At 37.1% G+C, this 125,519-nt stretch overlaps 1 protein-coding gene and 1 long non-coding RNA gene across 4 annotated transcripts; one reads left to right on the forward strand and one right to left on the reverse strand.

Moving 5' to 3' along the window:
- Positions 1–1,183: 1,183 nt before the first annotated feature.
- Positions 1,184–42,301, reverse strand: LOC138835839 (uncharacterized). 2 transcript variants are annotated; one of them, XR_011374753.1, is made up of 5 exons: positions 42,239–42,301; positions 22,880–23,101; positions 15,523–15,693; positions 5,038–5,171; positions 1,184–2,201 (listed from the first exon to the last, which is right to left on the reverse strand). It is a non-coding gene; the product is annotated as an uncharacterized lncRNA (long non-coding RNA). The 2 variants fall into 2 exon arrangements; XR_011374779.1 differs by lacking the exon at positions 22,880–23,101.
- A 13,649-nt stretch (positions 42,302–55,950) lies between these two features.
- Positions 55,951–114,290, forward strand: Slc38a11 (solute carrier family 38 member 11). 2 transcript variants are annotated; one of them, XM_070034369.1, is made up of 12 exons: positions 55,951–56,061; positions 56,564–56,678; positions 58,310–58,384; positions 65,440–65,574; positions 66,933–66,998; positions 68,008–68,114; positions 70,274–70,353; positions 85,552–85,622; positions 86,516–86,677; positions 90,067–90,179; positions 93,065–93,196; positions 114,221–114,290. In XM_070034369.1, the coding sequence occupies exons 1-12, from the start codon at positions 56,023–56,025 to the stop codon at positions 114,272–114,274; spliced, it is 1,149 nt and encodes a 382-aa protein (XP_069890470.1). In that variant the 5' UTR covers positions 55,951–56,022; the 3' UTR covers positions 114,275–114,290. The 2 variants fall into 2 exon arrangements, with proteins under 2 accessions (XP_069890470.1, XP_069890387.1); XM_070034286.1 differs by lacking the exon at positions 114,221–114,290 and adding an exon at positions 102,559–103,095.
- Positions 114,291–125,519: the final 11,229 nt, after the last annotated feature.

Genomic DNA, 125,519 nt, shown 5'->3' on the forward strand with positions numbered 1-125,519 from the left:
TCCTCAGATCTCAGCCTCCTGAGTAGCTAGGATTACAGGCGTGAGCCACCAGCGCCCAGCTTATGATTGAGTTTTAACTACTTCCCTGTACCTCACTCAGAAAATTCAGTCATTTCTAAATCATTTATTCATGTTGTATATCAACACTGGAGATAGCTTAAACACTACAATTTGTATTGATGATATCTTCTGCATTTCTGATGCATTGACATCTTGGGGCCTTGCTGGCAGGGAAAGAGACTATGGGTATAGTGAACAACTTGTTAGGCTCACACCTTTTTTGTGCTAAGAATTCATAATCCATCCTCCTATCTGCTTTATTCTCTTCTTCCTCTTAGGCTACAATCCCTTTGCCCTGATCATCCCAAGTCCAGACCACTAGCAACTAAACATAGCCTCTATGCTTCCAAACCCACTGGATGCAGATAAATCCACTGATCCCAAATCAGCTTACCCTGCCCCTGTCCTTTCCTGTAGAAACTACAAGGAAGACCCTTGCTGCCCTTGTCTCCTCCCTTTTACTGTCTCCTCTCTGACCCTGGCTTCTATTTTTCCCCATGGTCCTGCTGGCCCTGTTCACTCCTTATGGGAAGCTGTGAGCAATAAATTGCTTCTGAATGGCCATTGACTCTTCTTTTGTCTTCATCATACTAGAGTAGTAACAAAAATCTACATCTGAAAAAAAAAAGACCAAAAAAAAAGCACCTAAACTTTCTTTAGAACTATTTTCTAGTTGTTAGGAAGCACATCATATATAATCATCAAAGATTTTTAATGGGTCAAGCATTACTAAGTCAGATCTTTGGGGTTTCTCTTGTGGTCTACAGAAAGTGGGTCATGGTGTGAGGAGACAGGAGGCATCTTTCTGGCCTTGTAGGTATAGACGGGACCTCGGGTGACTGGGACTCCTGTGATGGCAAGCTGGTTCTCAATGTCCTCTTGAAATTCTCATTGTTCTGAGTAAATACTATTCTTCCTTGAATAGACGAAAATGCGATTTGAAACTAGTATTTTTTAAGAAGATAGAGGGGTTGGGAAGGTAGCTCAGTGATAGAGTGCTTGCCTCGCATGCATGAGGTCCTGAGTTTGATTCCTCAGCACCACATCAGCAGAAAAGGCTGGAAGTGGCACTGTGGCTCAAGTGGTAGAGCACTCACCTTGAGCTGAAGAGCTGAGGGACAGCACCCAGAGTTCAAGCCCCACAATCGACAAAAAAAAAAAAGAGGATAGAGATGTTTATTAAAGAGAAATTTGGCAAAGAGAGCACATGGTATAAATGTGCCACCGGAAGACAGCAATTAGCATATTACCATCTTCAGCCATCTTCATTGTTATACAGCGTGGCCTTGGGTTACATAGTGAGGATTGAATGGCTTTGTGATTGGTGGGTCTCTTTTCTGTTTCCTATAAGTTTGTGATGTCAGTGATTTACTGTCCTGTCTTTATTTCTTTCTTACTTCCTCATTGATTGATAGCCTCCTACTCTTGTTTTGTTGTCAGGCAAATTTTATCAATTTATCTTACCATCTGCAAGCTATATAGGCTTGTTTCCTACAAACTTGTGTCAGACCCCCATCCCGCCACACACACACACACACACACACACACACACACACACACACACACACACAGATGCTGAAGGGGTAATCCTAACTGCGATGAGGGGGAAAGGTTGACAACTAGTTTCGCTACTTCCTGTTGACTGAAGGCAATTTTTACAGTGTTTAAGGTTATCAAATGCAGGTGATCCCAGACAGGGTATAAAATGCAAATAATACTAGAGGATCCAGTGTATTTTCTATTTTCATTTTACATACTGATGCACAATGATGCTTCCTTATCAACATGAATGCTCAAGCAGACTTTTCTGATTAACGTTTCAGCTTAAAAATTCTCAAGTCTCCTTTTCATATACAAGATAAATCAAGACCACTGATGAAAGCCCAATGGGCCCTTTACAATCCTGCTTCTGTTTATCTTTGGGAGTCCCAGCATCTGTCTTTTAGCTGACCCACATTGAACCTCTCACAATCCAGAACCATGCCACATTCTTGTGCTGTTGCCTAGGTGAACCCCTGGGCTGGAGAGTCCTGTTATTATTCAAGATTCGGTACAGGTCATCATAGCTGCACACACGCTCTTGTCAAACCTTCCCTTTGTTCCACTTCACACACTCCCTCTCAGTTCTCATCTGCATCTTCCTGAGAAAGATATAAAGAAAAAGAAAAAAAGATATAAGGCAGATTATTAAAAGAAAAAAGTAAATAAAGAACTAAACAAGGAAGAAAAATTTATGCTAAGTAATGCTGGAAACCCTTTCAAACTCAATAAACTCACTCATGAATTTAAAAGTTTGAAGACTTCTAATCAGATGTATTGATGTTGCATGAGTCATATGTCAGACATATGTCAAACATAAATTTGAAAACAAAATTCAAAAATATTTGTGATGAACACAAGATTTTATTATTTTTTTATTATAATATGATAATAATCAGGAGGAAACTTTAAACACCTTAGTGAAATAACTCTAAAATCCTTTATAAATCCCATTCTTCCAGAACTTACAAAAGAAGATAGATATAAAGGAGTTGTATTAATCTAGTCACTAGCTCCCAAAAGTCTATCACAAAAAGAAAAATGTGAAGCTACAATTTGGCTCATTAATTGATTAAATATTAAAGAGTTTAAAATTCATATAAAAAATCTGGAGGCTGAGGGCCATTGGGTCATGCTTGTAATCCTAGCTATTCAGGAGGCTGAGATCTGAGGATTGAGGTTCAAAGCCACTCAGTGCAGGAAAGTTCATGAGACTTATCTCTAATTAACCATCCAAAACAGAAGTGAAGCTGTGACTCAAGCCATAGAGCTCAAGCCATAAAGCTCTAGTCTTGAGCAGAAATATTCAGGAACAGCAACCTCCAGGTCCTGAGTTCAACCTCAGAACTAGCACACACACACACACACACACACACACACACACACACACACACACACACACACACACACACACACACACACACACACACAAAATTCTGAGGATGTTTTTCAGCTCTAAAAATAGATAATTATTCTATATTGATTTTTTTGGTAATTTTGATTCTTACAAATCATGTATAGGTTTTTTTCAGACCCATATAAGTAGTAGGACTTCTCTTCATTTTTGTGTTATTTTTTAAACTACATTCTTTATATCTTGGCCCTTCAAAATTGACAACACATTATATTTCTTATTATGTAATCTGCACTAAAAGCAATAGGCTAGAGACTGGCTAGAAGCTGTAAGACCTAAGCAATTTTTCAAATGGAAATTAATTCAGCAATCTAGGGAAATACTATCACAAACAAGGCCCTGCTGAATCTCATTAAATCAATTTGGAAAGGCATATGGGTGGAAAGGTAAAAATAAATCAACAAAATTAGAAAGGAGCTATATTGCTTTGCAGGAGGGGGAGAGGGAGAGAGAGAGACAGGGAGGAAAAGAGGGAGAGAGAGAGAAGGAGAGGAGGAGAGAGAGGACTTCTAGTATCTGGTTGCTAAGTGACAGGATTTTAAGTAGAAATCAAGGATGTAGGATAAGGCAGTTTTGAGGACTAGAGCTAAATGCTGTTTGCATTTGGTCCAATTTATACAAACTGCACTTCCCTCAGCAAGACCTCACTCTTTCTTTGATGAGGGAGATGAGCTTTTACTGAGGCGCCATTGCCTGGCAACAAGATGCTAAGCAGAGCTGAGCTGGTCCTCTCTAGAAAGAGCTCTCTCTCCCCACCCTGCTGCAGGCTGCTGTGACCTCCAGCACAGAGGATACCCTTGAGAGAATCACCTTGATATCCTGAAAGCGACTGGTGAACAGTTTTGCTGAGATCACGCTCAAGGCTAAGCTACCTTGGTTTTTTTTGTTTGTTTTTGTTTTTTAGCAGGGTTCGCCCTCTGTGCTCAGCATCACATAAAACATTTTCACAAAAACACATCATCCCTTTCTTCTAAGCTCCTGGCTCTCATCAGTGTTGAGTCATATAGCTAACCCTGACTATTTACAGACAGGCAGTCTGTCTGGTCTTCCCTGATCAACATTGTAATGGCCTCAAATGTGAAATCCTTACCCCACCCTAAAATAGGCAGAGTGACAAAAAGCCCTTCCAGAGTTTGAAAAAGCTGTGTTCCTCACCCCCCACCCCCCATCCATAGGTCTCCTAGAAGCCTACAGGGTAGTATGGCGTTAGAGCAGCCTCCTAGCGGTGGCTCCTCAACCCCGAGACCAGAGGAGTTCTCAGATGGTCCTCAGGCAAAAGGATGAGAGAGGCTACAAAGTTAGCTGGGAAGGGGGTTGGGAAAAATACATTCTGGGAAAGAGAACAAAGGCATTCTTAAGAGATAGGAAGACTGCAGCCTGGAGAATACCTGACCCTCTATCCCTGCAGTTCATGAGTAATAATTTTTTTCTCAATATGCAAATTAACTCAATTCTCAAATGCAATGTAAAAACCTTCTATAATTTCCTGTTGTTATTCAAATTTCATTTAATAAAAAATACTCCTTATATATCAGAACAATTCATCAGTGCTTAGACTACGCCCCAGAACAATTATGTGTTAAGGCTCTAGGAGAACACCATAGAGCAATTTCTACACAAACATTTGTCAAATTGTGACTGCTCAAGAAAAATTAGGAAATGTATTCTGAGCAAACCAGATACAAACCCTGCCGTCTTGAATTCACTTGTACTTACCCATTCTTAACGCAGATCTGATTTTTTTCTTTTAAAGCAGAAGAATAGAGAAATCAATTGACTACGATTGTTTAAAGAGATAAAAACATGTGATTCAATTGTTGAAGGCTGTTTCTGAAAACACTACGCCCAAAATTAGAGCTTCAGGCTTTTCTGATTTGTGGTGAACGGCCTTCTACTCTACTTGTCTGCTGCCCCCTTGTGACCTAACAGAAGATAGCACCACAGAAAATCCCGTGTTTCCAAACAAGCCTGCAAGGTCCTGGAGTAGGAGGAAAATGGAGGGATAGCATAAGAAGCACACAAACCTTTCCACAGACGCCGGGAATCTGGAATTACTGTGATTCAATTGCTGTGTAGATGGGCTTCTATTCAGTAATATTTTCAGGACTTGTTTCAAAGACAGGAAAGGTCTTTCCAGTATCAGAAAAGAGCTCAAAATCTATATTTAGAAAAAGGAAGAAAAAGGAAGCAAGATTTAATTGGCTAATTAGAGCTCCAACTTGTACAATTACAGAATAATTGCTTGTCCAAGAACTGAACCTTAGTATGTGTGTGTGTGTGTGTGTGTGTGCATGTGTGTGCACACACATGTTTCCACCTTAAGAAATATTAGACCATTCTTTGGTAATGGAATGATATATCTCAGGGAATTCATCTAACTTTCCCAGTTTACTGGAACTAACTATATCTATTTCCTTAAAAATTAAGTGGTTTTTGCTATGTTGTAGTACATAAAAATTTCAGTTTTGAGCTAGCTTTTCTAGAGTGCCAGTCCTTTCAGTTCTGTTTTTATTCTGTGCCTTAGAGATCATAAATCACCGCATAGCTCATCACCACCCTCTGCAAATGATTAGCCAATGGATCCCTGGGTTCTGTTGGAGATTAGACATTCATCTTTGAGTGACTCATCACAATGTCAAAATAAAATATTATTCCCCCCTGTCTCCAAATGTACTTCCTTTCTAATGATTCTAGATTTTTTTTGATAATGGGTAGTCTCATTATTTTTCCATTCAGAACAACCAAGTTATTTTAAATCTCCTTTCTCCTGACCTCTATATTTATGTTCCAACTACTAATTTGGGGAAGGGCAGGCTTACAAAATGTTGCAAGTGATGCCATATAAAGACTTACAGATGATCAGATGGCTGGACAGTCAGGTAAATAGAGAGGAAAATGTATATATCAGAGCCAGAATTATTGGACTCAATAAAGGATAAGGGGAGTGGTAAATGTGGTGTAGCAGTGAAGTGGAATCTAATTCAGGGCTGGAGAACAAAATGTGTAGGCTTCCAAGATGAAGTGAGTTCAAAAGCGAAATCTCTAAGGTAAGAAACTGGCTGTTAGGTGTAAGGGGGGGAAAACGCTTTCAGCTCAGGGGCAGCCTAGTGGAAAAGAGCTATTAATTCTCGTAAACCTGCAATATGGATGGGCAAGACAAGGACAAGGCCATGAACAAGGCCACGACAAGGCCAGCATGGAATGATCTTAAGCTCCCCACCCCCACACTCACATTTGTATACCTATAGCTTGTTCTCACTCATTTTTATGTATATCTGAATGTTTTATCCCCAGTTCACAAGGCCCTACTATACAATTACAATTCATACCAATAGCTGGTTCCCGTACGTATTGAGAGATTGAAAATAAGTCATACAACCCATGTGATCAGAGATTTTATGTTAACAGAAAAGAAGGCCATGGAAGGCTTTTACCTAGGGAGTTGACACATCCTGATAGGAGTTTACAAAATATGGTTTAAACAAAAACAAAAACAAAACAACTCTTTTTAAAGTATAGTAAATGTGGTCCCAAGTGTTTCAGTCTCTGTTCTGTGCTTTGTTAGTATGAGGTGAATGTCGATCAATGTGCACAGACAGAAGGCTGTGCAGGATGGAGCCTAGAAGAACTGCTCGAATTTCTCTGGTCCTGGATCTTGGTCTCTCCACCCAGCTTGTCTGGCACCTCCTAGTGGCAACTGTTACTAGCAGTTGATGTGGGAAAGGGTGATTCTGAGTGTTGTGGCTGTGATTTCTGAAGTTCAGTAGCAATATCGGGGGATTGTTTTGCTGATACTGTTAGATTGGAGTGCAGTGGGGTGGGGGATCCTACTCATAAAGGATTCCTGAAATCTCCATTGTGGACCTTGAATTCCCATCATTGATCCCTACAGCAAACATTAAAAATGTTAGCTTGCCCTTATTTAAGGGTGGAACAGGATAAATAATAGCAGCCAATCACAAAGCACAATATGTTGAAGTTCTCTAAATTATTGGTGGTTCTTAAGGTAACACTTCTGCTGTCATGTGGGAAATGGATTGAAGGTGAAGGTGACTGTTTAGCTAATTGATCAGTAAGAAGCAATTACAACCACACAAATGAGAGGTTAGAGTTCAAACTCTACCATTTGAGCCACATTTGTCAGTCCTTTGACTTTAGTTATTTTTTCAGATGAGATCTCCCACTTTTGCCAAAGTTAGCCTCCAATTGTTCTCCTATCTCTGTCTCCCAGACATTGGGATTGTAGGTGTGAACTATGCACCAGCTTGTTTTCTGATGTAAGGGCCTACTAACTTTTGTCCTTCGCTGGCTAGTACTGAGATCATCCCATCTCTGCCACCACACCCAAGTGAGATAAGTTTCTCAGACTAGAGTTTTTAAAAATAAACAGAAAAGGGCATGAAATGTTGCTGTTAGGGTTTTTATCCTTTTGTCTTATTGGTTATTTTGTATTTGAGAGAGTAAGGAGGGCTCAGAAATGGTGGAAGAAGGGTGAACAAATACAACAGTGGTGCTTACTAGACACTATATGGAACATGAACTATACATCTTGTGTGTGGGGACAGGAGGGGAAAACTGGGAGACAGCGTGAGGGAAGGGAAAACAAAAGGCAAAAAGAATTTTACTCATTACCTGATTCGTCTAACTGAAACCCTCTGCGTATCAACTCTACAAGAACAAGAAAGAAAGAAAGAAAGAAAGAAAGAAAGAAAGAAAGAAAGAAAGAAAGAAAGAAAGAAAGAAAGAAAGAAAGAAAGAAAGAAAGAAAGAAAAGAAAGAAAGGGAGAGAGAGAAAGAAAGAAAGGGAGAGAGAGAGAAAGAGAGAGAAAGAAAGAGAGAGAAAGAAAGGAAGAAAGGAAGGAAGAAAGAAGAAAAGGAAGAAAGAGAAAGGAAGAAAGAAAGAGAAAGAAAAATAAATAAGAAAGAGAAATGAAGGTTGAAAGAAAGAAGAAAGAAATTAAGAAAAACACGAGCAAGGTTTAGTGCATTTTTGTTGTAAAGATGCTGTACAGAGGGGTTACAATGTACAATGAGTACATTTCTTATTGAGCATTGTTATCCCTCCCTTGTTGTTTTCTCCCTATCCCTTCCCTCCCCCGTCTCCCTCACTCCCCCCCCCAAAGTTGTAAAGTTCATTTCTAATACACTGTCTTGTGGGTATCATTGTTGCAATGGGTCATCCTGTGCTTGTTGCAGCATTTTATTCCCCATCCCCTCTCTCTCCAAATTAGACAAAGTATTTACAAGATGTAGGGTACCCAAATCAAGTACAGTGACAACAGGGGATATACCATAGGGGAAAGAACATACAAAGGGAACAAAAAAATCACGTAGTACATTAAAAACAACAACAACAAAGAAGGACCTCTTGTGTTCATATCTTGAGGTTCATTTCATTTAGCACCATCTTATATGGTCATATGTACATAGCTCTTGAGCTTTTCAGCTCATCTGATAAAATTATCCTAGACATACTAATTATTACAAATGAAGGAAACCATGGGACCTATATTTCTTCGGGTCTGGCTTACTGCATTTAATAGGATTTTTTCCAAGTCTTTCCATTTCCTAACAAATAGAGTGGTATCATTTTTTTTCTGATGGAAGCATAGAATTCATATATAGATATACAGATACATAGATATGAAATGTGATATATAACACATTTTCATGATCCATTCATCCACTTAGGGGCATCTGGGTTGGTTCCATATCTTAGCTATGGTGAATAATGCTGCAATAAACATAGTTGTGCTGGTAGCTTTAGTATGGTCTTGTTTGTGAACATTTGGGTAAATGTCCAGAAGTGGGATTGCTGGGTCATAGGGGAGCTCTATGTGAAGTCTTTTGAGGAACCTCCATACTGCTTTCCAGAGTGATTGAACAAGTTTACACTCCCACCAACAGTGCAGTAGAGTTCCCTTTTGGCCACATCCCCTCCAGCATCTGTAAGAAGTAAAATAAGCTTCATTCATTGATGGACTGGGTGTTGAAAGTAAAGCAGAAAAAAGACCAAAAAAAAGTGCTCTAATCTTTAACAGGAAAAAATGGCCAGATGGTGACTTGGTTTGCAGGAAAGAACATGAGTTTAGTTTTAAATGTTTACCTTTGAAATCCTATGAGATGCTGAAGTGAACTTGTAGTTTAAATGAGTATACATATCCAGAGCTCAAGTTTAAATGGCTAGTAAGAAGGTGATTGCTTGGAGAAAAAGAAGAGATTTTATAAAAGGCAAGACTGAGAATCAAGAATGAGGACAACTTGGCATTTGGAAGCCAGCACAAATGTTTCAGGGCAGCTGTTTGAAGCTCAGGCAGGCAGGAGTGTCATCTGCTTTACTGGTCTGGAGATGGGTGGTAACTTCATTAAGAAGAGGAAGTGCGCAGAGGAAATGACAGTGAAAACAGAACAGGATAATTTGCTGATTTATTTAAAAATCAGAAAATGCCTAAGGTTCAATTTTATAGCATTGAAGGGATACAAAAGAAAGTCTGGACCATTCTTTCTAAAAATTGAGCAGCAAAGAAAAAAGGAGGCTATGCTTTAGCCCAGAGAAACTTCGCTTTGAAGATGGAAGGGGTTTGAGAACATTGAATGAAGGGCTCCGCAGTGAGAGAGGAGGGGCTGTAGAGGATGGAGGAAAGACACCGAAGCTGTCGCTCTTGAGACACTGAGAGATGGTGACATAGAGAGGAAGGAGAGTTGCTCTGCTGTTGGAGAGAGGAGGGATGCAGGTGGGAAGAGCCTCAGATTGGTGGTCCAGAACATTCCTTTTTCATTGCCTTCATCACTGTGTGTACCTTCCATCCTGGTAGCCCTAAATATTTTGGATTCAAAGTATTTTGTTTATCTCCATTCTGCATCTAGACTCTCTCCTTACTTTACTATATACAGCACAACTTAGCATGTACGATGTCTTCAAGGGGTATCTCAAAAGGCTGAACATGGTGGAGTTTGTGTATAACCCAACTTCTCAAGAAGCTGGAACAGGAAGGTCATGTATTTGAGGCTAACTTGGGAAGGAGAGGGTGCTAAATTAGTCACACCCAATCTCAAAAAAAAGAGAGCTAAAGGAGTGGCTCAGAGGTAGAAGAGTTACTTTGATCTCCAATAACACACAATGAGACAGAGACAGAGAGAGTTGGAAAGGAAGAGAAGGAGTGAAGGAGAGCAATGGCATGAGTGAACTACACGAAAATAATAATTTCTGTTTAAATAACTTCCCTGACTACAAAGAATGATACCAAAGAAGAGATATGCAGGTAAGAAGAATTAGACACAAGCAAAAATGGAGGGCTGAGCCTTAGTACAGTTGCATGTTTACTACAAACTCTTTGCCCTTTCTTCCTTTTGCATCCTGATTCTGTGAGCTGTTGCCATTTGTGACACATCATCCATCCATCCATTATCCAAATCCAGCACATCCCTTCTTTCTTCAGGGAAGAATGACTGCACAAAGGAAGTATTTTACAGGTATGTGGCTCTTTTTATCATGTACTTACCTAGACTAGAATGAAGTTTCTATAAGCTTGGCCAAAAATCTTTCCTTGGGTTTCTATGGGCTGTTACCTAAGAGAAACTGGAAGAGTACTCTTCGTAGTACACATAGACTCAAACAAGAATTGTGTAACATTTTGTAGTAGACATGGATAAAAGAGAATAGGAAACCAAAGAAGAGGTCTTCAAGAAGTCAGCTTGAAGCAGCATTGAGTCAGAGGAGACAGAGTTCCTCAGGGATGTCTAACGCACATTTCTTAATAGAGGTATGCTCACAACAACATTACCAAAGGTTAGAAGAAGTTGGATCAAGCCCTACTTTAATTGTTTTGCTTTAGGCAGGCCATCCATGGTCCCTGGGTTCCCATTTGGTGCAAGAAAGGGGGAGGAGGGAAGAATCTAAGTAATTCCCCTTTTTCTTCTATTTATAAAAGTTATCCCCATTTTTAAAAGTGACTTTGGGTGAATGAACATTTTATTTAATAGAAATGTCTGCCAGGAGATTATAAGCTCAGAATTCATATTTCCTCATAGAAGGAAAATATAAATGCTAGATGATGCCCTGAGCCCCATCTCCTTATTGGGTAAATCCCTCGCCTCCTTTACAACCATGGGAGAAAGTGGTAAAACTGGGATTCTCCTTCACTGATTGCTAAGATGAGTGATAGTTATTACATGGATGGACCATTATTACCTAAAAAAAATCTGCTTTTAGATGAGTCCAAACAAAAATTAAACCATCCCACCCAATAATAGTAATAACAACATCTGCATCATTATATACTAAATAGTGACTCGAATAATTATAAAGTTGGTTCACTGTACAGCTTATAACCATTTAGATCGGTTATTATTATAATAAATGTATTGAGAAGCAAAGCATATGTCAATGAGATGAAATAGTAAGATTTAGCTTATTAATTGAGTAAATGAATGAACTATCAAAGAAGTAAAAATGAACAAAATAAATGTTACTAATAAATAAATATTTAAGCAAAGTCCAAGAGTTTCTGTGATTAGAAACAACCTTGGGTCAAGGTAGCAATGTCCCAGGGGAGATTAGTGACTGTCCTTGTTCTCTTCAGTGCTTTGAGTTTGGTAGGAGCATTATTACCACTAGCCATCACTTAGCTAAGTTCTACACTGTCAAACATTCCTCATTACACTGTTAGTGTTCACAAAGTAGAACGTATTTTGTCTCTGGGATCACTGACTATCCTCAATGTTTGCTACAAGTATAGTTAGCATCAACATGCATTTAGAGGAAGGGAGGAAGCAAGGCAGATAGGAAGGAAGGAAGGAAGGAAGGAAGGAAGGAAGGAAGGAAGGAAGGAAGGAAAGAAGGGAGGGAGGGAGGGAGGGAGGGAGGGAGAGAGGGAGGGAGGGAAGAAGGAATCAGAGAGGAGAATGGGAGCCAAAGAGGTTTAAAGGTAGGAAAGAATGAAGGGGGAAATCAGCTTTGTAAATAATTCTTATTCTGTGTTTTAAAAAGTAGAAATTAGTTTATTAATAGCAAAACTGAAGTGACTTTTTTTCTTTCAATCCTTCTTGGTTGCTTTCACTACATGAATTTTATCTCCTAAATCTTCCCTTTTCCCAATGTCACTATCTTTCTTTATTCCTCTCAGTAGCATTTTCTATTAAGTCTTTCTTGTTTTGTTGGAAGTTAGTATTCTCTGAGGACCAATAAAGCATATATCAGGATCTCTAGTAGCTGTAAACTCCTCTAGCAGTATCAGAACTATTAGTGTGCATTTCCTACCAGCAAGCCCGAAAAAGCTTGAATTCCAAGGTTTGTGAAGAAAACATTTGTGATTTGTACTGTTTCCATGAGCTGCACCACTGCAGCTCACAATCACCTATGTCTTGAAGGTAATGGAGAATATCAGCCCTTGAGTCAGAGTACCTGGCCTTCAACACTTTCACAGTCATTTGCTGGGACACTATCACCTTACTTCAGTCTCCAAGCTACATAATAGTATTGCTGTGACAGTTAAAACAGATAGGATACTGTGAAAATACTAGCTAGTAAACACTCAATAACTGTATTAACTATTAACATGGTGTGTATTCAGTATTTGTTAAACAAGTGGTAAATGAATTAAGTAAATGTAAGATGAAGTCTTCTGTGTTGTGATATATGAAGTGAACTAGAAAAACAAAAACAAAACAAAAACCAATATTAGAAATGTCAGCTCATGTGTCAGCATGGTGACAAATGCCAGTAATTGCAGCTACCCCAGAGGTAAAGACAGGATTGAGAGCCGGAAGCCAGCCCAGCCAAATTAGTGAGACCCTATCTCAGAAACAAAATACACACAAAAGGGTCAAGAGATGCAGCTCAATCCTCAAAGCAAAACAAACAAACAAAACCAGGATAGGCAAATAGGCTCTAGAATTAAATGGCTAAGGATGGAATCAATCCCTTACTACTTATGAGATACTTTAATTTTGCTATCTCTGAGGTTTCTTACCTGTCTAACTCAGAGAACAGAGCCAGGACTTAGTAAATAATCAGTATTGTGCTAAAAAAGTTTTTTTTTTTTACAGTTTTCATCTGACAGGCTATCAGACATTGACAAATTTTAGGAAGTTAGTCTGAATGATTATAAGAAGCAATAAACTTTTTTGTAAGAGCTTCTCCCTACACTACAGATATTTAGGAAAAAAAATATTTTAAAGCAAGAAATGTTCCAAAGAGGTAAATATAACTTCAAAACTCCTTTTATGTGTTTGTTCAAAGTAATCCTCAAAGCAGCTGTTATTAAAATTTTCTACTTTCTGTCATCCAACAGTGTTATATCATAATCATTAATAATTAATCATAGGTCTCTGATTCACTCTTGTACACTCTAAAAATAGGACACCATGAATAGGCTTACAGCCTTGGCAACAGAATATTGAATATTCCTTCAGCCTAATCCAGGTACCTATTCACATTTTGAAAACAGATCTGACTCAAGATTGCTAAATTGGAAGGCATTTAATGCCAAAGTCAGACATGTATCCCCAATTTGCAGTTATTCAAACTGATCTCCCTAAAATCCCTGACATTTCCTCTTTTACCCTAGTCACAGACAGCAAAGGAGCATACACAATCATCTCAACACCCCAGCGATAAATAACTTCAAGTACAAAGTCTAACCAAGAGCACCAACCGGACTGGCTACCTGTTAGGAGTTTTTGTTATCTACTATGTGATGGATATTTGAACACATTCTGCTGAGTGAGAAGGTAGTGTTAATATTGGCAGCGTTTACTTGTAACATAATGTACTCAATAAACAGTAGAAGATACGGATGTGTATGCTTTATAAATGTGAGTTCAATTAATCTTCATAACAAACCTAGTGATGAGCTGAGGTAAAGGTTATATTTGGATGTAAGAGTTACATTCCTAATCAGTAGAGGAGGCAGGAGTCAAAGGCTGGCAGTCTCCCACATTCTAGTCTAATCCCTAGACAACTCATCCAACCAGTCACCACAGACCAGATTAATCTGTTTATAGCTATTGGCTTAAGAATGAGACAAACCTGAACATGGGCAAATGTAGTAATGGGGTATTTGGTATATATATATATATATATATATATATATATATATATATATATATATATACATACATACATACATATATACCAAATACCAATATATGTATATATACATATATACATATATACCAAATATATATATTACATACACATATATATGTATATGTATACATACATACACATACGTACACATATATATGTCTCTTAACTTGTATTCACTATACTCAGTTAACCAAGCAATTTTTCTATGAATGGAGTTCACTAATTTTAAATGTTAATAGAGATAGCAGACAGATAAATGTATATATATATATATATATATATATATATATATATATCACAGTTTAATACAAAATAACAGGAGCAACAATTGAAGGTCCTCAAGACTTGAGAGTCTTGTCCTCAATATTTTGAAATGAATATTCTTGGATTTAGCTAAGAGGAAAAAGGAACATTTCCTCTGAACCACTCTTTCTTTCTCTCTTCCTTTCTTAGCCAAACAGATGAGGGATAGATATGTATATTCATAGATGATAGACAGATAGGTAATCTTCACTTCCACCTTCCAATCAAACTTTTCCTTTCTTTTTCTCTCTTCCTAACTGAACTTTAATCCTGAACAAAAAATGTCTCTCTAAATACTTGATGTGCCCTCTGTGATAGTTGTGAATCACTTTGGCCACCTAATTTAAGCAGAAATTAGTTATAATAAGCCAATTTAAGAATTGTTCCTTAATCCATTTGCAATATTTGCCTAATAATGGCTTTTGTTGGCCATCACAGGCACGAAACATGTTCATCATCACAGAAACTTCTGTTCTGGGGGAAAATGGCTGCCGTTGTAAGACCTGTTTCATACTGACTCATCTTTGCTGAGTTCCACTGTTTTTGTGTCATCAGAGAGCTATGCAATTATGTTTAAGAAAACCATCTACTATAAACATAAAAATAATTTGGCAATGTTTACTTTATCAGTCAGTTCCTTCAGTCTGCCAACTTTCCTTGATCAAAATCATTGGCGGGATTCTGTGTTTTTTTCCAAGTGTATTTCTTTTTCTTACTTGATATATTTCCAGTATCTATAAGTATAGCTTAATATATGCGATTTTTTCAAAGAAAGCATAATTATAAAATGCACCCTTGTTCAGCTTAACACGTCATCTCATTTAATTCATCTTTGCCTTAAAAAAATAGATCTAGGCTTGCTTCATTTTACCTCTCGGAATTATATCTAAATCAGAACTGTTCCTCTATTTGATTTCCATAATATATTATCACTAGTAGGACAGAAAGCCACTGAATCAGCTTCTAAAAAATATAGACAAGGAAACTAAAATTCTTTTTAGTCTAAATATTGGAACACTAGGACTGGTTTAGGTATTGTGTTAATCTAGGATAGTTCCTTGATAGTATCTACCAACGCATTTATCTATTAGATGTTTAGGTATGCTCTGTTACTCACCTAATGCTGGGCAAAGTGTGTCTTCGATGTTCAACTCCTGAAGCAACAGTCATATCTGTCATTCTCTGAGTTTCCATGCAGTGATGTTGTCTGCCTAACATTTATTCCCTGGAAACTATACAAAGCCCAAAGGAGAGCACACAGGACTATCCATAACTCATGAATAATTGCCTGAGAATAACAAAAACAGAAATATGAAAAACACTTCCATTTGAAAACTGAAAGTAGAAATGTTATATGATATGATAGCAATCCTATTGCCTCTTTGTTTTGTCGGTCATGGGGCTTGAACTCTGGGTTTGGGCAGTGTCCCTCAGCTCTTCAGCTCAAGGCTAGTGCTCTACCACTTGAACCACAGCGCCACTTCCAGTTTTTTCTGCTTATGTGGTGCTGAAGAATCAAACCCAGGGCATCATGCACTGAGCCACCTCCCAAGCCTATACTCTTACATTTTACAAGGAAAATTAGGATTATGTTGAAAAGAGATTTCTGCACTCTTATTTTTTAATTTTTTATGTTTTTATTGTAAAAATACTGAACAGAGGGGTTACAGTTACATGAGCAAGGTAATGAGTACATTTCCTATCAAGCATTGTTGCCTCCTCCTTTGTTTTTCCCCTACCATCCCTTCCCTCCCACCTCCACAACTACCCCTCCCCCCCAAAGTTATAAAGTTCATTTTCAACATACTGTCTTGTGCATCTCATTGTTATAATGGTTTAACCTGTACCCCTATTTAAGCATTTTGTTTTTTCCCTTCCCCTCCCTGAATTAGAGAAGTATAAATACAAGATACAGAGTCCTGACATCAAATACAGTGAAAACAGGGATTATACCATAGGGAAGGAACATACAAAGAGAGAAAAAAAGTATATGGTACATTATAAATATGTTAGAAACAATAGCAAGAATTTGTGTCCATATCTTGGGGTTCATTTCACTTAACATCATCTTATATGGTCATATGTACATAGCTTTTGACCTTTTCTGCTTGTCCTACACATGTATTAGTTATTACAAATATGGGAAACCATGGGACCTATGTTTCTTTGGGCCTGGCTTACTTCACTTAATATAATTTTTTCCAAGTCTTTCCATTTCCTAACAAATGTGGCAATGCCATTCTTTCTGATGGAGGCATAGAATTCCATTATATACCACTGAGGGGCATCTGGCTTGGTTCCATACCTTAACTATGGTAAATAATGCTGCAATAAACATAGTTGTGCTGGTAGCCTTATTATGGCCTTGTTTGTGATCATTTGGTAAATGTCCAAAAGTGGGATTGCTGGGTCATAGGGGAGCTCTATGTGGAGTCTTTTGAGGAACCTCCATACTGCTTTCCTAAGTGGCTGAACAAGTTTACACTCCCACCAGCAAAGCAGTAAGGTTCCCTTCTGTCCACATCCCCTCTAGCATCTGTTGTTTATTAGAGTTCTTGATTATAGCCATTCTAACTGGGGTGAGGTGGAATCTCAATGTTGTTTTGAATTGCATTTCTTTTATGACTAATGAGGTTGAGCATTTCTTCATATGTCTATTGGCCATCCTTCTTTCCTCTTCAGAGAAGTTTCTCTTTAAGTCTTTAGCCCACTTATTTATCAGACTGTTGTTTCTTTGAGAGTTGTTGTTGGAGGATTTAATTTTTTGAGTTCCAGGTATATTTTAAATATGAGACCCTTGTCTGTTGTATGGCTAGTGAAGATCTTCTCCCAATCTGTGGACTTTCTATTAATCTTGCTAGCTATGTCCTTTGCCATGCAGAAGCTCTGCAGCTTCATGCAATCCCAGTTGTCCAACCTTTCTTTGATTTGTTGTGTTTCTGGGTCTATATTAAGAAAATTTCGGCCTGTGCCATGGAGACCTAAGGTTTCTCCTATTCCATCCTACAATGTTTTCAGGATGTCTGCTTTGACTCTGAGGTCTTTGATCTATTTGGATTTTATTCTGGTGCAGGGTGATAGATAAGGATTTCTTTATTTTTAATATATATTTTTATTGTAAAGATACAGTTACATGAGCAAGGTAATGAGTCCAGTTCCTATTGAGCATTATTACACCATCCTTTATTTTTCCCCTACCATCCCTTTCTCCCCACCTCCCTAACTCTTCCCTCCCTGCCCCCCATCTCCCACAAACTTGTAATGTTCATTTTCAACATCTTATTGTTACAATGGGTCAACCTGTATCCTTATTTCAGCATTTTGTTATTTCCCTTCCCCTCCACAATTTAGAAAAATATATATAGAAGATTTGTTATTTATTTTAACACTATTCACAGGGGCCAAGTTAGTAAAGTATTTTTAATATTAATAATAATAAAGAAAATTAGTAAAATATATCTCTGGGGGCTTCTGTAAGGAGGTTTCCAATAAAATTCTCTAAGAACAGTATTCTATCCTAGACCCCACCCCCATTCCATGTGGTCTAGATCATTTAATAATCTAGGAACCTGAATAGAATTAGAGCTCCCCTATGACCCAGTAATTCCACTTTGGGGCATTTACCCAAATGATCACAAACAAGACCACACTAAAGCTACCAGCATAACTATGTTTATTGCAGCATTATTTACCACAGCTAAGATATGGAACCAACCCTGATGCCCCTCAGTAGATTAATGGATCAAGAAAATGTGGTATATATGCACAATGGAATTCTATGTCTCTATCAGAAAGAATGACATTGGCCCATTTGTTAGGAAATGGAAAGACTTGGAAAAAATTATATTAAGTGAAGTAAGCCAGGCCCAAAGAAACATAGGTCCCATGGTTTCCCTTATTTGCAATAACTAGTATATGTCTGAGACAAGCAGAAAAGGTCAGATAAGATGATGTTAAGTGAAATGAACACCAAGATAAGGACACAGGTGTTTTTTTTTTCTTGCTTGCTATTGTTTCTAACATATTTATAAGGTACCACCTGATTTTTTTTGTTGCTTTGTATGTCCCTCCCCCACAGTATAACCCCTGTTTTCACTGTATTTGATGTTGGTATATATAATTTGGGGAGTGGAAGGGAAAAAACAAATTGTTTAAATAGGGATACAGTTGGACCCATTGCAACAATGAGATGTACAAGACTCTATGTCAAAAAATGAACCTTACAATTTAGGTTGGGGGGGGTGTAGTTGTGGAGATGGGAGGGAAGGGATGGTAAGAGAAAAACAAAGGAGGAGACAAAACCAAGCTACTACAAGTCTCAAAAGACTGAGGGATAATTTGCTCTGCCATAGCAGTTTTTGTGTTTCTGTTTCCTGAATAAGGAAATATGGCAAAACACCTCTGGGGTCCCAAAATACCAAGGACCTGACACCCTTAATCACTTGCGGTATTTCAAGGCAAAGTTCAATTCTCCTCATCTTTCCCACCTGTGAATATTTTAGTACAAATTGGGAAAAACAGATCTCTTTGTTTTTTGGGGTTTTTTTGTCGGTCGTGGGGCTTGAACTCTGGGCCTGGGCGCTGTCCTTGAGCTATCGCTTGAGCCACAGCACCACTTCCCTCTTTGGGATTATTATCCTCAATGAAAACAGGGAGAAGCCACCTCTGTTTTGATGCCTCCTTTGACTCCCTCAATGCCCGTGTATCTACCCTTCTTTAAATGGATGCCTTCATCTCTTGGTGGGGCCCTACCAAGCTCAACATTGAATTGAGCTCTTACCAATGATATAGGTCTGTACCTTCTCTCCACTAGGTTTGTAGCAAACATCTGGTAATTTGTAAGTATTTATAATTTGATAAATTATAAATTTAATAATTTGTATGCAAAAAAAAAGACTTAGAATAGAACCAATAATCCAGTCAGTTGCAGGCATTCTCTCTATGGGAAGAAGCTCCACTGTTCCCATTAGATGTACCAAAACCTCTGTTGTGTTAGATATCCTGTCAAAGTCTAACACAGCAGTTCTGTGAAAATAATATAGACATACCATAGTATCTTCCTAGTAAATTTAACTGACCAAGTTTTATGCTATTAACCATTGTCCACAGGCAAAAATTAGAAAAATAATTTTAAAACTACTTTATTACAAAGGCAATGAATGGGCCTAGAAAACTTTACATGGGAATTCTTCCAAGTTCTCAAACACTGACTAGTTCTAATTGTTCCAGAACATAGAAAATTAATGAACACTTGGAAATTTCTTACAAACAAGTATAACATTGCCAAGTAAATTTAATGAAGATGATAGCAGAGAGTCATAGCTATCATATTGCAAACGTGAGATTGTACAACCCCAGTCCTGGGTATGGAAGGACCTAACTACATAGCATCCTACAAGCCCTGGATTTCTATTTTGATGTCATTTCTCTCCTGAGGTCTCTTAATTCCACAGGCTTAGCATGGCATTATACCCTGAGAATGGAGGGAAAAATATTCTCTTTCTTTCCTCAAAGAAGACTTAGGGGCTTTGTGCCCTCTCCATTTTATAAGTTCAAAATAGCTGGTCTTGCTTCCATTCTTCAAGTTAGAGGATTCTCAGTTCCCTGCATCAACCCTTCCTTTCTCCTGGTGTAGATTTGAGAGGTGCTGGGGAAGCTGTTATAGAGACTGCTTAGCCTATCCCTAGGGAAAGGGGAAAATTCTTATAGAGAAAGGAAATATGACTGGTTTTACTAAAATACAACATTTTAGAAGGTGATGGTGTAAAGGTTGGAAAGTTATTTCATATTGATAAAGGGAAGCAAATGACTTAACTTGGAGCTTTAAACTAGTTGTTAGATTGCTGAGCATTTTCTAGCAATGGAAATTACTTATTCCCATAATGGTACAGAAAGACAAATCTAGTGATAAATAATCACCTAGGAGGCTGCTGCAGTATCTACGGATCCTGCCACCCACAGAACCACGGCAGTGTCATCAAGCGTGACTTTGTCGGGATACAGGCTCAGCTCCCATCCCATACCTATGAAATTGCAATCCCCATTATAACATTACAATGCAATCTTCAGGGCATTAAAGCAAGAGAAGCATTGCTCTCCACATAAAATATAGCATCTGAAAAAGAAAAAAAGAAAGAAGAGAACAGTAATGGTGAATCTAAGAGAAATTGTGCTTAAAAAAGTTGTAAAGATAAAAGGGACAATAGATTTTTAAGATGGGCTTAAGGTGGGACGTGAAAACTAGTCAAAAAGGCATTTTATAATGACTTTGACTGTATCTAAATGGCTTACAGCTGCATGGCTGCTTATTTTCAGAATAATTTAAATTGGTAAATCATAGTAATATTTCAATTTGGAAAACCATCAATAGAAATCTGCTATTATTCCCTGGGCTATCCAAGATTCCTCATAGCTTATGCTTTTAATGAAGACATCCTTCAGATTTTCCCTTTTCTCTCTTCCAGTGTGGTAGATTTAGAGTTTTCTCCCCAAGTTCCCTTTGCTACTAACCTGGGCATTTCTCCAAGCCCAAAGATAGTAGGGAAAATTATAGTATTATAAATTAAGTATGTAGGCTCTTCCTACATAATTTTCTTTTTTAAGCAACCAGATCTGGCTTTCATATTACCAAGTCTCAACCTTTCTCTGTGTGTGTGTGTGCGTGTATAAGTGTGTGTGCATATGTGTGTGTTAATCTGTGAACCACCATGCCTCATCAAAACATCAAGTCTTCAGAAAAACCTAAGCTCATTAGTGTGTAATTAAGAGTGTTGATTTATATAGTTTATGTAATTCCTTTCCAAATATAACTGGAATTTATAAATGTTGTGATGGAATCATAGAAATATGAAAATGCTCTAAATATTTAAGTCCTGAAAAAGCACTGGTACAATAGGGTGTTGTCTTTGGTTAATAATGTAGACATATTAATGTAAATAATGTATAAATAAGATTGATATACAAGCCATATCCATTATGAAATATGAGTCTTTTAAGTATACCATCATAATTGTCAGTCAAGAAAACTGAGTTGAAGAGGCTGTCTTTCTTCCATCCTAGTTTTTTGGCTCACTTACTGAAGATTAGGTGTCCAGAGGTCTATGGATTCACTTATGGGTCGAGAGTTCTATTCCAAAAGTCCTCAGACCTGTTCTTGTGTCAGTACCCAGCTGCTTCTATTATTATAGCTTTGAAATAGAGTTTGAAGTCTAGTATTGATATTCCTCCAGTACTATTCTTTCTGCTAAGGATTGTTTTTGTTATTCGGGGTCTTTTATTGTTCCATATGAATTTTTGAAATGCTTCCTCTATTTCATTAAAGAATTATCTTGGGATATTGGTGGGTACTGCAATGAGTGTGTAGGTAGCCTTTGGCAGTATTGCCATTTTCAGGATGTCAGTCCTCCCATTCCAGGAGCATGGGAGGCTATTATACTTCCTGAGTTCTGCTTCTATTTCCTTTTTCAGGTTTTTAAAGTTTTCATCATAGAGGTCTTTCATTTCTTTGGGTAAGTTAAGTCCTAGGTATTTTGGGGGGAGGAGGGGCTATTACAAAAGGAGCTGCTTTCCTGGTTTTGCCCCATTCTTATGGAAATGGAAAGCGTTGGAAAAATTCATATTAAGTGAAGTAAGCCAGACTCAAAGAAACATAGATCTCATGGTTTCCTATGAGATCTATGTATATGTCTAGGATAGCCCTAGCAGATGAGCAGAATAGCTCAATAGCTGTCTACATTTGACCATATAAGATGATGCTAAGCAAAATGAACTCCAAGTTATAGAAACAAAAGGTTTTTCTTTGTTGTTGTTGTTGTTTTTAATGTGCTATGTGATTTCTTTTTTTCTTTTGTGTTTTTTCCCCCTATGGTTTATCGCCTGTTGTTACTGTATTTGATTTTGGTACCCTGCGTAGAAAGAGAGAGAGAGAGAGAGAGACAGAGAGAGAGAGAGAGAGAGAGAGAGAGAGAGAGAGAGAGAGAGAGAGAGAGAGAGAGAGAGAGAGAGAGAGAGAGAGAGAGAGAGAGAGAGAGAATATATGTTTATCTGAATTAGGGAAGGGAAATAGAACAACAAATGGTGAGACAAAGGACAAAGGGCAAACCAATGCAACAGTGATACTCACCATACAATATGTTGGAAATGAACTGTACAACTTGGGGGAGGGAGATTGGAGGGAGGAAAAGTAGGAGAAAATGAGAGAGGAGTAACAAGTTCAACAAGAAATGTATTCACTACCTCACTTATGTAACTGTAATCACTCTGTCCATCACCTTGACAATTAAATTTTTTTAAAAAGAAAACTGAGTTGATTTCTGTAACATCCTTCTTCACTATCAACAAATAACCATTGGTCTTCAAATACATTAAACATTTCTCTAATTGTAAGGTAAATAGTAAAAGAAAAAAATCAGCCTTTAGAAGTATAAAGATTTTTTAAGTCATCCAAAGACAGGAAAAACGCAATCTAAATATACCTTTTCTTTTTCTTTTTCTTTTCTTTTTTGTCAGTAATGTAGCTTGAACTCTGGGCCAGGGCATTGTCCCTGAGCTTTTCAGCTCAAAGTCAGCATTCTTCCACTTGAGCCACAGCACCACTTCCAGTTTTCTGGTGATTAAGTGGAGATAAGACTCTCATGGACTTTCCTTGCCTGGGCTGGCTTTGAACTATGATCCTCGGATCTCAGCCTTCTGAGGACCTAGGATTACAGGCATGAGTCACTGGCGCCCAGCTTCTAATCATACTTTTCTAATCATACTTGTTCGACTGGATTCTTTTTTTTTTTATTGTTTTTAAACAGTTGTACACAGGAGTTACCATTCAACCAAGCAGTTTATGAATTTGAAAATTAACCTCTTACTATTTCCATATTCTCATAATGTGGATCTTACAGTTAAACTTTTTTATTTTTTCTTCAAAGCTTCAGAGCTTCCCAGGCATCTTGTTTTTAACTCTATGTTCATATTCTATAAAAACATACTTTCACATACCTCTTTAATGAAAAAATTAACATTCAATGTTTCAAGTTTTTTTTAACTTGAGTGAAAATAGCTACATAATGAATGCACAAACTTCCTTTCGTCTTTATAATTCTTGTACTGGCAAGTGTGCAGAGAAGTAAGCACTCTCCTACATCAAGTGATGCTAAGTCAATTGATTGAAATCTAAGTTACACTGAAATTGCAGAATTAAATCAGTAATTTTATTAAAATTACAACTGTAAAAGTTTTGACCCAGAAATTCTATTTTCAAATATATTTGACTAAAAGAAAATATTTGTAGGTCATGATATTTCTACAATGATGTTGACAACTATCTATATTGATAATTAAGGAAACATAATCTAAATTTTGTGTCCCTTGTTTCGGGTAAAGATAATTACATTTATTGGTAACTGTTTATATGAAGGACATACAGCTCACATTAAACTGATTTCTCTGGGAATAAGACTGGAGATACTGCCATAGATAATATTATTAGTTATTCCTGCATTTATCCTGACAATGTTTCTCATGTTAACAGCAACACATCGCACGTAGTCATGATCACTTATGACTAGCAAATAATTTATAGAGATCTTGTCTATTCACTCCATTTTACAGATAAACAAACTAAGCCCAAATTTGAGGTGCCAAACCAATCCTTCAATGGCTGGAAATATAAGCTTTAAGTCTTAGGTCAGCCTTCTTCCAACTAAAATTATAAAATCAAAGTGTGAAACTAAGCTGCAGCTAAATCTCAAGTAAACTTCATCACGATCTCAATATTGTATATACATTTACACTGCTATACTGTTTGCTTGTCTTTTAATCTCCATGGTATTCTCTCTCTCTCTCTCTCTCTCTCTCTCTCTCTCTCTCTCTCTCTCTCTCTCTCTCTCTCTCTCTCTCTCTCTCTCTCTCTCTCTCTCTCTCTCTGTCGTGAGGCTTGAACTCTGGGCTTGGGTGCTGTCCCTCAGCTCTTCAGCTAAGGCAAGCGCTCTACCGCTTGAGCCACAGCACCACTTCCGGTTTTCTAGTGCTTTATTGGAGATAAGAATCTCACGGACTTTCCTGCCCGGGCTGGCTTGGAACAGTGATCCTCAGATCTCAGCTTCCTGAGTAGCTAGGATTACAGGCATGAGCCACCCGCGCCCAGCTTAGTCTCTCTTTCTCATACTTTGGGTATAAGTTTTTGCTAGCCTACCCTGAGTTAAAAGTCAAATATATATCCTTTTAGATAAATGGAGCTGTTTCCATTATTCAGAGGCAAATACACATTTGTATATTGTATATTCAAATAAAAAACTTAACAATTGGAGTGACACAGGCACTGAATAATAGGCCCTGGAGTATCAGCAAAGTCAAAGCAGACGTCAATCATCCAGCTGCAGACATCAACCATCCAGCTGTACACATCTTCTGGAATGGAGAAAATAACAGCTTCCTTGAAGCTTAACTATGCTGGCCAGCTATACCTTGATAAGGGTTATAACATTCTGATTGAGTTTAAGGAAGTGAAGCATAACTCCTTACTATGTTTGTTTGGCAGATATCTTTGGTTTGTTAGTAGGAGCCTAGCTGCTAATGAATCAAATATTATAATAATTACTTGATAGTACTACCATCAGAGTTTAACTCATTTGTATAACAAGTTGTTTTTACATTTACTGCACAATTATTTACTAAATGTGTTCTATTACACACATACCCTCCTCAATGCCAAGTATGCTAAAAACAGATTTGATTCTGGCCTTGAAGTAAATGATCCATGAGTGTGAAATAGATTAATAAAGTAAACAGGTGAATATAAAATTATAGTAGTGAACCAGGTACCGTGAAATAGACTAATGAGGTAAGAGGTGTCCACTCATAGGTCAGGTGATAAGAAATTACCTCTCTGGAGGAAATGACATTTCATCTGGTTATTTCAGCTGATTGAAAAACTAGACCAGTGAAAACAGAGAATTCTTCAGTGAGAGCAAGTTGTTTGTGTTCACTTACAGGACTGGAAAATACATCACAATGCCTAGTTGCTACTTTACTGGTATTGATAAATATTTATATACTGAATCTAAACATTGGGTTCTATATCTTTTTCCATCTCACTTAACACAAGACTTTGTGTTGAACCATGGTAAAAAATTGAGCACATTAAGAAACAACAAAATAAAAAAGACATGGTTATGTACATCTGTAATCTTAGCTACTCAGAAGGTGAAAGTAGAGGGATTATAGTCAGACTGGCAAAGGTACATGAAACCCCATCTAAAAATAATAATAATAATAACCTAAAACAAATATCTGACATGTACACACCTCACATGCAGTATGCTTAAGTAGGAGGTTGTATAAGTGTGGAACTACAGACCAGGAATAAAGTTCACTAAAAGGTGCTTTAAAAGTATATCTGCACTAGTGATCTTTTAAATTTAAGAATAATAGCTTTCAATGTTGTAATAACTTCTTAGATACAAAAATTAATTTTCTCTCTTCTCCCAAACTAATTAGATAGTCCAAAGAATAAATTATTCTCCTCTTTGAAGATCAGGGAATGGTAAACTTTATTGCAGATTTTCCACACCATAAAACCTTGTGGGATTAGCTAAGCATTTTGTTGCCCTTCATTGTATCTCAAAAGAAGTTCAAGCCTGCCATCCAGTGGCCAATGTTTAAAACTGATAGAAACGTTGCATTGTCTTAGCCTGTTATACAAAAGCTTTCAGGACCAAGAGAGAGAGTAGTGTTTAGTAATCAGCATTTAGGTCTGCAAATAAAAAGATTAGAGAATCTTGATACTATAAGACAACTAAACCGTTCAAGAGATGAAATTCAGAGCCGGGCACCTGTGACTCACTCCTGTAATCCTAACTACTCAGGAGGCTGAGATCTGAGGATCATGGTTCAAAGCCTGCCCGGGCAAGAAAGTCCTTGAGACTCTTATCTTCAATAAACCACCAGAAAACCAGAAATGGAACTGTGGCTTAAGTGGTAGAGTGCTGGCCTTCAGCTGAAGATCTGAGGGACAGTGCCCAGACCCAAGAGTTCAAACCCCACAATCAACAACAACAACAAAAAAGATGAAATTCAGAATTAGGCTGGATTCAAGTGTTTCAAAATAATCCCAATGCTCTATTATCACCAGGACATTGCAGGTACAGATTTTTTTATCCTCCAAGAAATTGAAAACTGGTCTTATATTCAAGTTATGGCCAGGCATTGGTGACTTGCACCAGGAATGCTGGGAACTCAGGAGACCTATGGTTCATGGTTCAAAACCAATCCAGGTAGGAAAGTCTGTGAGACTCTATCTGCCTTCGTCCATATGTTCTTCTGCACCCCCCACCCATCTCAGTAACACATCATTTTTTCTGTTGTAAAATGATTCGTTTAAGCTTTCTGGAGGGTGGGCTTGGCACATGAGACACACAATAGATATTAAAACTAATGAACAAATGTATGGGAAATAAGTAATGAATGATGAATATGCATATCAATAATGGTGAATATACAATAGATATCCCAATCTCCCCAGTTTAGGCAAGAGAAGGAACACTATTACTTGTGCAAGCACAAGTGACTCTGAGGCTCATTATGCTACACCCAAGGCTATGGATTATAGCTGGAAATCAGAAAATCAAGACTGGCTCCAAATCAAGCCTGGTGCAACCTGTCTCCTCCTCTGTCGGTTCTACAAGAAGCATACACATTTTATATACAAAGACAGTGGAGAAGAAACAGTGAGAATGTGGAGGCCTGTCCCACAGGACCTGCAGCAAGACTCTGGAGCTGGCCAGGAAGCTCCATTGATGAGACAAATGCTTCCTGCAATGTTGGTACAAACGCAGAAACCAACAGCCTTAGAAGACCAAGAACCTTATCATCCCTGAGTTTCTGATTCTGGTTCAGGCCCTGTTTCTGGGTCAGAGATGATCAGAAGATTGGTGGTTGAGATGGAATAACATCTCAACAGGCTATATACCTAGTTGGTGTTGACTCTTGTTTGCCTGTTGAAGAACAAGCTGGAGATGTGTACTTGAACAAGAAACATTCATTCATTCACACACATCCAAACTTCAAGCTCCCATTTGTTTCCCTCTACTGATAGCCCCTTTCACCCTATTACTGTAAGCTCTCCCTTTTTCTAAAGGGCTGTGTATAGATTACTTGATTCTATCAAAATATGACAGAACAAGTATTTTCTTTTAATTTATCTCTCACTCTCAACACCAGTGTAAGTAAAAAGAGACTGTCTGCAACTCTTTGCTTGGGGATCCGGGGCACTGGCCTGCCTTCTAGCTAGGATTGCATTTCCTTAGAAAGTACAAGGTATTGAAGAAGGAGGACACAGAGGGAATAAGGTGTCATGGCCTGAACATGTATGTGCACATGTAATCACCAACACACACACACACACACACACACACACACACACACACACACCACTACCAAACTTCTCTAAATGACAGACTCTAGTTTCATTTTTTCATCAGGTAATTCATTCATTTCCCAGAATGATCACACCTATCACTTACAGAGCATGACTGGTCCTCCCCACTCCCTATATTTTAATCTCTTCAGCCTCTTTGAACATCTGACATTTCTGACACCCTCAATTACCCATTTCTAGAACAGTGTCTTTTGGGTTTCTTTCTCTAATTAATCTTTGACTAGTAAGATTCCCAGCAACTTCTGTTTTGAGTCTAAATATTTCAGTGTGTCTTCAATGTTATTGAATTTAAAAGTTAAGACACCTTCACAAAAAGCCAAGATTGGAAGCCATGTGTGGGAGAAGCATTGTGACTGGCTCCCTTCATCACTAGTTGGCCTCAACACCTCTTCTCTTACTTTTCCACACCTCTTCTGAGCACAGTTCTTCTTGCTGAGAGATTCAATCCACAGACCCAGTAACCCTCAACCAACTTTTCATTGGCTTATTATCATTTCATACTAGTGACTACTCAATTACTCACCCAAATTTTATTTATATTTCTCCCTAGTCTGGATTCCAATACCTTTAATTGTCTAGGGAATATCTAAATCTTACTTTTTGCAAACTGAGCGAAACTACTTTTACCTAGATAGCTCTCCTGTCTCTTCTGTCTCAAATCTCATTTTGGCAACATTGAGGTTTGAACTCAGGTCTTATATTCTTGATTGGATTTTTTCAATCATAGCTGATGTTCTACCACTTGAGCATCCATTTTCTGCTTTTTGCTTATTATTTGGAGTAAGAGTCTCTCAAATTTGTCTTCCCCAGCTGGGTCTAAGCCTCAATGCTCAGAGCTCTGCCTTCTGGCTAGCTAGGTTTATAGATATGAGGTACAGGCACCCAGCTTCAATGATTACAGATTAGATCTCACCACAGAAGAGAAGAAAGTTGTGTTTCTGTGAGGCAGAGGTTGAAGTGTTATGGTCACAGCCAAAAAAAAAAATCATAGCTACCAAGAAACAAAGAATAGATTTTCCCCTGTGGTGTCTAGAGAGAAAACAGCCCTGCTGACACCTTGACTTCAGTCTAATGATACTGATTTCAGAGACTGGATTCAGACGTGGGGATAAATAAATCTGTGTTGTTTTGAACTACCTGGGTGTTAAACCTTGTTTGACAGGAGATTGATATACTGACATACTTAGTGACAGCCACAAATTTCCTCTGAGACTGTCATTTATCCATTACAATACCATGGTTTTCCTTGTCACCCAATCACTGGATTATTTTCTATTTTATATCTATATCCAAAGCAAAGAGAGGCTATATAATGGATAAGGACCAAACTATTTCATTTAATAAACTAAATAAAACAATATCTCCACAAGAGATTCAGAGTTATTTTTTAGTCTTTTTTTCTTTTCTTCTTGTTGGCATTTTGACACAGGGGGGTCTCTCTCTGAGTCCTAGGTTGGCCTCAGACTCGCCATAGTCCCACGTCAGCCTCACCAACTATATGTCACTTTAAAAGTCAAATCATGGGACTGGGAAGGTGGCTCAGTGCTAGATCGCTTGCCTTGCATGCATGAGGCCCTGGGTTCGATTCCTCAGGACCACATAAACAGAAAAAGCTGGAAGTGATGCTATGGCTCAAGTGGTAGAGCACTAGCCTTGAGATGAAGAGCTGAGGGACAGCACTCAGCCCCAGAGTTCAGGCCCCACAACGGACAAAAAAAAAAGTCATATCACTTCAGTTTAGATTGTTGACACCTCAAAAAAAATGCTCAAAATGAAAAGGTTTCTTAGTAACTTAGAAGTAATAGAGATAAAAGAGAGGAAAAGCACAACACCTAAACAAGGTTGATAAAAGAGTTCTCATTCACTTATCAAAGCTTAAGATTACTAATACATTTACCATAATTTTATTTTTCATTAATGCTCTTGGTGGGAAGTGTAGTAGATGTAGTCTTATCTCAGGAACCAAGAAATATATTGATCAATTTCATTCATAAAAAAATGTTTGCTACCTTGATTCCCATGGGCCTCGCCTTCAGAAGATTTAACTAGGCCTCTACAATAAAAATACATAAAAATAGAAATTAAGGATCCTGTATCTTCCTTCAATATATGCCTGGAAGGAAGAGACATAAAAGAAGCATTTCTTTTGACACCTACATCCACTGAAAGAGCTAGTTTAGGTGTCTATGCTATTTTTAATTCAATCATTTAAATGACTTTCTCATCCTATAGTAAATAAAAAGTAAACACTATGGATTAGCCATAATTCAGCCAGCAAAACAGAACTATCTCAAAGATTCATTGCTGAAGGAATGGAAAATAAGTGTAGGTCTTTAGAAAATGAAAGGCTAACTGTTAAACAAATGCCTGTAAATTAACTTTGGAAAGTGACAATGGCAGGATTCCTCTATAACTCAGAGGCTGAAGGAAAACAATTAATAACTGGCACTGGAGGCCACTTTATAGAAATTGGCAGTGTAGTTAGCCTGAATGAGCTGGAGATGGAATCATAGAGGAGATAAAAATCACTGCAGATGCCGCCACTTAATGAAAGGAGGTATCTTGACTTGTCATTCTCCCAGCCACTGTCTTCCTTGGCTTTGTGATCTTCCACCATGGCTAGAACCTGCCTTCATTTGATTTATCAGGCCATGGGTCTCTAGTCCTGGGACAATCAGCCTGCAGTAATCAACTACTCCCTGTAGAGGAGTTTAGGGCAGGAAACAAACAGGATGTGAGGAAAAACAGGTCAAGACCAGACTTTTCTATGCTAACATGATTACATAGTTAGATCATGAACTGTATCATTTAATTCCATTCTTTAATTTTCCAAAGGGCAAGTAGGCTGCAAAGTGAGTGAACAAACCTGTATGCTCACACACAGCAAGGTTTTAGGTCTCAGCATACAACATGCTTTTATGAGGATCTGCTGTTGGTTATTAAACAATTTTTTATCAACAAGCTCTCTGGTGGAAGGTTTGGAAAGTAGATCACCTCTAGTACCTGATATAGCTTTTAGTATATAGGAAACAATAAAGTATTATTGACGTGATATCATTTGTAAGAGATAACATAGCCTGTAACCTTTTCTGAAGTAGTTAAATAATTTCCAGTGAGATATGAGTTAGGGAGGAAGTTAAATAAAGGAGATTAAAACACCTCTCCCTCTTAAATGTTTTAAAAGGCATGCATTTTTGAGATGGCTTCAGTTCTATACCCTTAAGAGCACGGACAAAGCTGTGTCCTTTTCTGACTACTGAACTTTCATTTGAAATAATGAAGATATCAGCAATGAGAACTGCACAGGTTGTACAGAACAAACTGATACAGATAAACGACAACTAATTATGATTGATTTGCTTGTCTGTGGGTGGCATTGCCTGGAGTGGTTCCTCCACAGACATGACTATGAGGTGAAAAAGGAAGCAGGAAAAATATAACCCAGTGAGGGATTTTTAAATAGCATGGTGGGCAGCTGAGGGAGTGATGACTCATGCTGTTGTGAGTAGTGGTTTAGAAACAAAAGAGAGAAGTCGGCTGGAAAGGGTACTGATTTGGGCTGCTAAGGCTCTTCTTTAAAGTTCCTGCTGGAAAAAGGAAGGAAGGAATGGAGGAAATGGGGACAAGAGGGAAGGAGAGAAGTGGGTTGATTGGGAAGGAAGGAGACATGGAAGTTAGAACCTGGAAGGACAGGCACTGTACAAGAATGTAAACCACGATATATATATATATATATATAATATATATATATATATATTATATATATATATATATATACACACACACATATATATGTAAACCACTATGTGTGTGTATATATATAGTCATATATATATATATGTATAAATTTATTTGGTTGGAATTCAACCAAAGTAGAATTAGTGAAACACCACTTCATATTTTAGTATTAAACTTCTTTCATTCACACACACAAAAAAACCTTCATATGTATCAGATTAATGTAGTAACATACCTGATGGGAAAATTTTTCTTAAAAGCTCCTGGTTAAATTTTAGGAGAAAAAGAATATCATTTACTTTGGAGTAATCAAAAAGATAGAGAATGGCTACATCGAGTTTCCCTGAAACCTACAATTATTTGGTCATGTTTCTCAGGAAGATTCCCAGGGAATAGGAGAGAAGCTATGACCCTTATATTATCATGAGTCACCCACCTCTGTGTGCTAATTTAGGGGTGAGTGGAAAGAGATCAAAGGCAGAGAATGAAAAAGGAGTAAGAAAGTGAGAGGGAGAAACAGGAAAGGAAAAGAATGAAGGATGAAGGAAAGAAAGGAAGAACAGCTCTTGTCCCATTTCCACAAGACTGTGTATTGGAAAGTCCTGCTAAAGGTTGAGAGAGTCCAGGAGGGATGCATTGGTACGCTAGAAACTTCTAAAAGAATCTGAGAAAAGAACCAAACATTATTAAAATTTAGAAATATTTTTCTAGGGAGTTGAAACAAGATGAAATTTTAAGTCACTGAAGTGATAACACAGATTTCAACAATTTGTTACTGGATTTATTTCAGAAATATGTGTGTGTACATACTAAGAATATAATATATACAGTATTATCAAATATAAAATTGTCTACCAGTATATATGTATTTATATCAGCATTAGGAAGAAAAATACTAATATTAAGAAATAATATTAGCCGGGCGCTGGTGGCTCACGCCTGTAATCCTAGCTACTCAGGATGCTAAGATCTGAGCATCTCTGTTCAAAGCCAGCCCGGGCAGGACAGACCATGAGACTCTTATCTCCAATAAACCACCAGAAAACCGGAAGTGGCGCTGTGGCTCAAGTGGTAGAGTGCTTGCGTTGAGCTGAAGAGCTGAGGGACAGCGCCCAGGCCCAGAGCCAGAGTTCAAGCCCCATGGCCGACCAAAAAAAAAAAGAGATAAATAATATTAATGTAGTATAGAAGAAGCATAACTCAGGACAATTTCAGCCTCATCAAACTTTCCCTTTTTTATTTTATTCATAGGAATATAATTTTATTACCTTGTAGATAGATAAGGACCAAAAAGAGCCTATGAAGGAAAATTAAAAACTTGCAATACAGTGGAATAATTTCAACCTTATGTATTCTTTTATGCATGTCTTTATTTATTGGCAATATAAAGGTTTGAGCTGAGTGATTTTGTTTATTTTTTTGTGATACTGAGTTTTGAGCACTCTGTCACTTGAGTCATACTCCTAGCCCTTCAATTTTTAAAGCATGTTTGTATTTCATTTGTATACAGGCCAATAGATGATGGCATTTTTTAAAATAATGGAAACATCAGAATCTGAATTTTCAAAAGCATGTATTAACAATAGGGGTAGTGGCAAATGGCTTTAACTCCAGTACTTATCAAGTTAAATTCGGAAAATTATAAACAAACAAATAAGTAAAAAGACATGGCACCTATGGGTACATAATATACCTATGTAGTCTTCTTCCCTAAATCTAATCCTAAAGAAATAATTTGAAAAATCCTTACTGAGAACAATCTGAAGAAAGAAAGAAAGAAGGAAAGAATCAACCTTTTAACTTTTATACACAAATAAAAATATGTTCAGAGCAAATGAGTTCCTGAATGACATCATTCTCAGAGGCCTCCCTGATAACTCAGACTCCCCTTTTGGGTATGTAAATGAGTCTGAGTTGTAATGTTAGCAAGAAATAAATTAATGTATATGTACTGAGATTGAGAGATTGATTGTCTGCATAAAATTTAATAGTTTATCCAGACTGATACTCAAAATTTTACAATATATTTATTAAAGTGTGTGCAATATTTGCCTCTTTTCTAATCAGGGAATAGCTGCTGACTAGTACTTACATTTTTAAATATATAGCACAAAAACTCTTAGCTTAGATGAACTCAAGAGTTTATTGTTTATTTAAATAATACAACATAAGAGACATAATATTTGTATATATACAAATATTCTCATCATTCTTTTCTTTTGTTAATGCCAATTCTGGGGCTTAAACTCAGTGCCTGGAGTCAATCCCTTAGTTTTTCACTCAAGGATGGTGCTCTACTATTTGTGCCACAGCTCTACTTCTGACTTTGTGTTGATTATTTGGAAGTAAGTGTCAAACTTTTTTGTTTTTTGTTTGTTTGTTTGATTGGCAGGGCTGGCTGCAAACCATAATCTTTAGATCTTAGCCTCATGAGTAGCTAGAATTACAGGTGTAGGCCACTGGCCATTGGCTGTTCCTGTCATTCTTAATAGAGTTATGTTTTTGGCAGATTATTCTTTTTTGACGTTATAGTTCTAGACAATTAAAAGAGGTAAACCATATTACAAGAGCTCATTAATCCACTATCATGAAAGGTAAAGGATAATTCAGTTCTTTGGAAAGCATTAGCCTTCTTTGCCAATAAATTATTTAAACTGTTCATTAGCATTTGGTCTTAAGGAATCCAGGAGCACAAAGCTAATGGATAACATGTGACTAAAGAGCAAATTGCCTGACTTGATTCTAACAGTTGCCACCATGAACTGCTTAATTATAGCCAGACCTTTTACATTCTTTGAATGTTTTTCATGTGTGGATAAGATTACTGGAGGCTCACCAGGCCTAAAAAAGGATCAAACCCCTGTTATTTCTTTTTCCTAAAATTTGAACTATATTGTTACTTGGATTTTTATTTATATCCCCATACACCTTACTTCAAAAGGACTTAAAGTAGATTCCATATTATTATTTTATTAACACATAAAGAACCTCGAATAAACCTCTAAGAGGATTAAAGCATTTTCGCTATCCTACTTCTCCAAGTTTTTTAGCCATATTGTAAAATTTATTCACTCATGAATTTCATATGAGCTAAAGGGAAAAATCTCTTTTCTAGAACTTCATAATACTTAGAAAGCTTAGCAATACTTTCAAAGAAAGAGGAAGGTCATGTTTATTGGAAGTTCCAGTTTGAGTCTCTATCACTGTAAGTTTTCTGAGGTTGGGGTACTGAAGTTATTGCATGTACCAAAAATTAAAATGTTCAAATCTCTGTAAAACTTATGATTTAATATACATGTTAAGTTTATAGTATATGTATAAACATTAATGGCACCTTTTCCCACAACTTATGGAAAAATTGAATGTAAAAGGTGATTGACCTGAATCAAATACATTCGAACAGTCTAAAAAATTTTAGACTAATTTTAGACAGTCTACTCAAAATTTGGACAACTATTTAATGAGTGTTAATTTTCAAATCACAGAGATAACTACAAATTGGTACTTAAGGATTTTCAGAAGTTTTCATAAATATCAGATCACAAATTCCCATGGATTTCCCACGAATTTTATGGGCATTGTAACATATTAGTGCATCATTATTAACAAAGCATGAACTTCAGAATTGTCCAGACATTAGCAATGCACCACCTTAGCTGAATATACACAATCTTCAAGAACTTGTTTACAACTGAAGGCCTTAAACTTGAGCATTAAAAAGGTGGAGATAGTACTAACCCTAGTAGGGATGTGGTGAATAATAGAGCCATTCACCAGGCGCCAGTGGCTCATGCGTGTAATCTTAGCTACTTAGGAGGCTGAGATCTGAGGATCACCGGTCAAAGCCAGCCTTGACAGGAAAGTCCATGAGACTTATCTCCAATAAACCACCAGAAAAAGTGGTGCTGTAAAAGTGTGCAGCAGAAGTGGCATTGTAGCTCAATTGGTAGTGCACTAGACTAGAGCTGAAAAGCTGAGGGACAGCGCCCCAGCCCAGAGTTTAAGCCCCACGACCACCACCACCACTACCACCACCACCACCACCAACAACAACAACAACAACAAATAATGATAATAATAATAATAATAAAGCTATTCAACTACATTCTGTAGGTAACAGAACACAGTGAAAAAGGTGACAGTCATGCAATAATACAGCCATAATATACTGGTGAGGTGACTTCTAGAAATCAAATTGCCTATTCAATTCATCCTTACTTCCATTCTCCCTCAACTAAGTCTCTAACAAGCATAAGAAGAAACAGTAATGTATTAAGAAATGTCTTTAACTCATATAAAATAAAGCATCTGGGGACTCCCATCCATCATCAGCATTTACCATTCATTTCATTCCTTTATTTCTAAATTTCAGGACAGTTGTTATTAAACTGTTGAAACAAAGGATCTCAAAGGAATAATGCATGTTGACTATACACTAATCTGATTATCACCTCCCCTAGCTAGTGATTCAAGAGGCCACTTTTCACTGTGTACTGTAATTCAATCAAAAGCAACAGTATATATGAAACAAACACCTGGCTTAAAAATAATTTCTAACATGTTAGAAATTAATAATTAAGATATGTCTTAAATGCTACATCAAGATTTTTCTTCATTTTTCTCTCTTTTAAAAAATATTATAAGGAGCTAAGTGGCATTGGCTCATGCTTGTAATCCTAACTACTCAGGAGGCTGAGAGAAGCCAGCATGGGTGGTAAAGTCTGTGAGACTTCAATTAACCACCAAAAGGCTAGATGTGGAACTATGGCCCAAGTGGTAGAGTGCTATCCCTGGGCAGAAAAGCTTAGTGATGGCTCCCAGGCCCTGAGTTCAAGCTCCAGCACACACACACACACACACACACACATATGTATGTATGTGTATGTAGACATGTGTGTGTATATATATATATATACATATGTGTGTGTATATATATATATCATAGTAAGAGGAAAGTTCTCATTTAAAAAAATCAATGTAAATGGTCAGATCAATGATGCTTGAAGGATTTTCTTGTTTCTGACATCTGAGCCATAGTGTTATGCTCCATTTCTTCTATTTCTCTGGATACACAGAATTTTGCTGCAGGCAAGTTTTTACTGAACTTACCTGTGTAAAAACCAGGGGCTTTTATTGAATTATTTCTCACTAGTTATTTGATCTTAACAAAGCATTTTAATGGTACCAGTGCTCTAATCTGAGCAATAGAGTGTCCCTGCTATCAATTAGTTGTACACAGCAGACACACAGCTCATCTGAGTCACAGTGAAATGCAATTATAGGGCACAGGAGTAATGCACAAAACACTTCTTATTTGAGGTAATATGCCTCTGGAATGGTTACCCCTTAATTGCTTATAAAATAATAACATTAGAATCAAAGATGCTGCTTGATGCACAGGTCTCCTAAAATAAACAAAGAAGATTCATTTGTTAATGAGGCTTCTGAAGCATTTTCATGAAGAAAAATAAATTTTAGAAGATGGTATGGTTTTTCACACAGACCTGAAGTTTGTGGCAAAACTAATAAACAAAACGTAGATTCAATAAAATAACATAGTCTAATCCATGTTTTCAGTTTATCTTGAATTAAATATATAGAAAATTAAATTGAAAATGACAACATGTGGTTTCTAATCTTTGTCCTATTGTCTACTTATATGACCTTGAGCAAATTTCCTGGAGCCATATTTGACAGGTGGATAAAAATATACCTATTCTAGATATTACAAATAAGGGAAACCATGGGACCTATGTTTCTTTGGGCCTGGCTTACTTCACTTAATATAAATTTTTCCAAGTTTTTCCATTTCCTAACAAATGGGTCAATGTCATTCTTTCTGATGGAGGCATAGAATTCCATTGTGTATATATACCACATTTTCTTGATCCATTCATCTACTGAGGGGCATCTGGGTTGCTTCCATATCTTAGCTATGGTAAATAATGCTGCAATAAACATAGTTGTGCTGGTAGCTTTAGTGTGGTCTTGTTTGTGAACATTTGGGTAAATGCCCAGAAGTGGGATTGCTGGGTCATAGGGGAGCTCTATGTGGAGTCTTTTGAGGAACCTCCATACTGCTTTCCAAAGTGGTTGAACAAGTTTACACTCCCACCAACAATGAAGTAAGGTTCCTTTCTGTCCACATCCCCTCCAGCATCTGTTGTTGTTAGAGTTCTTGATTTTTGATGTTCTAACTGGAGTGAGGTGATATCTCAATGTTGTTTTGATTTGCATTTCTTTTATGGCTAGGGATGTTGAACATTTCTTCATGTGTCTATTGGCCATCCTTCTTTCTTCTTCAGAGAAGTTTCTCTTTAAGTCTTTTGCCCACTTATTTATTGGGCAGTTGTTTCTTTGAGGATTTGTTGTTGGGGGGTTTAATTTTTTGAGTTCCAAGTATATTTTAGATATGAGACCCTTGTCCATTGTATGGCTAGTAAAGATCTTCTTCCAATCCGTGGGCTTTCTATTGATCTTGCTAGCTATGTCATTTGCCCTGCAGAAGCTCTGCAACCTTATGCAATCCCATTTGTCCAACCTTTCTTTGATTTGTTGTTTCCGGTCTAGTATATGTATGAGTCAAGCGGAAAAGGTCAGCTAATGTGATGTCAGGAAAATGAACCCTTAGATGTGTATTTTAATGTTTTTTTCTTTCATGCATGTGTTTCTAACACATTTATAAGATTATCTCTTTGTTGCTTTGTATGTCCCTCCCCCACAGTATAACCCCTGCTTTCACTATATTTGATGTCAGTATAACTTGTGGAGGAGATAGGGAAAAACAAGTCGTTTAAGGATACAGGTGGACCTGTTGCAACAATGAGAAGTACAAGTTGTCATGTCCAAAACGAGCTTTACGACGTTGGGACGGGGGGAAGGGGGGGGAAGGAGAAGGATTGGGATTGGGGGGGAGGGGGGAGGCTGGGAAGGGATGTGAAGGGTAAACAAAGGAGGAGGCTGCAATGCTTGGTAAGAAATGTACGCATTATCCTGCCCATGTAACTGTAACTCCTCTGTACAGTATGTTCACAAATAAAATAAAATTAAATTAAAAAAATATATACCTATTCTATTAAATTCTTGAGAATTAGCTTTAACTTTTTTGATAAATTGCTCAGTACTTCACAAATGCCATGGGAAATTTTGGATTTAAATCCTTTAATCAGCCTTATTTTCTATATTCAATTCATCTAAGGGCAATGAAATTCACTATTCTATATGCTAGCTACTGTGTCTGGGGAAAAATATTCAACCAATGCCTAAGAACATATAGACAGCTCAATACTATAGACTTCAAGGAAATGCCAGTTTGACTTGTCTTATAGCTTAAAGCTGTCAATAGCAAATACTGGGGAAAATGTAGAATAGTTGGAACATTGCTAGTGGGAAAATAAATCCATATAACATTTTTTAAAGCTAGACATACATTTATCAAATTACCCAGGAACACCACTAAGTTTCTACCAGGATAAAACAGAAACCTCTACAAATTTATATGTTTTAATTATCAAAGCTGAAAATTGAAAACAACTCAAATTATATAAGTAAATTAATCAGCAAATTTAGATTTATTTGTATACTGGAATATTACTCAGTAATGGAAATGAGTGAATAATAAAATCATTGACATAGATTAATCTTAAAATTATTATCCTAAATTAATGAAACAAGACATTAATAAATATTTGCTATATGATTTTATCTGCATGAAAAATAGTTGGTACCCTGATTGATGAGTGTTAGAACCATGTATACCTTTCTTAAAGCCCATAGAATATACACTTAATATGTGCACTGAGAGATTTCCAGAACCTTCACCCTGGGAAAAATGACAGAATTTTAGTTGTAAAACACCTGTGAAGTCAGAAGGTATTTCACAAGGGAAAGAGAAAGCTCTAACTTTAAGAACTATAGTCATGTATGACCTTCAAAGAGAAGCCTTTCTCTGACTCACAAATACCAGAACCACCAAAATTTATTTTGACAAAAATGAGGAAGGCAGAAAGGCCTTCCCTGGCTTCCATTTGTTTCCTTGGAAAGATTTAATTATTAAAGACCTACAATAATGTCTATTATTATGTCCTATTACTGTAATCATCATCATCATCATCATCATCATCATCATCATCATCATCATCATCATCTATATTTCACAAGTGAGCATGAAGATGCAATATTTAATTTTCAGAATTTGGAGTTTAGCTTATCTCATTCAACATGAGTATCTTCAGATCCATCCATTTTCCTCAAAATTACAGAATTTTATTTTTCTTTATGGCTAATTGATACTGAATATATTAACATAATCAAGTACTATTGAATATATATAATTCAATATACTATTCAATTCAATATACTATTGACATATATATATATATATATATATATATATATATATATATATATATATAATTGAGAGCCCTATGACCCAAACCAATGACCAGTTTTCTTGTGAACTATTGAAACTATCATTTTGCAGTAGGGGAGAATTAAGAGATTAAATTACATTTGCATTCTAATTATAGCATGTTTCCTATGCCAATGCAACTTCCATATCAAAATGGTAATCTGCCACTACTTCCTTTTCTATAATTCCAGTACAATTTATAAAGAAGCTGGAAACTTCCAGCACCTCAGTCAGTCAATTAGGACTGGGAACTGTCATTTTGTAAAGATGCAGATGCTTGTACTCCTTTCCTTGAAGTGTATGTGGAGGTAGGTGTTAAAGCTTTCAATGGGGATGAAAGAGTCCCGTGGGAAGCAAATAGAAACTGGGTGTTTTAGGTTGAAGATGCTATTAATAATAAATTTATTCTTGGGGCTGGGAAAGTGGCTCAGTGGTAGAGCGCTTGCCTTGCATGCCTGAGGCTCTGGGTTCGATTCCTCAGCACCACATAAGCAAAAAGAAAAAAGCCGGAAGTGGCGCTGTGGCTCAAGTGGTAGAGTGCTAGCCTTCAGCTGAAGAGCTGAGGGACAGCGCCCAGGACCAGAGTTCAGGCCCCATGACCGGACCCCCCCCAAAAAAAATAATAATAAATTTATTCTTAAGAAGATATAACTTGATAACAAACTATGTATGTTATTATAATTCCAGTCACTAAAGACATCAATTTTCCCTCCTAAATCTTAACGACTGACATATTACATACACAAAAAGATGTTATTTTACAATTATAAGAAAAGTAACTTTACATGAAATGAACAAACAGAAAAAATCAACAGAAGTATAACTACAAAACATTAGGTAAAATAGGAAGAAATTATAATAGAAAGAAATTTCTGAGCAGGCATTATTCCTTCTAACTAGAGTACAGAAGAAAAACATGTACTTTAATGTCACCTTGAAATGAATTAGTAAGGATTACAATGTCTGAATAACAAGGAATTATTTAAGTTAAAGTGGGAAAATGCACCCAATTTATTTCCACTGTATTCCAGGACTTAATCTTTTTGGGGGGAATAGCACTAAATACTAAATTTATTGAGTAACTTTTTTTTTTCTCTACAAGGCACCCATAGATTAAGTTTATAGGATTTTTTAACAGAATAAACTTCATACCAAAGAGCTAACAAATTTTATAATTAAAGCATACTCTTTGTTTCTGTGTCTCTGTCTGCCGCTTGCCTGTCTGTCTGTCTGTCTGTCTCTCTCTTTCTCACACACACACACACACACACACACACACACACACACACACACACACACACAGAAATATGGTCTCAGAGTATTCCTATAGTTTGCTTGTCTTTTCCCAACTACCTTATAGGTCCAACTTATAAGTTCATGACTTTCTTGCCTTTTGTAATTGACATTTTATTTTTAATGCTTCACATTATGTAATTTTTTCTGTCTTTGTAGTGCTGTCATTTAAGGGCAGGCAGGCAACACCATCCCTGACAAGATTCAGCAAGAGCTTTACTGTCCTTTGCTTGCTACTATGTGTGGGACAGGCCCCAAAGAGTGATGTCATGGGAATGGGGTTGCTGCCCATGCTTCCTTTCCCAGGCCCCAGGGAAATGCCAGTCCTTTTGGACATGGAGCTGAATAAGATGAAAGGTCTATAACAACTCAAAATCTACTCTGATTCTCACCCCCAACATGTTAAAGCTTCTTTTTTAATATCATTTGAGTTCCTGCGCACAGTCACTGTGTTCATACGAAATTTTGTCAGAAACACCTTGGGGTCTGTGTTAGTAGTTACGAGGAAAGCTGAAATAAAATGAAGAAGATTGAAATGCAAAAAACAAAAAAAAAGGGAAAAATGAGCCTTCATGTTTACTTTTATATCCTTTCCTTACATGGTTTTCTATGAAGAAAAATTAATGACTAACAACAATGAAGCCTTTTATTATAAAAAAAAGTTATGTTCAATGCATCGGACATACAGTGCTTTGTATCTTACAAAATATTTTACATGTTTTCAAACTGAGCACCTTTGCTGCTTTCCAGCTAATAAGCTACCCAAAATACCACAACAGTTAGGAGAAGTATGTGATTTTTATTTTTTACAAAATGACATTGAAAAGTAATCAGAAATAACCAATAAAACTAACCAGAACTTAATCTTTACCTCAAACCATACATTTCCTTATCATTTGAATTACCCCAATAACGTATGGCTTTGCCTCATTCCCTGTATCAGAAATCATCATATACTCTTCTTACCTTACTGTCAATGGCGTAGGTCCAATTCAAATCTTATTTCAGAACTGAGAAATTCTTGGTGGAAAGAAAACTTGAAACTACCCAGTGTTCCCATGTACACTGCATATGATGTGAGACTCTGGCCACACCCACCTTTAGTTCAAGATCCCAAGAAAGCCACAGCAGCTGCTCTTATTGTCTAACCACTGATAGCTTGAAGGTTTGGGAGCCATAGCAAGGACTGTTTATCCCTATGAGATGTTCAAATAATATTTACTCTTTTTCTTCCATCTTCCCCCAAGATGTCAAAAACAAAAGAAGAGGAAGAGGATAGCATCCGTTCCTGATGTTTTTTAAAGAAAAGGGGTCCAAGAAGGTCCTGTTTCAGAAAAGATCTAAGAATTTTGCACAGAAGATCCACCCTGAAAGGACCTCCCTTGCTTTGTCAAACACCTTGCTATATCTAGTTGTAGTAGCAAAGGGACATCCTCTCTAAGGAAGAGCCTTGCTATTAACTGGCTCACCTAGGCCTTGGATGACTAACCTGTGACTTGCCTGCTAAAGCTGCCCTACAAATAAAGACCACTAAAACAATTAAGAGCCAAATCAGGGAGCAAAGCTGCTGAGAATGGTGTCCACACTAAGATATGATAACCTGTCAATCGAGCACAATTTAATACTGTGGCCTTTCTGATGGAAGACAAGATGACTTTGCTGGTGGTGACTGCACATGGTATAGGTTCCAGTGAGCCATTTGTCTTTCTGCCTGCCCTGAGTAGTGACATGGAATGGAAGGAAGAAGGATGTCCTCCCACATCATCAAGTTGAGGAAAGGTTGAAATGCCCAGACTACATACACAAAGACATGTATTTTTATGGAATTTACATGGGTTAACTCAAACAAGACAGGAGCCTCAACTAAGCTGGGGGGAGTTTTGAGGACCAACTACAATGAGATGTCATAAGTTTTACCTATGCTGAAGAGGCAAAATCCTGGATCCAAAATCCATAATGAATTTTGCCATGCTGGAAAAGACAGAGGATAAAGAATTGCCACTGAATTAGGTTAAGTGTACACTATTGAGTTTTCTGTACATTAAACTAATGAAAATATCCTTTATAATAACCACAGTTAATCATGAAGCCATTTGATGGGAATGCTCTCTAAAGTGTTCACTTGAACCCATGCAATATTTCTTTCTCTTGCTTGTGAGAACCCTTTCTTTAAAGTTTTCCCTCACACCCTTTTAGTAGAGCCCAAACCACATGTGGTTTGTCACTACTGGATTCATGAATCACTATTTACTCAAAGTCTTTAAAATATTAATGTTCTAAGTATAACTTTTACAAGCTGGCAATCTCTCAGGGAGAGATGTAGCTCAAAGTCTGTACTGAACAGAGGCGAAAGTATTTAGCGGAATCTGATGACAGACACAGAGAGGCTAAGATTCCATGTGAAAAAGATCATGCTGGCATCCTAGACACAGAAAGGAAACAGGGTTATCTGGGGCCAAGATCTAACATATAAATTCATCTAAACACTACCCTCTCCATCCCTAAGGAAGCTGAATAACTTTCAGTTACTTGAAAGCCAAGAAAACACCTAACATTTTCCTAATCTCTACCATCTCCTACATGGAACTGTCCTCTATAACTCAATTTCCTTGCCTAGTAATCACAACTACACTTAAATATCTCCAGAAGGAAATTACCATTCAACTATCCTAGCATATCACTAGGCAATTAGGTTATAAACCGATTCTTATATTGTGTAAACCCCAGTCTACTTAATCTTATATTGTTCAACTACTTAGTGCATTATGAGGTAAGATATCAATTTGTTACTCTGACTCCTATTCTTTGAAAAATAGTCTAGTTTACTTGTAAATTTCTTAAATTATGGATTTCAGAGCTAAAAACAACAGCTCATGTTATGTGAGCCACACTAATGGCCTAGACCAGAAGAAGCTTTTTCTGTGTGTCATTCCAGTATAATTGTCTAAAATTGCATTACATTGTTTCCTCAGAACCATTACAATGAAGAATTGTTTTGAAATTGTTAATTAAAAGCACCAAATTTTTAATGAGTTGCAATAACCATTGTTTCTGCTTGTGCCTATGTAAAACAGCTAGTTTTGAGATCCAATATAAGTTCAATTTCATCTTGCTAAACTCAGTTTTATGCCTTCAGTCTTCTATTAGATGTCTACCTTTCCTAGCCTTTTTGAATCACTTGTTCCTTAGGACTGCACTGGCATCTACTTCACTTATTTGGAACATTACTTCCCTACCTAATCAAGTGAGTCAAACAGTCATGAAGATTGGTCCCAAAGTATGGAACAACATGTCATGTTTTCAGAAACTATACAATGTCCTGGTATTAACTCAATCTGGACATGGTGGCACACACATATAATCACAGCATTTGGGAAGATTTGTGAATTCTTCAGAAGCACTTGTGAGTTTAAGGCCAACCTAAACTATATAGAGAGACCTTATCTGAAAACCAAAATAAAAATAAGACACAACTACTGACTAGCTATGATCAAAATAATTGGATTGACATATTCTGTCTCTCCTACATTATCTTTTAGTATACACAGGTAGATATCCAGATACACAACTGCAGGGTTAATCAAGGAACCTAATATTTCATCCTTGCTTCTCCTTCTAGAGGATGAAAAGGTGATCTATTGACATGTGAGTGATAATGTATACTTTCATCTGTTAGGTTAACTATTTTTAATTCTGTACTATACAGTACCTGTCACAGGCAGGTGAAGACCCATTTATGAAAAACATCAATGCTTAAAAATACTCAGATTTAACCTTACCTCCCAATAAATTTCCAGATACAGCCACACTGTATAAATATATGTGTGTTTGTTTATTTGTTTAGGATCACCCACCCTTTCTCATTTGGCATAAAGAGAAAATGGGGCATCATACAGTTATTAGGTGGTAGTAGTAGTCTATCAGCCCCAATATTGTAGCCCATTATTTAATTAGGGACACTTGGGAACAAAAAAGATGCTACTGAAAATTACATTGGGATGAGAAACCTGAACAGAATTGTCTTGAGCATTTCAAGATTTACATGCTCCTGAATTTTTAACTCATTTCTTAGTGTCCCACTTCCATTTTGACTCCTCACCAGAAATGAGATTATAGTGATTCTACAATAATCACAGTAGGAAAATATCACAATGCTTTATGAAGTAATAAGAACATGGTGCCATAATAATTAAGTAAGACTCACCCAGTAATAGATAGATAATAGAAGGTAGTTACAAAAATGATTTTGTAAAATAATCCACAAAGACAAAGGATGCATTTGACTACATAGCTGAAAGTGTTGGGTGAGTGTATCTAGACCCTCTAGATATTGAGAATTTCAATCTCTGGGATTATAGAAGAGATACAGACACAGAGAGACACAGAGAGAAAGAGATCCATTTACTTTAGATTGTACATTAATGGCCCATTAATTATAGAAGATAAACCAATAACCCAGTATTCTGAAAGCTCTCAAGTGTCCTTTGGAGGAGCTGCTTGTTTGTTTGATTAAATCACTGACTGGTTGGGTTTTTGAGAGGAAGTTTGAAAATCTCAGTTTGGCCTCAAACTAACTCAAATCCCTTCTGCCTCAGACTCTAGAACGCTGGGGCTGCAGATATTCACAAGCATGACAGAGGGTAAAGATTCATTCCTTTATACTCACAAAGTAAAAGCTCACTCCTTTCCAATATTAAGAGAAAATAAACTCCTTCACAAGTATGTGTCGAAAGTCACTGCAACTGTGACTGCAACTGTGACACTGTTGGAAAGCAGTCAGATTCACTATTGAAAATTAACTTTCTAAGCCAGGCAACAGTGGCTCATGCCTGTAATCCTAACTACTCAGGAAGCTGAAATCTGAGGATCATGGTTCAAAGCCAATCCAGACAGAAAACTCTGTGAGAATATCTAATAAACTATCCAAAAGGCCAGAAGTGGCACTGTGGCTCAAGAGGTAGATTGTTAGCCTTAAGTAAAAGAAGCTCAGGGACAGTACCCAGGCCCTGAGTTCAAGCCCCAGGACTGACAAAAAATAAAAATGCTTTCTAACTGGGCACCAGTAGGTCACATCTGCAATCCTAGCTATCCAAGAGGCTGAGATCTAAGGATAATGGTTCAAAGACAGTCTCGGCAGGAAAGTTTGTGAAACTGTTATCTCCAATTAAGCACTAAAAAGCCAGAAATGGAACTGTTGCTCTAATGGTAGAGTACCAGCCTTGAGCACAAAAGTTCAGGGACAACATCCAGGCCCTGAGTTCAAGTCCCAGGACCAACACACACAAAAAAATTCACTTTCTAAATTCAACCTTTTGCTCAGATTAAGCCTTCTTGAATTATTTCTAAAAATTCGAATAGCCTGGGTAGTAACCAAATAATGAAGAAATATAATATTAACTGGACAAAGTATATTATCTATATAATTGTGCAAATCTATAAAAAGCTCAAATTAAGGCTCTCCACATTTCTGAAAGTCTGGTTTCCATAGTTTCTGTCTGGAGTTGAAATAGACAGACTCAATTAAACTGTTTTGTGAGGGGGCTTTTGCATGTGAATATGCACTTATCCAACAAACAAAGCCCTGTATAATCTGACTAAACTGTAGGGTTCAACATGTGAACTGTGTTTAACTCTGAATGAGAGGATAGTTGGCTATTCTGTCTTCTTTCTTCACATTTTCTCACTGATAATATAGTACTTTTCGAAATATATGAATAATAAGTGGAAATTGTAAGTCTACATGGTTAGTTCAAGAAACTCCCTACATAGAAAGGCACTATCTTGAAAAACTCCTTTAAAGAAAGATCGTCAAAATATGTATAGAAAATCATTAAAAATGTATTTATATACCCATATAGAGAAAGACTATTAAACACAAACACATCTCTTTACATAGATACATATAAAATCTTATTTATCTTAGTCATCTCTTGTTGTGTAACAAATATCTTCAATAGTTAATAGCATGGAAAATACATAAAAATGTATCATGTCACATTTTCTATGGATCAATAATTCAGGAAAAATTTAATTGAGTGACTTGGCTCATAAGACTTCTATTACGATGGTAAGAGGCCAAAGCCATCCCACAATTTCATAAGGGTTGGAGCCTATTGCAAGCATAAGCAAGTGCACGTGTGTGTACCCGCACACACACACACACACACACACACACACACACACACACACACACACACACACACACACACACCTGTCATTCATATTTTACTTAGAGGAGGCTGCACACCTCACCACATGGGCCTCTTCATAGGTAATTAGAATTTCCTCATCATACAGCAGCTTCCCTCTTACAAAATGAATGATCTGAGAGAAAGAAAGGCAGAAACAAAAGTAGCTTTTTATGACTTAGTACTGGAATGACTCAGAGCCCTCCTCTCAGATGTTATCCACGGGAAGCACAGCACTTTCATACTGATCTCAAGAAAAGGAAAATTAAGCTATCATTCTTTTCATTTTGTGTTTGTTTCATATTGATTTTAAGACAGCCTTGAACTACAGATCAATCTCTCTGGATCTCTGTAGTGCAGGGATTGGATTGCAGACATAAACCTACCATACTCAGTTGAAGTACTCATTCTTTCTTGTTTTGCTTTGTTTTGGTTTTCTTTTGTGCTGGTCCTGAGGCTTGAACTTTGATCCTGGGTGCTGTTCTTGAGCTTTTTTGTTCCAGGCTAGTGCTCTACCTCTTGAGCCACAGCTCCATTTCTGGTGTTTTGGGTGCTTAAATTGAGATAAGAGTCTAATGGCTTTCCTGCCTAAGCAGGCTTCAAGTCATGATCCTCAGATCTCAGTTTTCTGAGTAGCTAGGATTACAGGCATGAGTCACCAGTATCAGGCTAAGCATTGTTTATTATGGTGAACCTTTTAGAATTTGTGGACAAAACACTTTTATTCAGCACTTTTGCTCTCACATGACATTCTATCAGTGGAGCCACATCTCCAGTATTTGGCCGGTTAATTGGAGACAGAGTCTTGTGGATTTCTCTGGCCAGGCTGGCCTCAGATCTCAGCTTTCTGGTAATACTGGCTTAAGCTACTAGTGCCCAACTATAGGGTTTTTTTCTGTTGTTTTTTCTTTTCTTTTGTGCAGGTCCTGGGGCTTGAACTCTGGGCCTGACACTGTCCCCAGTTAGAATTCTACCACTTCTAGCTTTTTTTTTTTTTCGGGGGGGGGGGGTCAGGTCGTGGGGCCTGAACTCTGGGCCTGGGCGCTGTCCCTCAGCTCTTCAGCTGAAGGCTAGCACTCTACCACTTGAGCCACAGCGCCACTTCCGGCTTTTTCTTTTTGCTTATGTGGTGCTGAGGAATAGAAACCAAGGCCTTATGCATGCAAGGCAAGTGCTCTACCACTGAGCCACCTTCCCAGCCCCCACTTCTAGCTTTTTATATGTAATTTGTAGAAGATTAGAGTCTCAGAGACTTTCCCGCTCAGGCTTTGAACTGAAATCCTCAGTTCTCACCCTCCTGAGTAGCTAGGACTACAGGCATGAGCCACCAGAGCCTGGTTGTATTTTTAAGATGTATATTTAAACTTCACAGACTTTTTTTTTTGTCGGTCATGAGGCTTGAACTCTGGGCCTGGGCACTGTCCCTCAGCTCTTCAGCTCAAGGCGAGCGCTCTACCACTTGATTTACAGCACCACTTCCGGTTTTCTGGTGGTTTATTGGAGATAGGAGTCTCACGGTCTCTCCTGCCCGGGTTGGCTTTGAACCGCGATCCTCAGATCTCAGCCTCCTGAGTAGCTAGGATTACAGGCGTGAGCCACCAGCGCCAAGCTAACAGACTCTATGTCTCAAAAGGGAAAATAAATATAACAATGAGCAGACTTTTTTTTAATCTTCAGTTTTTGCTGAGAGTAAGCAAATAATTCACAAAACATCATTCTATCTGGGCACCGGTGGCTCATGCCTGTAATTCTAGCTACTCAGGAGGCTGAGATCTGAGGACTGCAGTTCAAAACCAGCCCAGGCAAGAAAGTCTGTGAGACTCTTATCTCCAATAAACCACCAGAAAACTGGAAGTGGCTCTGTGGCTCAAGTGGTAGAGCACTACAGCACCCAGGCCCAGAGTTCAAGCCCCATGACTGACAAAAAAAAAAAAAAATCATTCTAATTTTATTTTAAAAAAAACAAAGATTTATTTTTTATTTTATGTTTAGAAAAAAGCTTGAGAAATTTCTAAGTTTGCAGTTCCAGAGATTTGAGGTTCATATGGCAAAAACAAAAAACAAAAAAAACCAAGAGACATGATTTAAGGCTTAAATAAGTGGCGGGGTTTACCTAAGTCATTCTATTTATTTAAACCTTTTTAATATGACTTGATTGTCAACATTCTTCCAAAAGATTATGAATATCTTTAAATTCTTTTTTAATTTTGTTTTTTACCCTAAATTATTTTTATGATGTACAATATTTTCTCTAATTCTTTTGGATTTTTCTTTACAAACATTTTATTGTTTGTTAATAATGACAATTTTATGAAAATATTGTGTAATGGGGTTGGTGGAAGGACAGGAAAAGAAAGTAATAGGGAAGATCAGTTTGACTAAAGTACAAGATATGCATATGCTATAGTATATAACATATATATGGTACATATTTATGGTGACACTCCTTCACACAATTATTATGCACTAAAGATGAAATATGAATGATGGGAATGTGAAACAGCCTTTGTTGTAAGGTGGGTGCCAGCTGGAGGGTGGAGGACCAATATAATGAAGGGGAATGAAGGGGAGTTGGTAGCAAGTACTAAAATAGATCAATGAAATATGGTGAAATTGCTTTAAGAAGACAGGAGTAATGGTAAGATGATGACAGTGATGGAGGGGGATGAGTTTGATCATTGTACTTTATATATATGTATGGGGAAATCAGAACAAATCCTCCCTTTCATACAACTAACATGCAAATAAAACAACTTTGGGAATGAATTTAGTCATACATAAAAAACGAGTATTCTAATATTTATTTCAATATTTATTTCCAATTTTCATACCTCTAATTTCCTTTTTTATTGTGAAAATACAGTATAGAGGAGTTACAATTACATGGGCAAGATAACGAGTACATTTCTTATCAAGCATTGTTGCCTCCTCTTTGTTTCCCCTTCCCATCCCTTCCCATTCTCCCTCCATCTTCCCGCCCCCCCACCAAAGTTGTAAAGTTCGTTTTTCTACATAACGACTTGTACATCTCATTGTTGCAATGGGTCCTCTTATATCCCTAAACGATTTGTTTTTTCCCTTCCCCTCCACAAATTATACCAACATCAAATACAGTGAAAGCAGGGGTTATAGTTATACCTTGGGGGAGGGACATACAAAGCAACAAAGAAATAATCTTATAACTATGTTAGAAACCATTGTCATACCTCTAATTTCTTTTCCCTCTATTATTGCATTATTATTGCATTCTTTTCCCTCTTTTATTGCATTATTGTTTCACTTCTGAATAAAATAATAATGCTTCTAAAATTTCTTCATAATGAAAATACTTACTATGGTTTATCAACTTAAAGGAATTCTGAAGAGCAAGGCTGAAATTAGGAAAGCAAATCCATTTGTAATAGATTCAGAAAATACCTATGAATTAACAAAGATGTAAAGGAGCTTTATGATGAAAACTTTAAAAACCCCAAAAAAGTAAATTAAAACAGATTTAAGGAAACAGAAAAATCTTACATGCTCCTGGATTGGAAGTATTAATATAATAAAAATGGCAATACTGCAAAAAGCTATCTAAAAATTCAGTGCAATATCCATCAAAATTCCAACACATTCTTCAATGATATAGAAGAAGCAGTCTAAAAAATCATATGGAATAATAGAATAGCAAAAACAATCCTTAGCAGGAAGAACAGTGCTTTTGGAATATCAACACCAAACTTCAAACTCTACTACAAATCTATGTGTAATAAAAATAAGTTGGTATTGGCACAAGAATAGGCCTGAGTACCAATGAAATAGAAGTCTCAGAAATGAACCCACAGACCTAAAGGCACCTAATATTTGATAAGGGAGCCAAAAACACAGGATGGAAGAAAGACAGCATTTTTAGCAAATGGTGCTGGCAGAATCAGCTATGCATGTACAGAAAACTGAAGTTAGAACCTTATATATCACCCTGCACCGGAATCAGTTCTAAATGGATCAAAGACCTCAACATAAGACCATATAACCTGAAAATATTACAGGAAGGGATAAGGAAAACACTAGAGTTTTAGCACGGATCAAAACTTCATAAGTAGAGATTCAGAATTACAATCAAAGAATGGATAAATGGGATTTTTACATCAAACTGAAAAGTTTCTGCATGGAAAAGGACAGCAATCAAAGTAATTAGAAAGCCCATAGAATGAGAGAAAGTCTTTACCAACTATGCGTCAGACAAAGGTCTCATATCTCAAATATACTTACAGCTCAAAATATTAAACCACCCAAAACAACTCCTCAAAGAAATAACAATCCAATTTATAAATGGGATAAAGACTTAAAGAGAAACTTCTCTGAAGAAGAAATTGACCAATAGACACACAAAGAGATATCTGACTTATCTGGCCATTAAATAAATACAAATCAAAACAACATTGAGATCTACCTCACTCCAGTTAGAATGTCCATTATCAGCTTATCTGACCTTTTCTGTTTGACCCAGACATATACTAGTTATTGCAAATAAGGGAAACCATGGGACCTATGTTTCTTTGGGCCTGGCTTACTTCACTTAATATATTTTTTTCCCAAGTCTTTCCATTACCTAACAAATGGGGCAATGTCATTCTTTCTGATGCAGGCATAGAATTCCATTGTGTATATATACCACATTTTCTTGATCCATTCATCTACTGAGGGGCATCTGGGTTGGTTCCATATCTTAGCTATGGTAAATAATGCTGCAATAAACATAGTTGAGCCCCAAGATAAGTATTCAAATATTTTTTGTTTTTATTTTTCCTTTCATACAATTGTTTTAACATATTTATAAGATGATTTCTATGTTGCTTTGTATGTCCCTCCCCCACAGTATACCCCATGCTTTCACTGTATTTGATGTTGGTATAATTTGTGGAGGGGAAGGGAAAAAACAAATCGTTTAAATAGGGATACAGGTGGACACATTGCAACAATGAGATGTACAAGTTGTTATGTCGAAAAATGAACTTTACAACATTGGTGGGGGGGGGGATCAGGTAGGGAAGGGAGGGAGTATGGGTAGGGATGGGAAGGGGAAACAAAGAGGAGGTTACAATGCTTGATAAGAAATGTACTCGTTATCTTGCCCATGTAATTGTAACTCCTCTGTATGGTATTCTCACAATTAAAAAAAAAAAGAATGCCCATTATCAAGAAAACTAACAATAACAGATGTTGGTTGGGATATGGCCAAAAGGGAATGCTACTGCACTGTTGGTGGGAATGTAAACTTGGTCAGCTACTCTGAAAAGCAGTATGGAAGTTCCTCAAAAGACTAAACATAGAGCTTCCCTGCCCAGCAATCCCACTCCTGGGAATTTATCCAAATGACCACAAACCAGACCACACTAAAGCCACCAGCACAACCATGTTCATCTAAGAATTGTTTACCATAGCTAAAATATAAAATCAACCTAGATGCTCCTCAGTGGTTGAATGGATGAATAAAATGTGGCATATATACACAATGGAATTCTATGCTTCAATAAGAGAGGATAGTATTGCCCCATTCATAAGGAAATGGGAAGACAAGAGGAAAAAATTATATCAACTGAAGTAAGCCAGATCCAAAGAAACATAGGCTGCAATGTTTTCCCTCATTCATAATAATTAGAATGTGCCTATCAATCTACAAGTAAATCCAATAGGTAGTAAAAAACAAAAATTATACTCAGACACAATTAATTAAACAGCAGTCTAAACAATCACACAGTGAGACCAGAGGAGGATATTCTTAGGAGAGGATCACAAGGACTCATATGATCAAATCACAGACTCCTGAGTAGTTACTATAGGTATGAGCCACTGGCGTGGGGCTTATCCTTTCATTCTTAGAGTACACAGAAATTGGCTTGGATCTTTTCATAAAGAGTTAGGTTCAATTTGTTACTATTCTTTAAGTTTTTTTCCTCTCATGTCTTCATGAAACAGGATGTAATTTTTTATCCTAATGCTTTTGTATTGGAATTAAGATAACTAATTTTGAATATATCAAAATCATAAACATCACATGATAAAAGATAAACACAGTTTTATAAAAAGGTGGGAGACATTGTGTATAAAATGTATGACTGACGTAATTGATTCCTAAATATATAAATGTCTCCCCCAAATTAATTTTTTAAAAGACCAACAGACCAAATTAAATGTGCAAAAGATGTAAAATTAAATTCTCAAAGATGATAATGCAAACTATTACTGAATATATGAAAAAGTCCTCCATTATAAATTAGGATACTCAAGATTTGTACAACCATCATATACCATTTAAAAACACTCAGGAACAAGTCTTGCAAATTAAACCATGTCTTCAAGGACAAAGGATGACCCATTGCAACAATGATGCTCACAAGACACTATATTGAAAATGAACTTTACAACTTCTGGGGAAGGGAAGGCGTGGGGGGGAGGGAAGGAATAGTGGGAGAAAAAACAAAGGAATGGTTAACAATGTTGGACCAAAAAATGTACTCATTACCTTACTCATATAACTGTAACCCCTCTATACAGCATCTTTACAATAAAATTAAGAAAAAATAAATAAATCATTTCCCGCAGGAAATTAAGAATATCACCACTGATGGTGAGAGTATAATTGTGAGTATCAATTTGTTGGGAAATTTGGAACTGTTTACTGCTGCCTAACAGTTCCACTTCTTGAGAACTTGTTAGCTATATGCTCCAGAAGTTGCAAAATAAGAAACAACCTCAAATATATTTCACTCCAAGAGATGGCTAACTGAGGTAAATAAAATGAATCAACTTTATTTGCCTGTATCTACAAACATTTTGCAAGCAGGTTGAGTAAACATTCAAAAATACCAGTGGAAGATAACATGTACAATACAGCTTAATCCTTAGAAATCTTGCGGGTGTTAAACCTTGTGTGTGTGAAATCTTGTGTGTGTGTGTGTGTGTGTGTGTGTGTGTGTGTGTGTGTGTGTGTGTGTGGTATGTGTATGTGTGTTTATATGTTTACCAGTACTGAGGCATAACCTCAGAGTCTGGGCACTATCCCTGAACATTTTTTGCTCAAGACTTGTGTTCTACCACTTGAACCACAGAACTATTTCTGGCTTTTGGTTGGTTAATTGGAGATATGAGTCTTATGGAAGTCCCTTCCTGGGCTGGCCTCAAACCTTTATCCTCAGCCTCCTGATTAGCTAGGATTATAGACATTAGCCATGAGCACTGACTCACATCCTTGTAAATCTCCAAAGAAAGATTATTGTTTGTGTATTATAAATAATTTATAAACAGAAATGAAATTATTAATCAGCATAGAAAATACACATACTAATTTCACAAACTAGGTGACATTAGAGATGGTATGAAAGAAATAGGTTATGGCAATGGGCTTCAAATTTCATAATTTGAAGACATATGAGAAAATATTAACATGTGGTACCTGGATGGTAGACAGCATGTAGAATTTATTTTTAGAACTCTTCAGTTTTTCTATATTTCAATATAAATTTTCATAATCTTAAATGAATGCCTAAGGAAAAGAACCTCTTTATTGATAAGCACATATATTATTGTCATTCTTACTGTCCATGATTATTTATCTATTACTACTATTATCTGATTATTCTGTATTTTTCAATGAATGAGAACTCTTAGGCTTTGCTTTCATCATCTGTGATATAATAGAAAAGACTAGACGGTCATTTCAGATTCTTTCTAGCTCACACTTTAGGTTGTCTTCCTTTTTCATCTTTACATCCCCTTTTCTAAGTTTTACAGGTTTATTTTCTGAATTCAGTATCAATCTATCTTTTCTTCTCTCCTTTTCTGAAATTACCGGGAGATATTTGACCAAAGCATGCAGAATTATCACATTTGCTAAACTCCTAGGAACATTGCAGCTATTTTCTTGTTCTTGGTGTTGCTGCTGTAGCTATTTTCTTAGGAACGTAACAAGTGCCACATTTTCACCTGTCATTTCTGTCCTAGAAGGAACGTAGGGGGAGAAAGTGCTGATAGGAAAGATGCTCAAGAAAGCAGGAGTGGGATAGAAGCAGGGGCAGAGAAGAAGTGCCCTGTGTTCTGCCCGGTCATCAGACTGCAGCAGAATCTAACTAATTCTTGAATGATGTAAAATGGACCCGTCCTAACTCTCTACAATCTGGTCAAGGCAGGGTGGGTGAATCAAATGTACTTTGCAGCCTTGGAAAGAGTAGTTCTTCATCCTCGCGGTGAGGATCAGGGCGGCACTAAAGGAGTCGTGGGGGAGAGAGTGCTGTGTGGGTCACAAACACCCTGCAGCACTCCTGCATGGGTATTCTGCGTCTGGCTGGGCAGACTGGTGAGAAAGTGATGGGGGCGTGACCACCGCTGGAGGACCCGAGGGCAGCTGGAGGGCCCCGCCTCCCGCAGAGCGTCCAGCCAGCGACCGCTGGCTCCCTGCAGCTCCACCTCTGTGCCTGAAACCTAGAAGTGGTGTTTGTGCCAGGAGGACAAGGAAGCTGTCAGGGCCAGAGCCGGGGTTCCCCAACCCAGAACTTTCCACGTGCTCCAGACCTCGGCCCAGCTATGGGTTACCAGGGGCAGCAGCGCCTCACCCCATCCCAGGTAACGCTGGACACCGGGACAGGCTCTGAGCCAGTTCTGCTGGCTCCATCCTTGCGACCGAAGGTCAGCTACCTTCATCTGGGGGCTTGGCTTCGCCCTGCAGAAAGTTTTCCAGAAAGAAAAGTAAAAATGTCTTTATCTGACTTAACTGATTTTTAAAATCCCCTCCCTCCCTCGCCTTGGCAAGGATTTTTCAATACTACCTCTTTAATGTCACAGCATCTCAATGTTGACTCCCTAATCCCTCCTGCCCTGTAGAGTTGTTGTCAGGTCCTTCTAAGTAAGCATTTGGGACAGCTGTGAAGAGGACCCTGGAGGGTGGAGTTGCTTACAAACCTGTGGGTTTGATAGCTCTTACTCATCATCATTTTATTCTCACCATCGATCTGACATATTAGCATCAATATTTTGTTACAATCTTGCATTGCATATTTGTCTGACACTGTTCACTTTTTTGTGTGTGCTAGTAAATAGTAAACTAACCCATTGATCCATGAAATAGGGGGATCTGGATGACCGGGAAACCCTGGTTTCTGAGCAGGAGCACAATGGGAAATCTTGTCAGTCTGCTGCTGTTTTTAATATTGTCAACTCTATTATAGGATCTGGTATAATAGGTGAGTGTTCTGTTTTGGTTTTGTTTTCTATTTTAAACAAAGTGGTCATATTTAAAACTTAGTATGCTGCTACTTTGGTGTTGTGGTTTATTTTTTAAAAGGGAAAAAATTGAATGAGAAACATGATGATTTTCTTCCACAAAAGCCTTTTCCATTTTCTTCCATAACAGTCTTTCTAGTTTCTTTTTTTCCATTGTGAAGATAGGGTTGGGGGTCATACCCTTCCCACTTCACCAACACACACAAACAGCTGACCGCATTCTTCCTCTGACCTGCAGAGGGTGATTATTATTCCTTTTGTTATTTGAAAGCATTCCAATTTAGAAAAGACAAGGAAAAATAAAATCTGGCAAGCTACAATACTAGGAATGTAACTTTATACTACAAAGCTTGTCATTCTAATGGCCTGAAAATTTGCGCTTCTCAGCCTGGCACTATTTTTCTTACTTTTCCACATGTTGATGGACTTTGGATTGTACATATATAGTCTTTTAAAAATTGGTACACAAATTGGAAGTACCTGATGTGAAATACAAACAGTAGTGGAAAAATCTCTTTAAAATTCTACTTGCCATGGGCTGGAACTTGTTTTAAATGGTAGAGCTCTTGTCTAATAAGCACACAAGGCCCTGTGTTTTAACCTTAGTACTGGGGGGAAAAAGCTACAAAAATATTTCCTCTATACACTGTAGAGATATGGGAAATTCTGCATGGTGGATTCCTAGAATTGATTCCTGATATGAATATTCCAGCAACATGAAAAATCACCAACACTACATTATGCTTAGTAGTTTAAAACAAAGATTAAAGAGAAGTCTTTTCAGAAAACAAGATTTGCCAGGTACTGGTGGTTATAATCCTAGCTACTCAGGTGGCTGAAATTGAGGACGCAGTTCAAAGCCAACCCAGGCAGGCTTGCCTGTGAGACTTTTATCTCCAATTAACCACCAGAACACCTGAAGTGGCACTGTGGCTCAAGCGGTAGAAAGCTCACCTAGAGCTGAAGAGCTGAGCTAGAACAGTGCCCAGGCCCAGAGTTCAAGACCCATGAGCAACAAAAAAAGAAAAAAAAATGTTTTTTTGAGTGGAGATATTTAAATTATTTTTATCTTGAATGTTTTGACAGTAATCTAAAATTGTTCAGATTTCCAAAATTATATTAAATAATTGTATATCCATCCTTTAGCTTTATCAAAAATAGTTCTGCATGAACCCTTTTCTGACATTTCCTTCATGATTTGATTCCAGTGTCAGTCTTTCATAATATCCCATAATGCTACTTTTTCTTATCAAATGCTGTTTTCTAAGCTAGTACATAAGAAAAGTTTGATGTCACTACTCTCTCTGCATTCTAGGACTTATGTCACCCTCGACATTTGTATAAATTGACATCTGATTTTCATTCCTTGCTTTATTCTCATCCCATCATCTGCTTTCTTGACATGTTTCTAACTGAATGACACCATAGCTTGGAATAAATATTAATATGCTAGCATTTAATTTTAGGATTGTCCTATGTACTGCTTAGAAATCTGTCATGAGCATATGTAAATTTAACTATTATGCATCAGAATTGGGGAAAATGTCTCTATCTCTGTGTCTTACTAATATGGAATTTTCCCCCCACCCAGGGCTCCCATATTCAATGAAGGAAGCTGGATTTCCATTGGGCATATTGCTTTTATTCTGGGTTTCATATTTTACAGGTAAAAAAAATCACATAATTGAGTGTTCCTGCATTTCAGACTGCAAATGACTTTTGCCTACAACTGGACTTCCTAGCTAATCAAGAAGTGCATCAAAGGATACTAAAGAATTTAAACATTACGTCTTAGGCAATTTACTTTTCATATTAATCCTTTAAACAGATTAGAAAGAGTAGAAGATCCTAAATCCTTTCCACGTGATTTTTTTTTATTTATATGGAAAGTGGTAGATGGGAAAGTCACATTCAAGCTGGTGAAGACTAAGGAAGGACACCACTGACAGTGCACAGCAAGGTCTTGTGGGCAGGTGCATTGGAGTGCCCTTTGACAGCCCTGTTTGCACAGTGCTCAATTAGCAGGGTTCACCTGCAAACTTCTGATCGACTTGCCCTTATTCCCCACCCTACCCCCACCCTGTATGCCTTCAGGGCAGCAGAAACACTTTTTGTTGTTGTTTAGGTTGCCTTTCTTTTATTTTCTTTTTCTTGTTATTGTAGAGCTAATATACAGAAGGGTTACAGTGATATAACTCAGGTAACAGTACAACTCTATTTGAACCATGTCTCCCCTTCCCTCACTCTCTCCAGTTTCTCCCTCCCACCCACAAGATGTACAATTCATTTTACTTGTGAGTACCAATGTTGTTCTACATTTTCTGTGCCCCCCTTACCCTCCCAAATACAAATGAACTAATAAGACAAAAAGAAAAGAAAGCAAAAAGAAGCAACAATGGCAACTAAAAAAAACATCTCTTGTTTTCTTTTCTCGGAGTTCATTTCATAAAACCTTGTTTTATATGACCATATGCACATAGCTATTGAGCCTTTGTCTACGGCTCCTATACATATCCTCCTTTGGCCTCAGACAATGTCTAGAGTCTTATATAATATATCATGTCCCTGTGTGTATGTGTGTTTATGATTTATATATATATATATATACATACATACACATATATATTAATCATCCAGTCTGTTTACATGTAGATTTATAGGTGCATTCTAGTTGCTACAAATGGGGAAAAACATGCAGCCTATGTTTCTTTCTTTTGGGGGGGGTCCGGTCATGGGGCCTGAACTCTGGGCCTGAGCACTGTCCCTCAGCTCTTCAGCTGAAGGCTAGCACTCTACCACTTGAGCCACAGCACCACTTCCGGCTTTTTTCTTTTTGCTTATGTGGTGCTGAGGGATCGAACCCAGGGCCTTATGCATGCAAGGCAAGCGCTGTACCACTAAGCCACCTTCCCAACCCACAGTCTATGTTTCTTTTAAACCTCTTTCCTTCTTTCCATTTCTGTATATATCATGGTCACTCTCCAGCTAAATGTAGACTTTACTACTCCTAAAATTCTCTTCCTACCATCTTATGGCAAACATGGCGGCTTAGGATCACTGAAATAGAGGCAATGATCATAAAAGAGACATTGACAGGGTTATTCTGCTGTGGTAACCACAGTGAGCAACTAGATCCCCTGGAACCAACTTGTGGCAGAGCCCCTCAGCTGCCTCTCTCTCTGGAGTAGTGTCTGGAACTCAATAGATTCATCTTCCTGTGATACCATACCTGCTTCCCTATAGTCTTCAATTGATGACTGAATGATAGAAATCCAGAAGCCAGGCTCCTTTCATTCAAAAGGGCCCAATATGTAGTGCAGTTAGAGCTTCAGAGTGCCAACACCATGGTGCTAAAGTACCACTAGTCTCCACCAAAATGGAACCCTTAGCTAGTTTTCTGGCCTCTCCTTCCATCTCAGTACTACTGAGAGCACTCTATGTCAAGGGATTGGTCCCAGCTCTGTTTCTGGTAATCTAGCCTTTAAAAAAAAAAACTTTTAAAAAAGTCTCAGACTTTCTAATCCAACACTTAATAACATCATCCCTCTGGCTAAGGAAGAAGCAATAAAGTATTCAATAGATACCAATCCAAAGCTGTAGAGTCATTGGACTGTTCTCCTCCCTTCTTTTTTTTTTTTTCAAGCCCCGTGGGGCTTGAACTCTGGGCCTGGGCACTGTCCCTCAGCTCTTCAGCTCAAGGCGAGCGCTCTACCACTTGAGCTACAGTGCCACTGCTGGTTTTCTGGTGGTTTATTGGAGATAGGAGTCTCACAGTCTCTCCTGCCCGGGCTGGCTTTGAACCGCGATCCTCAGATCTCAGCCTCCTGAGTAGCTAGGATTACAGGCGTGAGCCACCAGTGCCCGGCTTTCCCTTCTTTTTACCCCTCCCCCAAGACCTAAGCTGCTTCTAGCTATTTATAGTTTAAGACCTATTACTTGGTAGCCTGGGACCCATAGCTTTGTGCTTATTAACAGTTACTAGGTTGAAAAAATTGCATTGTACTTAATCGCATAAAATAGCATTTATCACATTTTTTAAAAGCCTACTCAAGTATCTACCTTTGTCCTTTTTAAATTTTCCTGTTTCCTAGTCAGTCAGTGTTGACAATTACTGCTCAGGTATAATTTCATAGCATAAGTGCATTGAAAACCGTTACACATTATAAACAAGTAAACAGAAAAGTTAAGAAAAAGGTATCACCTCAGATTCAGAATTTGAGAAGAATGTTCAGTTACTAAACCTAAATCATACTATACATAAGTAATTCATGACATAAACACCTTTCCCAACTGATGAGATCTGTAAGATCACCGATCAAAGCCAGCTCTGGCAGGAAAGTCCATGAGACTCTTATCTCCAATAAAACTACTCAAAGAACCAGAAGTGGTGGTGTGGCTCAAGTGGTATAGTGCTTGCCTTGAGTAAAAGAAGCTCAGAGACATGGCCCAGAGTTCAAGCCCTAGGACCAGCAAAATATCTACATACATACATACATACATACATACATAAGAGGGTGAGAGCAGAGGAAGGGAAGGAGGGAGAGAGAGAGGGAGAAAAAAGAAAACATAAATCTTTGAAGAGAATATATTTATAGACTATTTTACAAGCAGATAAACACTTACATTTGTTATTTACTTGAGTCTTAAAATTGGGAACTGTAAATAATAAACTTTGATTTTTTTTTAAAAACTCAGCATTCTCACCTCTAACATCCAATTCTTTACCTAACCCTTCATGGCATTTCTGATGTTACTAATGGCCTCTCAGTCTTCACAGTGAGTCAAGTCCTCCCTGGCTTTCCTCCTTGCGTCTGCCCTCCCTCTGATGAGTCTTCCATATTGTTACAGAATTCTCTTAAGACTTCAGCCTCAGTTCTGTTTCTCTCCCATTCCAAACATTCTAAGTTGCTGTAATGACAAAACAATATCTAAATCTTCCTTCCTTTCTCAGCAATCTTAGTTTTCAGTGTCATATCTAATTTTTTCTAGCCAGTCACCTTCTCTGTTAGCCATTATAGACTGTTCCATTCCACATGTATGGAATATTCTTTCACACTGCCTTCCTGATGTTGGTATTCCTATCTGATATTCTTTTCCTTCTCCACCTGGTGAGATAGTTATATCCAACCAGACACACCTCTGGGGGAGCATTTCTTAGTTTTAAGCAAAGGAAGTAGGAATTAATTGCTGTATCCTTTCTGCATGTAGAATAGTTTAAAATCTCTCTTTATTATGCCACTTACCACATTAAATTAAAGTTAGACAGCTAACTCTACTATACTGCCATTAATTTATTCATCAAATACATACAGGTCATTACTGTCTCAATGAATGATCCTGCCACCAGTATAATAATAATAAAAAATTATCTATGAAGCTCCTTACATAGTGTATCAGAGAGACCAAAATGCATGCATAATTATATCATGAAAAATACCTTAATAAAGACCTGTACATGATGATCCAGACACTGACATTTAAGTCAGCCTCCAAGGAATATTATGACAAGGAGCATGTTTCTTTGTTTATGAAAAAATTTAAGTTAGACAGTAAATGGATGGGTACTGTAAGCAGATGGAAATGTAGAAAGGCATAGGGAAATGTGCTAGTGCTTTATTGTGGCTAGAGTGTGAGGAGTTATTCAGCAAGGAGAGAGAGGAGTTCGAAGGACTTGCAGAGGTAGATGCAAAGGCTGCCTTCTAATGATAATCATTACCATCTCTGCAGGACTGTCTCAATGCTGAGCAACTTGCAGCCACAATATTAATCCTGATTCAATGAGGCAGATGTTTTATTTTAGAGAGGAGGGAACTGAGACTTCAATTTAAATGGCTTACAACAAATCTGCAGTTACTGACCCAGAGTTGGGGTATTGATTAAATAAATGTATAGACTGTGGAACTAACTCAAACCCCAGCCTACATCCTGATTTTTTTCATATCTAGCAAAGTGGAGTTCATCTATTGAACTAAATTCCTGTGCCTTACCTTTTTATTCATTCAATGAGATACTAACCACTTCTTAGTGTGATTGTAAAGATCAAATGAGTTTTGGAAAAAGATCTAGCACACAGAAAAGTTGTGAACATATTTTATAGAGTCTTAGAGCTGTTATTGGTACCTGAGTCCAGATACAATGCTTTGCCAACCACTAAGTGAAGTCCATCAAAGATAAATGGGAATAGCACAACTTCTCATTCATTAGCCTCTAGGTGACACCAGGCATAGGATAGGCATTTCAACACCATAATCCTCCCAAATACTGTAAGGCTGGCTTACTTACTGCAGAAAGGCTTACAGAGATAATAAATGTAATTTCTTATGAAAAGCATTTTATGTATATAGAAAACACTAGATCTCCCTAGAGAATTTATAGCAGAAGAGCCACTTGAAAGAGGGATAAAAGTCAGAATGTTTCTGTAGGGAGGGGAAACCAGAAGTATCTGTGGGTTAATGAAGAAAAGGCACTGAAAGAAAGTGATTGCAGCAATTCCAGCAAGAAATTATAAAAGCCAAGGCTTTGAATAAATCATGTTAAAGATTAGAAATTAGGAGCTACTCTTTGATACTAATAGTTAATGATCTTGGAGACCAAAGAATACAGAAAGTAAGGAATATCAATAAGCCCAGGGAAGTTCTAGGTTTCTGCTGATATTCACCAACTGGGGAAAAAGTGAATAAGAAAGCAAATTCCAGGGCTGGGAAGGTGGCTCAGTGGTAGAGCACTTGCCTTGCATGCCTGAGGCCCTGGGTTCGATTCCTCAGCACCACATAAGCAAAAAGCAAAAAGCCAGAAGTGGTACTGTGGCTCAAGTGGTAGAGCGCTAGCCTTGAGCTGAAGAGCTGAGGGACAGCGCCCAGGCCCAGAGGTCAGGCCCCATGACTGGACCCCCCCCCCAAAAAAAAAAGAAAAAAGAAAGCAAATTCCAATACAAATACCAAAACAAGAATTTGGACACTTAAAATTGGCTTACCTAGATCATCTCTAAGGTAACAGGGAGACACAGAAGTTTAGAGTTATGAGGTGCATGTGCTTCAGACATAAATTTAGGTGTTATCACAGCTGTATGACAATTAAAACCACAGGCTTAATGTAATCAGAATAGTGTATTATGAAGTGAGAAAAAAGCCCAAATATACAGAATAAAAGAAACTGGTGAAACAAACAGGCCAATAAAAACACGGAAATGGTTGAAGAAGACCCAGAAAAAAAGTGATATAATAAATATCAAAGGAGACAGTAGATGAAACTAAGCAGGAACTAAGAGAAAAAGTGCTAGAATGAAAGAGTTCTAGGAGAGAGTGATTATAGGAGGAGGGAGGAGGGGGGAGACTGGCAGCGAAAATCATTAAAGATTAAGGTTTAGGAAGTAGCAACTGGATAGATCACCTTGGACATCGTTAGTGAACTGGATAAAAAAGTTTCACTGATTCAAGAGACAGAATGGAAATAGAAACTATACTGCAGATGTTGTATTTTCTTCTTTGTATCTTGATGCATTTCCAACTTACGGGATACAAAGAAATCAGTCAGATACCATTTGTTCCCATCTATAATCCTAGCTAATAAGGAGGCTGAGATCCGAGGATCATGGTTCAAAGCCAGCCCAGGCAGAAAAGTCCATAAGACTCTTACGTTTAAAAAAAATCACCAAAAAATAAAGCCATAAAGGAGAGATGTGGCTCCCCTTTGAGCCTCAGCGCAAAGGCCCTGAGTTCAAGCCCTAGTACTGGCACAAAAAAGCAAGGAAGGAAGGAAGCAATAAAGCAGGAAGGAAGGAAGGAAGGAAGGAAGGAAGGAAGGAAGGAAGGAAGGAAGGAAGGAAGGAAGGAAGGAAGGAAGAAAGAAAGGAAGGAAGAAAGGAAGGAAGGAAGGAAGGAAGGAAGGTAGGAAGGAAGGAAGGAAGGAAATCAGTGTAATGGAGTATGGAAAGAAAGAGAAAAGAGAACAAATACAACACCTTGTATATACAATTGTAAAGCTCAACACAACTGCAATGTCATCCAGTAAAGACACTGCATTGAATAGAAGAGAGGAATTAACTTTATTTAACCTCTATATGTTTTTATCCTTGACTTTAATTCTATAATTGGAACTACAATGACCATGCTGTAAAGTTCTCTTAACCATAGTAGCTTTAAAATTGTTACTAACAACTGAAGTGGCACTGTGGTTCAAGTGGTAGAGTGCTAGCCTTGAGCTGAAAAGCTGAGGGACAGCGCCCAGGCCCAGAGTTCAGGCCCCACGACTGACTAAAAAAAAAAAAATTGTTACTAACTTTATTTACTTAAAACACACACTCATACATACAAACTCTGGCTGTCCTAAATCTATTAGTTTCTGAAATACTAATGAAATTTCAATCATAGTCTTCATACTTTAATACCTATACAGTGCCTGACTACCAATGTGACATTACTTGGAGAGCTGGTAACAGTGGTTACTTTATAGGGTGAGGAACGAAAAATAGAGCCCTGGTACATTGAATCTCATCTGTAATCCTCTTCTGTCCAAACCATTGCCTAGATATGTTACATATATTTGTATCTTGATTGAAAAATATACAACTGAAAATACTGCACTTCACAAAACACCTTTATGAAATATGTAAGCCTTGTCTTGAGAATACTGCAATGTGAAATAAACTTTTTTTAAATTTTTTCTCTTTCTGGGTGGCAATTAAATAAAATTATGTGTATTCTGACATTTTTCCCCCCACAGACTTTTCCCTTGTTTTGTTGATAAAAGGAGGGGCTCTCTCTGGGACAGACACCTACCAGTCTTTGGTTAACAAAACCTTTGGCTTTCCAGGATATCTTCTCCTCTCTGTCCTACAATTTTTGTATCCTTTTATAGGTAAGATAATTATGAAGTTGCATATTTGAATTATGTCTTTTATCATGCAATAATTTTATTATTGTTGATGATGTTGTTCTTATTGTGCCAGAGCTGGGGCTTGAACTGAGGGCCTGGTGATCTCACCTCGCTCTTTCAATCAGGCTGGCAATCTGCCACCTGAGCCACATCTTTAGCTCTAGCTTTCTGTTGATTAATTGGAGATAAGTGTCTCATGGATTTTGAGCTGGCTTTGAACAGTAAATCTCAGATCTCAGCCTTTTGAGTTGCTAGCATGATAGGCATTAACTCGTTTCTAAATGAAAATAGTGTAATAGCACCTTAGGAATCATTTAAAAAAATTAACAGTTGAAATACTTTCCAAATTAAATGTTTTTATTGTTTACCATTTTCTTCCTAATTTTCAGGTCCTTTGGGACTATTTTCTGAAATAAAATGAGGATGGTTTTCATTTGATTAATGTTTGAGTGCTCCTTATTTCATAAAAATAAAGTGATCTGGGACTGAAAGTGAATGAAAGAAGTAATAACTTTCTCTTAAGACTCAATGCATGATTTGGGGGGGGGGGTCCAGTCATGCAGCCTGAACTCTGGGCCTGGGTGCTGTCCCTCAGCTCTTCAGCTCAAGGCTAGCACTCTACCACTTGAGCCACAGCACCATTTCTGGCTTTTTTCTTTTTGCTTATGTGGTGCTGAGGAATCGAACCCAGGGCCTCGTGCATGCAAGGCAAGCTCTCTACCACTGAGCCACCTTCCAAGCCCCAATGCATGATTTTTTTTTAACTAAGGATTTGTAAAAGCCATGTATGAGATCAACATCCTAATGTTTGTGCCACAATCATGAAGTGTTACCTGACACTTTGTAAATAGATAAAATTTTAGTATAAGCTAATAATCAAATTAAGTTTATTTTTATATCAATATCATAGAAACTCATCCCAACAGTTACATCTGTATGTTGCCAAGTCAATAAGAATGTATTTCCCCTAAAATGTTGCATTTTCAATTGAGGAGATACTTTGGTACCTTTGAAATTTATTATTGTTATTCTTCACTTAAGCAGTACATCTGTGGACATTCAACTTTAGCCATGAAATAAATTGCATTTTAAATGTCTTCCACAGTTCATCGTTTAAGGGTACTCTGGGACAATCAATGTATAAAGTAAAATTTTCTTATAAAGCAAATTGATATGGTACATTAAATTTGTTAAAGTTGTACAAACTGATAACCATACCACATTTGTAAAAGTGTGAGATTATATCAATATGTGGAAAGTAATAATTGATGACATTTAAAATATCTGAGATAAAGTACTTGATCATTTATTGATGACTTTCATTTTAATGATATTTTTAGCTATGATAAGTTACAACATAATTGCTGGAGATACTTTGAGCAAAGTTTTTCAAAGAATCCCAGGAGGTAAGTAAAAATAAGACTCTGCAGGGTTTAAGAGATATGTGTGTTGAATATGTTCATATATATTCATATATATAACCATAGATATGTGTGTGTGTGTGTATATATATTCTTTAGTTGATAGGCTCCTAAACTAATTGCATATTGTGAAAAGTGCCACAAGAAATATAGGTATTCTGGTATCTATCTTGTGTTTAATTATATTATTTTTATTTAATTTTATTGTCGAGGTGATGTACAGAGAGGTTACAGTTACATATGTAAAATAGTGAGTACACAAGAAATGTACTCTCTAATTATATTCTTCAACTGTATAATCCAAGAGTGACATAGCAGAATCATATGATAGTTCTAATTTTGGAATTTTTTGGCAGGGGAATCCTCCATACTGATTTCCAAATGGCTGAATGAATTTACATGATCACCAACAGTGTCTATGTGTGCCTTTCCTCTCCATATATCCTGGTTAACATTTGTTGCTGCTTACTTTTCATTCTTTCTTTTTCTCTCTCTTGCTCACTTGCTTGTTTGCTTGCTTGCCTTTTAAAAATCTACTAAGAACATTCTCAGACAATTCCACTCCCTGTTCAATTTTCACATATGATGATTATATTTTTTAAATCATGAGTCTGTTTGGAGAGCAGGGAGAATCCAATTATGAGACAATTAAAATATTAAAATAAGTATAAAATTGTATATCGTCATTTGAAACGTATGTTTCTCTTTAAATTATTTCTATTTCTATTTTTTCTTCTTGTTCTGGAGTTTATTAACAAAATTTTTGTTGTTCATGAAAAGTTTATGTTGTCATAATGAATGCTTGATAAGTTAATTTGATACTAATGTGTTACTTTGATTTGTTGTATTATGTTGTGCTGTGGTTAGCAGCACTGGGGCTTGAATCAAGGGTTTTGTGGATGCTGGACAGGCCCTCCAACATCTGAGCCATGCTTCTAGTCTTCTGATGTTTCCTTGTACCTGCAAATACTAAATAATATTTACTTCATTGTAGTTGATCCTGAAAATGTGTTTATTGGCCGACACTTCATTATTGTGCTTTCCACCGTTACATTTACTCTGCCTTTGTCCTTGTACCGAAACATAGCAAAGCTTGGAAAGGTAATTTTTATATTTTTAAAAAATAGACATAGAAATGAGCTTTGTTACTTACCTTCATTACTTTTTCTGGCCTGCAGTCAGTTTGGCAAAGTTCTTAATTATAGTATTTATTACTGTTTTGTTTTGTTTTTAATTTACTTACAGTTTTGCTAGAGTGACTAACTGTCTCCTCTAAGGGAGACACACCGGCTGAGGTCCAACAGTGCATTTGACAACTTAGAACATGCAAAGAACTATGCTTAAAGCATGTCTAATGGGAAGTGTTCTATTATTTTGTGGATAGTTTAAACAATTTAAATTTAAACTACGCAATCAAAAAATGCTAAATGATTGAAGAGAGATATATGTTAAGCCTGATTTAAACTTTATACAATGAATACATGTCTCAAATATTATATGGTATCCATTAATCCATATAACTTAAATTTCTCTGTATCCATTGATTATTTAAAAATTAACATAATAAATTAAACTGAGAAGTAAGGATGGATCACGTCAATGGCTTTAAGTCTTTTTATTTGTATATTATGTCTATTATTCCTAATTTCTATTCAGCAAATGTTAGTGTTGATGTATTGATTAATTAATCCTTAATGATTTAGACCATATTTTGTATGTATTGTAAAAGAGAAACACTAAACTTTTTCTAATGAAACCAAGCAAATCATCTAAGAAAGTCGTCTATTCAAAATGTCATTTATCAGGCTGCATTTTATTCCCTTACTCTCAAGATTTTACAAAAGAAATTTTTGTTGTTGTGTCTAAATGGTTTTTCATTTATTTTTTGATTTTTAAAACAAAGTCTAAAAATATAGCCCAAACTGGCCTAGAACTTGCTAGCAAGTCTAGGCTGGTCTCAAACTTATGATTCTTTTTCTTCTGCCTTCCAAGCGCTGGGATTATAGGAATGTACTACCATACATGGCCTGATGAAGTTTTGGAGATAATTTTTCATATGATAGTTTTGCCTTTGAGTGTGAAGTTTCTAACAGTTGATCTAACTTTATTTTGCTGTAATATTTAAAACATTAAATATCAGTGATATTTGTATCTAGTCATTAGCCCTTCCTTCTAAGTAGAGTCGAGAATAGAAATGATATTTAAGAGTATCCTGACCACCATGAATTTTCCCTCCATCAGTAACCAAAAGCTATGCCAAATTTTGTATCAAAAGAGGATTTTATAATGTACTAAATATCTGACTAATTTAACTTTTTCCTTTCACCTATTCAGTGTAAGCACAAATATTATCTTCTGGGAGCAGAAAGAAAGTATTCATGAAAAGAAGACTACCAGTATTATTAATACGAGAACGTTTTCCTCTAAATGTCCCTTGAAAGTATCATAGTTAAATATCTAAGTATTTAAAATTCCCAGTGAGCCAAACACAGTCAGAAGAAGACTTGATCTGTAGAAAGTGCTTAGATTTGAATCCCTCTCTGTCACTTTCCAGCTGTGTAAGCTTGTCTATATTGAATCTGTTTCTCAAGAGATCAATGGACTCATACTAGGAATTTCTTTCTAATTGAACATTAACAAATTACAGAACAAAGAATGATAATCACATCAAAATATGTTTTTTTAGTTATCTTAGGAAGAAATCTAGATTTAAAATTAAGACTTGAAACCCAGGTAATGAGTGCAGAAAGCTAATGTGCACTTAGAGCCATTTATATTTTAACTGGTTGAAACCGTGACAGCGTATAGAGCCAATGGAGCTAGGGAACAGAGTGAAAAGCGGAAGTGCCAGAAGGTGGTATGTCCATTGTACTGCAAGAGAAAATATGGGCAAAGCACAGGCAGAGAGGAAACAATTATAGGAAGAAAAATGGCACAAGTCTACACATTAAATTAAAGCTAGGAGATAAAAGGAAGCGTAATTTCACTTTTACTCTTTATTCACAAAGCCACTAAACAGGTCTGAAGCCATGTTAGAAGATCACAAATCATATTTGAACACTGCTTATCTTGTGGCGTTAGGGGACAAAGACTGTTACCTGATAAGAAATTATAGTCCTTAGGTTATCAATAGGAATCTATGAGACTATAAACCACTAAAGGATAAAAGCACTCTATGCATATGTTTACCCAAGTAAAAAAATATTTTGAATAAAGTAATCTGTATTCTTCACCAATGTTGTTTTCATTTTCTTTTGCAGATATCCTTTATTTCCACAGTTTTGACAACTCTGATACTCGGAATTGTAATGACAAGGGTAATTTCATTGGGTCCACACATGTAAGTTTTGTTACACTTGTCTCTCTTTAATTGCTAGGTTTTGCATAGATACTTAGATGACAGAAATGCAGAAATGTAATCAGATATACCCTAGGCCTTCAGCACATGAGAGTATAATTACAGATAAGTAAATGTGCAGTTTTTGTTTGAACACTAAAAAGATTAAAGCAAGTTTATTTGACATTTTGATAGCCATCCTAAGAACTGGAATAAGGAAGTGATTTTTAAAATTTTTTTACTTTTTTTATTTTTGTCAGTCGTGGAGACTGAACTCAGGGTCTGGGCACTGTCTCTCAGCTCTTCAGCTCAAGGCTAGTGCTCTACCACTTGAACCACAGTGCCACTTCTGACATTTTCTGATTATGTGGTGCTGAGGAATTGAACCCAGGACTTCATACATGCAAGGCAAGCATTCTACCACTGGGCTACCTTCCAGGCCCCAGGAAGAGATTATGAATTTTGATTTAGTCTTTTAAAAATTTCAGCAGTTTAAACAGAAATGAGAAGAACAAAGACATTAGAATGCCAGGTTTGAATACCTGTAACCCAGCACTTTGGAAACTGACATAGGACAATCCATACTTCAAGGCCAGCCTGGGCTATATAACTCTCTCCAGAAATGTGTATTTTTCTCAAATTCTCTATGTTTTCTCCAAGTCACTATGAAAGTTCTCTTTTATTCTCTTCTGATTGTATTATTTAATTATTTTTTGTTAAAGTGCTTTTTCATTTAACTAATTGTCAAAGTTAACTGATTTTTTTCTTATTTTTTTTAAAATTTTTTTGTTGGCCGTGGAGCCTGAACTCTGGGCCTGGGTGCTGTCCCTCAGCTCTTCGGCTCAAGTTAGTGCTCCACTTGAGCCAGGGTACCACTTCTGGCTTTTTCTGCTTATGTGGTGCTAAGGAATCGAACCCAGGGCCTCATGCATGCAAGGCAAGCGCTCTACCTCTGAGCCACCTTCCCAGCCTGACTGATATTTGTTATTAATGTTATTTAATCAGGTAAAATGTTGCCAATTTGGTATTTGTTCTCCAATTTTTCAAACGTTATTATTCATCATTGAAAATTGGAAGTGAAGGTTTGCTTATACAAAGTACAGGGTTGATGCTTATAAGCAAACCACAGAGTTGGTGTTGCACAATGCATAATAAACATTTGTGGAAGAAATGACTAATGTATTAGTCTATTAGTATATGGTCACTTAAATATATTTTCTATATTAAATAAGAGAAAGTGAAATTAACTTAAGCCATGGTTTAAAGCAAGGAGAGGAGCACTGTCTTCAATGAATGGTACCTGAGGAAAAAGGAAAAAAATCTGGCAAATAGCTCTTATTGACAATGTAGCCTACATCTCCCATCAATTAATAGTTGTTCTACTATATTACTTTCTTTCTAACTGCATGTGTTTATCACATGTTTTATAGCTAATCAGGAAGATATATATTGTTTTACTTCAAGTTAATTTGGAGGAAAATATGAAATATCTATTCTAACTACATTTTTAATATATATTTATTGTAAAGATACTGTACAGAGGGGTTACAGTTACATGAGCAAGGTAATGAGTGTATTTCCTCTCCAGCATTGTTACCCCTCCTTTGTTTTTCCCCTACCATTCCTTCTCACCCCACCTCCCCAACTATTCCCTTCCCCTGACTAAGTTGTAAAGTTCGTTTTCAACACAGTGTCTTGTACATCTCATTGTTACAATGGGTCAACTTGTATCCTTGTTTCAGCATTTTGTTATTTCCCTTCCCTCCCCAAATTAGAAAAGTGAAGTAAGCCAGGCCCAAAGAAACATAGATCTCATTGTTTCCATTATTTGCAATAACTAGTATATGTCTAGGAGAATCTTACCAGACAAGTAGAAAAGCTCAAAAACTAGGCACATATGACCATATAAGATGAAGCTAAGCAAAATGAACCCCAAGATAGGGACACAAGAGGGTTTTTTTGTATTTAAACTACTTATAATGTACTCTGTGATTTCTTTTGTCTCTTTTGTATGTTCTTCCCCCCTGATATAACCCCTATTTTCACTGTATTTGATTCCTGTACCCTACCTCTTGTCTAACTACATTTAATATGGTCTTTTTCTTTTAAAAAAGGACACCTGTTTTTAGAGGATTTTAATAAAGAGAGAAAGCATATATGTTCTGCCATTGTTATAACTTCCCTTAACCTCACTTAATCCTAACTTACAGGTACATAGGTAGATCAGGTTGTCATTACACAGCACCTGAGTGGCTTAAACACTTTCTTTCTCATAGCTCTATGGGGTGGAAGCCCATGATCAGAGGGCCATTGTGGTTGGGTTTGGGCCTTGTCCCTCTTCCCCTTCCTGTGGTGTCCTCAGGTGGCAAAGAAGGACAAGAAGATCCCTGTTGGCTCTGCTAATAAAGGCACTAATCTCATCAGGAGACCTACTTCATGACCTCCCATAAGTCTAGTTACCAGTCAAAGTCCTCTCTTCCAAATGCCAGCACACTGGAGCTATGGCTTTACCATATGACTGCAGAGAGGACACAGATCAACCTATAGCCTTAGCTGTTCTGAAATACACTTAGTTCACTCATTACATCATGCCATTTTATTCATTTATTTGGTAAACATTGAGTGCCCATTGCTTCCACAGTTCTTGGCTATGCTGTACCCTAAATCATCACCCATTGCAAGTTGTCCCTAAATTGTTTAAAAACAAAAGAAAAAACAATGTCAGTATGCACTGTGTCATGAAAGAGGGGACAGTGGCAAAACCAAAAAGAATTTCTTAGTGGTTTGTGCAGGTGGAGAAGGGGGTGTGCTCAAAGAAGAAAATTTGGTATCTTGAAAGATTTATTGGAATTTTGCTGTCTAGATAAGGGATAAAGATATTACATAAGCCAAGAAAGATAAGAAAGAACAAAAGGATATATTTTATAGATACTAATTTAATGTCTATTGTGTTGGTACCATATTCAGCTCTTTCAAAAGCTAAATTTATAACAACAAAAATGAATATGAATAATATAATAAATACTAATATTTAAAGTGCCTCTTTTTGGAAACTCAAGCTGGCCTCAAATTCTGAATCTCCCACCCCAGCCTCACAGAGCCCATTTTAGCTTTAAGCTAAAAATTTTATTATAAAATATTTAACTATTTTAATTGCAACTTTACTATAACAATGACTCTCAGTAACTGATTACTGTGTTATAGATTTGATATGTACAGGAACCATGAAATAATATTGAATAAGAAAACAAGAAGGAAGTAAATTAGAAAAGTTAGGAAATGAATTAATCAACAGTTGTGCTCAGGAGAAGACTGACAGAAAAGCAATGATTTCCAACTCTAGCTTCACATTAGAATCTGTTGAATAGCTTTGAAAGTTATTGTTGGTCAAGCATTGGTTGCTTGTGCTTGCAATCCTATTCAGGAGGCTGAGCTCTGAGATTCAGAACCAGCCCAGACAGGAAAAATCAGTGAGACTTATTTACAATTAAGCACCAAAATGCCAGAAGTGGAGCTGTGGTTCAAGTGGTAGGGCATAGTTTGAGGAAAAATTCTCAAAGGCAGTTCAAAGGCCCTGAATTCAAACCCAGTACCAGTACCAACACACACACACACATACACACAAACTTGTTGTCAGGGAATGGGCAAGTTTGGGCAAAAATTGATACACTGTCCAGGCAAATAACCTATTTTTTTAAACAGTTGGTGATTCTGTGAATAAGGACTTATTCCTTCTTAGTATAAGAAACATTAAAATCATGAATATAAAGACTAACATCATTTCTAACATTAAATCAGAGATTCTGTTACTTTACTATTTTGTGATTTTTTTTTAACAATTCCGTCTCTACATTTTTTTCAATATTTCTGTACACAAGAGGTCATGTGAAATGCTACCAAGGGAAGTAAAAGTATCTCTGCTCTAAAGGGATTCTGTTTAGTTGAGGAGATAAAGTTGTACAGATGATGATCAATGGACAGTACAACCTGACTCAGGAGAAAGGAAGAGAATTCACTTCCTGCTGGAGTTGAATTCTTTGATTTTGTAGCAAAAGAGCCATTTGTTTCGGTTGTAAAGAAAATATGGCCTCTATTTTCCTCTCCTAGTTATATAATATTTTATCTGAACATTTGAAGTTTTTTAATAACAGAATATTTACTTAACTCTTTCAATATTTAGATGTTAAAGGACTATATTTTAAATACCGTGCCACCTTTTATTTCTGTTTGAACACTACTGCAAACAACTTCTGTCTGTCCCTATTTACAATTGAGCTAATTAAATCCTATGTTCAGGGGTTGGCATAGCAGCTAGCCAAGCAGGCTTCTTTCTGAAAATACAACAGTCACGAATGCTTATAATCCATAAAACATGAGAAATTCAATACACCATGTGTGATTTTCTTCATTTTTGGTTCAAATGAATGTTCAGAAAATCTATAGTATTTTTTCATATGGCTTTTAAACTGGTATTTGAAAAGGCTCTTTAAACCCACTATCAGAAAAAAAAAACGGGGGGAGGAGGTCTGTAATGGCTACTGGTATTGACCTTGTTGCTATGGAAACATCTTTTTAGTGGTTGTGTTTTGAAAATAAAACACAATTCAATTTCCTTTTCCATAACTCATGGGCCCATAAATTCTGCTTTTTTGATATGATTTCAAATATCTCACAGTCCAATGACTTTCAATTCTTTTTGGAAATTATGTTCAGTTTTATTGTGTTTTCTAACCTTTCGCTTTCTAAAACTGAGGTGGCAAGGCAATTTAATTGCTTTCCCGGAAGCGTGCAAGGATAAAAGTGCAATAACGCAGTGCAGCCGCTATTTTGTAGCTAGAATAAGAGGCATTATTGCTACAAAATCCCTTATTGAGGGCTTCATTAATATTCAACATTTCACAATCAGAATGGAAACAATAACATGCAATCAAGTCTCAAAACCTTTTCTTTTAACCTGCTTAAGGCACTTTATTTACAGGATTTTAATCAGTAATATGGTGTTTTAAACAGAATTCCAAAGCAAGGCACCAGTGACTTAAGCCTATAATCCTAGCTACTTAGGAGGTTGAGTTCTGAGGATCGCAGTTCAAAGCCACCCTAGGCAGGAAAGTTCATGAGACTCTTACCTCCAGTTAAAAAAAAAAAAAGCTGGAAGTGGATGTGTGACTTAATTGGTAGAGTATCAACCTTGAGCATAAAAGCCAAAGGTATGTTTGAGCCTTTGAATTCAAGTCCCAGTACTGATACCAAAATAAACAAAGAAACAAAAACATCACTAAACATAATGTAAATGTCTACATTTTAACATATGTTTATACATACAAAAGGTATCTTCCCCAAAGATATCATTCATAATTGTTTCCTTACTCTTGTACATTTTTCCTCCAATATTCACTAATTTAATGTTACATATTAAGAACTAGAGGAGGTTAAAGAAAGGATTAGGATGCAATCAAGATAAAAATGTACCAGCATGGGGTGTCTGGGGAACCCTGTTTCTCTCTCCTTGTAACGTTGTGTCTTGAGCTCTGATTCCTGTAATGGGAACAAAACCTATTTGTCTTCACATGGTTGCAGGAATGAAAAGAAAAATAGCAATTGAAGTTATACCTTCCAGTGCTTTATACAGTTACTCATCCCATCTGTGAAGGTTGCTCATGGTCTAGTCACCTCTGGAAGGATGCACATCCTGATATGGCTGCACTAGGGATCATTTCCAGCATGAACTTCAGCGGAAATGTGATCATTTGAACCACAGCACCTCCCCCGCCCCTCACCCAACTTCCCCATCACCACCAGCTACAGCGATCCTGTGTATAAGTTGTGGTGATTCTGAGCTGAAGTTTATCCAGAGTAGCATGGAAAATGAGCCTACAGAATGAGGAGAGGCTTTTTGGAAGCTGCTTCTTAGTTGATGGCTATTGCTAGTTCTTACTCACAAGAGAGGCTGAATCAAGTGTGTATTTTAATTGGTCTTCTTTAGCAGGAAATGTGAGGACAGATGGGACTGGAGAAAACTGGAAGGAGCTTGTCCACAGAAAGTATCTGGCAAAAGACAGTTGCAACAGTGTAAAAGAAAGGCTGGTGGAAATGCAGTAGAGGTGAAAATCAAGTAATTTCAGGCTGGTAAAATCAGTAAAGCCTTATTGTCTAATTAAAAGGACTAGTGATATTGCCTCAGCCCCAAGGGTTGGGGTCACATCAAGGTCTTCACTTTAGATACCTAGATTGGTACATGGTCCAGAACTCACCATTAAAGAGAGAAAATAGAAGTTTGTTCAGCCAATAACATTTACTGAATGTGTGCTGCATCAGTGACAGTTCTACGTCCTGGGTTTGGAAAGAGAGAAGGAGAAGAAGGAAGAGGACAAGGGAGAGGAAGAGGAAGAGGAAGAAGAGAAGTAAGGAGGGAGGAGAGAGAGAGGGAGGGAGGAAATAAGAAAGAGGAAGGAAGGAAGGAAGGAAGGAAGGAAGGAAGGAAGGAAGGAAGGAAGGAAGGAAGGAAGGAAGGAAGACCCTCCCCTTTTCCCACCCACAGCCTACATGATCACTCCAAACTACCAATAATAAGCACAGGGAACAACTTTTAGAGATGTGACAGAGGAATTGGAGACAATAGAAACAAAAATAAAATAAGCTGGGCACTGGTGGCTCATGCCTGTAATCTTAACTACTCAAGAGGCTGAGATCTGAGGATCGTGGTTCAAAGCCGCCTGGGCAGGAAAGACCATGAAACTCTTATCTCCAATAAACCACCAGAAAACTGGAAGTGGTGCGAGCTGAAGAGCTGAGGGACAGTGCTTAGGCCCAGGGTTCAAGCCCCATGACATACATACATACATACATACATACATACCTAAATAAATAAAATAAAATAAAACAAAATTAAGCAAAAGATGATAAGAGTTAGAAGGAACTAGTGTCCCAAATGACAAAAAATTCATGTAATATTTATGGTACCAAAAATGTTACGCAATTCATATTTTAATGTCTAACATTTTATTTTGGCAAAAGCAAAAAAAAACACCCTCACATTAAATGTTACATAAATGTAAAATCAGCTTTTACATTTTGCCATTAAAAAGCAAAAGTTTTCATGCTTAGAATGATTCCTAAGAAGAATGATTTGCTATACAGCTTTTTGTGTTGTCTGTGGAACCAAATCAAATATAGTTAGCCTTGAGAGAGGAAGTGGCAGAGCTATCTGCTGATGCAGAGCTGAGGGAAGTGGTCAGATCTGCCTGTAATTTATAGCTTGTGATGTGACAGGAAACCTTGAGATTTGTGTATAGCTTGAAGATGTGAAAGATTAAAGGTGAATGTATGAAATTCTCACAACCTTCCAGGATTGTATAATTTGCAAGGTGCTTCTGTTTAGCTGCAAACTTTAGTCATGTACCACAAGAGAGCCATGAGGTTGAGGGGTCAGATGTCTAGCTAGTTTTCTCAGGTTAGGCAGCCATTACCCAGAAGCTTGTTTTCATCAATGCAAAAATGGGAGGTTAATTTGATAGAACTTGCTTCACCTACTGTATTTATTGTCTATTGCTCCACATCTGTTGTAAGGATAAGAAGTTTACATTTCCAAAGAGGATAAAATGCCTGAATCCAGGAATCCAAATGAAGACAATTTTACAAAATGAATTCTACTCTCCCAAACCTCTTCACACCCAGTTCCTTCCTCCTATCCATAAAAAAATATATAGCTGAAAATTGTTTGAGGTTCTGAGTTAACTCAGTGGTAAAACTCATTCATACTTAGCATGTTGGAGGATCTGATTTCAATCACCAACCCCAGCAACAATATATAATATATAGACAAGAAATCTACCCAAACTCTGGTGGCTTATGCCTGTAATCCTAGATACTCAGGACTCTTAGATCTAAGGATCACAGTTCGAAGCCAGCCTGGGAAGGAAAACTCCTGAGACTCTTATCTCCAATAAACTACTCAGAAAAAGCTGGAAGTAGAGTTGTGGCTCAAGTGGTAGAGCACTAGCCTTGAGCACAAAAGGCTCAGGGACAGCATCCAGGGGCTGAGTTCAAGCTCCAAGACCAGAAAAAACAATCTGTTACATATCACATATATATGATATATATACCATACCATATACTATAATATATTATATTATTATCTTTTATAGTATATGGTATGTGCTATACAATATATGATATATCATATATGTGTGATATATATTATTTCATATATATGATGTTTATTATAACAGGATTGTCTATGTATCATATATTATACAAATATGTATGTTAGATGTACAAGACATTTAGCACTGACTTAAAAATAAGAAAAAATTAAAATTAAATAAAGCTAATATATTCTAAAGGCCATGCACAAAACATGAGTTTAACACATAACAATTTTCCTCAGTATCAACTTTTAAGATAATTTTATAAAACTTGAAAAAATAACAATTTGCATTTTACTTAGACCATGTTCACTTCAAGAAAATGGTTAACATGTATCATGCTCAATATCTTCATATCTTAATACAGAGTTCAAATGACTAAGAAGAAGCAATTATGTAACCTAAGCATCTTTCCCCTCTCCCCATCCTTCTCCTCCTCTCCCCTCCCCTCTCCTGTTCTCTTCCCTCTCTATATTTATCCCATTCTTTCTAATCATTCACTCATTCACTCACTCATTCATATAGTATATGTGTTGTTCCTCTGATGGTCCTAGAGGTCCCTCTGGCTCTGCTTTCATTTTTTTTTCAGACATTTTTTCTTATGTTCTTCAGACTTGAAAATGCTCAATGTTACATCCTTAAGTCTATTGATTTTTCTGTCTGTCCAAATCTATTTGAATTTCTCTTCCAGATTTTTCATTTTAGTTACTATTCTTTTCTAATCCATAGGTGGAAGACATTTTTCAAATAAAAGAAAAACATTTATACCTTAATTTAATCATTTAAGGATGAGTTGATTTTATTCATAATTTACAATATTTAAATATGATTCCTAGGTATTATGTCATTTCTCCAACAGCTCTTCTATAAAGATACATTCAATTTGTTTCTCCCAGTTTGTCATTTCTTTGTCTGGTAAATTGTCAAATATCCTTGGTTCTTTAAAAGCCAACAAAATATACTCAATTTTTATTATCATGTGAAATTCTTCTACTTGCCCCTCAGTAAGTTCCAATGATAAGTAGCAAATTGGAGCTTAGGGCAAAAACTATATACTAAAGGAAAAGGTAAGCTTCTTTAGGTAATTTCTGTAACTCTTTTAGTCCATTAGATGACAATTAGGTTTCCTGCAACAAAAAATGACCTATATAACACCTTTCATATCTGTCCTGTCCAATTTAAAGAAGATGAAATTACATAAAATAGAAAGTTAATTCCTCGGTTACATTAGCTGTAATTGCAAATGCTGAGGACGCAGCTGTGGCCTGTGCAGCCACACTGGACAGCACAGAGCAGGGCGCAGCTGTCACACAGAAAGCGCTCTTACCCAGGGATGCTCCGCTTTATCAAATAGAGTTTGCCATAAAGCAGTTCACGGCTTTCCTTTGTTTTGTTTTGATTTTTCTCTGTAGCATCTCTAATATTTACATCAGTGATTGTTACCCAGTGATCAACAAAGATTGGTTGAATTTGAATAAACTACCTAAGTCACTTGCAAGTCAGAAGCATACAGATTCAATTATATAATAGTTGGAAAATTCAAGATTAGAAACAAATGCTAGATAAAGATCCAGAGAAGTTTCATACAGTAGAGTTCAGCAAGCAGGAATATAGACTAGATCTTTTTGAAATAATGTTTTATGTTTGCCTCCAATCTTGAACATAAATAGCCTGTCATATTTAAAAATTGACTCACTTCTCTTTCCCTTAGAGATAAATGGCATCCTTACATTAGTCAACCAGGTCCCTACGTTTATGCCTTTACATGCATTTACATATCGACAACAAAATGTAGTTCTAATGAGTAATTTGGCAAAATATATGCTGAAGATTATGTGGCAAAATTTTACATTCCTTTTTATAGCTTGATGTTTCCACTAATACCTTATTCTATACATTTCTATTTTGGCACTTAACAATTTCTGTATAGTGCACAAGCTCATGAATCTCACATTTTACTTGTTGATTATGTATCAATTCTATTGCTGGACACTGTGGCTGTTTTCCAAGTTTAGCTAGTATGAACATCTCAGTACTAACATCCTTATATGTTCTCCTTATGTACAGCCTAGCAGTTTTACAGGTGTTAACATCTTTATTTACTAGAAAATGCCAAAGTCTCCCCCACAGTTGTTTTACAATGGCTAGTTTCCTTGGTAATGGTGTCAAGTTGTCTTTTCTTGGCAATTTATCAATATTAGTGTGGTTGAGTTCTGTGTGAACTACTCTTTCTCTAGATTCATTTTCATTTCCTAATTGGTAAAGAAGGTGAGCAACTTGTTACAATTTTTTTGTTTTATTTTTTGCAGTACTATGGGTTATACTCCAGCATACTGGTCAAGTACGCTACCACATGAGCCATGCCCCCAGCCATTTCATTTGTATTTTGTTTTGAGATAGAGTTTTATTAACTTTTCCTAGGTTATCTCAATCTTACAATCTTCCTGCCTCCACTTCCCAAATAGCTGGGATTAGAGGCATGTTCCACCATGCTCAATTTACCTGTTGTACACTTCTTAGCTGTTCTCACTTCCCTTTCTATCAATTGACTCCTGTCCATTCCCGATTGAATTATCACTTTTCTTCTGGGCTTGCAAAATTTTTCATATATACTGGATAATAATGATTATTGATTATTTATAATACCAATCACATCTTCTAGTTTTTCTTTTTTTTTTTTTTTTTTTGACACTCATGGGGCCTGAACTCTGGGCCTGGGTGCTGTCTACCACTTGAGCCGCAGCGCCACTTCCGGCTTTTTTCTTTTTGCTTATGTGGTGCTGAGGAATCGAACCCAAGGCCTCATGCATGCAAGGCAAGCACTCTACCACTGAGCCACTTTCCCAGCCCCACATCTTCTAGTTTTTCATTTATCCTTGTATTTTAAAGTTGTATGTCAATTATACTAATGTTTTATATTTGCCATCCATTGATATTGTTTACTTTAAGGTTTTACTTTTCTGAAGTGTGTGTATGTGTGTGTGTGTGTGTGTGTGTTTGTGTGTGTGTGTGTATTTGTGTGTGTGTGTGTGTGTGTGTGTGTGTGTGTGTGTGTGCCAGTCCTAGGGCTTGACTCTGGGCCTAGACACTGTCGCTGAGCTTTTTGTTCAGGGCTGGTACTCTACTATTTGAGCCATAGCTTCACTTGAGGCTTTTTTGGTAGTTAATTGGAAATAAATGTCTCATAGGCTTTCCTGCCCTGATGGCTTTGAACCATAATCCTCATATCTCAGTCTCCTGAGTAACTAGGATTACTAGCACCTGGCTCTCTTGAGTTTTAAAATTTCTTCTCTCTTTCAATATCATGAATTAGTTTTGAATTCAAATATTAATTCAGAGATAATTGATACCTACATGTTATTGTGTTTTCTCATTACTATATGTGAATAGGGCATAGTGCTACACTCATTTGTATAACATGATGTTAAGATTATGCACAGCTTTAAAAATTGTGTTTTCATTGTTCTGACATTGTGCATGGGTGTGGGTGTGGGTGTGTACACACATATGGGCACACTGGTTCTGGCAAATGAATTCAGGGCCTGAGCACTGTCCCTGAGCTGCTTCTGCTCAAGGCTAGCACTCTACCACTTGAGCCACATCTTTTTTGCTTAGTTGGAGATATGAGACTCATGGATTTTCCTGGCTGGGCTAGTTTTGAACCTCGATTCTCAGATCTCAGTCTCCTGAATAGCTAGGATTACAGTCATGAGCCAATGGTGCCTGGTTGTTACTGTTAGTTTTATACATTGACCTTATTGTATTGAATTTGGACCCAGTACTTCATTAAACACTCTATCAATTCCAATGGCATATCACTAGAGTCCCCTAAACCTTCTATGTATGTAATTACATCTGTACAAATGATCTCTCCCTAGCTTGGAATTTCGATGTTTTCTGGAAACAGGTATATTTATTGAATATTTCTTGTTTCTATTGTAAAGTTTCTAACTTTTCACTTTTGGAATATTACCTGTTATAGGCTTTTTTGGGTAAATGTTTGCTGCTAGTTAAGGATTTTCTATTCCATTAAAATATTGCATAGTATGTTTGTCACATTAAATACCAAATCATGGGGGTTTTCTGTACATTTTCAAAATGCCTTTTTCTCTACAAATCCATTAATGTGGTAAATTGCAATAAATGGAGGTTTCTTGTACTAAACTACCCTTCCATTTAGTGGAAAATCCTTTGTAATGATGTTTCTCATCCTATGAATTGCTTGATTTGATTGTATTCATATATTTACACCTATGGTTCCTCTATCCAGGTTAGATATAAAATGTTTGCAATCTCATTAAATACAGAAGAACAATTTATCTCTATCTCTCATCTTCCTCTTCTATCTCTTTCTCTCTAGCTCTAACTCTTTGGAACTATTTATTTCTGGAACCCCATCTCAAGTTACTCTAGAAATATAATTGGAAAACCATATTCAAAATATCTTCCTCCTCTAGATTTGAAAAATCATTGCCATTTAGAAAGTGTATTACTTGAAACATATTAGAGCTATATAATCTTTTTTTAGTTAGTACTGCATGTTCTAAACCATATTGTGAAGATGATAAAATGTGTTCACCTTAAGGCTGGATTTTGACAGATAAAAATGCTTTTTGATATTGATTGCAGTGAGCCACTGAAGGCAGCAGGTGGCAGCAGCTCCCACTCAAAGAACTGGAATTGAAGCAGGTCCTATCCGTATGAGGCCTCCCTCCCTCCCAGGCTACAATTGCTACACAGTTCCTTTCTGACTAGAAATGCCCATTTCATGCATGGAAAGAAAAACTATAGAAAGCACCGACCCAATGAAGTCTGTCAAAACAAAATGAATTTTTTGCGTGTGCATCTTCTTTCCTTAGAGAATGAATAACAAACTTAGAAGAGCTGGGTTTTAATTTTACAATTCCTCTTGTTAAACTGGGTGCTGGTGGCTCATGCCTGTAATCCTAGCTACTCAGGAGGCTGAGATCTGAGAGTCATGGCTGGAGACAGTCCTAACAGGAAAGTGTGTGAGATTCTTATCTCTAAGAAAAACAGGAAGTGGAGCTGTGACTCATAGTGGCAGAGCAGCAGCCTTGAGCACAAAAGCTCAGGGACAGAGCCCAGGCCCTGAGTTCAAGCCTCAGCACCAAAAAATAAAATAAAAAGGTCTTTTATTTGTGCTTCAAGTATGCCCAGTTCTCCCCATCATAGAACTTATCTTCTTTCTCCCCTGCATTCCTTTGGGTCTCTCCCTGGCCTTTCTTTCTAGTTACCCTTACTTTTAGAACCTTGGCATATTTTAGTAATTCACAGCAAATAATTTTTTTTTAAATAGAAAATAACTTTGGTAAAAACTAATAGCTGTATATTGAATGTTGTAGCTCTTCTTCTGGAAGATTTACACATTGCATACCATTTAACCTGAAAAATAACTTAGTGATCTAAGTACCACAGCTATTCCCATTTTTAGATGTAGAAACTGAAGCACAGAAGGATCTAGTAACTTGCCTAAGGTCTCGCAGCTAAAAATAAAGGCAAGACTTGAGTCGGGCGCTGGTGGCTCGAGCCTGTAATCCTAGCTACTCAGGAGGCAGAGATCTGAGGATCATGGTTCAAAGCTACCCCGGGCAGGAAAGGCCGTGAAACTCCTTGCTCCAATAAACCACCAGAAAACCGGAAGTGACACTGTGGCTCAGGTGGTAGAAAGCTAGCCTTGAGCTGAAGAACTGAAGGACAGAGCTCAGGCCCAGAGTTTCATCCCCATGACTGACAAAAAAAAAAAAAGGCAAGACTAGACAAGCACATGCTTTCTATTTGAGCTTGGAGTCTGTTATGTTCATCATTACAGGAAGGTAAAAGGAAAGTGCTAAACAGATACTACTGAATATTTTAATTCCTGTAGGATTTATGCTGCTTCAAGTCACTAAGACTACATAGCAATCCAGGTGAGGTAGCTCATACCTTTAAACTCAACACTTGGGAAGCTGAGGTAGGGGGATTATAAATTCAAGGATAGCCTAAATCACATAGTCAAACCCTGCCACAAAAAAAGGAATGATTAAATGAATGAATAAAACGATTAAATGCATAATATATTTCCCAAACTGCTTTTCAGAACTTTGTCAACAGGTGGATATTTGAGGTCATTATCAGATTATTTGCGCATAGATAAAACATATGAGCTGAAACACACCAAGAAAATAAACCTCTCAAGTTCATCATTTATCTGAGGATGGTAGACAAGTTCTACCATCCAGAGTCATCATCCAGAAGTTGATATTCTCATGTCTTAAATTATAATAAACTAAATTATAATTAAACTAAAATGTTGTCATAAAATTTAAATTACAGCCGGGCGCTGGTGGCTCACGCCTGTAATCCTAGCTATTCAAGAGGCTGAGATCTGAACGGTCACAGTTCAAAGCCAGCCCAGGCACGAAACTCCTTGAGACTCTTATCTCCAATAAACCACTCAGAAAACCGGAAATTGTGCAGTGGCTTAAGTGGTAGAACCTAGCCTTGAGCTGAAAAGCTGAGGGACAGCTTTCAGGCCCAGAGTTCAAGCCCCATGACCGGAAAAAAAAAAATTAGATGACAAAGCAGAGTTGCCAACACCAAGTCAAGACACCCTCAATTAGATCTAGTGCGTGTCTATCTATCTTAATAACTGCAGTGCCTACTAAATATCTCCTGGGTAGACTAAGCCTGAAAATCTAAACAGGGACTAAAGGGCAGTTCGTAGGCAAGATTAATTATATATCTTCCTTAATAAGTATCAGAAGTGATGAAATCATAATAAATATTTGTTGTACAACTGATTGAGCAAGTAAATACATTCACAAAATTAGATAATCTATGAAGTTAGAATCTGTCCAAATATTTGCTACATAGCATACAGATCTGGGGTTGAGATAGCATTGGCATTCCCAGGAAATTCATGTATGGTTAATATTAATGGCAAATGATTATCATTTCTGGCCTAAACATACTCACTGTTTATGTATAATATCATTTCTTGTTCTCTGGTATACCAGTTATGGTGGTTTCTTTCTCAAATTCATTGGCTCTCTTCTAGACCCAAAACAGAAGATGCCTGGGTATTTGCAAAGCCTAATGCTATTCAGGCTGTTGGGGTGATGTCTTTTGGTGAGTATATTACTTCTGGAGCCCTTTCTCAATGTGGTCTTCTCTGTTCCATAGGAAAGAGTTGTTTCATGTTTATATCTATGTAGCAGATGTCCTAAGGCCTAGACTTCCTACTAGCAGGATATAGACTAGTTTGGGCCAATATAGAATTAGGCTCAAAACTTTGCCTGCTCATCATTAAAATTTGCTTCAGTTTGGGGGAAATCTGTTTCTCTTGCAGAAAATTCATTAGAGTTATTATTATTTTTTTCTTTTTTTTCTTCTTTTTTGCTGTCTTTTTTTTTGGGGGGGGAAGGGAGGGACAGTACTGAGACTTGAATTAAGGGACTGGATGCTATCTCTGAACTTTTTTGTGCTCAAGGCTAGTTTTTACTATTTGAGTCAAAGCAGCTGAACTTCTGATTTTTTATTTTTTGGTGGTTAATTGGAGATAAGAGTCTTGCGAACTTTCCTGCCTCGGCTATCTTTGAACCAAAATCCTCAGATCTCATCCTCTTGAGTAGTTAGGATTACAGGCATGAACCAATGGTGGCCATTTAAATCTTGTTTCTTAACCTGGAAGTCAAGTGGTATAGACTTCTTTAAAAACTTGTTCACAAAGTATTAAGAACTGGCTCAAAATCCAAAGCTACACTATGTCCCAGGAAGAAAAAGAAGTCATCCACTGATAATTAGTAGAGGAAAACAGGAGAGAAATTTGCATTGGTCTGACTTACATCAAAAGTGACATAAAGATAGCACTGAAGCCTGGTGTCAATGAAGTTTCTTATTCATAGACCTATTAGAAAATGTAATGTTCAGCAAGATTAGTAAATTCATACAATTGAATTTGAATTGGTTAAAATTCTTAAGAAGCAAGAATCTCTAAAGGAAATTATTTTTGTGTGTTGCAGCATTTATTTGCCACCATAACTGCTTCTTAGTGTATGGCTCTTTGGAAGAACCCACAGTAACTAAGTGGTCCCGCATCATCCATATGTCCATCATCATCTCTGTATTTATCAGTGTCCTCTTTGCCACATGTGGATACTGGACTTTTACTGGCTTCACTCAAGGTAAAGAATCATTCTTCTGGGCTGGGAAGTTGGCTCAGTGGTAGAGCGGCTTGCCTTGCATGCCTGAGGCCCTGGGTTCGATTCCCAGCACCACATAAGCAAAAAGAAAAAAGCCGGAAGTGGCGCTGTGGCTCAAGTGGTAGAGCACTAGCCTTGAGCTGAAGAGCTGAGGGACAGTGCCCAGGCCCAGAGTTCAGGCCCCACGACTGGACCCCCCCCCCCAAAAAAAAAAGAATCATTCTTCTGTACATTCTCCATTCTTCTTTCTATCTCTCCATGACCTGCTGTTGGATTTTTCTCTTCCTAAACTATAAGCCATACTCTCTTCACCCAGGCTTTTCCTTCCAAGCATACAGTCTCCCTCTAACCCCCCTCATATACTTTCAAAGGTACTAGTGGCCTCCCCACATGACAGAGCTAAAAACCTTCCTGATTTCACCTCTCCTGTGTTTTCTGAGTCAGACAACGTCACTGAGCATCTTTTCTTGGCTCTATTTTATTTCTTTAGAAGAAATAACACTATTATGTTCTCCATGTTATTCTTTTTCTCTGTGAATATTTTTTCTTTCTTTCTTTTCTCTCTCTGGACCTCTTTAATCCCTCACCCCACCCAGATAATTAGCTCAGGAAAGTTGTCTGCTTTTCTGATGAAAATTTTTCTGTCATTCCTGCCCAAGTCTTTTCATCTCTAGCCTTTGCTGTAGGTTCTATTTAACTGTGCCATTTTGCCTTCAGCAAAACAACAACAAAGTTTTCCATTAAAACCAGTTCGTTCTTCCCTGCCTCAAATGTTACATTTCTTTCCTTGTATCCTCCAAGCCCCATCACTGAGTGTTCCTTTCTTTTCCTTCCTCTGACCCTTTCTCTCATTCAATCATTCATGTAGTATGTTGCTCTTGTAGTATGACAGCAGTCTAAACGTAGTGACTAATATATTGAACAGCTTTTACAGGTCTAGTGTCTCACTTGACCTTCCAACAACCTTTAGAAAGTAAGTGGAATAACTAGTTTTACCTCCTACTGGAGACACAAAAAACAAGTAACTTGTCCAAGCTGGCTGGTAACAAACTAGAAAACAAATGTTTTAACACCCAAGTTCAATTTTGTTTCCATTCTCTTTCTGCCTTCCCCACCACATTGGTTAGCCAAAACCCACTAAATTCTGTGTCTCCGTTTTTTCCATAACACTAAAGTGCTCTGGGAAAAAATGACTGGACTTAACTGGACAAAAAGTTCCAGGTCTCTGTGAATATAGGCAAATATTTCTTAGGAAATGAAGAAAGATGACTTTAAAATAATGATGAGCTAGGCACAAGTGGATCATGCCTAGAATCCTAGCTACTCAGGAGGCTAATATCTGAGAATCACAGTTTGAAGACAACCAAGGCAGGAAAGTCTGTGAGGCTTCTTATCACCAGTTAAGCATCCAAAAAACTGCACGTGGGACTCAGGTAGTGGAGTGATAGCCTTGAGCAAAAAAGCTAAGGGACAATTCCCCTGTCCTGAGTTCAAGCCTAAGTAGCATCTCAAAAATAAAATAATGATGAGCACAACACTAATGCAGTCAAAAGTATATTACAGTGTAGTCAAAACTGACCTTGAGATTCTTGATAAGAACTGTGTTTCTAGACATTCCCAATTATCACTTGTGCTTCATATTGCCAAGATGAATGGCCTAATTGCCTTAGTCTGAATAGGTCTTTGGCTTTTTGAAATATATGCCTTTAAAAAATTAACCATACCTTTCTGTTTTATTTTTAATCACTTAGTCATAATTAAGTCTTTCACATCAACCCTCTTTGGTGTGGTAGTCCATGGCTGTAACTGCCGCACTGGGAAGGTTGAGGCAGGAGACTGAAAGGTCAAGACCAGCCTGGCCTATATAGTGAGACCCTATCTTAAACAAAAGAAAGGAAAGAAAGCAAGAATTTTCATGTAACAGCTGTTGAGTATTTGATCTTGTTGCTGTCCTTGTTTTTTTCCCATAAGAATACACTTGGGTTCAATGGGAATAAGCCTGTATTGTGTAGGTCATTTCTCCTTAGGCAAAGTGGTCTTATGTGTACCTATTACATCATTGTTTTCTCTCTTCTTTCGGTAGATAAATTCCAGTTTGTGAGGCAGTGGGAATCTGGATTCTTCTTGATGTTTCCAGTGATTTTTAAAATGACAAAGGGCCTATGTTTTAGTGGAAGTTAGTTAATCGGAACTTGGGAATATTTTTTAATTCAGAGTAGTGAGACCTTTTCAATCAATCTTGAAGCAGTTTCCTGCCACCACTTAATCTTCTTTTGCCAGAAATGGACATTAGAAAGTAATGTTGATAAAGGAAGGGACAAATAGTGACTTAAAGCAAGTCTTAGGAATATATAGTAAGTCATTGGAATAGTTAGCTTTTTCATGAAAAAAAAATTAGAGAAGTATTGTTTTGTTTTCTTCTTTTGAAACCAAGTAGTACAAGATGTGACTTTAATCTAATTTTCTATTCAGTATAATTGAAACAAGGAGAATACAGCTTTCAAATTTATGCATGTTCAATCCAGGAAATAACAGGCCCAAACACTGTCTCTCCACATTGCTAAGTATTATTTCTGACCTGACCTCTGTGCCCTCATTAGTTCCCTGGATTTCTTCATAGTTATCTGAAAACATACAGACTCTCAATAAGAAGTGGTTCAAAATATATATGGTTCATTATTTAGTTTGGGACTTCTCTCATTTACTGTTCTTTCTTGGGGTCAACCATATTATTTTCACAGTTTTGAAACAGTCTACTCAGGCACATCAGGTGACATGAAAAACAATGTATGTTTGGAATTCTTTGGTGTGGTTCTGAGGTCCCTAGCTTCAGTAGTATGATGGAGAGGAAATGCAACTCCCCTGATAGCCTGGTCTACTCTTCCCTTCTGTATTCTCCTTGATCTAAGAATAGCATTTCAAAGGGAAATGTGTTTACTTCTACAGACTTTTTTTTTCTTTTATAACACAGTCACTTACCAGAAACAAAGACCAGAAGCAAATTTACAAAGCCAATGCAATAAGAATTAAAGGAGTTGATTCTGATGTTCAGACAATGAATAAAGTATTTATCAGAAGTTGGTACAAATTTAAGGCAAACCTACCAAAAACAAATAAGGAAAGTAAAAGGAAAATTTACAATAAATGTTAGTACTGAAATTATCTTCTCATGGAACATCTACTGGTTATAATGTCAGTAAAGAACTATAGGGTTTAAATGTACAAACAAATTTATACCTGATAATCTGGTCTTCTAAGTAAGCAAAATGAAATTGATAGAGCTGTACTTAGGTTATAAATAAGATCTCATATATTAGCTATTTCAATTATCCCATCTGTAATAAATAAGTATATTTTATATTGTTCTCTAGGAGACTTATTTGAGAACTATTGCAGAACTGATGACCTGGTGACCTTTGGGAGGTTTTGTTATGGTGTCACAGTCATTTTGACCTACCCACTGGAATGCTTCGTGACCAGAGAAGTAAGCACAGTTCCTTTGTGATGTATTTTGCTCTACTATATTTAATTTAAAAAGAATTATCAATAGCCCTCTTCCAATAATATAAAATCTTCCTTGTCATATAAAAACCATTAAATTTAAAGATTAATTTATATTCCAATGTTAACAAGGTAAGGTAAGTCTTTCAAAAGTTTGAACTAAAAGGAAGGCTTGGTACTTTGGCTTATATTACCATAAGCACAAACATTTATACAACTGCATTCAAAAATGAGGGCTAGGATTGAGTTCAGCCAAGCTGAAGTTGTTTGGTTTTCTCTAGCATTTCTTTCTTGAAGAAATTAAGTACCATTTTTTAAAAGGTCTTCAAATTTATCTCCTTCCTTAGATGTTTTGTAAGTCCATATGCATTAAACACATCATGGGTTAGCTTCTAATTGGTTTTGAAATTTTTAAATAAACAAAATATATAGCTCTTATATTTCTTGAGGAATGAAACCACAACTTAAACCTGTATTTGTACAGATATATTTAATAATATTTTAATAATAATTTTATATGTACATCTTTATATGACATTCAAAAATAGTGTAGTGATGTAAACATGTGACATAGTACATATATCTCTGATATATGTTATATATCTATATCTTACCTATGATATTATGTATCTTATATATCATATATAGTTTATATGTAGGTTGTAAATGATGTTACAGATTTGATTTGTGATTTGTATTTGATTTGCAGAGAAGGATTATCAGAAAGAATTCACTCACTTGGTGTAAAATTGGATAACATGGCTTTGTCAGGCATCTCTCTTATGGTGTTGTTTGAATACCCACTGTTCTTGTCAGCAGTGCCAGGTGATCTTGTGTTAATGGTAGTTCCTTCAGGAGTTATCCTAGAGGACTTAATCATAGGATCTTCTCCTACAGACTGTTAACCTAGTGAACCATGTGACTGGGCCTAAGGTATAAGGTGAAATGTCTACAAAGCTCTGAACTCACTAAGTAATCCTCAGGCATGTCAAAGCAGCCCAGTGCCTTCTAAAAGCCAGTTCTGGAATGAGGAACATCCTGGGACAAGGAATACATTCAGCATTGCTTGTGTCCCTTCCAATCTGTATTAATACATTATGAGATTGTTACTCAAGATAGCTTGCCACCTTGGCTTGAGGGAAGTCAAGTAAGGATTTCTTTATACAAACTTTTAAAATTTAAGAGACTTTCAAAATTTGCTAACTATTGTTTGATTCAGGAAATAGTATTCACTCTGAATCTGCCTAGCACTTTCAGTTAAGATCTGATCTCTAGATCAACAAGAACGGATGGCACGTTCTCATATGGTTTCTGGTAAACTGCATGGGGACAATCTGAGTCACTTCACATGCCTCACATCTGTCTTTACCACTGAGACTTGAATTTCCTTTCTAGCTGCCATGACAAAAAAACAGAATCAAAGCAAGATATTTTTCATGGTAGCAAATACTATTCAGAGAAATTCTGTATATACCTCATCAATTCATTTTACTCTTCTTTCTCCTCATACATAGAGGAGTTGGAAAGAGAAAGTGAGAGGGAAAAGGGAAAGAAACAGTTAACATAACCAAAGCCATATCTATTCATATATAATCTAGCCAGACACTTATAAAGAGGACAGAAATGCTATGTGCCCCTAAAAACTATCCCTAGTAGCCTGCATGACTAAATGATTCTTTTATCACTCTTACAACCTTATCATAGACATATCCATGATAATAGATTTTAAATAAGATTCTGTTTGAGAAGATAAATTAAGACCAGTTAAAATTATTGGTGTTACCCTTAAATCCTTAGCAGAGCTGTTGAAGCATCAGATCTATGAGGAATGTTGCCTATGTAGGAAATTCCTTTGAGAGCTGACTTCTTTATAATGCAGCGTCTGACTCTTTACCACATTTCCAGTCTTTGTTCCCAACATGCAGAGGCTCTCTACCTCTGTTGAGTCAGTCTCTTCCGGTCCTCAGTGATATCATTCCTATTCTACTTCTTTCGCTCAGTTATCTTAGATTGGAATTCTCTAAAAGTCATCCTTGTTTCAATGCCCACCTTAGGCTAAGGGAGCTGTGTCACGTCTTAGGAATGTTCTGAAGAAAATTACACTAAGCGAGAAAATTCTAGGTAATGGAATCTCCTTACAGTCCTAAATTTTTCAGTCCTGCCAGAAATTGACCTTTGTTTCATTATATTGTCTGTAGATCTCCACTTGGGATGTTAATTCTAATTGTCTAATGTCTAGGAATCATCTCCCAGACATTTCCTTTTTTGCTAATTATATCACAGTGTGGCATACATTAAATAGGTGATTGCTGATTGATTTCCTGCTCCTATTGGTAGAGAATAGAAAAATGGAAAAAATTCTAATAAGAAAAAATAGAAAAAAGTTTTCTCTAGTTTTGTTGAGGAAAGGCAAGATAAACTAGAGTTAGGTTGCAACAAATAGGATTTAATATTTAGAATTTAATTCCTCTTAAAGAAGAATGTTATACTTTTAGTATAGTTCAAAGGAAATGTTCTAACCACCTTCCTAGAGGCCCTTCAAATTACCTAAACAATATCTGTACTTTCTTTTAGTAGAAACATTGTTGGGCCAAGATGAATGGTTTTCTTATACTTGAAAGGCATACATGTATTCAAAAATTGGCATGCCAGTCTCCGGTCTGGGTCTGTAGTACAATCCACTGACTAAAGCACTGACTAGAAATATTTGTATTGCTATCTGATCTATGTATGGACACTTCAGAAAGCTACAGAGTTCATAGTGACTTGAGATTTGATTATACATTCCTAAGGACTCTTATGAAATACTCTGTCAGTAAATACTGCCTGTCTCAAGAGCACTTCTCAAACAGATCTGTCTTTTGGCAGGTATTCGCCACTGTTTTTTTTGGTGGGACTCTTTCCTCCATGTGTCACATCATTATAACAGTGGCGATTATTACTGTTGCCATGCTGGTGTCCTTGCTGACAGACTGCCTCGGAATTGTTTTAGAACTCAGTGTAAGTATCTTAAAGATTTACTGCTTTTATTTTAAGATGTACTTCTATTTAATGTAAAAAATGTTTTCATTTAAGAAAAATGTCACTTTCTAAAGTAGAGTAAAAACAGTGCTTGTAATATAAAAGTAAATATTGAGAAGGGTGATAATCTGTACGTTATAGGACTATCTAGTTGAAACTCATCTAGTGGATGGAAGTGTCGCTCTTCTTTCCCAAGGGGCATTTGGCAATGCCTCTAGACACATTTGTTTGCATAACGTGATAGGCAGTGCTATTCGCATCCAATGAGAAGAGGCTAGGAAAACCTCCAGTGGCCCATGGTGCCTGCAAAAGCCGTCCCAGCAAAGATATATCTGATCCAAAATGTCAACCGTGTCATGGTTGCACCTCTTATTACTAAAATGTACAAACATTTCTAAAAATGGCTATTCAATAAATGGACGTGGATTTTTTGGAATTATCAAGTGAGCTTCATTGAAAGCGCAGGAAGAGTGAAATTATATCCACATTGCACAAAAAGTCACCATAGCCCAAAATTTTGTTAAATTTTTTCTCTCTCAGTCTCTCTTTTGCAGTCTCTAATGTCATCACCCAACACTGGGGCTTCATCATTCCAAATCTGAATTGATTCTGATGTTTTTGTTCAACTATCCCACAGTTAATTTCTACTTTCTGTTTACAAGTATCCTATTTAAAAAAAAAACTCCACTTAAAACTTGTTATTGTTATTGTAAAGGTGATGTATAGAATGGTAATAGTTGCACAAGTCAGGCAATGAGGACATTTCTTTTTGGACAATGTCACCCATTCTCTCACTGTCTCCCAGTTATCCCCTCCCATCCCTACCTACAAGTTGTATAGTTCATATTCAACCTAGTGTCCAGTGAGTACCATTCCTTCATTTGTTCACCTTTGTCCCTCCATTTCAAAAATGGAAACAAAAAATAGAACAAAAAGAAAAGAAAAATAGCACAAAAGAAAAAAAAACTCTTGGTTTAAAATCTCTACTTTTATACCAAAACAAATTCTAATGTTCTATAATCTGACCCCTTACCTTTATAGAAACTTATTTCCCATTTACTTCTCGCTAGTCAACTTTACCTTTGGTCTGTATATATACTGTATCAACTCTTTCTCTTATCCTTTCTCTTACCTACTCTTTCTTTTCAGTCTTTTCTTATAATGATTGTTCTCCTTTTATATCTGTCAAATTTACAAAGACTTCACAATCCAGTACAGCTTCTAATCATTTATTCATTGACCAATATATTTGTTGACTGACTGGAAATATAATGATGAGAGGGTATCAGAAAGGATTCCTAATTATCTTGCCTTTATCACCAACATAAAACTTCACGATGGAGATCATAGAAAAAACAGATAGCTTTCCAAAGACATTTTTTGGGGGGGAACACAATTTGATGACAAATTCAGTTCAGAGGAGAGTGGGATAAAAGGACCCATTGAGAATGACTCCTTGGATAGGAACTTGGTGGCTCACACCTGTAATTCTTACTACTTGAGGGTCTGAGTTGGCAGGATCATGGTTTGAGAACAGCTATTGCAGAAAAGTTCATCCCAAGGTATACGAGAGACTGAAACTGGGAGGATGAACATGTCAGACCAGCTCAGGCAGAAAATGTTGACAAGACTGACTCTTTAGAAGGGAAGTTAGATAACATGTGTGTCTGTGATTCCAGCAATAATGGAAGCCTTCAGTAGGCAGATCACAGCTCAGACACACACCTGGGTAAGAAGTGAGACTCTACCCTAGAAACACAGGGCTGATGGTGTGGCTCAGCAGTGTCACTCTAGTCCAGCAAGTACAAAACCGAGCTCCAACCGTACAAATAAATGAATAAAGAAGAATGACTCCTCGGTTTTATTTTTTGGAACTAGGACAAAGGTGACTTTTGTTGAGGCAGGAATGGAAGTAGATCTACATGTGTAGGATAATTATTCTTCCCCTTTCACAATCTTACAGAATTTCTGACCAGAATTGCCCATTTCAAATCAATTGGTCATGTAGGCACAGGGAGAGCAGACTTTTCACTTCCTCCAGGAAGAGCCAGGGAAAATGCTCATAAGTCCTGGTGCCTTTTAGATGCCATCTTGATTTGAACTTACATGCAAAGGCAGTAGGAAATGCAATTTAGGAACACGTATGCCTTTCATATGTGAGGCCGTGGATTCGATTCCTCAGCACCACATAAACAGAAAAGGCTGGAAGTGGCCCTGTGGCTCAAGTGGTAGAGCGCTAGACTTGAGCTGAAGAGCTGAGGGACTGCGCCCAGGCCCAGAGTTCGGGCCCCACAACTGACAAAAAAAAAATTGTCTTACCTAACAAATGTACCTGACTACTTGGGAAGCCGAAGTGTAAGGCTCATCTTGAGCTCAGAAGTTCAAGGTCATCCTGATCAATATAGCAAAATCCTGTCTATAAAAGACAGAACACAAAGAAAGAAAGAAAGAAAGAAAGAAAGAAAGAAAGAAAGAAAGAAAGAAAGAAAGAAAGAAAGAAAGAAAGAAAGAAAGAAAGAAAGAAAGAAGGAAGGAAGGAAGGAAGGAAGGAAGGAAGGAAGGAAAGAAGAAAGGAAGGAAGGAAGGAAGGAAGAAAGGAAGGAAGGAAGAAAGGAAGGAGAAAGAAAAAAGGGAGGAAGGAAGAAAGAAGGATGAGAGGAAGAAAGGGAGAGGGATAATATAGAAGTTGGAAATATAAAAGGCAACATTAGCCTACTTCTCTATTTTCCATCTAATAAAAGCTAGTAGGTTATGCAGAATCATTTTATATAGCAGCTTTGATGTGTGTAAGTGGATCCAGTACATCTTTTACCGCAATAATTTGGTTTATATGTCAGAATATGTGTTAATCAACTGTCTAGAAATTTACCTTAGCTACATGTTGTAAGCTCTTGGAAGACAAGAGATGTTAGCCACCTTCTCCATTTTTTATTACACTTGACAGTGCTAAGAACATTGTGCTCAAATTATTACATGGGTTACTATCCTTAGACCACAGTTTATACTTAACTCTATAAGTGTTCCTGGACATAAGGCAAGTCTTAACTGTAGTAGTAGAGAATTAAATGTTGCAAAAATGGGTTGATGTTGACAGTAGTAATAATCTCTCTGCAATGCTGAAGAGATACGCAATGTTGTGATCCTGGGTTCTATTTTATCATGTTTTGTGAAATGCATTTTTTGGGGGGGGTCCGGTTGTGGAGCCTGAACTCTGGGCCTGGGCCCTGACCCTCAGCTCTTCAGCTCAAGGCTAGCGCTCTACCACTTGAGCCACAGCATCACTTCCGGCTTTTTTCTTTTTGCTTATGTGGTGCTGAGGAATCGAACCCAGGGCCTCATGCATGCAAGGCAAGCGCTCTACCATTGAGCCACCTTCCCAGCCCCCATGAAATGCATATTTTCAGTTCACAAATTCATTTTGCTCTTAGCTTGTTTTCTAAAGTTGCAGAATCAGTTGCTTTGTTTGAGACAAGGCCTCACTATGTGGCTCAGGCTAACCATCCATCTGCCTCAACACTCCAGTGCTGGGATTATAGGCATGCTTGACCATACACAGTATTATTGGAAGAAAATAGATTAATCAATTGCCTGAACACTCACCACATCTTTAAAGCCATGAAAAACTTGTATTCCCTTTTAGTTAACCAAACATATACATATTGCTCATATTTTAGGAATGAGACATTATCATAATTTTAAATAATGCTTTCTACAGAGTTAATTGCTAATCTTCATGGCACATACACAAAAAACTTTCAGCATAAAATAACACTAAATATTCCCTCTTACGCTCAAGTGAAAAGCTTTTTTGTAATGAAGAGAAAATCATTATTAGAAAGTAATCAAAGATTAATATTATGTGAATATCAGTTTCAATGCTAATATCTGCACTGGCAGTGGATACAATTCTAAGATTTAAGATATGGTTCTACATTCTTAGATTTTTTTTAAGGCACACTTGTATAGACATATGCATAAAACAAAGAAGACTGTTAAATTATCTGTTATGACCTTGGAACTCATGACAAATGCGAAACTAATTTAAGGTAATTTGTAGGATTCTCTACTTTCTATATTTCATTATAATAATTTGACTTTTCCATCAATAAAATCTTTTACTATAAACAATAACATAGTTGGGTTTTTAATCAATTAACTTTATAGAGAAACTGGTAAAAAGTAGAAAATCTGGGGTCATCCTAGTTGAAAGGAGAAGACCAAGATTTAAACATAGGTCTTTAGATCTTTTATCTCAAATCTGAGTTACTAAATTATGTAGAATAATTCTCTTTTTCATCCAGTTTAAAAATTTCATGTGCTGTATGCTGTAGGGTGTGCCTATAATCCTAGCCCTCAGGAAGTAGAGACTAGAGAATCATGAGTTCAAGGCCAGCCTGGTCTACATAGCCAGCCCCTGTCTCAAAAATCTAAGGATTACAGATGTACCCCAATGGTAGAACACTTGTCCAGTATATGTAATGTCATGGACTCAATCTCTAGAACCAAAAACACACAACAATTTTTTTAAAAGATAAAAAAATCTTTTCGTGTGACTTCTGAATTATCATAACATTAGAACAATGACCTTCACAGATAGGACATGTATTAGAATCAGATGTAAAATTAGATCATTCATTCTCTTATATAGTAAAGCTGAAAATACACATTATACTATTTGGATTATATTGTTTATTCAACAACTTTAAAACCTCTGGACTGTTCTAAAATTATTTTCATAGCAGTAGACAACATTGACACATTTTCCCAGTGTAAAGGCTCTCACAGTTTTACATGATTCATTTGAGAAGCAAACCAATTAAATGTAAGACCCATTTTGGATATTCCAGGCCTGAGACTTGGCATGGTGCAGCTGTTAGAGAAAAGAAGCATCTGCAGTAATTGGGCCCTATGGGTTTCCACTTGCAGCAGTACGAAGAGAAAAAAAAATGAGACAGCTGCTGCTGGTGACCATAGTAAGCAGTCCAACAAAGAGCTGTGTGCTACTTTCATGGAAGGGAGATGGCCAGCCCGTGCCCAGAGAGAGCCCAGACAAGGAACTAGAATCATCACCATTAGCGAGACATTCTACTTGCCAAAGACTGCCTGAACTAGGGAACTTGATTTTTTTTTTAATTTACGTATAGGAATAAATATCATGAATCCGAAGGGATTATAAAGTTGAACTTTATAAGAAATTTCGATCAGCATTTTCTTATTCCTGTAGTTTGTACAGCTTTTGTATCATATGAGGAGTTTCCATACAGGCAGAATCCAGACACTTTTTCAATCTATACTATTGGTTAAGAAAAAAAAAAAAGACCACCCTCTTGTTGTAAACTTCAAAATGTGCTAGCATAAGCAATGGATAGCACTGTTGTGTCTTTGTACATAGGGAAATATTGTACTGCCTCCTTAAATAACAGTTGTGGTTTTATGACATGTCAAGCACTTTTAAAAATCATTCCAGCTGGGCACCAGTGGCTCACCCCTGCAATCCTACATATTCTGGAGGTTGAGATCTGAGGATCGAGGTTCAAAGCCAACCAGGCAGGAAAGTCCACGAGACTCTGATCTCCAAAAAACACCAAAATAAAAAAGCAGAATTGGAGCTTTGGCTCAAATGGTAGAGCGCGCGCGCACACACACATACACACACACACACACACACACACACACACACACACACACACCATCATTCCAAAGCTAGTGGTCCATCCTCAAACAATTCTACATAAAATAGCTCAAGGGAGCCAAATGCTTCCTAGAGAATAGGCCTTGTGGAATTGCACCATTATTTCTCAATGACCATAATATCAAGCAACAACTTCTAGTGAAACTGAGCTTACAAGTGTTCCAGGAGTAAGTAGTATCTAAACAAGATAATCAAGTCAGTTTCTTCTAGTACAAACACCAACTATCTAGTTTTTCTTCCAATCATTACTTTCTCAACTCTTAAAAAGTATAACATAAAACACCATTGTTCTACTCTGCCCAGCAAGGTAGGCTAGGAAGAGTCCAAAGGATGTCTGATGCTGACTGGGAACAGTGTCCTTCAGTGACCAGTGTAGCTTCTCTCCCACACGGCCATTCCAGGTGCACTAGCCTCCTATACTCCACCTACAAAGAAAAGACAACATAAACCCCCTGGACATGGGTTTAAATACTCTTGTCATTTGAAGAATTCTTCAGGATACCCACAGTTTAGTTTTATGGTATTTCTCATAAGTTGAAAAAACACTATAAATTCTAAGTGTTGTGTTAGAGTCTATAGAACCTTTAATTCATTTAATTGTAGCCCTTTGACAACTAACCTTTTGCTTACAGTATATCTTTACAGATATTCAATTGTGTTCAAGTATAAATGAATGCAGAGTATCTTGTCTGTGTACTTTATATTAGAACACAGTTTGGCACATACTCATATTTTCCAGTTCTTGTGTCTCTTACTGTGGAAATACTTTCCTGACAATGTGAAGACTGCTATTCTTCCCCATAATTTGTGGTCCTCCCTGAACAGTCTGATGTCAAAATATTAAGCCATTAATTGTCATTTCTCTATATTTTTGTTTTGATTTTGTAAAAATTTTTTTTATAATTTTTTTTTTTTTTTGTCAGTCGTGGGGCTTGAACTCTGGGCCTGGGTGCTGTCCCTCAGCTCTTCAGCTCAAGGCGAGCGCTCTACCACTTGAGCTACAGCGCCACTTTCGGTTTTCTGGTGGTTTATTGGAGATAGGAGTCTCACGGTCTCTCCTGCCCGGGCTGGCTTTGAACCGCGATCCTCAGATCTCAGCCTCCTAAGTAGCTAGGATTACAGGCGTGAGCCACCAGCGCCCGGCTGATTTTGTAAAATATTTTAAAGTATATTATTGAAATCATTCTGGCTTGGAAATGGTACTTAGTATGAAATATACAGCAGTAATTTTTATCAAATTGAGGCATTAGGAAAAATAGTTGTTTTAAAGTTATTTAATGTGCAATGTACTGTTTTATATCATCTAGTTTTAAATTTAGTTTGCTTTGATTGATAACCCTGGGAAGAATCTATGAAAATAGTGTGAAAAAGTTTGAACAGTACTTGAAGATAAAACTAATCCTGAGTATTGCAGTTAATAAAACTGTCTTAAAAGCCTGGTGTCAGTGGCTCATGTCTGTAATCCTAGCTACTTAGTAGAATCGAGGTGTTAGCCTTGAGTGAAAAAGTTGAGGGATAGTGCTAAGGCCCTGAGTTCAAGCTCTAGTACCAGCACAGATAAAAAAGTAAAAAGAAAAAAACTGTATATTAAAATTTATTTAACTGAGAGAGAGAGGGAAGGGGTGACACTGTCCCCAAAGAAATGAATTCAATGTACTCATTACCTGACTTATGAAAAGTAACTTCTCTGTATATCACCTTCATCATATAATAAAAAAATCAGCTAACTTAAAAAAAGAAAAAAACGGTAGATTATATTTTACATTGCTGCTAAGTGAGTAGATTTTAATTGTTGTTTTGCCATATATAAAAGTAACTATGGCTGGGCACCAGTGGCTCACACATGCCTGTAATCCTTGCTATTCAGGAGGGTGAATCTTAAGACTGTGATATGAAGCTCCTTAGACAGGAAAGTCTAAGAGGTTCTTATCTCCATTTAATCATTGGAAAGCCACAAGCCACAAGTGGAGTTGTGCTTTAAATAGCACAGTACTAATCCTGAGCAAAAAAAGCTCAGGAGCTCCAAGGCCCTGAGTTTAAGGGCCAAGACTTGAACACACACGTGCCTGTGAGCGTGTGCACGTGCACACACACATACACACACACACACACATACACACACACAAAGTAACAGGGGGTGAGATGATAAGATACATTTATTTAAGTATTGTAACAATAACATGTTATACACTCAATATAACAATAAAATTTGATCTTAAAACTTTTATGAGATGAGAAAATAACATCATGAATTTTAATATACTTTTGTCAATGTTATATTTTATTTAATATATAATACTAGACATGGTTAGAAAAAATATATTAAACAAAATGCATTTAATCTTAACATGTATCATTTGCAGAATTTCTAGTGAGAATTTTCCCTACTTAAGTAGAAAGACTCTTCCTTTGAAGTCAATAACTTGATGTTTCTATAACAAACAGTTCTGTTATTTTGTAATTAAAAAATTACATTTACATGGTCTTTCAAATTAACATATCAATTTATCTGGATCAGTGCCACCCCTTTCATCATTATCCCCCAGTCTATTCCAGCCCTCCTCATTCCCTCAAGTTATTACTATTTTTAATCTTCATATTCTCCTTTAAGATGGATTGACACATGACTAAGGGGGTAAGAGTGTACAAGTTATAACCATTAGTACTGCTCTCAGTTTTCCAGGGCAATTAATATGTCTGGTTTAACTTGAAAGAGAATAGAGAAGCCAGGAATCAGTGGCTCAAACCTGTAATCCTAGCTACTTAAGAGGCTGAGATCTGAAGATCATGACTGGAAGACCAGCCTAGGCAGCAAAGTCTGTGAGACTTTGCAAAAACAGAAGGAGGGAAGGAAGGAGGGAAGGAAGGAAGGAGGGAAGCAAGGAAGGAAGGACGGAAGGAAGGAAGGAAGGACAGAAGGAAGGAAGGAAAGAAGGAAGAAAGGAAGGAAGGAAGGAAGGAAGGAAGGAAGGAAGATATTCTAATTTGGGTTACTTTTCTTTTCTCACATACCCAGACTCTACTGTCACAGAAGCCCGGGAAAAGAGAAAAGGCAAATGCCTATACAGTTTTCTAAACTCTCCATTTATACACATAGGGAAAGTGGACCATTAAAGTTTAAAAAGCAAAGTACACAATGATTTTGAATGGAGAATATAAGAAAGATGACACAACTGAAAAAGTGTGAGATTTCAAGTTTGCCAAAATTAGTCTTGCCATCTACAGCATTCTAAATCATTTTCTGATCCTCTATTCTAATGTCTGATGTACTGACATTCTTTACTTTTTTCATTTGTAAGTATTCCATTGGAAAAGGAAAACTTGACTTCTAAATTTACTTTGGAATTATTATTTTCTTTGTGAGTCCAGCGGTTCTTGTCTAGTCTTTTAAACACTGCCTGGAAAGTCTAGTTTCAAAATATGAAGCCCTTCATTTGCCATTTTTCTCTCTATATTTTGTGTATGTAAAATATTTTTTAAAAATGTTATATCAAATTTTGTTTGATTCAACTGTATGATGAAACATACAATTGAACGTTTTTGCAATGAAAATTGTTTCAATGTATGCAATGAATGACTTGTTTTCTAAAACTATCCCAAGGCAGCTTCCACCAGTAACATTTTCTTGGTTCTTGTCTTCCACCCACAGGGTGTTCTCTGTGCAGCTCCTCTGATTTTTATCATTCCCTCAGCATGCTATCTGAAACTGTCTGAGGAGCCAAGGACACATTCAGATAAGATTATGTCCTGTGTCATGCTTCCTGTCGGAGCTGTGGTGATGGTTTTTGGATTCGTCATGGCTATCACAAATCCTCAGGACTGTACCCATGGGCAGGAAATGTTCTACTGCTCTCCTGACAATTTCTCCTTTACAAATACCTCTGATTCTCACATTCAACTGACAACACAGTTCTCCATTTTAAACAGCAGTATCTTTCAATAAGCTATCTTCAAAAGAAAAAGCATGTAACTCCTTATTTTCATACATTCTAGTCTCTGTGCTATTAAAATTTCACTGCCATTTAGAAAGACTTGCTTCTCCTTAGTCTTCATTGTAGTAGAAGACAAAGAAGATAGATACATTTTACCTTAACCCAGAACAAATATTTTATTCTAATAACTTCACTACATTAATGCTAATTGAAGAAGCAAAAGTGAAGCCTTTTCATTTGCTCCTACCCCCTCATTAAAGCCTTCCTTTTATTTAATACGTGAGCCAATATATTGTTCTCCAAAATAAGTATGTGTTTATGAGTTGGTATTTTGTGTACTTATCCTTCAGGAGGAAACAAATGTTTTTAAAGATCTTTAGAATTGGAAGAGGAAAATCAAAACTATTAACAATCTCAACAGTAAAAAGGGTAACTTCATTTGTTTAGAGAAAAGTAAAACCCTGGAAAATGAACACAGTCCTCCCTGTGTTAAGAAGCATGAGCCCCAAAGTTCAGTTATGCATCAGATTTTCACTTGTTGAATTTGCAGATCTGGCAGGAATATACAATCTCAAGTTGAAATTTGAGACTCTTAAGTTCACAGTCAGAATTAGGGCTACACAAGAGGCATTTTTGCTGCTCTGGGATAGGGGTAGCAATCCTTAAAGAGATGATGGACTCTTTTTTTGACTGAGTTCTTTGGCAGCAGATGGGGGTAGAGTTTTTCACACAGGGTATTTATTAGGAAAAATAACCATTGGGAAAGAAGGAGGAAAACAGGATTGGGAATAGATGTAAAGCTACAAGTTGACAATGCTCTGGCCCTTCTACAGGGAGTATGGAGCCCATCAGAGGTGTTCCTGTTCAGAAGAAATAGTGATTTTAATCCTGCTGCCTCCAACAGATGTTTGATGTGGGCACCTGGGGAGGGATGAACCCTTGGGCTAGCAGCTCTTGGCAGCTGAACAGAGCCAAAAGGAAGTGAGAGCTGGAGGCTGGTTGTCTCCTGATGACTTAAGTACCCATGCTTTCTTGGTGGGTTATCTTGGAAAACAGCTGTATCGGCCACAGATGCCCTTGATTTTTATTGAGAATGTCTACTTTTATGAAATGAGGATTTCATATCTTTATATCTATGACAATCTCTAAAAGTATGTAGAGCAATTGGGTTTCATTATACACACAACTTTTGCTCAAGACTCTATTTCTCATCTTTTCATTGGTATTTCAATCAGGTTGACTATAGCTGTCTATTTATTGTTTCTAAAGTATAAGAACAAGTCACAAGAAGAGTTGGTGCATACAAAATTGGCACATTTCATAAGCAAACACACACACAAAATAAAAACGCTGTAGGATATATATATATATATATATATATATATATATATATATATAGTGTTGCTGCAATTTGGATCGAGAAGTGAGAGTTAATGCACCACACAGTTTAGTAATAAAGAATATCAGGGAACCTCTATCTTAGAAGGCCTAGGATATAGGTAGTAACGTTTGTTTCAATAAGATATCTATGCCACTGAACTAATTTAAAATATGTTGGCTACCCAGCTTGCCTATACTTAACTTGTAAATTTGTTTTTATAGTTATTTAAGAGCCATAAGTATAAGCCATTTTTACACATGTAGGTGAAAGAATTATAAAAAGGAGTTTAAGTCCATACAAAGGGAATGTAAGAAATAGGTGAAATATTTTAGCCCTACATTACCCAAGACTGAGAAAGATTTCCTATTTAGTTATTAAGGTCATGAGAGATGAGATTACTCAGAGTGCACAGAGAGAAATATGTCAAGGATCACATAATTTAGAGAAATATGTCAAGGATCACATAATTTAGCACTTAATCATCTATTATCTTGTACTTTGGTCATTGCTTCAAACATGCTAACCTTGAGTTTTCAAGTAGAGCTCCTAGTAATAACTGAACAACGAAGTAATAAGACCTAAGACTACTTGTTTATCGTCAATCAATGGCACAACATGAATTCCTCAGCTTCAGTAAGTACAAGAATTACTATGTTTGAATGAATCCTAGGAACTTATATCTACTTGGAAAGAAAACAAAGCACCATGACAAAGTAAAGCATCACTTCCTTCTGTTTTCTTCCCTAGTTCAGTAAATTTCCATAGAAACCCATCACTTCCCTGTCCCTAACAAGATAATTGTCAGGTATGCAGCTTGTGTTTGAGGCTGTCAGTGCACTGAAATTTCCAAAGTATTTTGTCATTTAAAATGGATGGTGATAGAAAGCAACAGTGTCTTCATACCATAATGCAATCATTTAGGCTGCATTGGCTTCTATTGGATGCCATCTATGTAATTTAGGAATGAGATCCTTGTCCACTTCACCTACAACCTTTGATTTCAGTCTTCCCTAGAACGATATTCAAAATTCTGAGAGAGTAAATGGCCTTGTCTCTGGATTATTTCCAATAATGTCAAGTGATACTTTTGTTGCCTCCTGTCTTTCCTGAATCCAGGTTATCCAACTAAGTAAATCCCAACTAACTTTCTGCTGAAGTTGTAATGTACACATTTACCTAGTTAGGCACACATTTCTTAGGAACAGGCTTCCTTCTGGTTTATCTGCTGCAGCCTCAGGTAAGAAAGCAGCTTAGTCTGTTCAGAATGGGAGGAGTGGCCACTGATTGGAACAGGTATGGACATGAAGTCCAAGTGCTGTGCACTCCCGCATAGACCAGTGGGTGGCCATGAGATAAGGTACCTATAACTACTTCATGAGTGGTAATAGCCACAACAAATGGATATGCTCCTTTCAGAATGTACGTGCACTCTAAAAAAGTGAATGAAGAATGGTATAACAAAATAAATATGAGTGGACCAGAGATACTATGAGCAAGAAAACACATAGATGAGGTGAGAAAGAAAAAGAATGCAGTTATTATCATCTTGACAGTGGTTTTCAAACTAATATGTGTGTCACAGTCACCTGGAGGAATTGAAACAAACACATGCTGCCAAGCTTCACTCTGGTTCAGTGCTCCAGTGTGGAGTCTGAGAATTTGCATTTTTTAAAGGTTCCCAAGAGATGCTGACACAGTTGATTCAAGGCCACTTTAGTAAAGCTGGAGGTTAGTCATAAGAAAGTAGGAGAAGGGGACATCTGCGTAGAAGCTTGGACAAAATAAAAGCAAGACGCAGGAAGGGAGGGTCAGGAGAATTAAGAACAAAGGGGAAAACAGAGATTACAGCCTAAAGTCAACACAGCTGTGGTGGTTCAGCTCAAGTCTGCTTCCAAGCCTGCCAGCACTGAGGAAAGTTGGCCTCAGCTTTACAGCCTTATGAGAAGCCAGAAACACAATAGTTACTCAAAAGTACACCCACTATTCCAAGGACTCAATTCTCAATGGAAAACAGGTTAAAAAGTGGGACATGTACAATGTTCTTGCTAGTATTGTACAGATAAAGAATTCATGCTTCTGTCTTCTATAGGACACTATCATTCCGTTCATGTTTGCTCCTTGACAATGAAGATTAGCATTGGTATTCCCATTATATTCATTTATATTGATATGTAATTGGTCCATTAAAACAAAAACAAACTGGCAAACACTGGGTTTACTCTGTACTTCACTGGGTTTAATCTGCCCTTCTTGAATCTTACTTAATTTGGGTTCTTACTAATTCCCACCTTAGCAAATGCATAACCCAAGTATTATATCTTTAGGCTATCTTTTTCCTCCAAAATAATTTGTGTATCAATCTAAAACTCATGGTATTAAACCAATGTTTTGGTAATATTCCTAATATTCCTTTCCTGCTCAAAACCTTTCCATGAGACCTTGCGCTGGTTGGATAAAGTAGAAATGCTCAAGCCTGTAAGTCAAATCTTTCATAACATGGTCTCAACACAATGATTTGTCATACTTGCTGTGATGGAAAGATAGCAGCATTTCTTCCACCATAACTAGAATATTTCTTTACACTAACACTGCTCTGTGGACATTTCTGCTTTGTCCCTGAATTTTTGGAATGTCCTTTTCTGAAGTTACCAAACTCTCCATCAAAATTCCATCCACCTTCAGTTGTTTTTTTTTTTTTTTTGATGTATCATCTTTGACAACCCAAACTATGATCTTGCTCCTTCTCTGTAACTGCGTGAGTCTAGTAGCTATGTTACATGAAGGAACCTTGCTTAGGCAACCCTACTAAATAGTCCTTGAGAACACAGAATATGCTTCAATTGTGTTCTTTTCATTCTTGATAGCCTATGGCATGGTGACTTGAAATATAGTCAACACCTAAGTATCTGACATGAGATTTCTGATATAAAGGATAAACTGATTAGTTGTACCCATACAAAAATAGTTTATTGAATTGTTGGAGCTATAATGTAGACACTGAGTTAGGTAGCAAATTAATATGAAATTTATACAACAAGGTGGTTTATATAAAATTGGTTTTATTTAGGTGGCAGGGCAGTTGCTTTATTATGGAACCATTGGAGAATTTATAGGGCACACTCTTTTTTTTTTTTTTTGGTCCGGTCGTGGGGTCTGAACTCTGGGCCTGGGTGCTGTCCCTCAGCTCTTCAGCTCAAGGCTAGTGCTCTACCATTTGAGCCACAGCGCCACTTCCGGCTTTTTTCTTTTTTCTTATGTGGTGCTTAGGAATCGAACCCAGGGCTTCATGCATACAAGGCAAGCGCTCTACCACTGAGCCACCTTCCCAGCAGGGCACACTCTTAAAATAACTCAAGTACACACTTATCAGGACTTATTATTTTACTTGTTTATATTGTAAGTGAATATGGCTTATATTTTTCTTTATCATAAGCATGTTTTTCTTAATTTTATTTTTGTCAGTGATATATTTATATATCTTACTTGAATGAGCAACAGCCTGCCTTTATCTAAATCTGTGTTTAAATTTATATCCAATCAGAAAAATTTGTATCTTTTTTTTTTTTGGTTTTTGGTTGTGGGGCTTGAACTCTGGGCCTCGGTGCTGTCCCTTAGCTCCTCAGCTCAAGGCAAGTGCTCTACCACCTGAGCTGCAGCATCACTTCTGGTTTTCTGAGTGGTTTATTGGAGATAAGAGTCTCACGGACTTTCCTGCCAGGGCTGGCTTTGAACCATGATCCTCAGATCTCAGCCTCCTGAGTAGCTAGGATTACAGGCATGAGCTACCTGTATCCTTTAAATCAAACTATGTTTAAGGTGTTGGGACAGAGAGTTCAGTAATATGACATAGCAATGAAGAAAACAGGTGTTGTTTAGGAACCAGCAGGTAACAATTCAAGAAAAATATCTCAAAAAAAGAGAAAAATATCTCAAGATCTCCTTTGCAATTTAATCTTTAAAATATTGGAAATTTTTATTCCCAAGGCACAGTAGCTACTAAGTATTTTATCATTTTATGAATTTTGTTTTGCTAGAGAAAAAGACCAGCTCCTGAAAAAGGAATCCAGTGAGACTTAAGTCAACTCTCATCTCTAATTTTCTATTGTTTTGGTTTGTACTTTCATTCATAAACTCAGGGTCTAGGTGCTCTCCTGGCTTTTTGATGGTTAAGAGAGGAGTCTTACGGACTTTCCTGACTGAGCTGGTTTCAAACCATGTTTCTCAGATCCCCACCCCCACTCCCTAGTATTATAAGCATGAATCACCAACACCTGAAAATGCTCTAATTCTTTAAGTTCTGCATCTGTATCTAAGAAGATACAAAATGTGTTTTCCCAGGAAAGCAGATTTTTAGTTAATTTCAGGCTTAATTTTTTACATAATTGGTGCATGTTCCCTAAGTCTTAAAAATAATTTTCTAAGCTACACCTTCTAATGACCCTGTTTCACTCTAAGACTAGAAATGGAATGATCTGTCCTTGGGTTCCATACTTTTTTATTTCAAGGTATTTAAAATGCAATTAGATTTAAAAATAAGCTATAAGAAATGACAAGTGGAGTATAAGTTTAAACATAAATAAAAAATTGGGCCTAAAAAACTCTTGGACTTTGTCCGGTGGGCTTATTTAATTATGGAGATGTTCACTGGGAGATGTTCTAGGTTCTAGCTCTAGAAGACAGCCTAACCTGTCAAAGCAGGTTTTGAAAGAAGAGATAAGCAATTAAGTAATGTTTGGTTAAGATAGAAAGTTTCCTAGGAACAAATAATTTTTTCTCTTTTTTAATTTAATCTTATAGAGGCGTTACAGTTACATACATAAGGTAATGAGTACATTTCTTGTCTAACATTGTTACCCCCTCCCTCATTTTTCTCCCACTTTCCCTCCCCACCCTGACTACCCCTCAAGTTGTAAAGTTCATTTCCAACATAGTTTATGAGTATCACTATTGCATTGGCTAACTCTTTGTCCTCTGTCTCACAATTGCATTGTTCCCTGTCCCTTCCCCAAATCAGAAGAGCATATATATGACACAGGGTACCAAAATCAAATACAGTGACAACAGGGGATAAACAAAAGAGGAGGAAAAAGTGAAAGAAAAAAGAAACAACTTCACACAGTACATTAAAAATAACAACAAAGAAAAACCTCATTTCCTTATCTCGGAGTTCATTTTGATTAGCATAATTTTATATGGTCATATGTACATAGCTATTGAGTTATTGTGATCCTCTGCTAGGACTATCCTAGTGACATATACTTACTATAATTATTACTATAAATGAGGGAAACCATGGAGTCTATGTTTCTCTGGGTTTGGCTTACTTCACTTAATATGATTGTTTCCCAAGTCTTTCTATTTCCTTATGAATGGAGTGATGTCATTTTTTCTGAGGAAGAATAGAATTCCATTGGGTGTGTGTGTGTGTGTGTGTGTGTGTGTGTGTGTGTGTGTGTGTGTGTGTGTGTGTGTGTGTGTGTGTGTGTGTGTGTGTGTGTGTGTGTGTGTGTGTGTGTGTATGTGCCATATTTTCTTGATCCATTCATCTACTGAGGGCATCTGGGCTGGTTCCATATTTTAGCTATGGTTAAAGCCACAATGAACATGGTTATGCTGGTAGCTTTGGTATGGCCTTGTTTGTGGTCATTTGGGTATATACTCAGGAGTGAGATTGCTGGGTCATAGGGAAGCTCTATGTTTAGTCTTTTGAGGAACCCCCATACTGTTTTCCAGAGTGATTGAACAAGTTTACTCTCCCACCAACAGTGTAATAAATAATTTTATATGTGTGAGCTAAATTTCAGCTGAAGATCCCTTCCTTGTCCTCAGGTGATGTGGTTAAACTTGATCTTAAACATATTTCACAGTTGAGAGGAGCTATTATGACTTCTGCAAATCCTCCTCACTTTCTTTTTCACACTTGTCTATTTTGCCAATGACCAGGGATCTTTTGCTTTGCATCTATAAACCCCCACAATACTCTGGATGTAAAACATAGTCCTTTATCACTCATGCCATGCAGTGTCTACGTTATTTCTTGTTACTATTGCTTTTTTTTTTGAAGATTTAAAGTAGTTGCAAGGAGCTTCTCTGTGCAGATTTCACCATCCACACCTCAATTCTTCATGTTGCAGCTCCTGAAATAATGAAAAAATAATTCCTTCTTCCCTTTTCACTTCCAGTACTTCTGGATGTCTAGAATTCCTACACATGCACACATATCTTGTATCTATTCTATCCCTTTCTCCCTCTTCCTCCCTTCCTCTCTCTCTTTCTCTCTCTCTCTCTTTCTCTTTTTCTCTTTCTCTCTCTCTCTGCCTCACATTTGCCATTTTCTTTTTTCTGACATAAATGCTATTCTCTTCCTAAGAAACCTTCAAATAGAAACTATCAAATTCATCTGATTTTCTTTCCATTTCCTGACATATAGGCCCTCTGTCCTTTATATTTTTTTTAATTGTATTTTATTTTATTTGAGAACATACTGTACAGAGGGGCAACAATTACATGGGCAGGATAATGCATACATTTCTTACCAAGCATTGCAGCCTCCTCCTTTGTTTACCCTTCACTTCCCTTCCCCGCCTCCCCCCTCCCCCCACCCAATTTTACCCCCCTCCCCCCACCCAATTATACCCCCCTCCCCCCCCACACCGAAATTGTAAAGCTGGTAAATTTTTTTTTTTTTTTTGGGTCCAGTCGTGGGGCCTGAACTCTGGGCCTGGGCGCTGTCCCTCAGCTCTTCAGCTCAAGGCTAGCGCTCTACCACTTGAGCCACAGCGCCACTTCTGGCTTTTTTCTTTTTGCTTATGTGGTGCTGAGGAATCGAACCCAGGGCCTCTGGCATGCAAGGCATGCGCTCTACCACTAAGCCACCTTGAGTCTCATTAACTTTTTTTTCAATCTACTCCTTTCCTTTAAACTGCAACTTATTCATACTGTACACAGGATCTGTCCCATCCAGATGGGTGAAACAGATTGAACAGTTGATTCTGTGGTTTCCCAACATAGTGAACCCACAAAGCTGAAACTAAATTCTATAGGCCTCACAGGCTTTTCTTCAGCCATTGTAGTTTTCCAAACATGGCTGTGTTATGCATACAACAGCTGTGTCTCCATGCTTTCTTGCCTTTCTGAATCAGATTAGAGCAGTAGTGAGTAGGATTAATCACCTGCTTTACAGATTAGAGGAATTTTTTCAAAGCTACTAATTTTGTCTAGTTTCAAATACAGAGTAGTCTTAAAATATCTGACATGCTGTTGATCTTTTATCATGTTAAAAACACAGACATTGGGCTGGGAATGTGGCTTAGTATTAGAGTGCTTGCCTAGTATGCATGAAGCCCTGGGTTTGATTCCTCAGTACCACATATACAGAAAAAGTCGGAAGTGGCACTGTAGCTCAAGTGGTAGAGTGTTAGCCTTGAGCTAAAGAAGCTCAGAGACAGTACCCAGGCCCTGAGTTCAAACCCCAGGACTGGCAAGACAAAAAACAAACAAACGACAACAACAAGAAACAGAGACATCTGGGCTGGAGATATGGCTTAGTGATAGATCATTTGTCTAGCATGTGTAGGCCATACACCATAGACAAAATTGCAGAAATTTCATAAGGGATAATAATTTTGGCTTAAAAGCTTCCACTTAATAATCATATCTATTAATAATAGGTGTCAGTCTAAGAGACTGCAATTGCTGAACTCTCCATCATTCCCTACCCACATAAATTCCAGTAAATTGTAAGATCATATGCAAATACCGCAAATATCTCTTACTTTAAAAGGTCTCCCTGACCCTTTTCCTGTAGACACTATTTTCCCTTGTAACTATGGGGCTATATGTATCTGACAGCATAAGGAACATTCCAAAATAAATAAGAACTTTCCAACATTATAGCTGACCAACATTGGCATGAAATGCACTAGAATTTAGTAAAACTTCTGTATATGAAGTAACTTAAACAAGTTTGTAATTTTTCCCAATGTGCTAGGATCAGTTCATGTGCTATATAAGTAGTAAATTTAAAGTTATTTAAATTTACTTTAAAGTTCTGGAAGGTCTCTAATGATACTCTAGAGTCTATCCACATTTTCTTTTGTGTTTTCCCATCCTTCCTTCCTACTTTCTTTCTTTTTTTTTTGAGGGGGGGGCTCTGTCGTGGGGCCTGAACTCTGGGCCTGGGTGCTGTCCCTTAGCTCTTCATCTGTAGACTAGCAGTCTACCACTTGAGCCTCAGCCCCATTTCCGGCTTTTTCTGCTTATGTGGTGCTGAGGAATTGAACTCAGGGCCTCATGCATTCAAGGCAAGCACTTTACCACTGAGCCACCTTCCCAGCCCCGCTTCCTTCCTACTTTCATACATTTTCAGCCCCCTTCAGGTCCACACATGAGTGCAATGGCATAATGACCTACCTCCATTCTAATAATGTGCTGACACTGTAGCATCATAAACCCATTGTCTACAGCATCTTCAGACCTCCACATATTCAGCAATCCCTCCTCATTTCCTTGGCAAACCCTGATTCTTCTCCATCTATGGCCTTGAAAATGTCATAATATTGCAATCACACAATATGTCATATTTTCAGATTTGCTACTTTCACTGACGAATGTGAATGTAAGGTTGGGTCTTCCATGTATTTCCATGGCTTGATACTCAATTCTTTTTTAACATTAAATAATATTTGGTACCATAATTTTGTTTCTAATAAAAGTAGATGTGCCATAGTTTGTGAATCCATTTACCCATTGAAGGACACGTTCCTTGCTTCCAAGATTTTTCAATGATGAGTAAAAGGAACCCTAAGATAAACTATGGTCCATGGGTGGTCATGATATTTATGTAGGATCATCAGTTATAACAGATGTGTCATTGTGTAGAGATTTAGATGTGGAGAAGACTTCATGTGTGGAAGTAGGGGATGTATAAGATATCTCTGTACTTTCCCTTTAATTTTACTATGACTCTAAAACTGTCTCCCAATAAATTAAGTTTTATTAAAGAAAAAAAGAAGTGAAAATAATACCATCCAGTGTTCTCTTTTCTTAGCTGTCTATTATTTCCTTCTCTAATGCTAAAAATAAAATCTTCTAGAATATGGGCAAAGCAAAGTTACCATCCATCCCTGTTGAAGACTTACAATTATTATTGTTATGAATTCTTTTTTGTATAACTAAGTTAGTCAGCATACAGATGTAACTAAGGCATACAATGTTCAAGCATACAATGTTCAAGTAGAATACTCAAACTCAAGGAATTAATAGAAAGGTCCCCCTATGACTCTTATTTTGGATGTTTCTTCACAATTTGAGCAGCAAAGTTGCTCCAACCAAGTTCACACAGGGAGGATTATTGTCCTTTGCTTTTTTTCCCTTTATTTTTCTTCTCAGCAACACCCAACACTGAGGCTGTTCACAACACACTATCCTCAAGATACAGTACCATACACAACTTGTTGAGGGTTGCAGATTCACCAGTTAAAAGAGTCGAAAAGGTTCTAACTCTGTATTAGAGTGTGAGAAAAATTAGAGAGTACAAATTTTATAGTGCTGAAGTAATTTGCACCAGCACATTCTTACATTCCTCAATAATCTTGGCACCGATTTAAAGCTTTAAACAATCTGTTCTTGGACAGCTTTACTTCTATTTCCCTTGGAGGCAGCTGGCCTCTCCTTTGGCCTTCACCCAGGGTCATTGTCCTTTCTTGCTAGGTCTACCATCATTCCAAGCCTCCTCTGAATTTTATTTCTACACCTCTCCTTTACCCTAAGACTGCCAGAACCCTTTTCAGCCTGTGGTTCAGGTCAAGTTCACTGAGCTCAACTGGAGGCTGTTCTAGTAACTCCAAATGTGAGCTGAGAGTTTTCTGACCAGATTTCCTCAAGAACTTGGTCAACAACATGATTTACCTGAGCTAAGCATTTCTTTATAGTACATATGTATGTTCTGTATTTCTGATATTTGTATTTTTTCTTTTTATTTTCCTTGTGCTTACCAGCTTGATGAAACATCAGCAGGGTACCAGTGGCTCGTGCATATAATGCTTAGTTAGGAGGCTGAGACCTGAGGATCACCATTTGCATCCAAACTGAGCAGACAAATCCTCAAGACCTTCATCTCTAAGTAACCAGCAAAAAGCCAGAACTGTAGACCTGGCTCAGGTGGTAGAACACTAGCTCTAAGCAGAAAATACCAAGTGAGTGCAGAAAAAAGAAGCTGACAGAATTTGTACTATCCTTCTTTTAAAAATACTTCTGGTAACGTGTACTTGATGATTCCCCACCGCCCCTTGGTAATTACAGTTTCTTTGAAAATGCTGAATCTCTGAATACACCCTCAGATGGGGAAATTCTTCTTCAAAATGGAACACTTCTAGGTCCTTTGACCCAGCAACACTGGGCCAATCATAAATGGAAACTCGCACACACATTTGTGATGGCCAAGTATAGTGAATGCTTGTGGCATCTCATGAGCCCCCAGGGATCCCTATCTCAACAGAAGATTTACTAGAAATTTATATTGAATCCAAATTCAATATAGAACATAAAGTCCAGTAAGGAGAAAGGAATATCAGCTCATATAAGCTACTCAAGATTAAACAGAAGGTATAAGCATTCAATATTTTGTTGGCCTAAATAAAAACATCAATTCATGAGTGATTTATGTTTGAGATTTACATTTATCATCACAATCTGTTCTTGTTTTTCCTATTTGGATACAACTGTAAATGAGAGTTTTTGATCAAAAAGATGTTTTACAGCCGGGTGCCAGTGGCTCACACCTGTAATCCTCAGGAGGCTGAGAACTGAGAATCATGGTTCAAAGCCAGCTCAGGCAAGGAAAGTCTATAAGACTCTTATCTCCAATTAACCACCAGAAAACTGGAAGTGGAGTTGTGGCTCAAGTGGTAGAGCACTAGCCTTGAGCTGAAGAGCTGAGGGACAGCACCCAGGCCCAGAGTTCAAGCCCCACGAAAGACTAAAAAAATAAAATAAAAGATGTCTTACAGGAAGCTTAGTATCTGACTTCAATTTCAAATTCCTCATACTTCAAATCTGAATTTTTCTCAATTCATTGAAAATAAACACCTATAAATTGGGGGGAGCTCATTTCAGAAGTAGAGCACTTCTACTAAGAAAAAAAGAGTTGTGTATTAATCACCTGTAGAAAAACATTTTTTGACAATGTCTCCTTTATAGTTTTTTTAAAAAATTAATTATGCGACATCTCTGTATCAATGCTCAAAAACACTAAGACACCTAAAGTAGCAAAAATATCATCAAACATTTTCTCTCTCTCTCACTTTTATTTGTTAATCACTGTCATAGTAGTTTTTGTTGGACAGCTGGTCTTTGTCTGTTAAGAGCAAAACCATATGAAGCATCAGCATAAACTAAGCAACAGAACGTAGACCTCAGCTAAAACTTCATAGGACAAAAACATACCTTAATATGAGACATGATATTGACTACTACAGCAAGACGCTATAAATATTCTGTGTCTTGGGGTCTGGACAGAAGATTAACTATCAGTCTGTGGCAGACCCTTCTAGATTCAGATTGTACACTGTCATTGCTTGAAGACCCTTGCAACCACATAAACATGGAAGTTCATGAAAGAACTCTGTAACTTGTGCTTTTTGAATTTTCAAAGCAACAACTTCAGGAGGAAAAGTATTTATGAGGTGCTAGATTATACCTTGTACTGCAAAATGCAATGACAAAAATGATTTTTTTTCATTTTTGAGGTGTTTTCAACTGATGAAGAGAAACACTACATTATTAAAAGCATACACCTACAATGAGGACTTGAAGGGAGAATTAGCGTCTTAATTGCACACATAATGAATGATGTCTTTCATGAAGTCAAAGCAGGAATATTCAGTAACAGTCACCTTTGAACCAAAAAAAGGGAGGGCAGGTTGAAATATATTCACTAATTATTTCCTCTCTGTAAAATCTAAAACAATGAATGCTATGAATCACTACAACTAACATTCAGTAGCCTTGAAAAAATTTATAGCACACAATTCAGATTAAAATGTAAAAACTAGTGTCAGGCTCTGGTGGCCCACACTTTTAATCCTAGCTACTAAGAAAACTGAGCTCTGAGATCTGAGGATTGCTGTTTGAAAGGCAGCGCTAGCAGAAAAGGTCTGAGAGGCTCTTATTTCCAACTAACCATGAAACAAACCTGGAAGTGGGGCTGTGGCTCAAGTGGTAAAGCAGTAGCGTGGTGTACCCAGGCTCTGAGTTCAAGCCTCAGTACTAGCATAATATGTGTGTGTAGCTATATAATATTAGTTTAAAGATATATGTATATGTATATTACCGATATATATGCGAAGCCTCCCTTTGCCAATTTTATGAAACAGTAAAAAAAATTCTAAAAAGAAAACATTTTTCTTGAACTATTGTAGTCATTTTGATTGGGCATACCTAAGTCTAGGAGAACATAAGTTTTTTTTCCTAAGGTATTTTATTGTGTGTTGATCAGTTGATAGATAATCCTTCTGTTTTTAAACAATGAATCTTTTCTTTTTCATTTCTCAGAAATATGAGAACAGCATCAGGATTTTCACCCTGTTCTGCACTCGTATATTATCACACATGAGAAATACCTAAGATAATTTTGTTTGTTGAGAGCAGCACTTTGGTTGAAATCCTTGCACAGAGCATAGCTGCCTTTTTTTCAGCAAGTTAAGGACTGTTGCAGTGCTCTTTTAGCTTTAGCTGGGTTTTTTTTTAATATAAACACGTAATTTGTTACATTTAGTTAATATGTGTACTTGGCCAGTTTCCTTTGCCCTGCTTCCTCTCTACTACTAGAGATTCACTCCAGATGCTTTTCCATCTCTAGTCTGAGGAGTACCCTTTGTTAACCAGGCTACCCACCAAATTTACTTGGGAAAGGCCAAAATAAATAGTTCCACTGATGGACATTTTGTAATGAGTGTCACTTTGCCAGGAGGTCCAGCAGACTCAAAAACCCTCTGGAGCCTTTCAGAGGAGAGGTGAGTCAACAAATGAGCCTTGACTCACTGGAGCTTTCTGTTGCCTGAGGACCAATGCTCTTCTCCTAGCCCAAGGAGCAGGGTAATTTCAGGATGGCTTTCCTGACTCATCTTTGGAGCTTTCCCATGGTCTCTAAGAGAGGTAAAGATAAGTTTCCCCCCAAATGAGATGGGTAGATAAATGAATGACTGCTTAGCTACCTCAGGAAGCCAATTGCACTTCAAAAACACTAACCTATTCCTCTCCACTAAAATCCCACAGTGCAATATTTCTGATAATATAGTACTTCACTATCAGTGGAAAACTATCAGGAATTTTGAAGAAGTTACTCTGGCTACTATAAATAAAACCAGAATGGCAATGATGGTCTGAGGCCTGAGTGTACTGGTAAAGAAGACTGTGGTTTGGGGTAGTGGTAGGTAGATTATTTCTACAAAAAAATACTGTTTCATTTAAAAGTATTTATCTGAAGACCTTGTTTCTGGCAATAATCACATAGCAAGGCTAGTTACTGAGACTGTTTTTAGTACCCCAAAATATAACTAACTCATCTGTATATAACAATGTGCTTTTAGCTTCAACTTTCTCTTCCTTAAAATAGGTTAGTGGTCGCACTTGGGGTGGTTCTGAGATTGTTTTTTTTTAAGCAATAAGTGTATAAAGCTCTTGGAAGAAAGTCTTACACACAGAATCAGAATACTTGTCAGCTACTACCATCTGCTTTCTAGCCTCTGATGTTACAGAATGACAAATAGAAGTATGCATATGATAATCTTCAAAATTTTCCAGGAAAAAGACCGATGTACCCATGCTTTACCCCATTGGTAAACATTACCTCAGATTAGTCTCTCTTGACGGATTCTACTGTTGCAGTACCATGAATGTCTCCATTCAACAAAATTCAGTTTAGCTCCTGGCTGATGTCTGCCCACAGAGTCAAAACACAGAGAGGCTTTAAAAGATACACACAGGATTGTGTTATTTAAACAGATTTTGCCTTAGAGGGAGAAGTAAGAGCATCCTTGCCTCATCACCTGTGTCTTAAGGAAACTCTAAAAGCACCCATGTCTCCTGGGACATGGAGTGCCCCCCACCGCTCAGCCTTCTCCCAGCAAGCACTCACTGCTTTACTCCACCAGAGTGCCAGCTGCCATGTGGTTCCAGTTTCTAGTTTCCACATTCACTGGGTGTCTTTCTGATCCAAGAGGAATTAGAGCTCTGAGCTGCCTACTTACCTACTCTGTTTATCTTTATCTGAGTGAAGCAGGTAATTTATCTTGTATTTAATGATCCCTGCGATGTGGAAACTTAAGAGTGACTTCTGTTTTCCTGACTTCATGCTGAATGACATTCATGATGATATTTATGTTGTTAGTAATATTTACAAACCATAGGAAGTCAACCATAGTAGTAAAGATCAGGGCTTAGCAGTTAGAGAACATTGTATAAATATTTGGAGGCAAGAAAACTTTGGTGCACTGTTAGTGGTCATTATTTTGCAAATAATTTTAAATGAGGCTTAAATTTTGTTGAAATGTATTAGCTTATTATTTTACTAAAATATTTCTGTAAATGTATATTAATGTTCTATATTCTGACATTGTGCTGTGCAATATTGTTGGGGACTAGGAGGAGGCTGTAGTAATTACATCGAGATTCACTAGATTTCAGCTTGTTAAACTCAAGACCTGAAAGATCATGTAGATACCAACTTAACAGTAATTTTATGACAGCAGAGCCCAAGAGAGATGGTAAGGGGCTGTGAGGGTCTATTCATCAACTGGCAAGAACGGTTACTAAACAAGAACAAGCAAGCTCTGTAATCTGGGGAATTTCTATTGCATGGAACAAGGATAGAGGGAAAGGGAAAGATGTTTCTTTCGAGAGGCAGAGTGAATATCTGAAATACTAAAATTTTATCTTTAAAGACACATCTTAAAACACAGTATGGCTTATACATTGCTTATGAAAACATCAGGGTATCACTTATATGACTATTTAAATCTTATAAAAGCAATTATACTTTTTATGGCATTTGATGCCTTTAAAATACTTCAAAATTATAAAATTAATATTTAAGAATGAGGCAATTAAGTAACTTACCTCAAAATATAGAAACACTTCTTGACTTAGAAACAATTTAAAGATTTTGTCACATCTATCATTTAGACAGCCAAGTTTATATACTAACCAATAATCATTAGGAAATCACCTATGAAAATCATCTTAAACATATACCTATCTGGACACAGCAGCATACTCCTTTAATCTCAGCTACTAGAGAAGCTGAGGCAGAGGATTATTTGAGCGCAGGAATCCAAGACTAACCCACACAATATACTTAGAATATTAGTGAATTAACCAATTAGTTACAATGAATTCCTCTGTTTCTTTTCACTGCTAGCTTTCTTGGTAGTTGGTGTTTTATCTGTTCTATCAACTGGACATTCCAGGAAAGGATCAAATGGAAGCCTTGGTCTCAAAGAAAAGAACCACTCTCACATTAACAAAGATTACAGATACCCTGCCTCTGTACTGGAAGCCAAAGAAGAGTGAAGCAAAGTCAGCCAATGGGTAAAAGAAAGGTGGTAGCTTCACTGACTAAATTCCAATGACAAACAATTCTGTGGCTTCCGGTTGCAAAGCCTCAGTTCCTGAGGAGGGCACGTGGTGAGATGCACTTTAGAAAAGGTTAAAAGTGATAGGTTTTATAATTTCTACTATAAATTTTTTTTAAAAAAGGTTATCCCTATTTGAAGTTAATAATAAAGCAGCAAATAGTTAAAATTATAAATCAATTGATAAATAGGTGAGAAAATATATAAGGCATGGAATATTGGCAATGTATAAAAGAACTTGGTTTCCTTATTTTCATGTGTCTGAAAAAGTTTTTGAGTTTTAGTACTGTCCAGCTACTTCCAAAACAACTTCTCATAAGAAGTTGGCTCATGTTCTCCCATGAGAACAGAGTACAGTATCTTCACTGAGTATGAACACAGGTTATTCATGTGACTCATTTAATCTCATCAGAAATGGCTTACAGCAAATCTCATTCTTTCCTGAATAGAGCTTTCTCTTTTTATCTTTCTTTTTCCTCCTTTCCATCTTAGTTTTCTTCTTTTTCCTTCTTTTCCTTCTTCCTCAGGCTTCCTAATTTAGCAAAAACCTGGTGCCTAGTACTCCCTCACCTTCCAATTTCAGTTCAGATACCTTGCTTTCTCTCTTTTCCTTCTCCATAAAACACCACAGGAGTGGGTAATGCTGGCCTTTGGGCTACATAAGGATTTGAAATACTCACGAGGACAGATACATATGCAATTCGTTGGTTCCCCATGACTTGTCTGTTTGTATTGATAATTTGATATGGCCTTCAAATGATGCTACATTATCAAAATTGCTCTTGGCAGAACAAAAACGTTCCCTGCTCAATCATTTTATGTATTTGAATTTGTTGTGAGAACTGGTGACAAAATTGGCAGTAATAAGTTATGGAACTATTTAAAACAATAACAACTACTGGAAATCAACATGAAATACAATCTATCCTCTACATTATGATGATAAATCATGCTTACAATCAATTAGCAAAGTATCTATGAATTATCAGAATGACTCAAATCAAATTTGAGCTAATAAGGGATATAAACTCACTATATGTGAGTAAGGCCTGTGGCTTCTCTAAGAAAAATGTATATTTTTATATTAATCACAATAAATGGGGAAATAAAACCCAAGGAGGGACTCTTTCCAATGATGAAAGGGAAAACAAATGGTACTCTGAGGTTGATGATTTATTTTCAACTCTGCTTTAGAAAGCTATGGAATTTTTGACATAACGAATTGTACATCTCATTGTTGCAATGGGTCTACCTATATCCGTATTTCAATTATTTGTTTTTTTTCCCTTCCCTTCCACAAATTATACCAACATCAAATACAGTGAAAGCAGGGGTTATACCATGGGAGAGGGACATACAAAGCAACAAAGAAATCATCTTATAAATATGTTAGAAACAATCGCATGAAAGAAAGAGCATTTGAATATTTATCTTGGGGTTCATTTCACCTAACATCAACTTATCTGACCTTTTCTGCTTGTCTCAGACATATACTAGTTATTGCAAATAAGGGAAACCATTGGACCTATGTTTCTTTGGGCCTGGCTTACTTCACTTAATATAATTTTTTCCAAGTCTTTCCATTTCCTAACAAATGAGGCAATGTCTTTACAACTTTGGCCTGGGAGGAGGAGAAGGGGGGGGTACGATGGGAAGGGATGGGTAGGGGAAACAAAGGAGGAGGTAAAAATGCTTGATAAGAAATGTACGCATTACCTTGCCCATGTAATTGTAACCCCTTTATACAGTATTTTCACAATAAAAAAAAAGAGCTATGGAATTTTGGATGGTAAGAGTGAATAGCTCTGGTCAGGCATTGCTAGTAAAGGAAAAGTTGGAAGTTCAGAGAATCAGGGACTATGGTAGTGGTGAGTATGTTGTATATTTTCCTTCCATTGCAACATTCCCTACTATTTCCCTGCTTTCTTTAATATTAAAATCTGGTCTCAGTTGATCATGAGTAATTGGATAAAGGTCAGTGTCTCCATAAGAATAAAAAGGTTGTGAGGATGGCATGCCATTTCTCAGAGGTGGCATGGATTCACAGCCATGGCCACATGTAGAGCAGCAACTGTGGTGGCAACTCAGGGACAAGCAGAGGGGAAAGTCAGGCTGGGTAGAGTGGAAGGGACTATCTACAATGATGGGCAAAGCCATTTGAAATTTTTTTATTAGCATAGAAACAAAAGAGCTACAACCTATGTTCTTCAGGAATTTACCACTGACACTAAAATTCCAAGTAAGAACAAGTTTTAAGGACCTTAAAAATAGCCTAGCTGGAAAATGTCAAAAGCTATGTACATATGACCATATAAGATGATGTTAAGCGAAATTTTAAATTAAGCTATTAATTTAGTTTAAATTAAATTAATTTAAATTAAGCTATTGTTTCTAATATATTTATAATGTACCATGTGATTTTTTTTGTTTCTTTGTATGTTCCTCCCCCATGGTATATCCCCTGTTTTCACTGTATTTGATGTCGGGCCCTGCATCTTGTATATACATTTCTCTAATTCAGGGAGGGGAAGGGAAAAAAACAAAATTCTTAACTAATGATACAGGTTGACCTATTGTAACAATGAGATGTACAAAACACTATGTTGAAAATGAACTTTACAACTTCGCAGAGGGGGGGCGTGGAGGGGGTCTAGTTGTGGAGGTAGGAGGGAAGGGATGGTAGGGGAAAACAAAGGAGGAGGCAACAATGCTCAATAGGAAATATACCCATTACCTTGCTCATGTAACTGTAACCCTTCTGCACAACATTTTTACAATAAAAAACATGCAAAAAATGATACTGCAGAAAGATAATGAAACAATGTTCAAGAGCACAACCATGTTCACTGCAGCATTGTTCACCATAGCCAAGATGGAATCAACCCAGATGCCCCTCACAGACAAATCAATCAAGAAACTGTGGTGTATAGATATACACAATGGAGTTCTGCGCTTCCATCAGAAAGAATGGTATTGCCCCATTTGTAAGGAAATGAAAGACTTGGAAAAAATTATCGTAAGTGAAGTACACTAGACACAAAGAAACATAGGTTGCATGGTTTCCCTCACTTGTTGTACCTAGAATGTGCCTATAAATCTACAAATAAACACACTGGATGTTAAAAGACAACAAAAACAAAAAATAGATTTGGACAGGATAAATTATACCAGACTCTAGACATTCACATAGTGAGACCAAAGAATGATATTCTTAGGAAAGGATCATGAAGGTTCAATAGCTATATGCACATGATCATATAAAATGAAATATATTGAAATAGACTCCAAGAAATTGTATCAAGAAATTTTTTGTTATTTTCAGTTTTATTTTTCTTTTTCTCCTTTTTGTTCTCTGTACCTTTGTCTTGTATGTAAGTTTATCTGTTTTGGAGAGGGCAAAGGGAGATACAGAAATGGTGGGACAAAATGGTGAACAAAAGCTCAATAGATACTATGTTAAAAATGAATAATACAACTTGTGGGGCAGTCTGGAGGGAAAAAGTTGGAGAAAGGGAGGGAGGGGTAACAATGTTCAAAAAAGAAATGTACTGATTACCTGACTTATGTAACTCTAACCCTTCTGTGTATCACCTTTGCAACAACAATACAAAATAAAAAATGCAAAATAAATTTTTAAAAAATAGCTTAGCTGGGTGCCGGTGGTGCACACCTGCAATGTAGCTACGTAGGAGGCTGAGATCAAAGGATAACAGTTCAAAGCCAGCCTGCGCAGGAAAGTCCATGAGACTCTTATCTCCAATTAACCACCAGAAAACCAGAAGTGGTGCTGTGGCTCAAATGGTAGAGTGCTAGCCTTGGGCTGAAGAGCTGAGGGACAGCGCCCAGGCCCAGAGTTCAAGCCCCATGACAGACAAAAAACACAAAACGAAACAAAAAAGTAGCCTAGAATTAATATGTGCCAGGCCCCAACACTTATGCTCGCTGCAGAGAACAAGCTTCCGCTATTTCCTACACTGCAAGGGAAAAAAAGAGATAGAAAGAGAGAAAGAGAAAGAGAGAGAAGGAGGGAGGGAAGGAAGGAAGGAAGGAAGGAAGGAAGGAAGGAAGGAAGGAAGGAAGGAAGGAAGGAAGGAAGGAAGGAAGGAAGGAAGGGAGGGAGGGAGGGAGGGAGGGAGGGAGGAAGGAAGGCAGGCAGGCAGGCAGGCAGGCAGGCAGGCAGGCAAGGAAATATGTCATATAATGCTTCTGATCTATACATCCTAAGGTAAGAGTCATTGGTGTCCCCAAGTAACTGTTAAGCCACCAATAAAATGGGAATAATGGTATCTTCCTTGTTTTTTGGTTTTGGGTTTTTTTTTGGTCTTTTGTAGCATTTTTTTTTCCAGAGCTGAGGACCGAACCCAGGGCCTTGCGCGCGCCGGGTGGGTGCCCTTCTGCTAGGCTAAACCCCCAGCCCCAATAATGGTATCTTCCTATGGGTCCTTGGGTAAGGATTCAAGATGATATGCTCAAGGGATCCGTGTGGTACTAGTATGTCAGGAATGCTCAGCAAGTTGAATTGTTGCTCTTGTTAGGTTGGGTAACATATTGAGTGGCTGATTAGGAATTGAAGAAGGTAGATTTCACTAGTTACTACAAGAATAAACTTTTACATGAGGAAAACAGTATTTCAAAGACAAAGAATTAAGAATAACTATATCAGGAAATCCAATGTTTGAGAAATTTTGTATAGTTTTTGCAGAACTCTTATTCATGTGACAGCTTGAAATTGGGTGACTCAATGTGTTTTGGCAGATGAAAGAGAGCCATGTCAATGATATGGGGAGCCAGTTTGAAGATAGTATGGAGCCATCAAAAAGATTTTGCTTTGTTTTATTTTAGTGATATATATATATATATATATATATATATATATATATATATATATACACACACACACACATATATATGTTCTTGCTGTATATCACAAACCCTTGTAAGTCCAAACTCAAGGCCTCCCATGTTAGCCTCAAACTCATCCTTTTCCTTCAGTCCTTGAGAGCTGGAATCTAGTGTGAACCAATATATCTAGTCTATTCAAATGCTTGATTCAAGGTTAAGTCTGATCTGTGCTGTATCTCAAGAACACATCATGTGAGCTATTCTTGGGAGCTAGAGGGAGATCAAAGCCAGAAGAGAAGTATGGGCTGATTTATATTCGAAGTATGACGGGAGCAACTGAATAGACGAGACTGGTTCAGAGGTCATTTCTGAAGTGTCAGTAGCAGAATTTGGCATGCAATAGGGAATAAACATCAGAACAAGGTGAGGCCATGGTAAGGAGTTAAATTTTAGTTTAGTTTGGTATCCCCAGGGTGGATAGAGAACAATCCAGGAGATAAAAGGACCTGGAGATGGGGAAGTACTAAGAATAGAAACATGTCTTAATGGAAGATAAGGTGTACCATAATTCTTCTATCCTATGCAAGTATTTATTCCATGAAAAGAATTTTATCTAGTGAAAAGAATTTTCTCAGGGCAAATTGATGAATCTATAATGCCCAAATGCATAATCTCACTCTCAATTTGGCTGTGCTTGAAGCCCCATCCAAAGTCCCATGAACATTGCTTGCTGTTGCAATTGCATTAGCATAGAAATAGTTGGAAGGCATGCAAATGCATTTCTGAAGAAAATTCCCTCTCCTTGTTATTTGTTCATTTTTTT

Source organism: Dipodomys merriami, unplaced genomic scaffold (assembly GCF_024711535.1).
Source record: "Dipodomys merriami isolate MVZ:Mamm:240054 unplaced genomic scaffold, mDipMer1.0.p SCAF_1, whole genome shotgun sequence".
In the NCBI taxonomy this organism is placed as follows: domain Eukaryota; kingdom Metazoa; phylum Chordata; class Mammalia; order Rodentia; family Heteromyidae; genus Dipodomys; species Dipodomys merriami.

Excerpts from the sequence above, each read along its gene's own strand:
- Slc38a11 (XM_070034286.1), top strand. The coding sequence starts at position 56,023 with ATGGGTTACCAGGGGCAGCAGCGCCTCACCCCATCCCAG. Across the intron at positions 70,354-85,551 it reads ATTTCATTGGGTCCACACAT|ACCCAAAACAGAAGATGCCT; the intron begins GTAAGTTTTGTT and ends GCTCTCTTCTAG. Across the intron at positions 86,678-90,066 it reads TTTTACTGGCTTCACTCAAG|GAGACTTATTTGAGAACTAT; the intron begins GTAAAGAATCAT and ends ATTGTTCTCTAG.